The sequence below is a fragment of the Coturnix japonica genome, chromosome 2, assembly GCF_054131305.1.
Source record: "Coturnix japonica strain WE chromosome 2, WE-NBRP24, whole genome shotgun sequence".
In the NCBI taxonomy this organism is placed as follows: Eukaryota; Metazoa; Chordata; class Aves; order Galliformes; family Phasianidae; genus Coturnix; species Coturnix japonica.
The window spans coordinates 75,526,555-75,670,733 of NC_140664.1; the positions used below are offsets into that span (position 1 = coordinate 75,526,555).

General features: G+C 41.9%; 2 protein-coding genes and 1 long non-coding RNA gene across 11 annotated transcripts; 1 reads left to right on the forward strand and 2 right to left on the reverse strand.

Moving 5' to 3' along the window:
• Window positions 1-1,337: 1,337 nt before the first annotated feature.
• PRP4K (pre-mRNA processing factor kinase PRP4K) lies at window positions 1,338-25,190 on the reverse strand. 8 transcript variants are annotated; one of them, XR_014943577.1, is made up of 20 exons: window positions 25,115-25,190; window positions 21,713-22,906; window positions 18,574-18,747; window positions 18,144-18,299; window positions 17,456-17,537; window positions 15,938-16,148; window positions 14,878-14,951; window positions 13,375-13,465; window positions 12,557-12,704; window positions 11,285-11,422; window positions 9,878-10,031; window positions 7,605-7,719; window positions 6,968-7,119; window positions 6,425-6,511; window positions 5,148-5,425; window positions 4,666-4,800; window positions 4,102-4,147; window positions 3,482-3,568; window positions 2,629-2,674; window positions 1,338-1,518 (listed from the first exon to the last, which is right to left on the reverse strand). XR_014943577.1 is itself a non-coding variant. In XM_015854549.2 (15 exons), exons 1-15 carry the CDS (start codon window positions 25,150-25,152, stop codon window positions 5,222-5,224), a joined length of 3,018 nt encoding a protein of 1,005 aa, XP_015710035.2. In that variant the 5' UTR covers window positions 25,153-25,190; the 3' UTR covers window positions 1,338-5,221. The 8 variants fall into 8 exon arrangements, 2 of the variants coding, with proteins under 2 accessions (XP_015710035.2, XP_085396402.1); XR_014943576.1 differs by having other exon boundaries at window positions 1,338-2,674; XR_014943575.1 differs by having other exon boundaries at window positions 4,666-5,425.
• A 99-nt stretch (window positions 25,191-25,289) lies between these two features.
• On the forward strand, window positions 25,290-121,084 carry PXDC1 (PX domain containing 1). Of its 2 annotated transcripts, XM_085540280.1 has the most exons (6): window positions 25,290-26,384; window positions 36,776-36,885; window positions 111,262-111,353; window positions 111,641-111,758; window positions 114,732-114,843; window positions 119,455-121,084. In XM_085540280.1, exons 3-6 carry the CDS (start codon window positions 111,342-111,344, stop codon window positions 119,570-119,572), a joined length of 360 nt encoding a protein of 119 aa, XP_085396406.1. In that variant the 5' UTR covers window positions 25,290-26,384; window positions 36,776-36,885; window positions 111,262-111,341; the 3' UTR covers window positions 119,573-121,084. The 2 variants fall into 2 exon arrangements, with proteins under 2 accessions (XP_085396406.1, XP_085396405.1); XM_085540279.1 differs by lacking the exons at window positions 25,290-26,384; window positions 36,776-36,885 and adding an exon at window positions 101,733-102,012.
• Window positions 100,633-101,620, reverse strand: LOC146761961 (uncharacterized). Its single transcript, XR_014943580.1, has 2 exons — window positions 101,194-101,620; window positions 100,633-100,986 (listed from the first exon to the last, which is right to left on the reverse strand). It is a non-coding gene; the product is annotated as an uncharacterized LOC146761961 (long non-coding RNA).
• Window positions 121,085-144,179: the final 23,095 nt, after the last annotated feature.

Sequence of the window (144,179 nt, forward strand, 5' to 3'; positions counted from 1 at the left end):
CAGTGAGGCAGTGGGTGGTTGGTGTGTTTCAGCAGTGGTGACAGCGACAGCGGGTCACCTCCAGTGGTGCAAATTGTTACGAGCACAGCATGCAGGCTTTTGTTCACTGCTGGCAAGAATGCATAGCTAATCGTGGGGACTGTGTTGAAAACCAGTGTTTTGTAGCTGAGAATTGACTCTAGCAAGTAATGTTTTCTGAATAACAAAGAAGAGGGTGCATTGGCTGTGCTCTCACTTGAAAACTAACACTTCCAAGAGTGAACCGTGAGCAGCTACAAAGCAGACTGTGGCTGTGTTTTCCTTGACCTGGATTTCATGCATATTTCTAGCAAAGACTGTCTCAAAATGTGGAATTTACAGGGCACCCTGCTATGCCAACAAAATCAGCAGCAAACCACTTTGAATATCTTAATGTATTCTCTTTCAGAAGCCCGGGAAACTGCTGAGAAATTACTACTTAAGAAATTGGATTGAGACAGAACAATTTGGCCTCTAATCACAAATGATGAGGACGGGATTTTATTAGACTTTTTGCAGAGAAAGAATGGGCTGCATCCCAGTGTTTATGAAGGAACAGTTGAAGTGATGACTTAGTGAAGGACTGTCATTAGGAAGGAAGCATCAAGTCTTTCATTTAGAATTACTTACCACAAGTTCAAACTAAATTTTAGTTAAATATTTCAGTGAACAAAATTCAGATGCGAAAGCCTAGGAGGGACACTAGGAGGGGACAGTGATGTAAAGCACAGGGGACAACCTCCTTTTCTAGAGGCCAGCCGTGTCACCAACCAGGCAGCTCACTAATTCATCTCTGCACAGAACATTCTTTAGCAGGACACAGGGAAATGGTCATTAGTCATTTAGCAAGACATGGGGAAATGGTTTTAAGTTAAAAGAGGGAAGATTTAGGTTGGATGTTAGGGGGAAGTTCTTCACTAGGAGAGTGGTTAGGCCCTGGAACAGGCTGCCCAGGGAGGTTGTGGATGCCCCGTCCTTGGAGGTGTTCAAGGCCAGGTTGGACGGGGCCCTGGGCAACCTGATCTAGTAAAGGTGTATGTTTGGTGGCCCTGCCAGGCAGGGGGGTTGGAACTGCAGGATCCTTGAGGTCCCTTCCAACCCGGAACATTCTGTGATTCTGTCTGATTCTGTGATTCTATTCATAAAAAAAAAATAAAAATTAATGGCTGTGCTACAGCATCCCCAAACTCTTTAATACATCTGACCCTAAAGCAGACATGCAGAAATAAATGAAATAGTATCTTTCAAAATTCTTCATATGTATGTTTAGATGCTTTGCAAAAGTACATCTGTGAACACAACGGGAGACGAGATGCAAGTAAGTTTAAGCGTACTTTATTAACTTCAAGCAATAGCCATTTCCCAACATTCTGCACAGTTACAATCTGACACATGCTGTAGAAGATTGCTCTATCTCCAGTAGTCTCACAGACTGGTCTGCCTTCTGTGTACAGGTCAATATACATATAAAGGTTCTTCAGAGGTTTATTGCCACTTACCCTATGTATGGAGATAAAGTATTATTAAAAATACTCTACAGGAATCATTATATTCAATCAAAGGCTTTTGAACAGTTCCTAATTCTTTTCTAATTAAAGCAGTATACATCATAGTAATAAAAAGACAATCTAACTGCATATCTCATTTATTTCAGTGCAGAAAGAGCAAGAAAAAAAAAAAGAGCATTTAATCTCCCCAAGGAGTCTGAGTTAAATGAATACAGAGGGCTGATATCTTGTTTAGTTTGCCAAGCATTTTGAACAAACAAACACGTGGAATTTGTCACCACGAGGGAGAAGCAAGCAGAAGTCAGCAGACTTAACTAGACTCTATGTAGGACCTCGGGTGAAGATGAATTTTATATCTTTGTGTATAGGAGGAAAAGATAAATTATCCTCTTAGATCAGCTGTAAAGTAGTTCAGCAAGAAAACCCCATTGTGTAATTGTGTTTGTACCCAGCTGCAACCGCTGGAATTCAGGTGACTGCGGTGGCCAGCAGCAGCTTCTCTGCTGTCCTCAGAGGCCACAGGAGCAGGTGCTGCCTAAAACTAGGAATGTTTCTTAACTGTGGTCAGGAGGTTTTCAATACTAGATGCTTCTGAAGTCAGAATTAAAGATTTTCTGTTGCTGCTGATACAAAAAGCTGAAGCTGAGAGTGGATGGAGGACTGAAAGCCACTTGTTTTGAACAATGCCTGTCAGCTGGTCTGTGCAGCAATAGACAGGTTTAGCGGAACGAGTAAACCTGCTGAGGTTAAAAGGCAAAAAGCGCATCATCTGCTTAAATCTCTACTGGTTAAAAGTGTTTATTTTGACCAAATACAATGGCAGACTAGTCTAAATGACAGGTTTGGTACTGATTGTTCTATGAAAACTGCATTAAACAGCAATGCTTATCTGCCTGCATTTCATCACAGTAAGAAAAACATCTTAAAGCAGAAACGAAACAAGCATATCAGTGTAAAAAAAACTGCAGTACAGTTTAGTATGTCTCAGGAATTATCGCTGCTGTAGCAGCGTTAATCAGTTCTAAACTGGGATGCTGGAAACCAAAAGATTAAGACAAAAACATATGAAGAGTATTTTTCATATCTTTTATAGGACAGAAACCTTTGTTCATGTCTTCTGGTAGCCATCATCTTCATTTGAGCTGCACCTACAACACAAAGAACAAGTGAACGAGCAACTTTACGCTTCTCCAGAACAGCTTAAAACAGTTCTGTAGGTATTAAGGTGCATTTTTCCTACTGCTTTGTTTCTGTATCGCCAACTCATTTGCTTAATATTCCTATTTTAAGAATAAAGCACAAAGCAACAGCAAGAATAAGCTTTTACTTCCTGCCTATGACTGCCCTCAGAAGCGCTTCCTATGTTGTGAAAGTGCAAGTTACTTTCTGCATTTAACTAGCAGACAACCACTGCTTCGTTTAACGTGAAAGCTGAATTTACTTCTGCTACAAACAAGATACCTTTAACATGTGGAAATAAGGATGGATTAATTTTTATAAAGAATTTTACAACTGAGGAGAGACAGGTGGAAGGTTCCACAAAGGCTTACAAAACGACCCATCTCCTGCCTGTTTTTGTAGTTAGGTCATTACATCTCCTCCATGGGGTATCCCCCCACCAGCAGAATGACTGCTGTGCCTCATTTTTCCATTCCTGCGTGCACTTCGCGGAGTGCATGACTGTTGTCATTTATGTACCTAGATGGATACAAAAACCCTTCTTAGTTCAAATACGTCTTATAAAATAAGTGAAACCAGTGGGTTTATCACAGGTTTTCAGAATACATCGATCAAAAACGCAAAGAGGAGCCTCTTAATAAAGAGTACTTTGAAACAGCAATAAGGATCTGAAAAGTCTGATTCTGTTTTCCTCGCGTTGCATAACCAACTCAAATGTTTCAAGCTGTTTTTAACTTGTTGCTAAATGTTTATCTACACATGCTGTCAGAAATAACCTTGTTAGGAAGGTGAAGTTGGTGTCTCAGCAAATCAGACCCCATGGAGTAGGCGTTGAGTGGCCTGTGACTCGCTTTCCTTTTTCTCTTTCAGCACCATCAAAAGGAAAAGTGAGAAAAACAGCACAAACATTAGTTAAAGCCTGAATTTCATCTCACGTCCTACAGGAATAATTTCATTACAATGAAAGCAGACAGTATCTGTAGGGCTTTTTGCTTTCTTTTCGTTTAAAGCAGTGATAATTATATATCTAATTAATATAGCCTATAGCTCTTCCAAAGAGATCATAGCTTTTTACAGTCCTCTTAATTAAACGATTAATAGAAAAGGCAGGGGCGGTTCTTTACAAATTACCTGATTTACCATCACTGAAGACAGATTCTTTTAAAAATGGCTACAAATGCCTTGTTCACAAAAGACTTTATTATCTAACGATGCATACTGAAAACATACAGAAATCTGCATGGTCCACTTTACATGCAGCAGAACAATCTTCACTTTACAATAAGTGTCAACTGTTTTATGCAAGAGAGACAACACTTTAGAGTCACATTTTTGTTTTTTTTTTTTAAAGAAAAGCTTCATTTACAAAAGAAATAAAAGGTAAAGAAGCAATTACCGCTTTTAAAAAGCAGCTGCTTTGTTCAAGAGTGGAAGGTTTATGCCTGTATTGAAAGACAACATGATCACAAATAATGAAAACAATGAAAACAAACGAAACACTTTTAGCATAAAGCAGTACACTTTCAAAATGACATACAAATAGTTAAAAAGTTTCATTATGTTGTCTGTCTATCCTTTAGATATAAGTTCTTTCAAATGAGATCCCAACGTATGTAATTACTAAATGAAAACTCTTCCGTAAGTATTGGCTCTATGTCATAGTGAACTGTATTTAACAAAATGTATACAAAGTCTATAGCAAGTCGATTAAAAAAATTAAAGTAATAAGAAACAGTACACTGAAGGCGCTCTATCCATCAAGTGCGCACTCTCAAAATCGTTAAGTGTGATGAACAGAACGGGAGCTGTAACTATGCCACAGTCGCAATGCCAGAAAATAAAAACAAGATCATTTCTCAAACATGCAGGGAATTCTGCCACAACGCTACTGTCTCTCATTTGTCAGTCGTTCCAGTAAAATAACAGCTTAAACACCGGTGATGTTGATGGGTTAGCTTACCTTCAGTGTACTGAAAGTTGTACACAACCTGCTTTAAAAGAGGAGACCATCCCTGCGGGCAGGCTCAAGAAGGAACAGACCCCCTTCGGCACTGACTACACCAAGGGCATGCTGCTGTGGCCTGCACACACACACCTAGGAAAATGTGAATATAAACAGCATTTATGCTGGCCATTTTTTAAAGACAAAAATGAAGCCAAGTCTGCTAAAAACAAATCAACCACCCAGTATTACTGCTTTTTTTTTTTTTTTTAAACAGATGCTTTTTTCTTTTTTATAATATATACGAACTGCAACCATATACATTAGCATTGTACTTCTGTGCAGTCTTGGCAATTAAAACAGTTCTACAGTGAAAATTTTCACAAAAGACACAAAACAGAATTACTCTAACATTTCTAAAAGAAATATCAGCCTCGATGTTAATTCAAATGTATCTTTTCTTCCTCAACTTTGCAGGGCAAATATTTATGTTTATATACATTAATAACTGCTGTGAAATTTCTTCAGTCTTTGTATCTTAATTACTCAAACCCTTTGAACTTCTTCATCTGGTTTAAATTTTTTCCTGGATGAAGGCGTGCTGCAGAGCCTGGTTGATGCTAATCCGTTTAGCGGGATCTAACATTAGAATCTGGTCCAACAAGTCCTTCAGCTGGTGTACTTTTTTACGCTGGTCTTCAGGGAGTCGCTGGCACCCAATCAAGTCTGCTAACAGGTCCTTAGTTGGATTAATGGTGCTCATTACAGTAACTTTCTCCTACAAACACAAAAACGGCAACCTTGTACAACAGTGGAAATACACAGAACCGCTGTAATTCTTACACCGCTTACATTCTCATCAGCAATGCTCTTCATCTTCACATGGCCTCACAAATACTCATGGCAGGCAAAGGAAAATAGCAGAAATAAAGCCACTGGGGCAGGCCAGACTGCATCTTTCACCAGTAGCTAATTGTATCTGATGTTCCAGTCCATGCCAACTGCTTCTTTTCCCGGTATTGAGCACCACCAAAGAGACTGGATTCATTTTCACTGCACCCCCTCTCTATTCCATTATTTATATATATCGATAAGATACCTCTGCCCCTGTCTTCCTGTTTTCCAGGCTTAATAGTTGTTATTCTCTCACCCTTTCCTCACAGGAGAGATGCTTTAGTCCTCTCATCATCTTGGCCCTACACAGAGCTATTTCTACTATGTACTAGTCCCTCTTGGACAGAGGAGCCCAGAACTGGACACAGTACTTCAGGTGTAGCCTTACCAATTCCGAGAACAGAAGGATCAGTTGATCCTTCTTGACTCTCTGGCAAAACTTTGCCTAATGCAGCCAAGAATACCACAGACCTTCTTAGTGGCAACTTATATTCAACTTGGTGCCCACCAAGACCCCAGGCCCCTTCCTGCAAAGCTGCTTTCTGGCTGGGTGGCCTCTACTGCGTACTGATGCCCAGGGCTGCTCCTCCCCTAGTTCAGGGACTTTGTACTGCCCTTGCTGAACTTCATGAGATTCAGGCCAGCCTATATGTCCAACCTACTGAGGCCCCTCTGGATGGCTGTGTGGCCATCTGGTGAATTAGTCATCCCCACTACTTCTGTGTCATTGTGATTTACTCAAGGTGCAATCTTGTGTATCCAGTTTATAACCATGTAACTTGCATATGCTTCTACAACAGGACATTCTGAGAGTTGACAAAGTTTTGTTTGTAATTAAAGTATGTTTGAAAGACTGGTAACAGTAGACACATTAAGGACTTACCCTTTCTGTCACTTTATCTACTTCTATATACATAAAGTTGAGATTTTGATCAAAATGCTGATCTTTGAACACACCTTTTCGAATCATCTGGAAAATCAGGGAAAGACAAGAACTTTAGGTACGCTCTCTATATTAATGAATTTCACAACTGGCATCAGCATCTACTCACCAGTAAAACATGAATAACTTACTATTACTGAATTAAATATCAAATAACTACGCTGAATGAAAAGATAACATTCAAACAAGTTGAAGAAGGACTTAATACCTCCCATTGACTTACAACATTTTTTTTTCAGGTCAGTGCCTTAGAAGGTTTCTGCTTTCACTTTATACTTAGTCTACGAAAAAGAAGCTGTATATTTTTACTTCACGTAATTTTAAATTAGCATAAATTACACATTCAGAAGATAACTGATATATACTCGCTGTTAAGAGATGTGTGTTATGAAAGAATTTCAGGGAGAAAACACAGTATGTTTTACTGGTTCATAACAGCAGTTTCAGATATCAAATACAAAATCCTAATCTTATTTTTCTTACCTTGTTTGGCATCTTTCCTTTGAGATCCATGGCTAGTTTCAACATATGGTTATTGGTTTTGCCAGGAAAGAGTATTTTTCCTGTATAAAGTTCATATAACGTGCAGCCTACAGACCACATATCTATACCATAGTCATAGATTTTTCCTATAACTGAAACAGAGCAATTCAAGTTAATTCCATGGCGGCAGCTTTAAAGATAATACCACGAAACATGACAAATAAAAAAAGTCTGAATTAGAAACTCTATCGGTGCTCCCTCCTCCTCTTAGGAACAAGAAGGTGTTACAACTGAAAGACTTCTCACTTTTGCAGTTTCCCAATTACAGAAAGGGAGGTTTTTACCTAATGCCCAATCTAATCACCTCAGCTTACATTAGCCAAAGTCAGAACAGTACGTCTAAATTAAAACAAAGCTATAACCAATTGGAATGACTCCTTCATGTTCTCACTGAGCTGACCACAAACGCGCATGAAGACTCATAAAACATGCTTTCAATGGCTGAATTTTTTGACTGCCATCGTATTTTCAGAGTGATGGTTTGCTGAGACCAAATAAAAAGCAATCTCAAATCAAAATTTACATTTGCTACTACTGACACAACCTGCCCAAGTGCACTCAGTCCGAATGTACTTACTGATTTCAGGAGCTCTGTAAAATCTACTAACTAGATACGGTGTGATATCATTGTCTGCAACATGTGAAGCTGATCCAAAATCACAAAGCTTTAATATCGTTTTAGATTCGTTCACCTGAAAGTTAAACATGAGTGAATATAAGCATTATTTGCATGCAGAACTGGCAATAGTGTTATGAGACTAACAATACATTTAAATGAGAGATAAGAAAAATATTCAGCCTTCAATTTACAGTTTCTTCCCATAATTTAGTCTGCCTTCTCTATATTATAAGAAAATTGTCAAACCTTCTTAGACTGAAAATGACAGATCCTAAGAAATATGAAGTCATCAGTTTCACATACTTACTCCCTTACTGATTTTATTTTTTTTTTTTTCAGTGTTATTTCTTTATTGCTGTATCAACAGTGTGTATTTTAGGAGTAGTGGGAAAAAACAAACTCTCAGTATAAGTTAGCAGCTCCCATCTGTAAGAGTATTAAAAAACAAACAGAAAACATGCCCAGAATTAGCTTTTGAATTAGGTTTTAGTTTGTCTGCTTGTATTAAGTGTTCTGCACGGAGCACACTAATAGTGACATCTGCTGAGAAAGTCAAAACCATACTCCCATTGCTTTGGAGACTTGTGGCATGACACTAATTGAAAGGCACAGAAAGGAATACATATATATTAGCATACATTAGCATCTATTTAACACAAACACCAAAATGATCCCACACACATACATCAAAGTACTTTCTAAATGGGTAATAAATACAGTACATCATTTGAAATGGTGTCTATACGACTCTCCTAAGGCAATATGGCATCAGCTTTGCTTTGCCTCATCCAAGTCAGGTATCAAAGTCAGCTGTAAAGGTAATCCCTCACGCAGCCACCAAATACTACCTATACTCCTACATAAGTTAGAAACTTCTTAATAGATACAGAATGCCCAGCTTAAGATCAGTCCAGAATGTGATCAAAGGCATGTCAAACATCAATAAGGAACAAGCGAGTCACTTCTGTATCATGATCTGAGAACAAACATGTCAGGTGAAGAGCAACCCTAAGAACAGAACTACTGGGTAGTTATTTAACATGAACCAACAGTTTTATTACAAACTTGAATGCAAGTCTGTTTGGTGTGAAATTGGGTTTTGAGAAGGAAACAGAAATCTCCCTGTTGGATTCCTAATTTTAAAGCTGTAAGAAAGTAATATTGGAACTTCCTAGTATAAATAATTGCAAGAAAGTGAAAGAAGTACGCTGCACTTCAGGACAGAATGCAGAAAGTTCTAAGAGACTGAGGGAACGCTGTATAAATTGAACACATAGTTGCAAGAAACACAATTTTTAAATATAAAATACCTAGACATGTATGCAGTATGTACTACTACTTTTAGATATATTAAAGATTTCCCATTGTGAAAGCAAATTCATTCATATTTCTTCCTGCCTCATCATCACTTTCAAGAATCTACATGGTAAATGTTATCACTGTGTATTATTAAATCTGTGATTTTATTTCTGTTCACGAACTCTACAAAAAAGCCCTCTGGAATTGACTACAGTAGAGGATTCAGCAGGAGGACTGGAGCCTGCCAGAATCATGCAGTGTTCATATTCTCTTAGAATTACAGAAAAATACCCTTGCTGGACCTGGATTTCATTCTAGATAACCAAATATTATCAGTTTAGACTTCTACCTCTAGTATCCAGAGTACCACTCATAAATCAGAATGCTATTCACATATCTCATGCTTAGCTAGTAAATTTTACAACAGCGATGGCAATAAATCACAGAATGGCCTGGGTTGAAAGGGACGATAACAATCATCTAGTTTCAATCCCATTGCTATGTGCAGGGTCACCAACCACTCCCACCACTGCCCAGAGCCACAGAATGATCATTTTAAATCTGAGTTTGTCCATGGGCGACCACCAAGAAAACCCAAGTCAAAACACTTGATTCCTCTGAGGTAGCTCCTACGCTCCGCTAAGCAGAATGTTTCATGGGTAAAAAGAAAAGGACAATAAAGACTTCTTCAGTCGTCTTATTCAAATGAACAAAATCTCCTTTCAGGCTTAACCAAACTATTTTCATTTTTTCATTCTGTAGAAACGAGAACATTTTTCAGCTACTGATGAAAAGTCCAAAGACTTTTCCTAATAAAGGATACTGTCTTTGGAAGACCTAACTATTTAATATGGTATGAGTGGATGCAAGTTTGTTTTAGAAAGGTTGAAGTAAATGAAATACTTTATATTTTTCAATTAGTTATTACTTACCAAAATGTTATCTGGTTTAATATCTGCATGTAGGATGTTGCATCTTTTAAGAAGTTTTAAAGCCAGGAACAGCTGTTGGCTGTAGGAACGCACAGCTTTAATATGAAGACCAACATCTTTCCCATACTTTTTCAACACTTCGCGTAAATTCATACTATCATAAGAAAGAGAGAAAACAAAAGAGCTCTGTAAGGGAAAATATACTCGCCTTCTAAACTGAAAGAGAAACAGGAATAAGTCAACTTCACAAATTCTGGGGGAAAAGTGACATTAGCTTAAGACACGTACCTCGCTATTTGTACAGCAATGAAACAAAAATGCTGGCGATCAGACCTACGCTATAACATATCATTACTCACTAGACTGGAGATATCACTTCAGAACACATGTTTAGTCCGGATGAATTGGAGAGAATTGATTTGCACATGTACAGCATTTTCTTAACAGCTGTACAACCTTTGTGCTCAGTTTCTTGAGGAGTGATTAAAAAAGAGAATACGCAAAACATGGAAGTTGAAGAGGCAATGTTTCGATGACAGCAGGTGAAAAGATGAATCCATAACTAAGTCATAACTGCGTATAAGCAGTGTGCAAATGTGTTACAAAGAATATAGAATATATCATATACTGTCAATAATAAGCCTTATAATAGAATCTATGACTCTGTGAAAAGGCTTATTATTGACGGTATCTTAGTCACTTCATTAAACTTGCACTGCTTCAGCAAATGATTTATCCTCAAGTATCTATGGCAAAAATTAAAATATACAGTGAGAACTTAGGATACAAGCAATTGATACAAACAACATCTATGCAGGAAAAGGAATTAAAGCAACCAAAGTGTCTAGATCCATGATAAAACACAGTGCCTACACATAGCCTGCCAAAGAATCCTTATTATTTAAAGGCAAGTTTACAGAGCACTGTGTAACCATCTTCTTCTGTAGGTTGTTGCTATATATCTGTTCTTCACAGAATATACAGTATTTGCTCAACCTCTCTGGTAACACATTCTTAATCCAAACCCACAAGACAAAGAATTATGTAAACCTAAGAAAAAGATTTTCACTAAAAAAAAGTCATTAAGGGGAACACTGGTGAGATGAGTAATTTACAAATAATTTAATGCAATTAAATTAATTAATAATTTATTATTAATAAATTACTTTGTTTCAAATATCAACCGGGCACAAAGTTTACGATAACACAATTCACTATGAAAATCTGAACTAGTTCAGCATATTGTGCTTCCAGATTTGTTATTTTTTTCTTTAGACATTCCTTACTTCAATCTTGGCAATGGAACAAAGCACCAACCTTAAAACAATAGTCAGGAACAGAAAGGTAAAGATTACTTTTAGCAATACTTTACTATTCACAAAGGATGCCATGCACTTGTCATCTTACCTCAGTGGTTCGAATACCAGACAGAGATGTTGTTTGTGGTAGAAATGCCTGAACAATCTTAGACAATGGAACTTGTCATCGGGATCTGCATCATTGAGCTTCTTCAAAAATTCCAGTTCTTTTAGGCCAGTTTTTTGCCTGCACACAAAGAAATAGAATTAGAAAACAAAACAAGTGAGATTCTAGTGCCTTGTTTAAACCTTGAGATTTACTTCTGCAGTTTTAGATGTCAGTTTTAATAGTACTATATAATGTAGCACTGCCTGAAAAAGCCGCAGTAGTGGTTCACTGTTGGTGTCTACCCATTGGTTATGTGTCTTTGATCACCTGTGATTTTGTGATCTACTTATTCTTCTCCCATCTGTTTGTTTTTCAATTACGTGGTCAATTACACAGTTTTAAAAGTTTTAATCTAAACTGGCTGCAGTCAAGTACACACCCAAACCAAATTATCTTAACACACCAAACTAAACGAGCTTATTACGTATTGTTTTTCCCCTAAATATTTCTAGGTACTATTCGTATCGTATAGCTCAAAATAACTCAGTTGCACACAAACCAAAACAACGTTTAAGACTTCTGGTGTAAAACGCATGGAAAATATTTCCATCTAAGTTATCAGTAATGGATAAGTACATAACACATGACTGTAGGTATATGGCAGCAGATGCTGAAAATGAATATTAGAGATTCTGAATCCTCACGTAACTTAACACAGTTTAATACAACATCACCCTAGTTAAGGATCACTCAGTCTAAAAGACCTCCAGTGATTTTCTTTCCAATAGGCAGAGTATCATCACTTTCTCGTATCCTCTACACATGCGCACATACGGAGAATATGCAAAAATAATTAACTGAAACGTCTTTGTCTAAGTTAGATATGACTGACTAGTAACCAACCCACAGCTTCCCAAATGGATTTGGTTCATCCAACCAGAATTTTACAGTCCTTGATTCCCATCTCAAAAATCTCAGGGCTGGGCAGACAACATAATCAATGTTAAGCTTATTCCTTGCCACCACTGTTCCCTGCAGTTTTGCAAATGAGAAAGTGCCTGATGAAAATGCAAGTACCCTTCTCCTGTGAGTGCGGATACATAGTCCTCAAGCGCTTCCAATTATATGGCTCCTATTAGCAGAAAAGGCAGGAACCACAGCTGTAATCTGTTACTTCACTTGAAACAAAGGAAGATTCAAATCACATCATGAAAAACTTCCAAAAGTCTCACATTCTTTATCATAGTATTATGAAACAAAAACATTACTTACATAAGTTCGTTGTTCCTGATGATTTTAACCGCTACTTCTTGGTTTGCTCTTGCCATATCCCTGGCTCGTACTACATTACTGAAGACTCCCTGACCAGTGTAACCATAGACATTGTAACGTTTATCTAGAACTTCACCTATATTAACACCTGAAGGACAAAAATCAAGCAATTCAAGTAAGAGTTACATGTCATATGCATAATGAAACATTTTATGAAAAATAAATGGTTCTAAATAATGTCAACAGTATGATCACTTAATTTCATAGCATACTAGCACCAGTCTTTGTGGAAATTATGGGCAACATCAGCAACTCCAAGTCTGGAATCCTCCCCTTCTTGAGTTTAAAACCTGCATGCTCATTTCATCCATTGCAGGTAAATTTATTTTGGCCCTTACACCTGCAAATGAGCCTTTAACACTGACTAGTAAGTAAAACATGCTCGCTCACTCACTATCTCCATTCTGAATCCTAGATAATGACTACCACAAGTGCCACCCGTATTCTCTTGGATGCTGGATTTCTTGGTTTCAGATCCTGGCAAGCATTCCTTCATTCCTTCCTTCCTTTGTGAGGATGATGTGACAGCTCTAACTATGAGCAGGTTTGAGTTTTACCCTAACCATAGTTTTATATCTAGGGGCAACCTGATGCTGCACAATATGCAAGAAGAGAAAACTGCTTTGGGCACACCATATTCAGCATGGCACTCACAGCAGAATATTCACGTTAGAGCATTTCAGTACTTTGACATGAGGTTCTTTTCCATTTAGCATCCTCCTCCTTGCTACAGTCGCGAACCAATAAATGAAACTTACGATAATAGCCTTCTGCATCAGTCCAGTTATCCCTGAGATTGGGGTTTTCTTTGAAGTCTTTTCCAAACCCAGCAGCTCTTAGACGAGCACTCTGTAGCAAAAAGAACAAATGTAACAGCTTTGCTTGCGTGCTCTAGCTGTATATTTTCTTTAACGTTTACTTATAAAAATCAGAAGTTCACATTACGAGGCACTTTTTTCCTACTGAATCAATGCTCTTCTCCACACTACAAACACATTTATCTTGTAGAAGAAAGAAACTACTGAACACTGAATGCTACTTAAATACCATCGCTTGAAAGCCACTGCAAGGGAATGGAATAGAGACAAGCAACAGAACTATTATTAAGTATGAGAAATGAGACATGTTTCAACCATTACATGCAATGAATTTATACAAGTCAAATTAGAACACACAGTTTGGACTATATTAATTAGTCTTACTATTTACAGTATATTTGTAGTAATAAAAGTTTAGCAATCTGGGGGATAAATGTAACTGTTGAAGCCTCAAATTTCTTTCTGTTCATTCAATGCCACCTCACAAAATCCATACTGTTACACTTAGAATCACAGAAGCATTGCAGTCACTGCTGACATTGCTTAACTGAGCTGACAATATTGTTGCAAATTCCAATTCATGAGTAGTAAAACACATCTTTGACTGAACAACAATTTTTGTAGAGCAGAAACTGATTCCTTACAAACCATTTAAATCCCTACTCGTTATCCCAAAGTTTTTAAGAGCACCTAAACGACCACTATTCCTGCAGTATTTATCTTTCTCCTTCGGTGTGCCCGTGTGTGTGTCGGTTTTATTACAGTGACACCTTCTGTCAACAGTCTTTTTTGAGAACTAATAGATTTCATCTGCCATAAAGCAAGATTAACTGGAGAATTTCCATCTTAAAAGGAATTTGCTGCTTTGACTTTATTTCTCAGTGACTGTGTATCACTAGCAACAAGTATTTAAGGGACTGCTAAGACTTGCAAGCTGCTTCAGCATATTTAGAGAAAAGCTGCTGAAACAGTGCAATAAGTAGAAATGGGAAATGCATCTCTTCATCCAAAAAGAAGCCTCCACATCACTACAGCATGTCATGAGCAAATTAAAATACATTACACATGCTTTGTAATTAACATTATGTGAACCTCTGAGGAAAGTACGCATCTCTGAAAGAACAGTAAAATGTGGCAACTTTAACATAAAATGTTAGTATGAAGTTTGTTACTGTGTGTGCCATCACAGCTCTCATTTGAACAGCAGGTGAAATACCTAATTTGTTGTTTAGTTTGGCCCAAATCCTACCAAATGCAGGTTTTCTTTCACTGAAATATTAGAAGTTACTTTGTCTGCTTCAACTGATCAAAATATCAGAATTATCAACTCAGTTACTTTGCTTTTACAGCTCAATGTTCCCACAAACCACAAGTGACAGCATCCCTTCAATAAAAAAGCAAGCAAGAAAAGAATCGCACATTTCATCTCTGAGGATTACCTACATCAAAGTACGCAGCAAACATATCATCTGATTCTGTGAACATATCCGGAGCTAGCAGTTTCTTCTGAGCTGAACCTTGAAAGGAAACTCACATTATTCCAGGCGATGAAGATGGCAAGTGCACAACAGTTAGCAATGTAAACTGTGATTTGATATTGATACAGTGCAATCTCAAAATCAACATGGTGGCAAACTGAAGTATTTGCAAGAAAAGTTAGAGCTGATTTACATTATACACAGGTGAGGTGGTCAAGTTCGTCAAAGCACTCAAAAACCAAAATAGCACCTCCTTGAAAAATTAAGTATAGCAGCTTTCAAGCAAGTCACACAGCAGGAAGGAAAGGTACATACTTTGTATGATCCTCACAAGTGACTGCACAAAAATATACATTAATACTTATTAAAAAATGCAGACATTATTTCAATCTACAAGTGCAGGATTTTCCAGTAATCACGAAGTGTTTTTACTAAAAATCAAAGCTGTAAAGCCCAGGAACTCTTTGGAAAATGCTTTTGTCAGCTCCATCAAAAAGGATCTCATGTAGCTTACAGTGAAAGATGAAGCTAACTATGTTTAAATGACAAACAACCTTAACTTGGAGAAGATTAAAGTCCTAGAGGCCTTTTATTGGGTTGACAAGATAAAAACATAGGAATATAAATAAAGTATAGATTGGTGAATGCAAACAAACTTCAAGCTATTTCATGATACTAAACTTCTAAGAAAAAAATATGCATAAGTGAAAAATGTTCATTTACAAAGAGCTGGTCCTTAATTATCAAGTCAGGCATCATTAGCCACTCTTCCATATTTATAGCATGAACTGCACTAAGGGTTACTAGTAATATGGAGAAAACTTTGTTCTCATTGACCTGCTTAACAAACAAGCTTTATTATTTTAATGTTATGTTTGAAATATCCTAATATTCAAGGAAATACTGCAAGCTCTGTACAAAAAGTCAACACGTGCCCAAGTCTAGAGGTCTATATAAACAAAAGTAAGCATCTCTTTTGCATGGTTTTAATACACTGCATTATAAGGGAGGTTTCAGATTCTTACCGTTGTTCTGTTCCACTGTCATGAGGTTGTGCTTGGCTTTTACCGATGCCTCAAAGGTGTCCACGTTTTCCCGTTCATACTCCTTCACATCAGCAGCTACCCTTTCCAGGATGTCATCTGGTGAATTGGAGCGGCTGCGTGTACTACTTTGAGGACTGCTTGGTTCAGATGGCACAGATATATTACTATCTTCTGTTTGGCCCTTGTATTTCTGAACAGAAACACAATTATTAACATCAGCATTACAGTTTATCACAGTTTAATTATTTTTACTTTCATTCCTAGTGGCTTGTGCTGAACATTAAATCTTTTCTTTCGTAATCACCTACATCTCTTATGGAAAAAGATTATTTGTAGAATTAGATATCAGAGAAAAATCATGTAGTTCCCATTTCCCCTGCTATAGGTAGGGACACCTCCCTCTAGACCAGGTTGCTCAAAGCCCCATCCAGTCTCATCTGGAATACCTTCAGGGAGGGGACATCCACAACCTGTTCCAATGTCTCACCACCTACACAGTAAAGGATTTCTTCCTCATATCAAAGTTTAAATCTACCCTCTTCCAGTTTAAAACTATTTTCCCTTGTTCTCTCGCTACATGCCCTTATAAAAAGTCCCTCCCCAGCTTTTCTGTAGGCTCCTTCAGGTACTGGAAGGCTGCTATAAGATCTCTTTGGAGCCTTCTCAAAGCTGAACAGCCCCATCTCTCTCAGGCTGCCCTTGTAGGGGAGGTGCTCCAGCCCTTTATCATCTTCACAGCCCTCCTCTGGGCCTGCTCCAACAACTCCATGTCCTGCTTGTGCTGGACGCAACTGGATATAGCTTAGGAAAACTCAATTCTGGTACAGCTCAATAAAACTGAAAAGGTGCATGACGATTCAGGCACCTCTGTATTTCCTTCCTTGTGCCTGACATAGTGTTAGTACTGACAGATTCATTAGGACAACATTTTGGCAAACAAGGATTAAAATAAAGTACTTAGGAAATAATTCAGTCATTGTTCTGAAGGATTTTATCATTACTTTTATATTAAAAAGATAAAAAAGATGACCTTTAAAAAGAAGAGCCCACCTGTGCTTTACAGTTATATCCCCTCAGCCTGGACTCAGTCAGGCACTACCCATCACTACTGACACCTTTTTACCAGAAGCAAAACCTTCACGGCAGTGAATGCAAATCTCTGACTGAATACATTCTTGACTTCCACAAAGGGGAAACCAATTCAGTTGCTCTATGAAGTTTTGGAAAGGGACAAGTGCTATTTGAAACAAGCTAACCACTTCGATTAATTGATATCTAACAGTGTTAAGCTGATAAAACCAACAGCACAGCCCTGAGGATAACCCATAGATGAGAATAAATGAGAGCATTTTTAACATGTCACACCATAGGACTGCCAGAGGACATTTGATTGTGACATGAAATTGACTCATGGGAGAGCTGCTTCAGCCTTAGAAGTGATTATGCTGTGCAGAAGGAGTATAAGCTTTGACCAAGACATGATACAACCCCATGTACCTGAACGATTGCTTGCCGCTGTAACCTTCGCTGTCTTATTTCTGCTTCTTCATCCTCTTCTTCCAAATCAAAATCTTCAAGACTATAAAAATATAATTACTTTTTATATAGCATAGTAAACATGCAATTGCATACTGAATCCTACTAAATGCTCTTTTTGGGTGCAGAAAGCACACAATAGAATATTGAACAAAAATTGTTAACCTGGCTCAGAAGTAAAATGTATTAAATCCCAGTGTGTATATTCATATTTCTTTGCTGAGAAAATGTATCCACTGATAGCTCGTTGAGAGAGAGCGTTTCATTCCCAACTGTAACTTGATTGTTACGAACGCACTGTCTCATGCTGTCAGATTAGATATTTAGCAAATACAGAAAACAATTTGCTAGCAGCAATTAATCCTTCCAGTTTCTCAAGTAATATGCTGAGATACACACAGACCAAATTATTTTCAAAAGACATTCATCAAGTTGAAATTAGAAACCAAACCACACATGAGCCCCACAAGGTCTGCCCACCAAACAACAGATTTCAATTATCCCAGTAGTAATTTGACAAGATTAAAAGTAATAAAACATGATTAAGGTTTTAGATGATGACCCCAAAACTACAGCATGATGTTTTAACTGGTTCCCCACATTACTAAACCTGCATGTTTAAGACAGCGAGTTAGATCTCAAGACTTACTTTTCATCAGATGAAGACTCTTGTTCCACTTTCATGCCCTCAGAAAGACTACCTTTAAATTTGTCTTCTTTAACTTTGCTCCTACTCCTACGTCTGTGACCACCACGTGACCTGGACCTCCTTCGAAGGCGAGATCTACTTCTTCGGCCTCTATCCCTGGTAACAGGAAGAGGGATTTGTTTGTTTGTTTGCTTTGCTTTTTATTTTCTTGGTTTTTAAAAGAAAAAGAGGAAAATCTGTTTGTAGAACAAAGATACACAGCAACTCCAAGGAATACAAGAAATGAATTAATGGAGGACAAAATTAATCCAACTATGCCAACTTATATATAAGTAGGGACTGAGAAATGCATTATCTTTTTACACATAGGGTACTGTGTGACTCTTAGTATCCTATAAAATGAACAACAAAACCCACGTGTTGTCTTTACCTCCTTCGCGGGGACCTACTCCTCCTTCGTGGAGATCGGCTACGTCGAAGGGGTGACCGCGACCTCCTCCTAATGGGTGACCGAGACCTTCTCCGGGATGGAGACCATCTGCTGGGTGGGCTGATATCTTTTGATCTTTCCCGTCTAGACAAAATATCATCTCTGGTTCGTGTTCTTAAAATGAAGAAAGAACCACAGTAAAATAAGGAGCGAGCTGAGAACAAACCCTCCAATTCCTTCTAAAATCGTGTTCATCACAAGCAGTATTCAATGAATAAAACCTAAAACCAAATTCTTGAATTTTTCTCAGCAACATGGAGGTTAAATTTAGGGCAAAACTATTCCATGATGACAACTTCCATGTGTTTTCCAATCTGGCCAATAGAAGTGAATGCTTCAGCATCTCACATACTGTAGTACTGCAGCTAAAAACAACCATTCTCCATTAACACTTCTCAAATTAAAACAACAACCAACTCTTGATTCCATGTTCACTCTTGTCTATACAGATGCATAATTTTTTAAGGGAAAAAAAATCCTTAATGAACCGACCACATTAAAAAGCTGATCAGAACAGCTGCGAAAAGAACCCCAATCTGTTCAGGGATCGCACGCATGTGATAGGAAGTAGAAGGTGATTAAGAAGTCCTAAGTAACACTGCACAGTAACATTCTGCAGTCAGAGAACTAAGGACTATCTTACACGAGTGGGACACTGGAAGCAAAGATGAAAAATCAAATTCCTGGGAATCACAGAATGACCCGGGTTGGAAGGGACCTCAAGGATCATGTAGTTCCAACTTCCCTGCCTGGCAGGGCCACCAAACAAACACATTTACTAGATCAGGTTGCCCAGGGCCCCGTCCAACCTGGTCTTGAACACCTCCAAGGACGGGGCATCCACAACCTCCCTGGGCAGCCTGTTCCAGGGCCTAACCACTCTCCTAGTGAAGAACTTCCCCCTAACATCCAACCTAAATCTTCCCTCTTTCAACTTAAAACCATTTCCCCATGTCCTTCAATCTGTGGTTGAAAACGCTCACTGGAGCTCCTGAAGTTACCTAGCAGCCCAGATAGTTATAGGCAGTTAAAACTCCAATGTGGGAACACTGGTTCAAGAAGGCCTGTTCACTTCCAGTAGAAAATATTTCTCAGCAGTCCTCCACTCACCAGCGTAGCAAATAAAACTGAAGTTTTATTTATTTATTTATTATTAACTGAAGTTACTCTTCTATCAACTTGGTAGCAAAATTCTAGACATGTGCCTCACTTGCAGTAGTGTTTAGACAACTAATTCAAACTGGCTGCAATGTAACAGCCTGCACTGAAATGCAATTTCACTAGAAATGAAAAGTGAAACTAAGACAGGCAAGAAATACGTCAAAGACACGCAGTGGAGTGCTCATTCACCAGGAACTAGTTGGATAAACTGGTGCCATTTGCAATACTTGCTTCATCTGGTTAACACCACAAAAGCCATTTTCCAAAGTACCTGCAGTGCTGCTTGTCAACAGTATATGGGTAGCTCGGTCCGGCCCTGGGCACTCACCCATTGCTGCAACAACCACATAGTGGTGTGTGATTGGAACTGCCTGGGCTGGAGCCAGGGGAAAGCGCACCGTAGTGCTGATTCCACCTCTCCTGCTCATCAAACACACTCAATGGAAGTGAAACCCTCAGGTATTACACGTTACATGTGCTCAAGCATCTCGGCAAATAGCACTACGCTTAATTAGTAAGGAAATTGCACCAGTTTTCAGAGTTTTCAATTTAAAAAGACATTATATGCAAAAACATACGGCCAAATTCAGTGCATATCAAGGAATGCTTTACAGATAAACTGGTGGAATTGAAAAAAGTCTGTCATCTCAACAAATTTTCCTCTAAAAAGTTCTCTACTACCCGAGAGAAATATCATAGAATCATAGAATCACCAAGGTTGGAAAAGACCTAAAAGATCATCCAGTCCAACCATTCACCTATTACCAATAGCTCCCACTAAACCACGTCCCTCAGCACAACACCCAGTCTCTCCTTGAACACCCCCAGGGTCGGTGACTCCACCACCTCCCTGGGCAGTCCATTCCAGTGCCTGACCACCCTCTCTGAGAAGTAATACTTTCTAATATCCAGCCTGATATCCCTCACTTCACAATCATGCCTTATTCACGGCATCAGTTTTGGCAAGCATGTACATTTGTGAGCAACTGTTTTCAAGTAAGAAGTACAGGAGGAGTAAGATTTCAATAAAAATCTCTGGTGAATGCCTCAAGAGCTCAGTAAGAATTGCAGCCACTGCCCCCAAACCATTCTGATACATTAATAATACCATATATTTTATATCCAAGACAATTCCTTATCACGTAATGCAGCCCAGGGAAGCCTAAAGTTTGGACACTTCAGGTTTAATGGGTTAACATCCAGAAGTGTATACAACTGTACTGTTCCCTGAACAGGAGCTTGCAATCCAGGCATTACCAGATTCAAAGACGCTGCTGTCTGATGGCTCATATTAAATCTCAAAGTCACTGCTTTCAAAGCCTAAACTGCCTTTTAAAACAAATGACAAAAGTACGTTAAGAAGATTGAACCCTTCCTCCCTCATTTATGCATATACAAAATATGGCAATGATATACAAGTTTGGGCTCGCTATCAAAACAGACCAGTAACGCTACCATAACTCCAGCAAATCAAAGAGACAAAAAATAACTAAGAAGCATATCTTAAACTCTAATTTACACCATTCACACTTTCATTTTTCAGTAGGTGTGTGGAGAGATGCCAACACTGACGTTTAAGAGGACAGAGAAGAAGGTTCTCCCTTCTCAGGAATTCCTGAAAACAACGTTACTACTAACTTTGGAACCAAAACAGAAGCTGAAATCCAAATTCAACGCAGCAACAAAAAGCAGAACCCGAGCTACAGAAGTTGTTCCCAATACTGGTGAGAACAACCAACAGCAAAGCTGACTTTGTGTGTCTGACAGCTGGAGTTAATATTTTTGAGAGATTACTACGTGTAACAGAAACTCATCATATAATACATAGCTCTTCTCAGAATGAAAGAGAAACACCAGGCTAGAAGATGGTTCATCCCATAGCACATCCTTGCAATGGCTCATGACACTTTTAAGTTACCTGGGAGATGAAAGACGCCTCCTTTCTGATTCTCTTCTTTTCCTTTCTGCAGATCTACTCCTCAGCCTCCTAGCTGGAGATCGGGTCCGAGAAGGGGATTTACTCTGTTTAGATCTACGATCATTAAAGAGAGGGGATCTGCTTCTTCTTGACTTTTCACGTGGCTTAGGAGACAAGCTTCTTCCTTTTGGGCTTCGTCCAGGTCTTCTGGGGGACCTGTTTTCTTTCCCTGAAGAAGCATCTTTAGAAGGAGATTTAATTGGCTTTTTATCTTTGTCAGTCTCTGATCGCCTAGATTTTCTATCTTTGGACCGCGATCGTCTGTCTTTGGATTTGCTTCTGAGTTCTGCTGGAGATTTGGATTTTCTGCCGCGATCTCGACTTTTGCTTTCATTTACAACTGGAGACTTCCTGCGATCCCTTGATTTACTCTTATCGTCAGCCTTATTTCTGTCTTCTGGGGGAGATTTAGATTTCCTATTTTTCTCCTGAGATCTTCTTTTAAGCATCGGAGATCTTGATTTCCTCATCTGATCTTGAGACTTACTTCTTTTACAGGGGCTTTTGGATTTTCTCCTCTCTTTTGACTTGCTTCTAGTTGTTTTCTCTTTGATTCCATCAACTGCTACCTTGCTTTTCTTTTTGTCAGATCTGTGCCTAGTCCTTTCTTTTGATTCACTCTTATTTCCTTTTTTGGAACTAGCTTTATTTTCCACAGGTTCTAATTTCCCCTTAGTGTTTGACTTAGTCGCGGGTCTGGTTCCATTTCGCGCCTTTTCATTAATTTCTCCCTCTTCTTCAGATCCCGACTCATAACCTTGTAATATTAATCCCATACCGGACTGGACTTTGCCTTCCATTAACTCATTTTCAAGTTCAGCTTTCAATAAAGCCCTTTGTTTCTCCAAATCTTCCAGAGGAGCTAAAAAATCAATTTTAGTTCTTTTTGCTGGTCCATCTTCCTTGTCGGAGGTATCGGCTACCTCTTTCCGTTTATGTTTCTTATGTTTGTGTCTGTGTTTATGTTTTTTGTCCTTATCTTCCTCTGAAGAATGTTTATGTTTCTTGTGTTTACTTCGGTGTTTGTGTTTCTTTTTTTTGTGCCGGCTGTGCTTGTTCTGAGGTTGATCTGCTTCTGACACTTCCCCATTCTCTTCATTTGTACTCTTCTCAGATGCATTAGCATCCTCAGCCCTGCAAAAGAGATAAAAACTACCCATCAGTACCAGCAATTCACGGCAGCCCTTAAATTCAGGTTAGTTTGATGGCCTCTTTTGTGATAGAAGCTAACTGGTATTTAATTATCTGCTTTTGGAGAATTAGAAATGCACAAGCAACGTAATGAAGTTGTAAGAGTGGGTGTAGTTTGGCACAGACAGACAGCTATGACTGCAAAAAAGAACTACTAGCTTATGAAGATGGAGCAAATACATCAACAAAACAAATCACGCAGGTGAAACCAATGCTTCAGGTTATGGTTCAGCACTGCCGGTATTTGGTAATAGCATACAACAGTACCGCGCACTTATACCTCCCGTTAGTCCAGTATCTGTCTTATTTACTGCTCAATTCCTATGCCAAACCCAAGCCATGTCCTCTACAAGTACTTTCAAAAGACAGAGAGCAGTTGTCCCCCAGAGATCAAAACTTATTTCAAGGGATGATTCTGACCCCCTAAGTAAACCATCCCACGCAGTCTCACACACAGCAGGCTGACTCTCTTAATTATCATTCCTATCTGTGTGTACACTTGTTAAGACAACATTATCCTGCATTTATATATGCAGAAACAGTATAAATTAAGAACAACTAATTTCGGAAAAGCTTTCCAATAGAATCCAGAAGCCTGTGAGCTTCCTGAAGGAAAAAACAATTGTTCTCTTTAGATCTGTAAAATGGCATTGGACAAAAACAAAGAGAAAATGAAATCAATTACCAGCTACAGCGAGACGAATATCTGCCTTTTAAAATCTGCAGCCAAATCACCTCCTAGATGCCAGTAATGCCTTTCTGCAAACTCAGCCCACCTGCACTAGTTTTGGAACTCGCTCTGGTATCTTAAATACCGCTTCATCCCCAGCCTTGTTCACTGAGGGGAAGTTCATGGGGTGTGATGGTCACAGCGGTGGTGAGATGCACACAGAAATGTAGAGAAACCCTCACAACACCGCTAGCTTCATCCTGCAGAGGTCTCTGAAGGATACGACCAATGATCCATTGGCATAGTCGTATCAGAATTATTCTTTACCAAATAAAGGATGAAACCACACTACGAATTCAATTAGCGTCCTCCTCATTAAGGATCCTCAAGCAGTACAGTTAATAATTATCTCCTATGTGAGCTCTTGAGAATCCTCCTTCTGACAGCATTAAATCACAGAATGGCTTAGGCTGGAAGGGACCTTAAAGCCCACCCGGCCCCAACCCCCTGCTGCGGGCAGGGCTGCCACCCGCCAGATGAAATAGTTCAGAGCTACTCCATGCTCAGGCACTGATTTATTTCACGTAACTCTATCCAAACACAGACAAACTTTTAATTCGTTTAACTGCTCCGTAGCCGTGATTACATGGAAGAGAAATCTTGTAAGCGAATTTCAGAAGGTGATGAGGCCACGAGGTACCCACACGCTTCTGTAGCAGGAGTTCTGATATCTGTGTTAGAGCCCTAACTTTACATTACGTTTTGAGATTTAAGGCAAGGATCTACATAAGTTTAGGAAGATTTGTAGAGATTTTACCTATTCACTCCCTACCTTCGGGCTTTCTATGCAAATCGTTACTTTATTCTCTTTATTTACGGATCCCGAGCGATGCCGAGGAGCCCGAAGTCACAGAATCACAGAATGCCCCGGGTTGGAAGGGACCTCAAGGATCATGTAGTTCCAACCCCCCTGCCTGGCAGGACAAGTCGGAGCCCGAATGCAGCGCGCAGCCCCCCGGAAGGAGGGGCCGGCAGCGACAAATCGCTTCTTGCTCCCAGCGACGCCTTCACTCTTCGTACCGCGAGAACCCGCGGCTCGTGGAGCTGGGCTCGGCAGCCTCAGCAGCGGAGCGGCCCGGCCGGGCCCAGCGGGGCGGGAGGCACACGCCACCGGAACACGCGCCGCTCCCGGCGCCGCTTCCCCTCCCCCGCCCCGCCGTCCATCGGCCGAGCGGCCTCACCCCGCTCCCCGCAGCACACCGGGCCGCGAGCGGCTCCTGCAACCGCGTTCGCAGCCCTGTCCGCGGAGCGGCTGCCCGCCGCCCTTTCCTTCCCTCCTTCCCCACGCCGCCTCCGGCCCAGCCACCCCGCTGCCCGCTGCCCGCCGCCCCTTCTCGGCGCTGGGGCCGCTCTCCGCCTCCCCCCACCCCGAGTTGCCGCTTCGAGCTGCCGCCCCGCCTGCCCTCCCGCCCGTCCCTTACTCAGTCGCTCGCTGTTCAGGCTCCGCCGCGGCGGCCATTTTGAACTTCCAAACTCCTTCGCTGCCGCTGGGGAGACGCGGGGCCGCGGCGCAGGCGCAGCCGAGCGGCCGGGAGGGGTTGGGGGATGGCGGGGGGGCGGCAGCCGGAAGCGAACCCAGAGCGCGGGGCGGGATGAGAACCGACGGCACCGCCCTCTGGCCCGGGGAGCGCGGGCGGCCGTAGGGAACGAATAGGGAAAGGGGCTGCGCTGGTGCTGCTCCGTTGGCTGTGGGTAAGATGGCTTGGAGGGGACTCTAAATATTCTAATGCTGGTTTGCACACCGGCACCGCCTGAAGATGAATGAATTTAATTGCGAACGCCGTCTGCGAAGGCGCTGCTACCCCGCTGTGTCTGAGGGCTCCCGACCCACGTTGCTGGCCCGGTACAAGCGCTGCTTGTTCCAGCATCAGAAGCAAGATCATAGCACACCTGGTGCTATACTCAAAGTCAGGCTGGACGGGGCTTTGAGCAACCTGATGTACTGCAGGTGTCCCTGTTCATTGCAGGGTGTTGGACTAGATGGCCTGCAAGGATCCCTTCCAATTCAAATGGCTCTATGATTCTGTGTCAGACATCAGTCAGTCCTAGCATGGACCGAGATGAAAGCATATACAGCATAAGAGATGAAGTTAACCGAGAAAATAAAGAAGATGTATGTCTTGATATGAGCCTGGGGAGTCAGAGCACTAATTCACCTGGCCCTCGCTCTTGTGAAGCCATGAATGGTTTGTTCAGAGAAGAAACAGAGTGGTTTCAGCTTGAGGAGCCCCAGCCTGCAGTGTCTGCTTCTCTTTCAAACTCTGTGGGCTTGAGCAAAAGAACAAAGGTGAAGAAGCAACCTGGGCTATTACACCTTTAAGCCTGTGTCGTGTTTCCAGTGTTAGATCTCGGACTATGGTTTGTCTCCTAAAGCTAAACTGAAGGCTGAAAGTTGCAAAAATCAGAAGCTAGATGTAATGGTAGATGGTTAACACATCCCATGAAGGATGTCTGCACCTTAAAGCTGGGTTCTGAAAGAGCCTAAATCCTCGGAAGGTGCTGTGATGTGGATTGAACTGGGTCCTAATGGAAAGTCAAACTTACCCAAGCAGATGCAAGTAACTTAGCAGGGCTTCCTCCATGGAGTTGTTTTCTGTCATCAAATGCCTGGAAATGGCACAAGAATTCCTCCAGGGGAAACTTCACCTCCTTTGGTGCAAGAAGGATTCATCACCGCTTGAGAATGAGCAGGTGAGATTTTGCTTTTCTGTGAGATTTGCCTGTGTAAAACCATGAGTTTAGTGCTTGCCTTGAACTTGCTGATTAATCTCTTGAAAAATCTGCTTGCAGGGGTAACTGAATGTTCTTCTGCTTACGTGGTCGGTGTTACAGACGATCTGCAGTGACTGTTATGGCTAATAGAGACCATAGAATCATTACTAAGATTAACTTGTCCATCTATTGTGCCTGCTGACCTGTAATCCTTAGCGATACATCTATGGTTTATTAAGCGCCTCTAGGGATAGTGACTCTGCCACCTCCTTGGGCAGCCTGTTCCAGTACCTATTTAGATGTTTCCTAATATCCAACTTGAGCCTCCCTTGGCACAAGTGAAGGCCATTATCTCTTGGTTAACTGGGAGAAGAGGCCAACCCTCCACAAAGTCTTGCCACCTGCGTTGAACTGCTGCTTGAGTTCTAATTGCTTCAGTGAGGTCAGTGCATAATGTCTATAGACTGAGGTGATAGCATACAGGAATGCTTTGGAAGTGAGCAGTAGTCAGATAAGAAGACAGTGTTAACTACAGGTATGTGGTATAACAGGGTTCCTGTGGTTGTGGCTGGGCCAGACTTTGCTTCTGTGTTGTGGTATTGGTTTTAAGGACTTTACTCTGCTGCTCAGGTTTGCAGTCTACTTGTTTACCTTTGGGATAGGTAGGGTTGTTCTGAAATATAACTCTTCAGTTACTGGCTAGAGATAGACTGTCTCTGTGATCTCTCCACTTATATAACTGAAAGTAGACAGCAGTGCTGCAGTCCACGCTAACTTTTAAGAGGAAAATGCAAAGAGAAATCTGAAGTTGTGACAGCTCTCGCTACTTATGTAACAGAATTTCAAAGCAAATGATTATTACATTGAAAAGACTCACCAGTACCTATCCAAGTAGTATTTCCTGAAGTGAAAGAAGATCTGTTTTGCACTGACAATTTCAATTTCATCCTTGCTTTTGCCATCAAAGCCCATGCAGCCAAACTGTGTCTTTGTGATCAGGAGCTATGCTTTATTCTGAGGTACTGTCTATCTGAGCTGAATTCAGTCTCACAGGGCATGAAAAAAGAGCAACCTACAAAGCACTTTGTAACTGCATGAAGCTTTACTATAACAAAATATGGTTATATATAACAATAACTAATAATCTGTTCCAGCTGGACCATGTAAGTCTATGGGGCCCAATGGGATTCATCCCAGGTACTCCCATTTCTGTCTGATGTTATTGCAAGACCTCTATTTTCAATGGTCTTGGGAATCTGAAGTAGTCCCAGCTGACTGCAAGCTGGCAAATATTGTCCCAGTTTTCACAGAGGGCAAGAAATAGGACCTTGATAATTACAGGCCTGTCAGTCTCATTTCGGTGCCTGGCAAAATTATGGAGGTTATTCTGGGAGTTATTGGAGAAACAACTGAAAGACAATGTAGTCATTGGTCAGAGTGAGCATGGGTTTACAAGGGGAAAGGAAGTCCTCTTTAATAAACTTTGACAATATTGCCCAGCTGGTTGACTATGGGAGGTCATTGATGATGTTGGATTCCGATAAAACTTTCAATACTGTTTCTCACATGATCCTTGACAAAATGTCCGGCATACAGCTCAAAGGGCAATGGTTAAGTAGGGTTACATCATGTTGGTAGCTGGTTGCTGGTGAAGTTCCACAGGGCTCCACTGTTCTTTATGGTTCTTTATAACATTTTCTTCTTGGATATAGGACTTGAAAGTATGTTAAGTTTGGAGTTAGTAGCAGCAAATTTATCTTCGGTCATCAGAGTTTCATCTTATTCTATGAGAACTTTCTATCTGCAGCAGGTAAAGATTCTTCTTTCATATGACAAAGGCTTTGTGTTATCTCAAAATTTCACTGCTTTTTGTTAGTAAACACAACCCTTCAGTTGTGGAGAGAGAATACTGTAGTGCTTAATATATCTAATCTAAAGGGTGCTTCAGGTTTGAAGCTTTTCTGTCTTTGTAGCTGTTTGACCGGAATATCAGTGAGAATTCTGATACTTCTGAGTGAATCACAGAATCACAGAATTGTAGGGGTTGGAAGGGACCTGTAGAGATCATCAAGTCCAACCCCCCTGCCAAAGCAGGTTCCCTACACCACGTCGCACAGGTAGGCGTCCAGGCGGGTTTTGAAGGCCAGTCTTGGTACAGGTAACAGATTCAGATCTATTTTGACAAAGAGTTCATTCTCTTTCTGATTAGTCCTGAACCTTCACTGATGTGCATACTGCAGTTCATACTTCTAGCAACTTCAGTTCCTCAGAAGTCAACCTGCAGTTCCCTTGACTTGTGGTGCTTAGGATAGAGCTGTGTGGAGTTACCCAATTGTGCTTTTACGACTTCTATTGAATGTCTTTTGTTAATGAGATTAACAGAAGCAGGTTGAATCTGACACAACAATGTATAATATTTGATGGGCTATTATCCATTTCATCTAGTTCCATTCAAATATGGCCAACTTAAACATTTCTTAAGAGCAGCTTTTTAAGGACTCTTGTTTTGTTTCTTAAGAGCAGCTTTCTAAGCGCTCTCTCTTGTTTTGTTTCTTGCAGGGGGAGTGGGTCGTTCTTGTGGAATCTTGATGTCATCAAATTTGACTTAAAGTTCACTTGCTTAATAGAAATAGAGGCTGTGTGTATCTAGCAGCAGTTCCTCTTCATCCTGATAAATTAGTTACCAAAGGTTAAGAGTCTCTTCCTCCAAAAGCAGGAGTGAAATGAATTGATGATGTGTGCCTGCTTTTCTCACAGTTACTCTGTATTTTAAGTGCAACTTTTACAAGTTTTGTATTAAAACCACCGGGTATCATTTTTGCTGCTCTAGATAGACTGCTTTGTTGCTGCAGTTATCTATAACATACTCTTCTTCCTTGACTTCTGTCTTGCCTTTTGTTTGTTTAAATGTATGTGCCCTATCCCTAGCAACATTCAAGGCCAGGTTGGTTGGGGCCCTGGGCAGCATGATCTGGTGAGTGGCAACTCTGCCTGCAGCAGGGGGTTGGAATGGATGGATTTCAAGGTCCCGTTCAATCCAAGACCTTTTAGTGTGGGGAAAAGGAGGCTGACGGGAGACCTTATCGCCCTCTTCCAGTACCTGAAAGGTTCTTACAGTGAGAGTGGGGCAAGTCTCTTCTCACTAGTGACAAGTGACAGGATGAGGGGAAATGGCCTCAAGTTGCGCCAGGGCAAGTTTAGGTTGGATATTAGGAAGAACTTCTTTACAGAAGGGGTAGTTAGGTACTGGAATAGGCTCCCCAGGGAGGTGGTTGAATCACCATCCCTGGTTGTGTTTAAGAGCCGTTTGGATGTGGTGCTCAGGGATATGATTTAGTGTAGGGTTGTTAGAGTTAGGGTACTGGTTGGGCTGCGGTTGGACTTGATGATCCTCAAGGTCTTTTCCAACCTGGGTAATTCTATGATTCTATGAAACTGTATTGGCTGACGTATTTTTTCTTTCTGTATTGGCTCTTTGCTTTCAGCTGACATTTTTCTTCTAAAAGATCAAGTAAAGTGGTTCAGCCAACTTTCTGTGTTGCATGTGGAAGAAAATTTAGTGTTCGCAGTGTTGAAGTGCTAACAGCAAGCATGTGGCTTTCATTTTAAAAGGCCTGCTAACCCATGGCTTGCAGGAAAGAGCCAAGTGTTTTTCAGATGGCATTCATAAAACAGAGTACTCATCTGGGTAAGTATGGAGATACATTTTTCTGTATGTCCTTACAGAACATATGCTGTATGTCTTTAGTTCTCAGGCTATGAAATTGTGCTGCACATTGTTATATGCCTGTATTTCTTCCTCAGGACCTGAGTCATCTAGACCCTTTAGCCAGTTTCACCTCTATAACTGCGTCACAGAATCACAGAATTATCAAGGTTGGAAAAGACCTAGAAGATCATCTAGTCCAACCATTACCAATATTTCCCAGCTAAATCATATTCCTCAACACAACATCCAGATGTTTCTTGAACACTCCCATGGTCGGTGACTCCACCACCTCCCTGGGCAGTGCATTCCAATGCCTGACTACCCTTTCCAAGGAGTAATACTTCCTAATGTCCAGCCTGAATCTCCCCTGGCACAGCTTAAAACCATTCCCTCTAGTTCTGTCACTCTATAGCATCCTATATATACGCTGTGTTGGCAGTGTTGTATTGGTCACCAAACTCCACTGGAGCATGGAGCTGCCATAGGTTGCGTGGTGGAGGGTCAAGTGAGTGTTTAAAGATGAAATGAGAAATCACAAAACATCTCCATCCCTTTTGTGTTCTATTTGTGGTTAAGTACTCAGAACCAGACATTAGGTTAATAGACATTGCCATCAAATTCATTAGAAGTAAGCAAATGAAAGAGAGGAAAGCTGAAGATAATCCAACCTGAAAGCAACTAGAAAGAGGAACTGAAGTGGGTTTTTACACAGTACCTGTAATAAGTATGGCCTGTATTGTAGCAAATCTTCCTCTTAAGTTTGTTTTGATGTAAGTAGTTGTGTAGGTCTCTATTGTAGAACAATCAAAAACTTCTTTGGAAGGCCGAATTAACAACCTGTTGTGCTCCTTCGCATAAAGGCCCCAGCTCTGTGTTAGCACTGGAGTAACAAAGTCTTGTTGGGACCCACAGCCAGCTCAGTGCAGTGTCAGGAGCTTAGGCTAAATTACTGTTGAGAGAATAGCATGCAGATAACCTGCTGTGCTGGCTGTGACTCTGAATGCACTGTCTGTGCTGCTGTGCACAGTTCCAAAGTGCCAACGCAAGCAGCCTTGCTTTTTCTTCTTCCCCAGTAGTATCTCATTATGCCCAGGTTGTTGCTTGCTTAGGAAATACTCTGTGAGTTCAGAAAGCATTTCAGAGTTAATTGATATTTTAAAATTATACTTAAAAACAAAGCCAAGCCTTTAAGCTAAAAGAGGTGTGTTGTCACAAGGCTGAGTTGTCTGAGAAAGGGAGCTAATAACCAAAAGCAGAGCAGCTATTTGCCGGGCCATCTTTATTTCTGTTTTCTCCAGAAGATGGCAGCAAAGGAGCAACACGGTGATGGCTTTTACTTCTCAAACGCTTTGCAGTGTTCCTGAGGCAATAAGCCTCAGAGAAGTCTGCCTACTGCTGCAGGCATCCCATTGGAAATGATGGCTTTTACCTGTGGAGTGGGCTTAGGAGTATGACTTAGGAGAACAGCTGAACTGCATGATGCTATATATATATATATATGTATATATGTATGTATGTATATATGTATATGTTAGTCTGTGAAGTTCTGCTCAGTATTTTCAAATATTTGGCATTTTCTGTCTTTCAGGATAAAAAAAAGTTACATTTCAAGATAATCCTCCCATGGCCATTCTTATGCTATCAGGGAAACAAAGCTGGAAGTATACTCTATATGCTTTATATGCTCTATATGCTCTATATACTCCAGATACTCCAGATACTCTATATACTCCAGATACTCTATATACTCTATTTACTCTATATATAGTGAAGCTTTTAATTCCTGTATTAATTCAAATACAAGAATGGCTCATGCTTTCTGCTGACAGTGTTTGTGAGTTTATGGCTTCGTTTCACAGGGAATACTAGTAATGCTGAGCAATGTAACCAAATGTTATTGCTTTCTTTCAGCAACGATGTGTAACTTTTATCATCTAAAAATGTATGGAGGTGTAATGTGTACCCACTTGTGGTGTTTTCTGATTAGGACCTTTATGGAGCCTAAAACTGAAGAATACTCTTTATAATCCGTTCTCATCCAAAAATAAAACAAACCCTTTGCTGTTGATGGGTTTGAATTGGCTGCTGTTTTAAGCATGACTTATTTACATCTGAAAGATGAAAGGTTATACCATCCATATTACATTGTCGTGTTCCTTTGGATTCTTGTTCCTTAGCTTTAGAAGATCTCCTAGTCACATGGTCCTTCTTTTCTTCTCAAAGAAAAACTATGGGTAGTTTGCACTACAGACATTGCATATGATGGGCATTGCCTGCAACCTTTGTCAGGATTCTGAAATTAGTATTTAAAGCTGTTATTTGCTTTAGAAACAGGCAGATGGGCTTAAACTTGATGAAGATCAATTGAAATAGCAAGAAAGTCCAAATATCTGTACTCTTGTACAAAGCATTTAATCCACCAACAGAGGAAGGTTGTTCTGTTATGTCACCATGAAAGACATCCTCTAAATGCATAAAGATACAGTTTTAATTCTGATGTCAGTGAATAGAAGTGTTAACAAAGAATGTTTTCCCAGTCTGTTAATCAGCACATTATATGCCTTTGAACTACTGTGCTTGTATTGGACTTGCATATTACATTGTATCGAACTTGATATTACATATATCAACTTCTATGGTTTTGGTCTGTTTCATAGCTCTAAATATGTGTCTGTCTTGTAAAAGTTGGGCATGTAGATCTCTCACAGTGTTTTTCTGTGATAGTCTTTGCCTTTGAGAGAACACATTTAGAAAAGAAGGGAGGGGGGGAAATAAATACAAAGAGTTATTCAGAGTGGTACTGCTTGCCTTTCAGAGTTGGCTTTCATCTTGAAGCCCACTGTTTAAATCCCAGGTTTTTTTCCCTATAGGCCCTTGGTTCTACTGAGGTCGTGTTTTTAGCTCTCATGTCTTGTATGCATCAAACACTTCAGCAGCTCCTCTAAGTACTTCAGTTCCCTCATGCAAATGAAGGGCTTTTATTCGTTAAGCAATGTAAGCTTTATTTCTCTGGTGCAAGAAAGTATTAAGCTACATGCATAATTGAGGATTAACCCCCCTTTTTGCATCTTTATGTAACAGGGTTCAAAACAAGAAAGTAACAGCCATATGATTCAGTCTTTGGAATTAGTAGGGATGCTTCTACCGGTGGAACAGTTGAGTATAATATAAACTAATTTCATTGCGTTCTAAAATACTTTGTTTTCAAGATGGCAGGACTTTATCTTCACAAATGTATCTTGAAAATAGCTGTGTTTGAATGTTTAAAGAATGACTAACCTGGTTTATTACCACATAAAATGTGAATGTAACATTTGTATTTAGAGTTAGTATTTACTTAGTAGTTAATTTTTTACAGGCATTATTTGTGAGGGTATTGTTTCTTTTTGCTGAGTGTTGATTAATAATCTGAATTCTTCCATAGTTGACTTCTACGGGACATGGGTTTTCAAGTTGTTTCCTACTTACATTTCTCCCTGTAAAATTACTGTGTGCTAAAGATGTGGTGTGTCCATGTCAGACAAGTCTGTGAACAACCAGCACTTCCTCTGTTTCTGATCTTTGAGGAATTTTAAATGCTAGAGGTGTAGACTTAAATATTTTTGAGGTATTACAAGCATGGTCTGGGGGATAATATGGCAAATGAAGGAATTAGGAACAGCAAGTCTATGATATGTAAGTGTTGTACAGCTTTGTTTCCTAGAAATCCTTTCTTTGTTTCTAAGCACATATGTAATTCCGCCACAGATGATTTTGTGTGAATTCCTCTTGTGGGCTTGAAAGAATAACAAGTCATACCATGGAGAGGGTAGAATCTGTCTTGTTCATGCAGACAGAACATTTCTAGAAAACATAACTAGACAATCCATTCAACAAAATACAGCAATCCAATACGGTTGTGTTGCATTCTGCGGTATTGACTGCTAGTAAATTACTTCGGTATGGGAAACTCTCATTCTGGGAACATAAATAAGTAGTTGGAAGGCAGCAAAATAACCGAATTACTTGCTAGATGGATCTGATAGGAAATTTTTGGCTCTCATTCCTCCTTTAATGATAGATTTCCTATTTAACTAATACCCTCAAATACTCATGAGGAAAAACCATCAAAAACCTAAAATAATACAGTTGCTGAGGAACTTCATTCCTTCAGACTAGTTAGGCAGGAAAATAGATGCTGATTTTTCCAGCTATGACAAGGTTCATTTCCTTTCTGTCAGGAAGTATATTTTAAGTTAACTGGGCAGAGATGTGTGGGAATACGTGTGGACATCAAAGCCTTCCACTGCGTTACTGTGAGTACAAAACAAGGCTCAAGGCCTCTCTCTGATGCAGCATTTGTGGATTAAAACAGGTGGATTACATGTCCTTTTTCTGTTGTCACTTAGAGAAACTGCTGAAGGAAATAAAATAACTGTTCAGTGAAATATTGAATGCTATAGGTATTACAAAGACAAGGGCAGCTTGCATCCCTGGTTGCATTAAGCAAGAAAGAGGTCTTTGCTAGTTTGGAGGGGTGTAATTTCAACTAGTTCATTATTTCTAATTCTGTACTGGTATGCAATTGCCTAAAGAGAATGGGAATGCTTTTGCAATACTTCTTAAATCAACTTGCACATTTTTGCATATTTCAAGATATGTATTTTTTTTGCATGCAATAGATTGTTGTTTGTCCACTTTGGTTCTATTCCATTTCATTTTCTGGTAAGCTCCTTCTTCCAGTGTTCTGTTTTAAAGTTTATTGTTGGAATATTGAAAGGCCCAGCCTCTCTCTGAGTAATGCTCTGGATTACCTCTGTCTTGGTCAAGTTATTTGTTTATATAGACTTTATATTACCATGGTTATATCAAGTCCATCAGCATGCCAAAATAAAGGCACTTGTATTAGAAATGATGAATTTAAACAGAACATACTTTCACCACTGTCTGCTTGGAACATTTGAGTCTGCTCTATCTTGTAGGCACTTGTATAGCAAAGCTTTCTCTTGGATGATGTGAGTGGTGCTCCATCTTGCAATGCTGGAACCCCAGGTGTCGCACATGGCAGGAGAGAAGGGTGGGCAGATGTCTGGCAGGAAACCTAAGTGTGAAGGGGCTGATAGACATTTCATGCTACTGGCACAGATGGCTTTCAATCCGTGTTGTAGGAAGTGTGCTGTGTGTACTCTATTCAGTATTCTTAGCTTAGAGAGAAAGCATCTGACAGGCTTTGAACGTTAAAAAGATAGTGGTATCTAAAGAAGAGATAACCGATGACATCTGGGAGGTTCACTAGACACTGACCAAGCACTGCTGCTGATGTTCATGTGCACGAGTAGAGCAAGTGACCAGAATGGTGCTCAATAAATTAAACTATTGCCAAAAGTGAATAAAGCAAGCTCATTTTTCTTATTTTAACCTTCATTATCTAGAAGGGTTGCAGTTCAGAGCAATTTCTTTCTGTTATTGTTCTGCTGCTGACTTGCTGTGTTACCTTCAGCAAATGCATGTGATGAATTCTGGGAGGCTGCTTATTACCTGTGAAAATGTAGTTTGTTATCTAGATACCGAGCTTTTGACAACTGCTCCTGAAGATGCTGTCAGCCTCTTCCTGTTTGCTTCTCTATTAATTGCTGGGACTAAATATTAGACATGAAAGAGCAAAACCAAAACCTTGCTTTGCATCTGACAAATGATGTGCATGAGTCATTAACAGAGAATGTTATTATCCCCTGCATTAGTTCCTAAAAGAGAACAGTAAGAAAACTGGAGTTCAAGAGTTACTTGTGATAATGTTGTCTTAAAATGATGTCTTGAGATTATCACTAACCTACAATTGGTGTCACCACTTCAGTTGTTAACATCTCTTCGCTTTTATTTAACTCAAAATTATCTGTTTGGTGTGTTTTTCTGTTTAAAAATATGAGATTTTTTTGGGGTGGGTTGGACCAGATGTTTTCCAGAGGTCCCTTCCAACCACAGCCATTCTGTGATCCTGCAGTTCTGTTTCACTTTCTCAGTTCAAGGTTTCTTAGGTGCATTTCAGGATCGTGGCACGTGAGAAAAATACGAAGATAAATATCACAAATTAGAAATTGATAGTTATTTCAGAATGTAACTCACAATGTCTTTGTTGTTGAAAGTTGTTCTTTGTCTTTGTGACCTACATGTTGTGTATTTCCAGAAAATCCCTCGTGTGCTTTCTTCATTAAGTTACAATGCCATTCCCTTTCTGTTATTTCCTTTTGCTTCTTGAAAATTTCCTGTTCTGCTGCGTTTTCCCATTCTGAGGAAAGGTTTTGCGTTGGCTTTGTTTTGTTATTGGTATCATTGGGAAGGCTGAAAGCACACTGAACGCTGATTCAGGGGGAAAAAGATATCGAAGTGAGAATTGGAAATGATTCTGGCCAGTTTATATTGATGAAACTTATGGTGGAAGGAGGTTTTTTGACTGATAAGAGAGACCGTAACCTTTAACTGTCCCGACTGTGTTGTAAGATCGAGCTTCATTAGCATCAAGATCATGTGAAAGATGAGCTGCGAATTTGAGGATGCATTGTAAATGTTAATCCACTGGTTTTTCTTTTGAATTTCACCCTCTCTAAGCACCCCCCGCTCCCCAAAACTTGTGTTCCTATAGAAGACACTACATCCTTCATGCTTGCTTTCTCTTTGTTCCTAGGTGAGAAACCCGTGAAATCTGTTCTTATTACTCCGTTAATTCAAGTGGCAGCTCTTGTGGAAGCCGGCTAGCAAGAGGCCTTGCAGATGTCCACTCTGATCATGAAGCTGGTGAGTAGATAGTTCTCTGTAAGACAAATCATGTACATTTACTGGCTTTCAGAGAAAACACTATGAAATATGTACTTCTTACCATTATAAAAGCAAATAAACAAGTATATACTTGTAGGGAGCTTGGCTCTCTGAAGGCCTTGCTTTTCTCTGAAGGAATTGCTTTCTGTCCCCTCTTTACAGTTCTTCCTGTACATAACTGCTACGTTGACTATTGTGGAAAATGTGTGGAACAGTAATGTGACAAATACAAAAAGGTGATGGTATCTCTATATAGAAAGGAATTAGGACAAGTGACACGTGTTTGTGTTCATTCAGTGACTGTGTCTCCTAATTTCCTGTAGCAGTAGTTGTGTATGATACTGCTACTTCACACTGTTTTGTTTGCATGTAGTTTTGGTCCCATTCTCTGGTGGTTGAAGGAATGAACACGTTTCTGTTGCTGCTAACTCATTTCATTTTGCAGTGTTGTCAGAGCGTGTCGTGTGATGAGAAGGAGCATTAGCTGGTCTTAGTAAAGCAAGTACATGTTGAAAGCATGTACTTAGTCGCCCTAGAGACTGTCTAAATGTTAAATTCTTGTGTATTTAAACTCTGTATGGTAAGAGAGGTGCTATTTGCTTTGCTTTTTTAAAAACTCTGGAGGTTAAAACTAGGGTAAGCTAAGTCACTTCTTGAAGTGTGCTGTGGTTGGTGAGTGGAGGACTTGATAGTGGTGATTACCGTTGCAAAACTAGAGCTATTTATGGAGAATCTTACAATGCCACGTGTAAAATCTGGAAATTCGTCTATCAAAAGACTAGACTGGCTATTAGAAATGCTTTACTGTGAGGTAAATTTACATGAGATATCTGCATTACTTTGTAATTACTTGGTGACTGTGGAGTCAGATAACTGCTTCTGATGGCACGGAGTCGGACAGGTTCACATTTTCAATAGCTTTGCTGCCAAAGCCTGCAACAGGATTTCCTGAGGAGTTTGTGTTCCTGATGATAATGCAGATAGGGATGTAAACAATTCTGTGCTGCCTTAAAAACGTATAGGAAAATGTTTACTCTCTTCTGTCAGTCATAGCTTGAAAATCCAAGCTATTCTGTGTCTGTGCAGTAAAAAATTTTCTTATATACCAAATTGCTCAGTTATGTTTCTTGTTAGTTATGAGAGGAAAAAGAGAAGTTGTTTGTCTGTGTAAGAATACTCTGAGAAAGTGAACAGTCTTTTGTTTGTTCTGTTCACATAACGCTGCTGCCTGAGAACCACAACCCTGTATATAGAAAACCCATAAATATTTACAGCACTGCATTTTTAAATTGATATGGTATATTTACTTCATCTAAGAGTTGTATTTAGTCTACTTTGTTTCTTGTTTAATCTGACATCTCTGCAGTTCCACTTCTACGGTGGAAAATGATGGGCATTCCTGCAAGACATCTTAACTTCATACAAGACACTTACATGTGTGGTCACATTCACCCCCATAGGGTTACTTACTGCCTACCTGTAGTTAACTCAACTCACTTATTCCAGTGGTAGACAAAAGATCTGGTGAAAAGGTATCATGTCTTATTTTATGTGTAAGTATTTTAAGTCTAGAAACTCTCACTTGGGAAGAGAGCATGCTATAATTGAGGTTACTGGGCTAGCAGTCAGGAGAGCTATGTACTTTGTCCAGCTGTGTCACTGGACAAAGCGTTGCAGTCTTGTATGTGATTACTCATCCTCTGACCTACTGTTTGGTAGTTTTGGGAGCTGGAGACTGGCTGCTTGTTTGTGCTGGTACTACTGACTGATATACTTCCTTACAGAATTCAGAAGGCAAGTTTGGATGTTCTCACATATATTAACATTGTACTAGTGAGGCATTTGGCTGTAGTTTTTGCTGCTATTCTTCCCTTGATAAATTACTTCCCTGGAAACTCATTAAGAAATATCACCTGTGTTCAAGAACCTCGTTAACCACTTCCCAGCCCACCTTTACACTCAAATTACTTCTTATGGAACATTAGATGAAATAAACTTCCAGCAGGGCATCCTGGCAAATCAAAAAGCTGCTGGCATTTTTCAGACTTTTATGCTGAAAGTCAAGAGTGGTCTGGAAGAAGAGGAGAGAATGGTCCTTACGTGGCAATTAGAAGCACCAAAAAACATACTCAGATCAGTTAGTTAAGCTGGCTGTCCCTACAGCCTGTTCGTGTTAAGTTGGAGTTACAACCTCTACCATGATGTGAGGAGAATGCAGACTTGTGTTGCGCAGAGGGTAAACATATTGGTTTTTTGACTAACATGGTTTTCTGGAGTCTGTCATTAGTTTTGAACGCTGCTCAGGAAACATGCTAAAAATAACGCAATTAATATTGCAATTTCCTACTAGGTGTAAGCGAATAGCAACTGAACTGTGTGTACCCTGTTCTCTTAAACACAGCTATAAAGAATCCACCGTTCAACAAGGTAAATTTCTCTTTGCAAAAGTTTCCTTTGCCTTCCTGTTGTACAGTCAGAGTGGGAAAGGTTGGATACCAGGTGCTAATGCTTGTGTCCTCTTCGTATGGGTGCATAACAGTTGAACATTGCAGCTGAGGCCATACAGATTTACTCACAAGAAATAATTTTTTACACTTTATAAGCCATACAAAATGCTGCGATATTCTAATGGTTCTTTAAACTGCTTGAATGGTAAGCACTCATTTTAACAACAGCTGTGCTTTACTCAAATATTCCAGCAGCTTTCCTCTAACTTTGCTTTGGGGAAATATTTTGCTCCTTGCTGATGTTAAACCCAGAGGACGATGATTTTGCACGTTCATTGTTTAATAGCGTTTAGTAGCAGCAAAAGATATGAACTGCAAAAAAGGATGTAGATGTGTAGAATTTAATTAACTCGACTGGAATTCAGCCAAAATTCAGATCAACAGCCCCAATCTTGCAAAAAGCACAAGGGGACTTCTAATAGCTGTTAAGTGGACTGAGCTTTAGTTTTAATGTCACCTTGACAATTGTGGTGTAAGCAATTTAATGCCTACTTGCTTTTCCTTTTTTAAGGGAGTTTTTTTTCTCTTCAGTAATGTTGTGAGGGGTGGTCTGTGCCACTTACCAAATTACTAGAGGTAATTGACAGCCTCCTGTCTGCTTTTTGTTTCATTCATATAAGCACTAAGCTCAACGCTAGCATTTGAGAACAGGCAGGAGTACAGAGCGGAGCAGCAGAGCTGCAGGCAAAGCATGGTGCAGTTGCATGCTCACTGGAATCTTTAATGTGCTGATTTTTTTCCTTTTTTTCCCCTGCTGTTGTTTGTGCAGGTTGTACAGTAGGCTAAATAAGTCAATTAACAATTGATTGTGAATATCAAATAAGTGCTTTATTTCTTGTTTTCTAATATACTTGTTAGCCTATTATGAGTTTGTGGAAATATTCAGCATTAGTGTATTGAAAAGACTGACTGCTGATAGCAGTTCTTGCACATAGCATGTATGATTTATAGAGCCAACTGTGCTCTTTACAGTATCTCCAGGCACTGCAGCAATTCTGTTGTAAAGTTAGCATGAGTTTTTTGTTTGTTTTAAATAAGAATGTGATGTGGTCCATTAGAAATGCTTCTTTGCACTGTAGAAACAGAACAAAATTTAGGTTGGAAAGTGCAGTACTGGAAGTGTACTTTTTTGAGAGCGAATGTGTGATGATAAGGAGAAACTGAGGAATGTTTTCTGTGCAACTGCTATAAAGCTGTTAAATGAAGTATTTTCTTTAACAAATTGTCCCTTTCCTTCTATTTCCCTCGTTTGTCATGAAAGACTTTTCATAGAGCACTTGTTCCACGGAGTGCAGTCTCAGCATAGGTTTGGGATTGTAACAGAGTTGACAAAGGACTCTTTGTCTTGTTACATTGAGCTGAACGTTCTGCTGCTATAAATAATGCATATTTTAATTGGAAACTGCACAGGGAAATATCTGTCTCTACAGACTTGCAAGTATCAGTGTAATCCATTAGGGGAAGATTCTGTTTATATGCTGAACATTCAACTAATTCCCCAAATTTGTGGTGGATTGTTTTTTATTACTACTACCTGTGCTCGAGTTCTTTGATATAAATCAAGATAAATGTCCTATTTAGCTAACCATCGGGGAGTTTCTGTTGCCATATATTATGAAAGTTGCCTAAAACACTTAGATAGGCAATTACAAGACTGGGTTCCTGCTGATATCAGAAGCTCCATTTTCTTTGATCAAGTATTAATAGGATCATGTACTGTACCTAATGGAAATACGTACAACTATTAGTAGGGGATGAGTTATACAACAGATAATTAACATATTTCTTGCCAGATTTCCCTGGGATTAATCACACTGTCTGACGTTGGCCACAGGTTTAGGCTTGCATGCTCAATGACTCATACATGGCTGGAACATGAAGCTGAAACACTAATGGCATCTCAGAGGATTAACACAACTTTTTGTACCATTTTAATTAAATTGTTTTTAAAACCATACCTTAGGGCCTATTTTAAACAATGTTCTACCAATTTTGGTGAAGGTGTTTTACTAAGTGATACATAAACGTGTGAATGTAAGTCCATGTGAAGGCTATTAGATGTCTTTGGGCTAGAATGATTCTTGTTTTGATTTGGATCATTTCTATGTCCATGTTTTTGCCAGTCTTATCATAGAATCCTTAGAGCTGGAAGGGACCTCTGAAGTCTATGTAGTCCAGCTCCCTGGCAATGAACTGGGACATCCATAAATAAATCAGGTTGTCCAGGGGCTTTCCAGCCCTGCCTTGAAAGTCTGCAGAGATGGGGCATCAACCACATCTCTAGGCAACCTGTTCCAGAGCCTGACCACTTTCACTGTAAAAGATTTTTTCCTTATATCTAATATAAATCTACCTTCCCTGACCTTGAAGCTGCTTCTCCTTGTTCTGTTGCCACAGGCCCTACTAAAGAGTCTGTCCCCTTTATTCTTGTAGCTCCCCTTTAGATATGGAGGAGTTGCTTGTTTGAAACTGATTTAATGATGCCAAGAAGAATTTAACATTTTTGTTTATGTTTTGCATATATGTGTATTAGAACACTGGATAATACTTCCTTCTCCCTCTCCAATTTGCCTTCTCCAATTTGCCTATCTGTAGTAAGCCACAGATTAGTGGTCTGTGTTATCGCTTGACTGCTGATGTTACTGTATTACTGACCAGTTTGGGTGCTCCCAATCTCCTGTTGTTTGTAGACAAGCCTGTGGAAAACAAACCTAGGTTGTTCCTAAGAATGATAGTTTAGGATTAAAATAAGGCTTAAATTTATAGAATTCCAAAGTGATGTGGTGTCCTTCCAAAAGTGACTAAAGTGTGAATCAAGCAAATGTAGGAGCACCAGTCCCCAAGCTCTGAGTGTCTAGAGCAACCTGGTGTCTTGGCATAGTGAGTGTCTCAGAGTCCAGTCCAGAAGATATTGATGCTGTAAGCAGGGAGCCTTCACATTAAGTGGCAAAGCTGAATGTAGAATAGAGTTTTGCCCTTAGTCTTCAGATTTATGTGCTTTCTTCTGATCAGAATCTACTTCTCATAGAACTCTTTGAGTTGGAAGGGACTGTCTAGCCAACTCCCCTGCAATGAACAGGGGCACCTGCAGCTACATCAGATCGCTCAGAGCCCTTTCCAACCTGACTCTGAATGTCTCCAGGAATGGAGCAACCACTACCTCTCTGGGCAACCTGCCCCAGTTTACCCCTTTGTTGGATGGCTAGAGTTGGCTATGACTGGAAGAAGTAATAACTTACAGATACTAATGTTTAGGCATTTAGGCAGTTTGAGTCACTTTTTTTTGTGTGGAAGGACAGAGTTTTCATATTTTGTTTCCTATGAGAATACAAAAGATGAAAGCCTTTTGGAAATGGGTCTAATTAAGCGCTCCCGTGAAAGTGTTATTTATGCATGAAACATGAGGGGTTTAATTTCTATTCCAGTGGATATTTAGATCTTTTGTATTGAATGGAATGGGGATTCGTTCTCATAATTGCATTGTGTAGATATTTTCTTCTTTTCCTACTGACTAACAGTGAGTTAGTGAGTTAGTTTGTAGTAGTGGTTTCAGATATTCCTTTAGGTTTATGGTCAGGGCCCTTTAGGAGTGATGAGGATATCTGGCAGAACAGAATTTTCCCCTTTTCCTTCACTGAAGACTATAAAGCAAGTCAAGGGTGGAAGTTAGAGATGGGATCACGGAATCAGTCTAGTTGAGATTGAAAGGCACCTCTGGAGATCTTCTTGTCTGGTTCCTCTGCTTTGGTAATCCCACCTAGAGCCAGTTGCCCAGGCCTTGTTCAGGCAGATTTGAAATACTTCTAATGATGGAGACTCATGTATAAGAGTCTGTATATTCTACATGTGTATGTAGATAGTATCCCTCAAACCATGGATGGATGATTTTTCCCCCTGTGCAGTGTATTGGTTATTTTCACAGCAAGCAGCTGCCTGTAGAACCTCAGGTACAGAAGTTGTGCAATGAGGTGACATACAACGGTGAACCAACAGGTGAGGGGTAGGCAAAAGCTCCATGCTGTAAACTGAGGTTCAGCATAGTTTTGGGTCACTGCCTTGAAAGCTCCACACCTGCTGAGTAATACCCAGTAAGGTACCATAGCCCAGGGAAGCTCTCTGTGTTCCTATCTGGGTGTATTTAGAGGTATGCCCATAACCTCTTGCTGGGAGTGCTGACTGCATCTAACCCTTGTTAACTTGCTCTGCTCTGAATTGTACTGCTTATCTGCTGTTAGGAGCTGAGGAATTTCGCTCTTGATAGGTGGGGCTCAGAGCCTTGTCTGTTCAAGCCTTGCAGGAGAATAGAGTGCGTTGATGTAATTATTAGTAATTTTTATCCTCAGGGAAAGAAGTCTGTAGCTCTCCTGCGTCATGGGGAATACTTTGACTAGAATTTTATTGCTTCCTGTCAGTCTGAGTCAACAGGAGATTGGGGTTTCTTGTCCTGTGTGTGTCCCCACTAGCTCTGCCTATGGAGTTGTGTGTGAGCAGCTGTCCGGAATGAGATTGCTCAGGGGACTGACACTGACTCACTTGCTTTGAGACAATCTCTTTGGCTATCCTTGTATTCTAGGAGTGGGTGTGTCCAGTATTAGTGTTACAGCATTAGAAAATGCCATGCAGTGGTAAATAGCTGTGTTACCATTGTTTCTATTCTTTGTTCATACACAAATACAAGGAAATGGCAACCTAGTATAAGCACTTTACATACTCAGTAAACATCACTTCCTCAGCATTAGGATGACCGTGTCAAGGTGTCTGTTGTCTGGTTTCAGAAATGATGTTTTGATTGTAATGCCTTTACTTCATGAGCCAACTGCTGTATGGAGATGCAGCATCTCCATTTTTACATCACAGTTTTAATTCCTGTTTCCTTAAAAGCAAGTAAGTCACACAGCACACCTTTCACAGGATGCAATTAAAGCTTAGTCTTAGTCACAGCTCAGGGAACATGCAGATACAGGTCATTTAATAGAATGTCTCCTAATGAGGTAGACAAACGTGTCCTGTTGACTTGGGACATTTTTTTTTCCCCTCAGTCAAATACTTGCCTCTTAATGGAGCATTGTCTTCATTCTGTTGTGTTTTTCTTCCTGTAGATAATGCAGATATGTATTTAAATGCTGGTATCAGACAAGTTACTAAGATTGAAGCCATGCACTGTGTCTACTGTCATTTTACTCCCCACTCTTCTTAAAGAGATTGTGCTGGTCTCCACTGAAGTCTCCCTAACCTGATCTGGTATCGACTCCCTTGGAGCCAGGTGTGTCATCCATCTTTACAAGCTTTAGTAGCTGGAGAAGTTGTGTTTTGTCTAAAATCAGGCACTTGGATTTGTTCTAGAGCCAGAGGGGGTAGTAGTTAATTCCAGGGTGTAATTAATCCCCCCCTTGATGGGAGCATAAGGGGGAAGTGGTGGTTACTTCCTAGATAGGGATAAATGGGGGTCTCTGCTCCCTGCAAATCTTATGTTGTGAAAGCATTTACCAAGGGACCTTTTTCCAGCCTAGATTTTTTTTGTAAAGTGGTTAGCAGTAATCAGTCTGGTTATTAAAACTTTTCCTTTTTGGAGTTGGTCTGTTAATTGCAGTCCATTCAGCCTAATGTTGAATGTGGAATTTGGATGAGTAAGAAAATCAATGTTGTCCATCTTGTACTAAGATTCATGCAGGATGCCCACTATATAACAGGTCTGAAGAGAAAATAATGCACTCTTATTTAGTTTTTAAGGCCAGAATAGGTCATCGTACTGACAACAGCATACAGGCTGCATTTTAGATCAGTAGCCATAGCATCATGCCTTCATCATATTCTCACACAAAACTAAAGAAGCCTTGTTTTGAAGTGTTTGCGTGTGCATCTTGCCTTCTCACCTGCGGATTCTTTGGTATCGAATGCTGTAGCCATTTCCTGGATGGGGAGTGTGAGATCTGTCTTCACGATCTGTTCAATGATTTTAGTATTTTAGAACCCTTAAACCCTTACCTTGCTGCTGAAGTTGCTTAAAACTGCCATTGGTGTTCAGAATTACTTACCAGGAGGCAGTGGGACAGACCCGTGTCTGTGTTGAGCACTAAAAGGTGTTTTGTTTTCATAGGAAACTTGGCGAAACTGTAGAGTTGAGGGAGTTGGCAATGTGAGTACTGAGAATTAACTGATTTCAAAGCAGGATTGGCCCCAAAAGCATAGAAAGGTGCCTGTGTCACATCTTCTACCTTGCCTGTTCTCTACAGTCCATTCCACAGAACTTCTCTGTGCCAACTTGTGTTAGACAGGAGGTGACTTGTGTTTAATGAAAACATTACCTAAAACCAATTCTATTCATAATCTGTCTCAGCAACGTGTCAGAGCTAAAATGCTGCTTAAAGTTTCTGAATTTGTTGCTATTTTTAGCTTTAATGCCTTACTATTGATTCTTGCATTTCTGTTCTAGGTTAGGCAGCCCTTGGAGACCAGTTGTTTTTCCCCATGAAGGTGTGCATGTTCACCATTATCAGATCATTCTTTATTTTCTTTTTTGATAAACCGGGTATGCTGGGCCCCTATGGAGCTATTTTCTCTAGCCTTCCTGCTACAGTTACTCTTTATTCTGTAATTGCAATCAATGTGGTCAAAAGGCAATTTATAAGTTACTTGTCAGTCTACAGTATGTTTGCTTCTGTGAGTTCTGTGCCAGCCAGGAGTGATATCCTGTTTCCTCTCTGCTTTGCGCAATAAAAATATATGATAATCTATGAATGGCAATGCCAACAGTTGGTTTTCTTTTTACATTGTGGCTGTGAAGATGCTCGTACAGCACAAGCTGTAAAACAGCCACTGTATCACCATACATTTTTTTGTAATCTTAAGTTTTCCTTTTACAACCCTTGCATTCATTAGCAAGCATTTGTCGAATCATGCTGTTCCTTTGAGTTTCTTAAATGCTGTACTTGAAGTCAAGCAGTGTGTGCATTCATTAAGATACTGGCCTATCATAACGCAGTTCCACTTTTACTAGGAAGATCAATTTAAATTCATTATCGCCAGCTGTTTCTACAGCGCTGTGATTAGTGAACCTTATTAAGTCAACTCATTGCCCTGCATAGGAGAAATAACAGGGTTGTTCAGTTATGTTAATTTTTCTGGCAAACTTATCATCACAAAAGCTCAGCATTTGTTTGACCTGATTTTGTTCTTTTAAAATGCCCTCTGAAGTAATATTTTACCAAGTAATATAATTACAATAATAAACAAATGTGGTTAAGCTTACCATTTTTGTCAGAATTTTATCCAGAATGGTTTTTCTATTACGCATCATTTGCGTTAATAGTTACATCACTTCTGTTTGTTTGGCCCTCTGTGACTCAAGAGCTCGTCATCTCATTCACTTCTTTACCCTCTTGCTCATGAAGCTGCTACTGCTCCATGCAGGCAGCGTTATGTTTAGTCCTTGATCTCTGAAGTTGATCAATAGATTTAAGTTTTCCATTTTGCTTCATGGCTAAGCGTTGATTATACAAAGTGTACTTTTTATAATATCTTTTGAAACATTTTATCTATGTGCTTTGAAGAGTGAAGTTAAGTTCAGTTGTTTGCAACTGTGCCTCTAGCTGGGTGATGAGTTGCGTGGGTTGGAGAAGGAGCTACTAGTGAAATAGATGGATTTTAAATCATATTCTACTGCTGTTACAAAACAGCCAGGCTAGAATGAAATGGCAGTGGTTCAAGTGCATGCTAGACAGACCATATGCTCCTTAAAATGGGATGAAGTTGGTGTTGTGTATCTATATTGCTAAGCATAAGGACAACAGATCCAGCTTCCAGAACTGCTGGCAAGAGTCCTACATAGAAGAAATGTATTCTCTTTCTACCCTTTAAAAGTCATTTAGGAGTGAAGCCAGTGTCTGTTCCTGCCTGCCTCATGCTGGAGCAACATGTAACTAGGAAAACATGCCTATTGTAAAGGAGTGGACATCATTGTTATGCTTTAACTATATGTGGAGCTAAATTCTAGAACTGTTAGCTAACATTATTGCAATTACAGTTCCTTCTGATATATGGGTCTGCAAAGGAGCTCTTGGGTCACCGAGTCTCATCCCCTTTATCCTGAGAATTAAATGTATTCTATTTAATTTATCAAATTCCATTCAGTGTTTTCTGTCTTACTGGAAACCTGCTCCAGAGCTTTGGTTCCCTGTGGCTATGAAATCATCTCATTTCCACTATAAACTCTGGACCTGTTTTCCTGAATTTCTGTTTGCATTTCCTGTTAGAACTGTTCTTTAAGTGAGCAGAGCTTTTCTGCAGAGCTTGTAAGCAGCCAAAGCAACCTGTTCCAGTGCTCACTGGGAAGAAATTCTTCCTAATATCTAAACTAAATCCACTCTCTCTCAGTTTTAAGCCATGACCCCTTGTCCTTGCACATCCTAATAATGTGTCCTTCTCCAGCTTTCCTGTAGGCCCCCTTTAGGTACTGGAAGATTACTATCTGGTCTCCCCAGAGCTTTCACTTCCCCAGGCTTAACAACCTGCAGTTGCCTCAGCTTCTCTTCATAGAAGCACTCCAGCTCTCTGGTTTCTGTCTTCTACATTAATATTTCAGCAGTGCAGGGTACTTTCCTTTTGGAAAAATTATTAAGAATTGATTGGCTGGTCGCAGCCAAAGGGTTGTGATCAATGGTTCAGTGTCAGGGTGAAGGCCGGTCACAAGCAGTGTCTCTTAGGGGTTGATCTTGGGACCGATGCTCTTCAGCATCTCCATCAATGACAGATGATGGCATCAAGTGCACCCTCAGCAAGTCTGCAGATAACACCAAGCTGAGCAGTGAAGTCAATAACATGGGAAGGAAGGGAAGCTATTGAGAGGGATCTGGACAGGCTGGAGAAGGGGATCCATGTGAATCAAATGAGGTTCAACAAGGCCAAGTGCAGGCTGCTGCACTTGGGCCGGGGTAATCTCAGGTGTTCATACAGACTAGGGGAAGAACCTATTGAAAGCAGCCCTGCAGAGAAGGACTTGAGGGTCTTCATAGATGAGAAGCTGGACATGATCAGCAGCGTGCGCTTGCAGCCTGGAAGGCCAACTGTGTTCTGGGCTGCATTAAAGAGGAGTGGCCAGCAGGGAGAGGGAGGTGATTGTCCCCCTCTACTCAGCTCTTGTGAGGCCCCACCTGGAGTACTGTGTCCAGGCTGGGAGCCCGTGGTACAAGGGAAACAGACTCTTTGTTGTTTGGCCAAAGAGACAAGAGAAAATGTAGAGTAGAACAGAGTTCATCTGTTCCTATGTCCTGCTTCTAACAACAAAACTTGTGGTGACATTGAATACACATACTTCAGGTCTTGTTCAAAATGCCTTGAGGAAATGGAGGTGATATAACGTGCACTGGCAGAAATTAAGGTGAAAATACATTCTCTCTGTGTTGTTTAGACAAGGAATTCTTCAACATGTTAACCAAAGCTGATTCTTTTTTTTAACATATTTCTGTAGACAGATTCTGAGTGAAGAGCAAATACCTTGCTCTTGTGCGAGAGATCTATTTCTGTACTTAACTGCTGATGGCTTCTTGGGGATGCCATGGACATCCTTGAGATTTCTGAGAGATTCTCACATGCTTTGATATTGGGAGAGGAGTATGAGATTAAAGATGGTGTTTGGAGTAGAAGTGCTGGCTAAAGGTTTTAGTTGTTGACACCTTAAAGCTATGTTTAAGAAGAACGGTGGTTGTTCCAGTGTGCAAATGGTGAGTGTGCCAAACTTTACTGGGGTAGATTTGCTGGAAGGTTGGGTTTTTTTCCTCCTTTTCAAGAAGGAAAGAAAGTAAAGAAAAACTGAGTCCAAGTTTTAAATCCAAGTTTTAAAGATTGCATTCCTTTAATGAGTAGATGTACGAACATGAGTTGGTGAATCTCCATAGGAGAATTGTTGTATAATATTGCGCTTTTTACAAATCTGTTGTCTTTTTTTTGTAGTAGTATTCCATCTAAATCAGAACCTGGATAAAAACAGTGCTTAGAGAGGGCTGGGAAAAGCTTGAACGTGCTGCCAACACAATCCTGGAGAGCAATGTTGTTACTCAGATATGGATGAGACAGTGACAACCCAGTCAAATGCTGAAGCAAATTTGCTTTGATTGTAGGAGAAGTGCAGCCCTACACTCTACATCAGCATTACCCTTGGGATCTTTCTCTTGTCTTTTTGGGATATGGTACTTTGCTTCCCATACTGGGTAGTGAAATGCAGTGCATGGATTCTATTTGGCATTGCCTTCTGACTTTAGCATGCTCCTGTGTTGGATTACAGTGTCATTTAAAAAGCAAAGGGGGATCAACCCACTAGCAAAGTCATTTCATTCTTCTTTTTCTTTTCATTTTGTGAATGCTTTCACACTGTTAGGCAGAATATTGGCTCTGCATCAAACCTGTCTGAAGCTGTATGTTGTGCTGGCTGTCATCCAGCAGGAGAGAGAACAATTTAAACACCTCCCCATGCAGTGACACTTGAAAAGAAATAGGAGCTGCTAAGCAAGTCTGGGAAGCATGAAGGGCATGTGGCTTGGTGCTGACAGCAAATCTGGGGGCTATTTTCATCATAGTGCTGTGTGTATGTAGCAGAAGTAGCAAGAAGATCAATGAATTAGAAGAAACTAATACATATCTCAAACTTTGTCACTGCTGTGTCCTCTGAAAGAGTATTTGAAACATAGTGCTTCTAGAAGAAGGCTTAGAACTGTGAGCAATGGCATTGTGTCATGGTGTTTGACTTGCACTGCATGCATCAGCATAGATTTTTGAGATCAAGTCAACAGCTGGTATAAATCATGATAGTAAAAAAATGTTGATGCAAGTTTCCCTCATAAACTTTACATCATTTTTCTAAATCATATTGCAACTGCAAAGCAATTTGTCTTTGTTATCCTGAGGCAAAAATCCTGGATGCTTTGATAATTTAATTAGGGAAGAAAAAAAATCTAGTGAAAAGGAAAGTAGGTGTAGCTGAAAGCCAACCAACCCAATCACCTGAAAAGGGAAGAAGCTCAGAATTCAACGTCATTAGCACTGAACAGCACAGATTTCAGAGCCAAGTTAGAAATACAGGAGTACAGAATATCCCAAAATGGAAGGTACTCATAAGGATCAATGAATCCAACTACAAAACAAGAAGTTGTCTTCTCTTTCACTGTCATCGTCATCTTCTCTTTCACTTTTCAGCTGGACCACATCTGAGGAAATTATTAGGGTAGGCTTGCACTGATTCTGTACTGGTATAAGTGAGGAGGCCATGGTCTCTCCACTGGAATGTCTTCTACAGAGTCTGACACCCCTTTTCTAGCAACGAGTGACAGCAGTTTAATGTGGTAGTTTACAAATCCCCTTACATTCTGTAAATAACAGCTATGCTGTTTGACATGAATCAGATCTCTCTGGAGAACCACACTGCAGGCAGATCTATGGCCATATCTATGTGCGCGCTTCTGTTGGCACGGCAATAGCAACCAGGAATATGAAAAAGTGTGATTTCTAACTAGTGGAGCTGGGCCAGGAAAATCTCTTCATGCAAATGCACTTATACCAGTATAGCTATTACATAATTATAGGTTGACTTGGAGGAGGGTTGGCAAATACTATGGATCTGCTGTTGTAAATTACATCCATGCTAGGGACGCACTGTTGGCTGCGTAGACCTGAATTAGTTAACCCAGCAACAGATCCTGTTAATATATATCAGATACATGTCTTTTAAGACCTAGCTTCTTTATCATGGCAATGAATATTTAGCACACGTTAGCCAGCCGAGGAAGACAGGTTAAATGTGCCAAAGCCAGCTTGTGCATCATGGCTCTCATGCAACAGTAATTACAGTTCTCCCTTGCAAGTACAACATGGAAGAAAAATAGATTGTAAAGTGTTTTGCTTACAAGCCAGTAGGATTCTTATTTAGCTATTGTTGTTGCTAGGAGTTACTAAAATACATGATGTATCCTACTGTGAGAAGTCAAAATGTTTTGAGATGATTTAAAAGGTAACTTAGTGGTTATGTTTGAGTGATGTTGTAAAAATAGAAGGAAAATCAATGCTACATCTCATCTGGTTATAGATAATCGCCTTAAATCTAACTCAGAGTGTTTTTGGAGCCCATCCATGAACTCAGTCCCAAAACCACATCAGTCTCCCTGGGATCAGCAGGTGTGCTACATAATATGAAGCTCTTTTCTTCCTCCCCTTCCTTATATCTGGAGCTTTTCCTGTGGTCAAGAGAACACTCTGATCTTTTGCCTGATTACTAATTTCTGGAACTTTCTCTTTAATAAATAGATCTAAAAAGAATATTAAATAATCAAGCTGCTCTCACAGAAATGAGGAAAAACTAATTTTTTCCAGCTATTGTTTTATTTTAGCAGTATGATTTGCGGTAATGCTTACAGTGCAGAAATTCCTAGAGAGTTGTAACTCTTCTGCTCTGTAATTTGTTGTGATTTTAGACAATCTAGGCACTGATAGCAATGGCAGAATGGGGAAAGTGGGAGAAATTTGTTCTAGTGTGTTCACCAAGACTTGCAGTAATCTCTGGTTTATATGTGTCTGGAAGGATTGACATCTCTTGCCTTCATTAGTGGCCTACATGTGTCTGGGATTTGTTAGATTCCAGTCAGTGCAACATAAATCCTTATTGGATAGGTTATAACGATCCTTACTTTTCAGTTGGGGCATGTCTGTGACAACTAGAACCATTACCTAGTAGAATTTGAAATAGGTTTCTACTGAAATATGTTTAATAAAACATCCTTTGCGTTTTTAATATCTTTTTGAATAAGATTAGTTTCATTAATTCTGCCCCTGCATATTGACTTCTTAAGTCATCTCTCTGAATATGTTGCCAAATTAAGAGATTGCAGAGGTAAATATCAGAAGAGAGGGGAAAACCTCTTGTATATGTGATTTGAAATGGGGCTGAGAACCACCAGGAAAACCTCAGTCAACACTGCAGTGGGAGCAATGCTAATTCTGATTGAAAACTGTAGAAACTTTGAGGCCTTGTTGTTCTGCAATACATCCAGTACTCTTAAAGCCACAATACAGCCAGCTCTCTGGAAGGGCCTGATATCTCATTCATAACCTTCAGTAGCCTTGTTATGATTGTTCTTCTGTGTTTCTCAGAGGAAGACTTCCTTGTTATAACTCACCTACGCTGCTGCAGCAATTTGAGATCACTCAGTGTGGCTGTGCAGGCTGAGAGTAAGAAGTATCTTGGAAGTTCTTTCGAAGCTTTTGTAAAACTTATCTGTGTGTGCTACTACAGAGCAGTCCAGTATGCACACCATACACAGGTGAGGTATTTAGTCCAGTGCTGCTGATGATGGATGGAAACCCAGAGTAGATGCAACTCTTGACATCTTGCTGACCTTCATCAGTTGTTTTGCAAGGAAGATAATATTCTATCAAGGCAAAACAGTGCAGGAGAAGTCTGCAGCAGAGGGCAACAGCAGTTTGATCTTAATATGACATTGGTTTTCCCAACCCTCACTTTTCATTAACCAGAATTCACTGACACTTGACTGCCTCTTCTCCTGGACTTAAAAAGAAATTTTAAGTAGCATGCCACAGCCAGCTTACCTCCTGACCTGAAACGCCCTATGAATTATCACCCTGGAACAGCAGCATTTAAAGTACTTCTGATTCAAGCTGATGTTTTCTGAACTAAAGCTTTTGGGAGTGAGACAGACTTGTCTCTATAGTCAGAAAAGCCTGGAGGGACCCAATGATGAGGAGCTGCTGCAGCATAACTCCTGTACTCTCTCAGCTCAGTCTCCCTGCCTGTATTGAGGTGATGAGTAGAGTTGCAGGGAGATGCAGCAAGGGTAGTTTTGAGTATTTGGGGTTTTGTTTCCAGTCAGTCGGGGGTGTTGGTTGGTTGTTGTGGCTTTTTTTGTTATTTGTGCTGAACCTGAAACAATCTGTCTGGATATGCAACAGTTTTGAAGTAAACTGTGAGCAGCTGCCCAATGAGATACATCAGTGGTAGAATGGTGAAAGTGCCTCTTCCGCCAGACCATTTACCACTTAGAAAGGACCCGCGTCCCTTCTGCACTACATGTCTCTCCCTGGGGACCCTATTGCAGGCAACTGTTTTCTAAAAAGAAAGATAATTGACAACTTACTGTGATTGAAACTGAGGCAAGTGACAAGCTTCTCCACAAAGTATGTGAGCCTTCTGCTCTTCAGATAGTCTGATCCAGCATTTCTGTCTCCGACTTGTACTTGTCCTACTTGTTCTTGGTGCATCATCCCTTTTTTTCTTCTTTTTCCGTGAAATTTCAGCAGTTTTTCAAGACAAAAGAAAAGTCGCTTCATTTTCTTTCATCTCCAAAAAAGAAAAAACAAACACCTTTGCAGCTTTTTCTTCTGTTGTTCATTACCTCAGCAGGACACTATGGAAACGTGTTTGATGAAAAACAAGGCACTAAGCATGGAAAACATTCTCACATGCTACCCATGTTTTTAGCTTCTGATTGTAACTGGGTTTGCAGCATGCTGGTTTAAACACAGAATTAAGCATAGGCTTGAATTTTTACCTAAGTGGTATCTCTGGATGGTTAATACATCTTCTGGTGCTGGGAAGAAACAAATAATCAGATGATTGAATTAACAGCCTCTTAAAAAATCTCTTTCCAGGTTCCAGCATATACTGTTATTGGTCATAGCGTAAATCAAGTTGTGTCTGTGCTTCATTAGCTTTGCCCATGCATGCGTACATAAATAGTATGGCAGTGCCCACTGAATAGACAGTCTCTCAGTACCCCATTGTGTTTGCACATGCACGCATAAGAGTGTTGCATTTTAATATACAAAGGCCCTTGTTGTGTGGGCTGTGATGATGCTTCTGGAAGAAAGCTGGGCTCTTGGAGGCTTCTGTCTTGTGCTGCTGAAGATGTTGTCTTGCTGTTTACCTGCTTTGGGCAAAGGTATTTGGTTTTTCAGCCCCAGCATGATACTTGTGTTTCACGTGATTGGATTTCTGTATTGTTCAGGCTGGACAAAACAATGTAGAACTGTGCAGCAAACAATGCTAAAGAGAAAGACTGTAAAGCAACTATCACCTCAAGCATAACAACCAGAACCACAATGGTATTACATTGTCTTACAGTGTTTCTGCATTTCCAGACACCATCTTTTGTGTGGAGGGAACAAGATGAGGCTCCTATGAATTAAACAGCAAAATGATCAAGTGGTTATGAAGTTTGCCATAGTGTATAGTGCACTGAAAGCATGACTGAAAATCCTGTTGGAACTCTTAATGTGGATTTCTGTGTAGGAAATCAGGCAGGTGGTGCTTAATTACTCAGTAATTTAAAACCATGTAATGTATACATTTGCACATATATATATACAGTGTAGTGGAAAAGATAAGTGGTGGAGATAACCAGCTGTGTAAGATGATGCTGAATAAAAGACGTACAGCTTGCCATGAAACAAATGTGCCTTGGCTGTGAACTAAATGATCTTTTTCCGCCCATTCTAGTATTGAAATGGATGTGGAGAAGTGGTGATGTTGTTTGTGTGTTAGCATGAGCTAGTGTCAGAGGAGAATTAGATTCAGTGCTGGGCAAGAATTTGTTGAGACTCCATTTTAAATACTAATGAAGGCAGAGAGAAGCATTTGGCAAAACCGCTCAACCTGAGGTCTCTTCCTTGACGTGTTGAAGACTGGCAACACCACTCTCTCATGGCATCCCTCAGTATCTCCCTTCCCTGTGGCATGTGTTGTTTCTCCTCCAGGAGCCAGTTATGCTAATTCCACCATAGCAGCGTGTATTGATGCCTTCTAAAGCCTGTAGGTATGTGCTTAGTTAAGCAAGTTCCCTCACCTCAGGCAATTGCAGCACTCCCTGTAGCCTTTGGGGAATTTCTGCTCTGGCAGTTTTTGGGTACCATCTGCCCAGCCAGGCTGTCCAAAAGCCCAGCTTGGTAACTCAATCAAGTAGTGTTTGGGGATATAGTGTGGTTAAATGCTTCTCCACCCTCAGCTGCTACCGTAAAGCTGTCTTCCAGGAGATTCCCAGTGGACACAAAGTTTTAGAAACCAAAGTAATATGGCAGAAAGTTGTAACTACATGTTTCCTCTGATCAGCCTCACTATTTTTATGAAGACCTGCCTGGGGACGTGTAGCAATTGGGCAGATGAATATGATGGGAGGATTGGCATGATAGAAAGCTGCTATAAGGGAAGGGAAGATTTCTTACATGTATCAGAAGGTTCCAGGTTCACAGGTGACAGCTCAGCCAGGGAGGGATCTCCAGAAGGAGCCCTTAAGTTGGGTCTAAGAGAGGTGCAGCCAGGCTCCACCCCTTCTGGTCACACAGCTGAATTGCCTTCACCTGTGCTCCCAGGGCTGACCTGGTCCTTTCCCCAGGTGATCAATCAGTGGTTCAGGTCATGAATCAACAGTTACCACACACTGAGAAAGCAGGTAAAGGAAGCTAAATCCTGGCTTTTGCTGGCCAAGTGAAGCTCCAGGCAGTGACACAGTGGTACATAACACAACACAATGGTTGACTGACCGGATCTGAATGGTTAATCAAAGAGTAGGAGCCACCATGAGCATTCATCCATTTTCTCAGTCAGAAACAGCTCCTGAAATCATTTGGGTGCTAAGAAGTGCTTTGGAAATCAGAATTTATAAAGCTGTAGAGTGCGGAGAGGGAAAAAAAAAAAAAAAAAAGATCCATGGTTTTGATTATTTCTCTACTTAACAGCTCTACAGTTCTGTGTTATGCATTATTCATGCCCTCAGCGTATGGTACTGCTGACATTTGTCGTTGCTGGTTTCATTCTCTGCAAATCTGCAAGCCTCTTTTGTAGACACTTCATGAGACTTTTTTCATTATGGGGAAGACTGAATATGTAATTAACAGCGTGCCGGTGAAACCAGCACTTACTTGGCCTATCATAAGAGGAATCTGTTCTCCTTTAATAGCATTTTGAGTTCATCACACATACCCTATCTCCTTGGGATATGAGTAATAACCTTGCCTTTCTTGAGTCAGATTCAAATAGATTATTTTTTTCTTACTGCTGTAAAAGGAACCTGAATGCTGTTGTATGTGGTAATTTAAGCTACCCTAGTTCAGATATTGCTGGCCTCCACTGGTACATAAACCTTGGCAACATGGGTCTTTCATTAGCCATAAGCATGAGAACTAAGCTGTGAATGTGGTTATTCCACTACATCTCTGGAATACCTCTGCTGAGAGCCACGGCCTGATACCAGATGTCGGTTGTACCTGGAGTGATGGAGACAGCATGTTTTGGCAAGCAAGTCAAAGGCAACTGGTACCCGGCAAATAAGGCCCCTTGATTTATGCGTAAATAAGAGAGGATTTTGGCTCCAAAGTAGCAAACGATACTCAAGGGAGGATGCTTTCACTGCATTTATTTTAAGAAAAATCTACTATCGGACCAGGAACAATTTAACTCTTATTATGTTCATTTCCATGTGACTCTCTGAAATACTCCCTGACGGAATACTATTTGGAGGTTTATTATCCCCATATAAAGCTCTTCATTTATTTAAAGTTACTTAAGTTGAAATTTCACATGCTAAACAAATTTGTGTAGCAAGTGCTTTCTGTATTTCAGAGTTCACCAGGCTTTTCAAACAACAACAACAACAAAAAAACATTGCCCTTTTCCCCTCCTATGAGGTCTGTGTTCACCCTTTGAACACAGTGCTCAGGTGAAAAGATTCTGCTTTAGCTCTTTATGAGAGATGTGGGGTAGTAGAGAAATAATGGTGTGATACACTTCATTGTAGAGAGAAAAATAACACAGCGCCATGTGTGAAAATCTCTCTGGAGTTTATATCAGATCTCAGTGGGGAGATCCAGACTAAGGCAGGAGTGCAGCAGTGCTTCTCAAGGCTTTCTTCCCTTCTTGTTCCTACAAGCTCTGCAGTGAAGGGAATGGGAACAGAGAAATGTACATGTATGCTTTTTGTAGTATCCGGTGTCTGTAGCTTTCTAGCCTACCATGGCTGAACCAGAAGGCAAAGCTGCACTCAGAATATCTGTAGAAATTGTTCAAAACCTTCTTTCTCCTTTCTTAGTTCGATTTTTGATTTTGACAAAAAAGGGATTGTTCTCTAACAAGGAAAATGTAGCATTCAGAAGCCTTAACAGCAGAAAAACCCTTTGTTTGTTAAATTAAAAGCAGAAACCATTTTACTTTGGAAACTCTTATCTCCTCTTTTTTGGAGTCCCCATGGAATTATACTTTTTAAATCACCATCATAAGTCATAATGCACGCTGGACTCTGAGGAAGTTATTCTATTGTTAAAGTATCCTAGCAAATTAAGCCTTCCCTAGTCAGTGATTTTATTTCCAGACCTCTACAGACACTTTAATGTCAATAGAACTTAAAAGCTGTTTGCTGTAGTGAATCTAAGCTGAACCCCACCGTGCTTTCTGCAACTCAGTGGATGAATTTGACCTCTGAAATCTTGAAAGCAATTAAGCAAACCTCATTTTCATGATGGATCAGGTGAGAAATTGTTGCCGTTCTATCTAATCTCATTCAATTTTCTGGATGAGAAAGGACCGCGCTGATCCTCCTGCTCTGCAGCAGGATTTGTGAGGCATTGTGAAGGTCAGACCTGAAGGTTACACACTTACCACTTCAGCTGGGTGGGTTATTTTTTACCTCTGGAAACAAGAGCTTCTCAGAAAAGGCACAATTGTTGTTGCTACTTACACTTATCCCTTGAAAAAGCTGCCATTATGTAGTAAATTACAGTGTTTATATATGGATTTGGGACCTTGAACAAAAATAGAGAGTTTTCTTAATCCTGTTTGTCAGAGGCTAAGATTAAGCGTAGATGATCCACTAAAAGAAAAATGGAGCGAGTGTCTGGATTTGATCCTAGCCTGACAGAAGTGCTAAACTAAGGATGAAGCTATTCACTCTTAAAGCTGAGCCAGCAATTCTCCTGGAAACCATTACGACTAATGATAAATTCTATAGAAATCCTTAATGCATGAAAATACGGCACGTACAACATCCAGAGAGATATAAAGGAAGCCAAGCAGAATTCCTAAACATTTTTTGGCAGTACTGCACAGAGAAGTCTTTGTGGTACACAAATAAAATGTATTTAACCGCTGGCAAAAGCAGTTTGCAAGTACCGTACATTTCAGAGTAGATGATGACTTTACCACGTGGCAGAGGGAGAAATAGAAATTCCACCTGTGATTCCCAGTGATTCACCAGGGCTTGGGTGGTGCATCCTGCACTCCTCAGGCATCTTTTGTGTGGTAGCCTGATGCCATTGCTTGGAATGTGCTCCTTGATATAGAGCTCTTGGTTGCAAGTTGCAGCCAGAAGGATGGATGCATTTGCATTGGTTGTGACTTTCAGAGGCAAAATTGAGGGTGATTATTGGATTTCATAAGGCAGCCATGAGCTAGTGAATTCATTACAAGGAGGAATATGGGAGACAGAAAAGAGATGAGATTTTGTTCAAGTTCTTTAGTGTTGAAATTTTAAAAATGCATTGTTTAGAAGAGTCTGAACTATGACAAGCTTCTCAGACACATGCAACGTGGGGCTCATAAACCTAACTCTAGTCAGAGTGCTTTCTGCCATATCAAGCCCTTACAAACGTAACAGCCAGGCCTGGATCATTGCTGTTCTGTACAGTGCAGTGTACTCCCCACCATTCATCCTGCAGTTTGTTGTTTCTTTTTGTCGAGTGTGGAAACAGACCTTTACTTTCTCTGAGGTACCGAGGAATCCAAGCAGTGGATGTTAGGGGGAAGTTCTTCACTAGGAGAGTGGTTAGGCCCTGGAACAGGCTGCCCAGGGAGGTTGTGGATGCCCCGTCCTTGGAGGTGTTCAAGGCCAGGTTGGACGGGGCCCTGGGCAACCTGATCTAGTAAATGTGTATGTTTGGTGGCCCTGCCAGGCAGGGGGGTTGGAACTACATGATCCTTGAGGTCCCTTCCAACTCGGGTCATTCTGTGATTCTGTGATTCAGTAACAAGGTAACATTCCCCATATTTTAGCAAGGTGCTCCCCTTGTGTGTCACTGACTCAGCGGGACATGGTCCCATAGCTTAAGGGACCTGGCTGCTGTTGTTGGCTCTGCAGGTGAGCTGCCTGCCATCTGCTGTATAACCTACCCTTCATTTTCCTCTGCAGAAAGGACCTTGCTGCTAGCCATAACAGCATTCCTGCAGAAGGCATGCTAAAGGAAAAGGGAGAGCAGCTCAACAGCTAATCTAGACTCACAAACAAATGAGTCTGTGTGTGTGTGTGTGCAGTGCTCACAGGCTCATTAGCATTACTGTGCCTTCCTCATGACCACTTATAGCTCTGAGAAAGTCTATCTCTACCTGTGTTGTATAATTCATTCTTATTCTCTTATGTCACTGGGCTCATAAATACATTAATGTACTGTAGTATGGGTACACCTGGACAGTACTGGACTCCATGAATGGAGTTGTTGCCTTTTGGTTACCCTAGAAATACGCAGTAAAAGGTCACTTAAATAATGGGATGATGTTAAAATTCATCTTCTAGGATGTTTCAATGTAAAACTTATTTAGCCAGTAGCCAGAGCATTATAAGGCAGAACTACTTCTGAGTGTTACTATTAATTATGCATTATCATTTATTAATAATTGATACTGCTTTCTTAGATAGGCATAGGAGCTTGGAGCTGGTTAAACATGCCTGAGAATATCATCTGTACAATGAAGGGTCAAAATTAGCAAGAATTGCACTCAGGGATCAGCACGAATATGCTCCTGCACCTTGTTGTTTCTGACAACAAGGATGGGAAGGAAGGGAAGGTACAACCACAGCTGCAGTTTGTTCATGAACAATTCTGATGACCTCACTGTGCCTTACAGCAAATTTGCAAAGCTCTTTTGAACCAAGTTACTTTAGAAGTAGTAGATGCAGCAACACAGGTTCATATTGTTCCATGAGGGTGAATTTGACAATGTGCACAGTAACAACTGGGCTGGAATGTGTCAGCAAGAGGGACCACGAGCTGCTGGGTGCTAAGAAAAGGCAGTGACGTGTAGGAAGGACCTACATGCAAGGTGCTTTAGTTAATTCCAAATTATGATCTCAGCTTTTTCACTTCTGTCTGCATTAATCTCGTTATCCATGATATTTCAGACTGGAGAGCCCCAGCCAAAATCCCACTTACAAGCACTGCCCACTCTTATTCTGTTAGGGTGTGGATGGAAGGAGCCCACATCTCGTCTGCCGTTAAAATTATGTCTTTAGTGTTGATTCCATTTCCAGTGGGAAATGCACTATTTCTAGCAGCCAACAGATTTTGCTGAGGGGTTGAGCTGGAGAATAACCAAAGTTTTTGTAATCTTGAAATTTTGCATCTAGAGATGTTTATATTGTTGTTTTTTCTTTCTTTCTTCCTCTTTTTCTTTCCTGGCAAATGTTTCTTCTAAAATAGTACCCAGAGAGTCTCAGTCAGACAGACTTCAGACCCCCAAACAGTTTCTCATGACCCTTTGCTTTTGTTGGTGACATTTATCCATGTTTTAGTTAACTATTATTTTTTAAAAAATCATTTAAGTTACCCGTTTCCCTCAAGAAATGTAATTTATTTGTGAAACTATCTTAAATGAATGGCAACCCTTAAGCCCCTTGTTCCTCTTCCTCTGTAAGGTTCAATGGTTTTTAACAATGCAGAGTGCTAGAATAGGTCACTGCAGATTTCACTAATTGTGTATATCAGATATTCAACATCCTTTCTTCCTGAAGGAAGTGAATTGAGCAGCCTTCAACTTTGGCAATATAAGTAATGAGAGTATTCCTTCTGTTTTTTAGGAGTCAACATAATAAAGTGTCAAAAAAACAAATGCACTTTATAAGAAAGATGTTATTGTTTGGGCTAAGGGAATGTATTACTTCACTAATTGTAATATTTGTCAGATGTATGTGCTATTTTATAATAGCACTAAGTGTATAAATTGGCAGTGCAGTGAAGACAGAGTTTTTCAGGGCTACAAGATAACTGCACCATGAAAAGTTTTAAGGTAACAGTATTATAATGAAACATCAATTGATGCCAGTATCAGAGGGTGGATTGGAAGTAGGAAATGTGTATTATTAAAAACAAACAAAAAACAATGTCTATTCTAGTCGTACTCCAGGGCCTCAATGTCTTTCTTGTGGTGATGGGCCCAACACTGAACACGGTACTTGAGGTGCGGCCTCACCAGAGCTGAGTAAAGGGGGATGATCATTTCCTTGCTCCTGTAGCTGGGAATTGCTACAGGTATTTTTCTCGTGTTTGCCCATCATTGGGCAGTCTCTCAGGACAGAAAGCAAAGGAAAGAACCAAAAAAAAAAAAAAAGGATATGTTCTGATATACTTTTAGCATTCCAAATTTAGCCTCACCACTGTTATGAAGATCTTCTACTTATTTTTATTAAGTGCCCTGCAGACATTTTGTACTAATTGGGAGCCATAAATAGTTGAGCAAGAAAAGAACTTCAACTGGACAGAGAGCTGCAATAGGGAGCCAAAACTGTGAGTGGGCCTGCTGCAGAGCTGAAGGATTTAGAAAGCCGAGTTGATTATCTCTGAGGAATTTCCCTCCAAAAAGCTTCTGTTTAAGCTACCACAAGTCGAGGAGGCAATAATCTGTATGACAGACATACTGGAGAAAATCTGTGCCTCTACTGGCATTGCACTTTCCATATTAGCTGCTCCTGAGCTTGATTTGTGTGGGTTGTTTTGTTTTGTTCTTTCCTGTGTCATCTGATGTCCCGAAATTTACAGCTTATTCTGGATCGTTGACATTCAAACCCTGATGCCAGGCCATGTGCTGGCTGCCTGTGTTTGCCTCAGCTCTCAGAGCTGTTGATCCACTGATGTTCCCTAGCAGGTTCCCTACACCAGGTCACACAGGTAGGCATCCAGATGGGTCTTGAATATCTCCAGAGAAGGAGACTCCACAACCCCCCTGGGCAGCCTGTATCTATAGATCTTTGATAGAGGTGTAGCTTCAGTTTAGGCTTTCTTGCTGTATCTGGCCTTTTAAAATAAGTATTTCAAAGATGATGAGTTGCGTGGAGGGCCTCCTGTACTTAATATGAACTGGTGGAGATCAGCTCAACTGATAGCACTAGGTAAATTATGAAAGTGTTTTATAATCTTGACTCATACTTATTTTCTGATCTCTAGTAGTTAACTGCTCCTTTGTGGAAGTTCTAGGTCAAACTGTGTTCCCAATACTGCCTTGGAGAAAGGCAGAATACACATTTATTGAAGCACATTTCTTTTTCTAAGGCTTTTTATTCCCAATGGTAATGCTTGATATATTTTCTTCAGTTGTCAGTGACAAAGATGAATGAGGAAGAGGTAATGATTCTTCTTCAAGCTTGCCATACAAAATCTGGCTACTTAGTACACCTGTGAGGAGGCAATCAGAAGGCTTAGTAAATGGACTGTGGCTGGGAACATATGGCTGCCATGTAGGACAGTCCACCTTTGGTCAAAGGGGCTGTTGCCACCTCCAAAATAATAGGCCTTTTGGGTTAGAACCACTCTTAGTATGATGTCAACGCACACAAACATTAGTAGTGGTTGTAAAATTGTGCAGCCTTAAAAAAATAATAATCCAGACACATGCCAGTTCTATTAAAGACCCCATCTGTGCTTCTACTGGTTCAAAATGGAGAAAATCTCTTGCATAGCATGTTGATCAACTGATTATTATAAACTGTATCTCATGGTAACATCTTGTTTCAATGGTGCACAGCTGTTTCCTTCTCTCTGTGTTTAGTTCTCCTTTTTTTGTATCTTTTCCCATGCTTCCTTCTCAGTGCTTTGCATCCAATATATTTAAATATTTGGTTGGAAGTCTGGATCTGAAAAAGTGCACTCAGTAACAGCCCTTCAATTGAATTCAGTGGACTCTAGATCAGTATCTAATCATAAAAGGTGAGGAGCAATGACATACCTTCTGTTCTATTTCCCTGCTAAAGCAACTGTATCAGCTTCTGGCTTAAAGGAAGGCCTATCTGTTGATGGATCTCTTTCAAACATGAAGTAAATTCAGACTGATCTACACTTTTACCTAACATTTATGCAATATTTCAGTTGATTCTGAATCAGGCAGTGTTATAACTGTGTTTATTTTAGTTGTTTGTCATTGCAAATCAGCTCAGACTGAAAGCAGGGAAAGATTTGCATGAATGACTGCAAACAAAAACTTGCTGATTTCTCCAAACTCTGGTTAATTGACCATCCACCAACTCTGGGAAAAAGAAAATAACAGATGTAAACTGTGGCCAGAAAAACAATGATAAAAAATATCCTTAAAACACCAACAAAGAACATACAGGACAAGGCAATAGAAACTGCTGCCTTTTGGGGTCCTTAGTATTCATTCAGAATAGGCAGCAAAGCAAGAGTATACATGACCCTTGGACCTCACTTCTCGTTGGCAAAGAGCCACTCAATTGTTGCCTGTGATAAACATAACCTCCTCTTCCTTGGCACTGACAGCATTTCCCACAGGGATTGACAGCAGCACTGAAGGATTTCTGAGGGCCTCTCAGTTGAAGGTTGTGACTGAAAATCAGAGTCCAAGTGGCAAGCCAAGGAAAGGTCTGTGCAGCAAGTCATCTAGAAAAGATAGAAGAGCCTTTGTCTGAGGAGGGAGCTATCTGCCAAGTTCCAAAGAGTATCTCTGAGGAAATGCCTGTGGAGTCTATGAATATACGCAAGGAATCTTTCTCCTGTCCCGTTACATTTTGGATAGTAATTTTACTGCAGTGTATAAACCAAATCCAAGATCTAAAACTCTGTTTGGTGTTGATATCTTGGCTGATCATGTAGGAGGGACGAGGAGAGGGTGTACAAATGACCTTACTTGCACTTCTTTTTTGAAGGGTGTATTGTGCAAGTCTAGACAATGGGTGAGATTAGTCCACTTGAAAGAAGTTGCATGTTAATCTTTGGGAGATGCTTAGTGTTGGGGCAGAGATGAAATGTCTCAATGCCTGAGGGAGAGAAGTGCAAGGAGAAGCCAGCCAATGGTGCAGATTTAGATATTTTTTCTGCTTTGGAGAGCCAGGACCATTCTTAAACATTTTCAAATGCACTGATCAAGTGTGGTGCAATGTGGAGCCTCCTGCACAGACTGCTGCAAGATCAATGGGCAGGAGTGTGGCTGGGCTTGCTGACTCAGCCATAGCGATTCCAGTGTTTCCCCACATCTTGCTGGTTTACCTCCTCAGCGCTGATGTCACTAATTTCAGTCAAATGCAATCATAAATGTGTCACCTCTCACAGTCAGTGAAGGCAGACACAGGGGCGAGCGGCCCCCCACATGCACATATGTGGAAGCGGCAGTGAGTGGATGCTGGCAGATGCACAGCAGCAGCGCCTTTACGACACACACAGCTGTTCCACATCCGAAGCAAGGATGTCCCCTGTGCTGCTACGACAGATGTCAGATATGGCACATTAGGGGACAGGGTGCCACCGCAGCCCCAGCCAGGAGGCTGTGAAAGAAAGGGCACAAAGCAAGGCCGCATCTGTTCTGGAACAAAGGACATCTGTCCCTGGCTTGAGCAGCTTTTGGCATGATTTCACAAGGACAAAGAGTCAGGTTGGCTGATACAAGGCTGGTACTCCATAAAGCAAGCTATGGGGTCGTAGGCTGTCCAAATGTTTGCTGACAGTGAGGCGGTGATCTGTCAGAAGTGAGGTTTTATTCCGTCTATAGGGAGGGCGTAGCACAGGATGAGGACCATCCCTTAATCATGCATCTGCCTGTGTTTTAGAATCTCTTTGTGCACTCCAAAAACTAAACTACTACCAGATTATACACAACAGATGTTCTGTTCAAGTACATTTATGTGTGACATCCTCGTATCAGGAAAATGTCATGCTTTTTTAGAAACTGGGTTTATCTGTTGCTTTCTCTGGGTTGTTGAGTTTTTGTTGGGAGGCCAACTTATTTATTGAAAGGCTGCAAACCACAAATGCACATCTGCCTTCTGCATGAATGTGAGTCTTACAAGGGGGAAAATATTTTAGAAAGGACATTTGTACTGTGCCTTCAGCTCAGTGTTCTGGAATGAGCTGAACATAACAAATTCTAATTAATAGCTTGCTTAGCATCATTGTTCAAAAATATGCTGTACTTCCTTCCCTGCTCTGCTGGTGCCAGCACTGGCTGTAATGCTCTTTAGCTGGTGGGATCACAGCAGTTTATCAGTGTGTGCGCATGTGTGCACACAAGTATAATGCAGTGGAGATTTAGGAGAACAATATCATGAGAAACCAGAACGGACGGGGTTATTCATTACTATGACGGTGCTAACAAGATGAATATGTTTAATTGTTAAGTACTGAAAAACAAAAGAAAACGGCCATTGGCATTTTAACACCTTTTAACTTTTCCCCGTGTCTTCCTTTTTATGTTCAGCCCCAGTTGCCACATCCCTGCCTCTGTGAGTATGGGGGACAGCCAGCAAAATCCTCATTGAGAGCTGCTACACAAGTGTACAAACACACAACAATAATGTAACTGAAACATAGAATTGTTTGAGTTGGAAGGGACCCTTAAAGGCCATCTAGTCCAACTCCCCTGCAATGAACAGGGACACCTACAGCTACATCAGGCTGTGAACTGAAGTATTAAAAAGCTCCAGAATCTTTGAAAGGTTGTTACATGGTACCTCTTAATTACTTGCTGGCTCCATTGTGTTCTGGTCCCGTACTTGGTAGTGTAAAGACAGAACAATGAAGAATGATTTTAGCATAGTTTATAAAGCCCTGGTGGGGGTGGTCTGCACTGTATTGCAACTAAGAGCCTTTAACTTTGTATTTTGTAATAATAGTTACTGAAACCATTGGCCTTATTCTGCTGCATGAGAAGCTGATTTTCCTCCTGCATCTTTGAAGAATATATTGTATCTATAGGGAACAAAGAACAGAGATGCATTTCCTCACTCTACTCAATGAATAGAAAATTTGAACAAAAAAGGAAAGGTTCAGGTTCAAAGTTTTGATGGTTTCTAATGAATGGAGTTACATCAGGCTGGCAGGCAGTCACTGATGGAGTTCCCCAGGACTCCATTTTAAGACCAGTTCTATTTAATGTCTCATCAATTAGTCGGGTACAAAACTTGAGGGTTTGCTAAGTTTGCAGATGACAATAGATTGGGAGGAGCTGTTGATTCCCTCGTGGGCAGAAAGGTCTTGCAGGGTGTTCTAGGCAAATTAGAGAGCTGGGCAATCACCAACTGCATGAAGTTGTGCAAGGACAGGTGCACTTTGTTATATTGAATCTCATTAGGTTCACATAAGCCCATCTTCTGAGTTTGTCAAGGGTCCTCTGAATGGCATCCCTTCCTTCCAATGTGTCAACTGCACCACCCAGCTTGGTGTCATCAGCAAACTTGCTGAGGGTGCACTTGAACCCATCATTGATGTCATTGACAAAGGTATTGAAGAGTACCAGAAGATGCTGAGGAGAGCTACTGAATTGGTGAAGCATGTCAGGGAATTTATCTGTGTTAAAATATCCTGACATAAAACCTGGATTAATTCCCTGATCAGTTCACACTGTGCTTTTATAGATGGGTTAAACAACCACATCCAGAATAAATGCTCCCTAACAGCACAGTGTTTCCACCTGAGGTTTGCTCAAACATGCATTTCTAATCTATGAGTGTCCTGACATCACTAGGAGGGTGCTGGAGTAGTAGAAATGAATAGCTTTGAAGAGAGTGGTAGCTGATGGAAGTTCACAAGAGCATTGTCACTGAAGAAGATATACAGAATCCATAGCTTAGGTGGACTGGAGGTGTAACGTATTAATCGTGGCCCATCAAAATATATATTCTGTTAATTAGGAAATGCGATGATAGATCTCATTCTGCTACCACAGACCTGCTCAAATTAATCTGCTGGAGATTTCTCATTCCCCAGATTCCTCAAACACTCAAGAAGTTATATATAGCCAAAGGTTTTGGAAGGCAGCCACTTGTGAGAAGGACAGTAGCTGGCACACATTGCTGCTATGACTGGCACTGGGAGAAAATCTAAAGATACACAAAGTCAATGAAGTGTTGTGTTGAAAGCTAATGAATTCCTTAAGCAATCATTACTATAAGGTGTTCACAAAACACCAATACAGCATTTAGTTTATTAACAAAATGAGAAAAGCCAGATGACATATTTCTGATTTTCCACCCCCTCCAGCTTTGTGGAACAGAACAAGAGGCATTGTTTATTTACTGGTTTAAAGCCAATTCCTTTAGTAAAAACTTTTCTAAATCTGACATAGGCAAGATCAGTAATTTGCAGTGGCTCTCGTAGCCTTTTAGGATGTATTTTAGATTGTTGTTTCAAAATGAAATATTTAAGGTGTGCACAGTGACTACTGAGATAATTAAGAAAGTTAATCTCTTGCACAAACATACAGAATCACAGAATTGTAGGGGTTGGAAGGGACCTCCAGAGATCATCAAGTCCAACCCCCCTGCCAAAGCAGGTTCCCTACACCATGTCGCACAGGTAGGCGTCCAGGCGGGTCTTGAATATCTCCAGAGGAGACTCCACCACCTCCCTGGGCAAACACATTCTAACTCTTCTCAGTTAGCCTTAGCCCTCAGCTGAAACTTATATCCAAGCTATATGCCACACCCCAAATAAATGCTAACATTATCATAATAGGAAAAGAATGCTTTGGAATCACCAGAATGAAAGCTTCCAGAATTATCTTGGTGACTGAGTCATAAGCAAAATCACTCTGACGGACATGGATAAAAGTCATAGGGATCAATGGAGACCTTATGTCTTTGTAACTGTTAATACTTTTACATCACGGGCTCTGTATCTGCTGGGGAGGTGTACAGGCAGTTTAGATGAAGGGTGTGGACATGCTGAGTCCTCAGCGTGCAGAATTTGCCCTGGTTCTGTTCCTTGTTTCTCTGCCACAACTCTGCACCTAACCAAATCCAAGCTCCAGAGCCAAATATCTCCATCTCTTGGACTTACACTCACTGAGACCTCAGCTATTCAGCTGGCCCTAAAAAAGAGTTGGGACAGAACTGTAAAGAATGGAAAGGAGGGTGTTTCTATTAAAGTTGCTGGTAGTAAATGAAACCCATCGTTTCTTCACAGGATTTAGCGTGTGAGTTACTTAAATCCACTCTGGATTATCACTGTCACCAAAGAAAGCTCTCCCAAGGCTGGATGAAGAACTTTGCAGGTCTCTTGCTAACTCCTTTACAGTGTTCGACATTACAATGAGCCATTGATTCTCCAGTGGGAAGTTAGAAAATGAACAATGGTAGCTCTTAAATAACAAAATGCATTTTTAAGAATCTGAGCACTCTCACCCTCTGCCCTGAGTTTCCCATTGCTTCTAGTTGTACATCAATGCCATTCAAAGGCATACTGTTGTTGCTTTTGTTTGGTTTCAAACAGGTCTTTCTCTCTGCATTTTAATCTGAGACTTTTCTGATGGATATGACAGAAATCTGAAAGCTTTAGTTTTTATTTATCTACTTACTAACTTTTTTTTTTTAAGCTCCTGGAATGATCATTTGCTTTACTCTGAGGAGTTGTTAATAATCTAGTGTGAATATGCAGTCTGCTTGCACGATGGTCCTATGGTAAAAGGTAGAGAAGCCTCATCATTGTACCTGTTAACACTGTTTTAGTTAAGAACCTGTCTGTCTCCACTGAAACCCCCATTATTCAGGATTTTTGAGCAATCTATAAATATTTGCTCTAGTAAAAAGAGCTGAGCTGAAAAGCTCCTATTTTTAGCTGGAGGTTAGGTTTGGTTTTGTTGTTGTTGTTTGTTTTTTTCATCTCCATTTAAAAAGATGCTCTCAAGGTTAATGGAACTATAATTTGACCTCCCTTTATAATACTGTGTCTGTTTGCCTTCTGTTTGTATCATTTCTTGTACATATGAGTATTCCCCAGACAAATGTCTCACAACATGAGTCGCTGCAAGAGATGTAGTCTAAATAATAAAGCTCGTATTAGCAGTCTGTTCAAGACTGAATTCAGTAGTAGTCAGGTTATAGTATATCGTCTGTCATGAGATTTTGAGTCTTTGTCAGAAAAAAATGTCCTGTAATTAATCCTATTAATGCTTGCTTAGGGGACTAATCATGCGACAGGGTGTACCTTAGCTGGCCTAAATGCTCAGTGAATGGTGTAGTCTCTTGACCTGACCCAATGAAGTGTTTTAACAGGGAGAGCAGCCTTTGTGACACATAGGTTTGATGGATTCATGTCTGATTAAATGGTATGTGGGTTCCCAGAGTGAAGGAAGTGGCATTTTTTTTCTTACTGTTCATCCTACAGCAAGCCCGTTAGTGGGAGCAATCAGAATTATCATCAATCACAGTGAACTGAACTGAGCTCAGCTGTTCTTATTATTAAAGACCCCAACCAATTGCTTTTAAGGTTATGTGTTATAAACTCTTCTAAGGACTGTTGCACATTTCGATTAGCATTTGTTGGTGTTCATCTACCTAGCTGGCATCATATACACAGATACAGACACAAAGAGGAATATATTTATTTATTTATATATATAAAATATATCATCATATAGCCTTACTGCAGGAGTTCTGCAGCTCTACTGCTGACCCTACTGTTAAATTTTATCAGTGTATATAACTGGAACACACTAATTAGTGTAGCAAGCCCAGAAAATGCCAGTTATATGCAAAAAAGTACCCTGTTAAATCCATACATATAACAGCTTTTCAGCAATGATTTGATTTGATTTTGTAGTTTTGTAAAAGGACTTAGGCTGGGTTTATACTGGTTAACTAAATGTGCCTGTGAATGTTCCCAACCACTAAGGCCAACTGGCATGGAACAGTCTGTCTATGCTGCTGAACTGAGTTTGGCTGTGCTAGGTGGCTACAAGCAAACTGCTGTTTGGGAGTGGTTCCTGGCATGCTCTCACCACCAAAACAGGTCCAGAAGTTGCCTGGGAATGCAATAGCTGGAGCAGGCTGATTTCACGCCAGGGAACTCTCTCACAGTGTATTAGCATAGGTAACAGTGTTGAAATTTCATAGGTACATCATAAACATGCTTGAATTTACTCAGTCTAGGGTCTAAGGCAGAAGAGCTAATGGATCTTTGGGAAGATTTAAACTCAGAATATGGACCTATTCCTGAGACATCAAATACTGTCAGATAACCCAGATTCCCTCCCAGTATGAGCCTGCTAAAGTCTTCGGGAGCGAAGGTCTTAGTCTTTTGCATTGGCTTCCATCCCTATACCAGAACTTTTCCAGTTAATGTTACTTTAATGCTTTTTTTTTTCTCTAGCAATACCTGATGTGGTGAGCCTTAGGTCAAGAAAATGTTAGTAAGCAAATTTAAAACTCAATTAGATTTCTTCTTCTGTAACCATTCTTATCCATTAATAAGTATGTGTACAGACAGAGTCTCTTGCATGAAAACAGAGCAGACAAGAGTCAAAGCCCTCTTTAAGACACTGAATTCTCTGTGACTTCAGCTAATAATGGCAAAAGTGTGTTTTGTTGTCCCCATGTGATACCTTGCAAAAACTTCTGTGCTATAAACAAGATTTATGTTTCAAATATCTCCGAATGAACAGACCTAGAAACAACTCTTTCCCATTGCTACAGAAACCCAATGGGGCATGCACTACAAACCCTACTATGACAGAATATTGTAGAAGTTGAAGCCCGAGGGAGCTGTCTACTATATACGAGTAGAACACTAGCGAATGCATACATAAATCTCATCTACAGAATGTGTGCAATTTGAAGGAACCTGATCAAATAAGGACAATAACTGTTCTTGAGATGGGAGAATAATAAGTGTTGAAGTGGGGCGATTTTGTGAGTCAGTTCTGAGTTCTGACTTCTTTTTTTTTGCCTTTTTTTGAACATTGTTTTCATTATAAGTATAGAAGAAAACCCTCTATTTTTGATGGCTTCAAAAACAGCCTAGAGAGGAAGTCAGTCCAATACTCTGAGGACGCTGCTGGCGCTCTGGCTGTAGTGCCTGCATATATTTCTTTGTTTTGTTCATTGCATAAATTTTCAGACGTGAAGCACAGAATGCAAGTGGCTGTGAGAATCTCCTGGTGTTCTCCTTTTCCTGCTTGTGGAATGCTTTCAGGCAAGATAGTATGGTACCAGAAGGTGACACGTTTTCCCTGGAAGATCTCCTATTGTGGCAAATAGATGGTATCTGCTGTGGTTATGTTCTGGTTGCTTCAAAGTTGATGGCAATCCCTCCTTGGACTGCAGGAATCATTTGTATCCAAAACATTTGGAATCACATCTCTGAAGCTATTTCTCTGCAAATAGACTTCCACTTATGTCCTCCTCCTTTAAACCTGTATATGGGGATAGGAACAGTGCCAGTGTGACACAGTAGACATCTCACAAACAGTACAATTAATTCTCTATCAGCTTCTTTTTGAATCTGAGATTCGACCATAAAACAATTATACATTATATTAGCAGTCATAGCCAACAGGCCATATAATCTTCTTTTTAAAGGAGCCACATATTGCTGTTCTTAGAGTCTTTCTCCACAAATATAAGGAGTGAAAGAGTTTCGTTCTAATTTGAGGCATTTGTTTACAAGTTTTAAGCCGGTCTTCAAAAGTGATCCTTTTTCTCCCTGTTTTGAGGTTGTGGATTTTAACTCTAATACCACAAACATTTCTGGCAACTCTTACTGAAGCAAGGAGAATTAGAACTGGTAGATGCAGAAGAGAGCAGCGAGAAAGATCAGTAAAACAGTGATCCTGCCCCACAGTAGGAAATGGAAGGGAATGATTTGTTTAACTTCACAAAACAAAAGCAGAAATGGGATATGTTTGCTGTCTGGAAATGTATCAGGTGGGTAAATACCAGAGAGGAGAAAAGGAGCCATGGATGCTCCAGAATACAAATGACTTGGAATAAATTTAAGCTTGAAACTAGAAAGTGGTTTCTAGGCATTCAAACATCTCTGCAAATAGGATTCATGACTGCTTTTAAGATAAACTTGCTGTGATTACAAGTAGGAAAGGCTGATGTGGAGAAATAAAGCTGTTGTGAGGAAACCTGTTGCAGAATGCATTGTAAAGAGGTACTCCTGGCTATTTTAACAGATATTTCTATCTGCTCTAGCACTGATGTTTTCCAACAGTTTTCAGCAAGGATTATTGCAGGAGGGCCCTGACAGCAGCATTCTCAGGCAAGCAGTTCTCCTGTGCACCTGAATTATCCTACATAAAGGACTTTTGCAACACTGGAACCAGTAGAACAGAAGTCAGAACAGTTGATATGATACACTGAGGCATGAACTGTCCAGTAAAAGCAATGCCCACACAAGTCAGCAGTGCCTCAAGAAAATGGTGTAGGCCTATTTGAGGTGTGCCTGCAATATCAGGCTGCCCCAAATATGCAGTAACCTTCTGTCACCACTAATACCTGCTGTCTAGATCAATGGTGTACAGTGGAAAATAGGTCAGCTGAATTTCTCTCACATGTCTAGATTATCCTTGTTGTGGAGCATACCACATTAAATAGCTGGTGAGATATTTGGCCCTGAATGTAATATATTTCCTTGCTTGCTTGCTACCTTGTGATATTACTCCCACATTTTTTCAGTATGTCAGAACATGGTGATACCTCTCCTTGCTCCTTGTGCTTAGATAATATAGTTGATGTGTAATTCATCCAATCCACCTAACAAAGTATGTAACCTTTTTACTTTAATATGCACCTTGTGAGTGATACAAAAACCCAGTCCTGTTATTTTGCTTGTGTTTTAAAGGAAATTTATTGGCTGTTGGCATAAATGGCTGTTCTTACCCTTGACTTGTTGCCTTGTGTTTAAAATGGGGATAAGATGGCATCTGGATAGGGAGCTAGGACATATGGTTTAGTGGTTTTACTGTAGGTATGGTAAAGGGAGGACGGTTGGACTGGATGATCTTGTAGGTCCTTTCTAACCTTGTGATTCTATGATTCTATGATTTTAAGGTAGGTAAAGATTCTTTACTTCACAGCAGTTTTTCAAGGTTAATGTAATTAATATGTCCTAACTATTGTCTGGAAGGTGCTAAGAGGATGGGAGGGTCTTACCACTATTACAAGTCTGCTGCCTAATAAATACCTACAACAGCACAACTGGAGCCATCAGAGGAAATTTTTCCTCTGACTCGCATTCGGCCAAATCAATTTGTGTGCCCCGGTGGCGCAGTGGTTAAAGACGCCGCCTTGCAACACTGGGGCCCGGGGTTCGAATCCCCCCTGTGGCGCAAGTGGTAGAAGTGCCGCTCTGCTACACAGAGGCTCGAATCCCGGGGGCTGGACTCGATGATCTCTAAGGTCCCTTCCAACCCGCACGAAACTATGAAACTATGAAACTATGAAACTTCAGTATAAGGGTTTGAGGAATATATGAAGCTAGACTGAAAAGTATTAATCAGCCAGCTGCTGGTGGTGACATCAGCTTGGCCTCAGACAGGGAACAAAGCATGTATTGCTAACTCTTTCTAAATAAAGCAGATGACTTTTCGTTTTTCCTTTTTAAAGAGCAGATTTCCTTATGGAAAGGGAAAAAAAAACCCTACCTCACAACACCAAGGCAACCAGTCTCATTCCAACACTTTCAGGTTCTGTTTTTATTGCTCTGGGCTCCTTCCTACTTCCAATTATTTATGGAACAAACTCTGAGTCACATGGTGGAACTGGAATGATTCAGGAGTTTGTTGAGCGAAGAGAAACAGGAAAAGAAGGGCCTAGCAGTCCAGGCAAATGACATCAGTGCTTTGGCATCCCATCCCAGGCCTTGGAAAATGCAGCCCTTGCTGCCAGAAGGGTTGCAGAGCAATGCTTGGAGGCAGAAGCAGTTTGGCCCAAAGTACCATTGGTATATAGCTTGATAGAAAATCAAGTGTATAATGATTTCAGGGTTTTTTTAATTATTATTGTTATTTGATTTGTGGCACATTGGCACTGCTCTTCTTTATTTGCTTACTCTCATCCATTGTGTACTGTTTTTAAGGAATGCATATATGTTTACTGTTAGTAATGAAGTTTTACTGACATGGTTTCTGAAGATACACCTTGTGACAAGCTGTAGAAAACCATCATCTAAAACAACAAGCTCCTAATACAGAATGTATTTTACAGTAGGATCTTTCTGGTGGAATCATGGAGTCATGGAATCACAGAATGGCCTGGGTTGAAAATGACCACAATGATCATCTAGTTTCAACCCCCCTGCTATGTGCAGGGTCACCAACCACCAGACCAGGCTGCCCGAAGCCACATCCAGCCTGGCCTTGAATGCCTTCAGGGATGGGGCATCCACAACCTCCTTTGGCAACCTGTTCCAGTGCGTCACCACCCTCTGTGTGAAAAACTTCCAAAATAGCCCAGTTTTAGCTTCTGCAGGTGTTCAGCACAGCTTTATAGAGAGCGGAGCTAAAGCATGAGGCACCAAGACAGTGTGCCAGAGTGAGCTAGGGATATGCCCACTGCTGCAGCCACTTTTACTGCAATGCCTATCACTCTTCCAGGCCCTGCATGCTGTCCTTAGGGGAGTGTAGTGTGGGGAATCCACCCATTGCTCTGGCTGTCTGTGTGGGAGGAGGATGCTCTTGCAGAAGTAGGCCTCAGTGGGGAAGTCACTTTGTGGCCCCTCAGCCTCCCCAGTTCCTCACGCACCGGCACAGTGCCTTTCTGTCCCACACCCAGGAGTAGCTCCAGGAACTGCATTTCCTTTTTATGCCATTAAGCCGTGTTTCATTGCAAGGGGGAAAGGTAGTGAAAGAAGAGAAACAAATGTCTTTTTTTGGAGAAGTGAATGTCCCCACAAGACCTTTCCCTGCCAGTAGCCCCAGTGCTGCTGCCATGGGCATGGCTGGCTCAGGGGAATGAAAATAAACTAATGATTCAGTGGGAGGAAATCTGAGGAATGACGAGTGTTTAAAGCAGCCTTAATTAAAGCCTTATATTTTGTCACTGTAGGCACGTGCTCAGGTTTACAGCACTCCAAGTAAGCATAAGGCTATACAGGGAAATGCTGCAGCAGTGGCAGGTCGTTGTGTGGGAAGAAGAGTTGGATGATTTCCTAACAGTTCAAAGAGTGTGCAGGAGAATGGAGGGCACTCCCACAGAGCAGCAGCCAGTCGGAGACCAGCAGGCCTTGTGGGGTTAGTCGCGTTGGGTCACAAGATGAGACGTTCGCCAATGACTCCATCACACATTGCAGACTGCTTGCTTTCCTATGTGGAAAGCACAAATGAAATCAATTAATTCCCCTCTTTCTTTCCTGGAAAAGTAAACAGAATGGTTGTTTTGATTGGGTGAAATCTTTCAGCAGCATCCAAGTTTTGTTGACGTGTTTAAATTTCTTTTCAAATCACATGTGGTCAATTTACAAAAAAATAATAGGGATAATAATAAAAAATAATAAGGATATTTCTGAAGAACTGATATCAGAATTAGTCTTCTGCCTGCAAAAACTCTTTCAGAGGAAGTCCCTAAAGCCAGAGCTATGCCAGTTATTGTGCAACTCATTGTGAAACTGCCAGGTTCTGACACAGGCTGAAGGTCCAGCCTGTATTAAAGACTATGGCTTGATATGGGATCTGGACATTTTCAGTGGTTTTATGTGTTACATCTTGGGATTTGCTCTCCCAGCACTCTGAAGGAAGAGACATTACTATGATAAAAAAAGATTTAAAAGAAAAAGCAGCAAAGAGTTATTTTGCATTGGAAGTCTGCTGTCCCAAAAGAGCTAGATTTTGCCTTGAATGTGTACATTATTAGAGGAAATCTGCTCTGGGTTAAAAGAGTAGAATGTGTTATGAAAACTGAAGACTATATGGATGTTTCCTGTATACTACAGTGTGAGAGAGGAGGATGGAAGTTGAATGGTTCCTGTGTTTTCAGCTATGGCCCTGACAGCTGAGAAAATAAATGGCTGATTTAGTGAAGCTGAAGTCCGTTGCAATAAGAGAATAATTGTAATTACCAGTGGAATACAAAGCTTCCACACAAGGCCATTTACAGATGTCCTGTAACACCATGACTATTTTTAATTAGCTAGTACATGAGAGAGGAAAAAATATTCTATTTAGATGTGTTGTTAGCTACAAAAATGCAAAAGGCAGTAGCTGCATGACCCCTATGCCAGACGACTGAGCTTTGCCCCCTCCTATCAGACAGTAGTATATGACTGTAATGTATGTCATACAGTCTGGGTTTTTAGTTTGTAAATGTATTATTGATTTTCTGCTATCTGCTTGTAGCTTCAGCTTCATTCCAACAGCTCCTTTAGACACAGTGTAAAGGCCTCTTCTCCCACATAACTGGTGATAGGACAAGAGGGAATGGCCTCAAAGTGCACCAGGGGAGATTCAGGTTGGATGTTAGGAAAAATATCTTCTAAAGGGTCTGGATTGGGCTGCCCAGGGAGATGGTGGAGTCACCATCCCTAGGGATGTTCAAGAAACATGGAGGTGTGGCACTGAGGGATGTGGTTAATGGGCATGCTGGGGATGGGTTGACGATTGGACTAGAGGCACTTTCTGACTTTACTGATGCTCTGGGCTGTGGACTAAAATAACAGTGACATGAGAGCATCAAGATCTCTACCCAAAATAGTGACCAATTAATGATCTAGATGAAGTAGCGTGTTTGGTAGATCATCAGGTAGACATCTCTGGTGTTTCTGAAGTACTGCCTGTACTACCTGGCAGGTTTTTCACTTAATGGTTTGTTTTTCTTACCATGGAAAAGGGATGAATCCCTTAGAAAATAAGCAAAGGGCAAACTGCAAAGGTCCATAGTCTTAACAGTGAATGGGGTCCCAGGCTCAGATTTTTCAGGTTATTGGGTGTCTTTCCACTTTTTGCAAGGCCTGTGTGATGGACGGCTAAAAGTCAGGCTGTGACTCAACTGGAACCCCCTTACATGTCATTGAGACTTTGTTTCACAGACCTAAGTCACTCCTGGAAACAACATTTAGGCTTCTTAATGCCCTGGACGTATTTCTTAAATACTTTTAAAAACTGATTTCCTCTGTTTTTGTGTTCACACCTTCCTCCTGTAACCACATCCAATTAAGCTGATGATGTAAGCTATGAAGCTGTACCAAAATTTGTATTAGATTCACAAATAGCTGCAAGAGGAGCCAACTCTTGATGACTCCTCCTTATTGCCCAGGGAAAGTTGTGTTTACTGCAGGCAGGAAGGCAGCTGAACCCCTCCTGGAGGCTATGTCATTCATTTCTGCATCAAACTTGGCTCTCCTGACTCCTGAGCTGTTCCTGTGGTTACCTACACAGGCTTCCTCCTTGTGTGCCTGCTTTGATGCTAAGAGACAGTGATAATTGCAACATTGTGAAATACTTGGAAGATTGACTTGTCTGAAGGACATAAATCTAGGAGGGGAAGTGCTGGGAGGATTAATGATTTCGCAGACCAAAAGCTTGCCACGTTGACATGATAGCAATAAAATTTCTTAAGCCCAAGCACTGCAATTTAAAGTGAAAGGAAACCCTGGCACTTTCTAATGAGTGGTGCGTTTCAGACCTTGTTTTCCTTTTGCTCCGTGATCGGTGCAGAGGATGGAGACTGGCACCAACACTGTTCCACATGAGTCAAAACAAGAGCTTGCTTGGCAGCTAACACTGTGAGATCATGGAAGAGTGCAGGAACAGCTCTGGGTTATTATTTCACTGAGCTGGCAGGTGCCAAGAAGATCACACGATACAATTATCTCAGCCTCCAGGTAAGAAGCAGACACTTTGACTACCTTACCTGCTAGTAATACTGGAAACAGACTTTTCTAAGTTATTTTTCAGTGGTTGTTCTTTTCCTTTTTCATAAGAATTGTGGCATGAGTGCTACATCTCAGTGGACTTTCTGGGCTATTTACTTTACTGTGAGTTACTGATGCTAATTTAAAACAGTGGGCAAAGAAAAATACCAAAGAACAGAAGCTATTTTTCCTTATGTGACAGCTGTTGGGTTTTCCAGCAGCAATTAGCAGTGTTTTCATTGACTTTTGGGCAATGAAGAGAAATTAAAATGAAGTACCTCTCATAATCCTTTCTGCAGAGTTTCCTGAAGTCCTTGCAAGAAATTTGGCCTGGCTAGCCCAGCTGTCTGTGCTGCTGATTTTTATTATGGTTGTCCCTTGTGGCTCTCTTTCAATTACAGGATTGCTGTTGTCACTCTAACATTGTATTTGCCGACACTGTAAGATGCTCTGCAGACACTGTAGTTAATAATATAATGGTAGCCAGCAAAGTCTGTTCCTTAAAGGTTAGTGGTGTTGAACAAACATGCAAATTATGATTTTCCTAATGAAAGTAGCTGTGGGAACTCCTAGTTCTGTGCTTTCACCACAGTACATAGGTGAGGAAGCTGTGGGTGACACAACGAGACATTTATGTTAGATTTCATCTCTGGCTAGAAAAAATTTGGATGTTACTCTTTGATCAGCATTAATTGATGTATTAATCTACATCACAGGGAAAGTGTCTTCAGGAGTTAAAGGTGTTAAAAGGGGAGAGGAAAATAAAAGCTGTGAGTTGCGATACCTTGCTGTTCCCTCATACTGAGTGTTAACTGTACTGATCTCAGGGCAGGAAAGTGTCAGGAAGTTGTGCAAGAAGTGTCTCTCTGACAGGGGTCTATTAAAGAGTTTACATTGCTTGAGGGGCCAGAAAGGTTTATTTTAGAGCATGAAGAACCAAAGTGTATTTGAGCCCAGAGAAAGAGAAGCTTGTTGTAGATTTTCTCTAGAGCTTTACTTTGAGGGCTTCCACATCAGGTAAATGTAAATTTGGGATGGGCTTGGGAGAAGACAGTCCTAGATGTGCTTGTGCCACATTCCATATCATTTAGTCACTGTGATGAAATGCGCTGCTTTTGTCTTCCACCCTATACTTTTGTGCAGCACAATAGATTTGATATAAGAGGTATTTGGAAATCAGTCCTTAGCAGAGAACTGAGTATTCTAGATAACGCTTTGAAGCAGGAACAAACTTGGGGGACTGTCACTATGGGCGAGACATTGACTGAGGTTACCAAGCCAAAGTGAGTCCTGGCGTGAATGCTCTTACAGCAGAATCAGGGGAAGTTACACAAAGGCTGTGCTTTACCCTGGTGTGTGCAAAGTCCTCTCTGTGCCATATTCTGTAAACTTGAAAATATCTCAAGCAAAGGAAAGAGGGAGGAAATTACTCTCTTTCCTTTGCAGCTCAAGGAAATTACCTTGTCTTGTCCTGAAGAAGCCTGCAGTGAAGGCTTGACTGCACTGTAATCAGTGGCAAAGCTCACATTATTCTGTGAGCTGGGGTTTCACGTCTGGTGTTTTTTTTTCTTGGCAATTAACCTCTCTGACCTTCTCTGTCACATCTTAAATTTTGGTCATGACTGCACTTCTTTTGCCTCCTAACTGAAAAGGGCTGTTCATGGACGGAAACACTTGTTGCAACCACCTTCTCCCTATTTTGCATGGAATCTCTTATTTTTCTTAACTCTTGCTATGTTCTTTTCCTTTAGGGAGAAGTTCAAGTTATACATTCTTCCCTGCTACATATATGCATGTATTTTCCAGATGTCAATCTCCAGCCGTGAATGATAGTTTTAGGTGAGATCTGAAGCTCTAAATGTTCCATCTCTCCTAGATCTGGGATCTAATTTGGGAGGGACCTTGGCACAGGCCTAGAAGTCTTTGCAGAGTGGCTGTTGCCACCTCTGAAGAATTTTCTGGAAGTTTTGGTCAAAACTGAAACAGAACCACACTCAGATGCAATCTTTGTTTTCCAGCTCTTCAGCTCCATGGCCTTGGTGAGATGAGTTGGACTGCAGTAGTTTGCCCTAGAAGCCTATTAATATAAGGCTTATCTGAAACAAACCCATTATTCTGAAAAGGCTTGTCATTTTATATTCAATCACTGCTGCTGGCTCTTCCTTTGCACCTAACTGTCTCATCTTGTTATGTATGTGTACGTACATCTGAGAGGTCACCTACAAAGAACTGACATAACTTGGTTTTGCATTTGAACTGCAAGGTTACACGCTTTGTTGCTCCCATAGCCTGTATTTCATTGCACTTGAGAGAATTTTTGCATTCCACTGTTTCTTGCAACTGCAAACTTTCTTTTTTCTTACCATACCTTTTATCAGAGTGTGTGTCCCACAGCCACCTGGCAGGGGATGTGAGTGTTGTCCTTCCCCATATAGCAGCCTCCTTTATACTTGCAACGTGGGGAGGCCACCAGTATTTTTTCCTCCCTGCTCCATTCTACCAGGCGCATCTGATACCTCCCAGACTGGCCAGTTCTGCCATACTTCATTTTACCTTTCATAGTGTCACTTTTAAAAGAGTGCCAGAAAACCACTGGGGAGAGGAGCATTAATACTAGTCTATCACCTATACCCCTGCAGATGTGATCCATCCAGCCAATGAGATACCATCAGGTCCCTTCTCCATCAATATCTCTCATTTTGGCCAGTTTCCAGTCTCCATTATTTAAGGTATCTGCGGCCTTCACAGAGACTCAGCTGGTAGAGCAGAGGACTGTAGAGATGCCACCTGTGAGTGTATGGGAACTATTGAGTCATGGCCTGAACCACTGATTGATCACCTGAGGAAAGAATGGAGTCAGCCATGGGAGCACAGGTGAAGGCAATTCAGCTGTGTGACCGGAAGGGATGGAGCCTGGCTCTACCCCTCCTGGACCCCATTTAAGGGCTGACTGCCACTGAGGAAGGATCTCCAGAAAGAGATACTTCTTCTGTAGAGTCTTTCCTGTGAACCTAAATCTTCAGCTACATAGTGGGTATTTCTTTCCTATTTATTTTTTTTTCTCATTATTTTTACCATGGTAATATTATCAACTGTAGCACGTGGGAATCCTTTGGTTTCAATTACGAGGGTGGCTAGCATAGCAAGAGAGGTGACCGCATCTCCTCTTCCCCCTCACTCTACCTCTCATTTGGCCCCATCTGCAGTGCTGCATCCTGGCCTGAGGTGGCCTCCAGCTCAAGAAAACTGTGGAGCTGTGGGAGAAGGTCTAGGGAAGGTCCAGGCCAGAAAGATGATCTGCTCTTCTATGAAGGCAGTCTGAGGCAGCTGGGTTTGTGCAGCCTGGAAAAGAAAAGGCTGTGGGGAGACCCCTGTGCAGTCTTCCAGTACCTGAAGGGAACTAAGAGGGAGGCAGGCTTTTCATGTGGCCTGACAGTGATAGAACAAGGGGGGAATGGTTTTAAACTAAAAGATGGGAGACTTAGACAAGACATCAGGGGAAATTCTTTACTCAGAGGGTGTTGAGGTCCTGGCACAGAAGCCCAGGGAAGCTGTGGTTCCCCATCCTTGGTGGTGTTCAAGGTTAAGTTGGATGGAACTCTGGGCAGCTAAGCTGGTGGGGGGCAGCCCTGCACATAGAAGAGGGTTGGGACTAAGCAGACTTTAAGGTCCCTTCTAACCCAAGCCATTCTATAATTTTCTTGTATCCTACAACTGAACTATCCTATCTATATTTGTAATAAATTTTAGGCGAGTATTCAGTTACCAGAATTACCTGTTAATTGGCTTGTGTTAACCTTCAAAGTATTGTTTTCTAAGAGTCTTCTTTTTTCCTGCATTGTAAGCTCTGTTGCTCCTTTGCATTACTGAATTTACCAAGTCAGGGTTTGCAGTTGATGGGATTTGCAGTTTGCAGAACTCTCCAAAGGCAGTAGGCCAATATAGAGTGGTACAAAGATAGCTTTCTTATCTTTCTTCCTTGTTCACGTTTCTAAATGCATACACCAGCAGGCCCAGTGAAGATTTTGTTCAGTATTTTCTATTTAAAAAGTAGCCAAAGCTTATAGCTGCAAATTGGTTTTATAAGATAGGCTAGCAGTACTGTCCTCTACCATTAGATTTAGATTTTCAGAACAACTGACCTGAAAATAAGCACTTTTTGGATTAAGTGTCCAGAGCTGCAAGCTAAGTCTGCTGCTGCTGAAAGCCCCAGAGCATCAAGCATCTTTGGTGGCAGCAAATTTGAGCTGAAATTGTAAAAGGCTGTTTTTAAAAACTCCAAACCTTTCGTATTATTTTATTTTCACGCTGGTTTAAATTGTATGGTATGTGATGGCTGGCTGTGAATTATATGAGTTGTATGAGTCTGTCAAAAAGTGTTCATCCATCTTTTGCAAGACAAGAAGGAAGTGACATAGTAGCTATCAAAAAATCCCCAAACCTGTCCTTGGAGAGTGTCCTTAAAAGAACCCTTTTCAAGTGATAAAAATCTGGTTTGTGTATGTGCAAAGAGATTCCTTTTGCTCTCTTCCTTACAGAGGCATTTATTACTTCTCTATGTGCCCAGGTGGGTTCTGTGCTGTACTCCTGGTGCACCCAGATAACTCTGTCTGCTACTAATCTTGGCTGAACACATAGCAATACTTGAAAACGTTAGTACCTCAGTTATTTTTATTGGTGGGGGGGGAGGAGGAAGAGAAAGGAAGGAAGGAAAGAAAGCAGGGAAGGAAATGTTGGGCAAAGTTGAATCTCTCTTTCTTTGCACAGCAGTTTGCACAGCTGGGTGGCTCTGTGCCTGGGAATGCCCTGCCTGACTCATATGGAGCAACTTCTGATAAGGTGTTCGTTCAAGCGAGCTCTTAAAATGTTTATGCTGTTATGGAGTGTTGACTGAAAATGAAGTCTATTTTCTTCTAAGATGAATAAAATTGTGAAAGGAAATGTAGCTGGCATGCTGAAATGCTCTTTAATGTCCTAGATTTCTAATAAAGAAGATGAAAGTGTTAGTGTATGTGTGTGTGGAGAGCCCATCATTTCCTCTTAGGGTTTTTTAATTCCTAGTGGAGAAAAGAGAAGCTGGTATTGCTTTCTGTCTATTACTTTTTATATTCTTTTCCAAGAAAATGTTTTGCTTGTGAAATTAAGGAGGGGGGAAAAAAACTTCTGATGGCTTTCAAAACAACCAACCAAATACAAAAGCTTGTCCTTTTTGTAACACGTCTCAAAATGAAAATGTAGGCAAATGAAAGTGGGAAGAGTTTCATTTTAGGTCTTCAAAGGCAGATGAGTGCTACTTCTGTGTGAAAAAAATACCACCTTTATCCTCCTTTTGGATTTTGAAGGGGAAGGTCTTTGTAGCGCTTACCACACAGGAGGGAATTATTGCTCAGAGCTGAGCACAACTGAGAAAATAATGTTGACCTGATATATAGAGGTAGTGTCTAGACAGAGTGCATTTGAAGTGCTTAAGGGAAAACTCGCAATAGGAACCAGTTATGACAAACGGAGCTTTTGAAGTGACAAATAGAAGCAAACATGTATAAACTTAAGATGTGCTAAAAGTAAGTGGGAGAATTGCTGCTGACTAAAACAAAATTAGAATACGTGTCCATTCTCAGCAAGAAAGCCACTAAATTAGAGTGTGGTTTGTTTCTGCTGCTCTCCTGCTCCAAACAGGAGCCAGAGCAATTGCATGTGGGGCTGTGCCACAAAACCAGAAGGACGAAGCCACTCTTGTTTTTTCCCACACACAAGGCTTTCTTCTTTTGCCTGCTCCAATGTGCAGTTTGGTCTCAGAGAAAGGTTTGGTCTTACAGTTTGATCGAGATGACTTACAGGTTTATGAACTGCTGCACGTTGGCAAGAAGGAACGTAGTGTCCCTTCAGGTTCTTGATCTGAATCAAGGGAAGAGTCTTTCACTCTAACATGAAATAAGGAAAATACCAAAACATTAGAGTCTCTTAAAGCAGAGAAAAATATTTTACACCAAATACTAATTAGAAGAGACTCATTAAAAGTTTCAAGATAAACTTCTGTTTCTGGGGAGAACTGGAGACACCATTCAGAGTGTCCCTCAGTGTTACATTCCTACTACAGAGAAAGTAAGAACTCTTGTCCCTGCTGAAATACATAGTTATATAGGTTTCCTCTGTATCTTCTTCCATCATATTTAATCAAATGTGGTGTAATTGCTCGAATGAAGGATTTTTCCAGTACACAGCATGATTATAGTTGGTGTATCTGTAACTATTAACTATTTATCTATATCAAATTCCTTTTTTCTGAATAAATAATATAACAATGCTTTTATGAAATCACAATTAATTACTGTGGAAGTGAGTCACACATCATTCTCCTTTCCAGCATTTTTGACTAAATGAAGCAGGATAAAAACTGATCAGGGTGATTGATTCTTCGCATGGGGTGAAGAAAAGCAGAATACTCTCCTGTTCCCAGGATCTAAAAAATATTGCTTCTAATTCTGTTTGCAGGGGGCGTATCACAGTAGGAGTTTGGGAGAAACGGGGGGGTCTTTGGGACTCTAGGGCACCTTCAGTATTGCTAATGTTCTCTCCTTTTGTTTCCCTAACTACAAGATGCTGAAAATTCTACCTCCATGTTTGAGCCCTCAGTTTTGCCTTCTGAACTATTTAGGCCCCAAAAGGAGATTGTTTTCTTCAGGTGGGATTTAATAAGCATTTGAGCCAAAATCCAGTAAGATCAGAAAAATGAGGAAAGGAGCATGCTTTGGCATTTCTTTTGTTTCCTTATCTTAAAATAGGCATACCAAATAAGAACTGTCGTCTTCTGTCTTTCCTCAGACTCTGATGTTTTCATTATTTCTTGGAATGTTGTAGCCTACAGTAAAACAAGTAATAAATCCTCGCAGTTAATGAAACCAACAACACACAGCATGCAGTAGATAGCGTTCTTTCCTATGTTATTTTAGACCACATTGCTCTGCTACCACATTGCATGAAAACTATTTAATTTTGAACTACAGTAAATTATTGAAGATCTTGAATTTGTCAGATATCAGCTGTAAGAATCTGTGGGTGTGTTCTACAGACTGGAAGATATTAGAGCCAAGCTTTGTGTTCCTTTTAATTCTAAGTGTCTCCTCTAAGGCAACTGGTGCAGCAATGAGGAAAGTCAACATGAGCCTGGAACTGTTAGGGCATCCAGTGCAATGTTCAGTAGTAGTATTATATTTTGCTGGCATAAAATGATTCATTCTCTTTTTTGAGGGAACAGATGTCAGGGAAAGTTTTTACTTCGTTTATTAGTCTAGATCACCAAAGAAGAGTGGCACAAAATAAGGTTTTGCCATTTACATGACTGCGTTGTTATTTGCTATCAATCACCATAATAGTTATGTGAAATTGTTTAAGAAAATCTTTTCTTCAATAGTGTGTCAGCTTGGCTTTTGGAGAAATGACTTCACTATATATCAGTGGACAGGGGATGACCATAAACATGGCAAAAGAGAAGACGGTGATATTACAGACTGTATCATTTCCGATGCATTAATTTTCTTTGGGTACAAGGAAATTTGAGGTTTGATCTTTGAAAGTACTTTAAAATGAAGGTAAATTATGGTAATCGAATGTAGTTTACTGAGATTTACTTGGGGCACAATAAAACATAGCAACAGCACAGTATTATGTGTTGCAAAAGAGCAGGTAAATTATATGTCAGCTGTGGTGTACTTTGTTATACAACATGCCATATGCCAAAAGGTACTCTTAGGTTGTAGTTATAGTCCTATACCAGAAATGAGGAGGAGGTGGGAAGGAATGACCTGAGAGACATTAACAGAGCTTTTCCAAAACTGTGTTACTTCTGGGCAAGCCTTGGTAATAATCTGTGTTAAATGATCTGATCCAACCAGAATTACAGGCTTAAAGATAGGATGCAAAACATAATTTGAAATCAAGGTATGAATGGTTAACAAAATATGTGATAGATAGCAGTGCTGTTAAGGTGTACTTCCTTTTGAACTTACTAGTAAATACATATTATGTCTGACCTGGATCACTGATCTTCAGTGCATCGCTGTGTGTGCCTATTCAGTATGCTGTAACAAGACACCATTCATATAAGTATTTACCTTTCATGAATCATTGTAGTGAACATGAAATTGCCCTTGAATGCAGTTGAGAGCTGCTATTACATCATATTTTGGGATGGTATGCAAGTGATTGCTAGCAAATACACTGCTTTTTTTTCTGCTTACTACCACTGCAAGAGAAACAATCTCTTTTGATTTCATTTGTCTTCATTTTTATGCAATACATTTATTGTAGACAAGCAAAAATGAGCAAAGAGAGATTCCTTTTTATATGCTATTCTTTATTTTTCTATCTGCCATTTACTGTTAGTAGCAATTCTAAAACTTTGTGCTGAAAACATTCCAGGAAAGGGAGGAAATAAACTCTGTGATTGCTAGTAGCTCCTTCTTACATGTCCTAGAATCTCATGACATGTAAAAAAATACTGTTCTTAACCTTTGTTGCATACAACCTTTTGTGATCAGTGGCCTTCTCCCCCCACTGTAAACACTAGATGTGTTACTGGAATATCTTTCCTTATCGAGAGTAGTATGTTAGAGACACACAGCACACTCCTAAAAAGCAAGCAGTTTGTATGTGTAATGAATGTCTTATCTCTGTTACAAAGAACAATATTATTTGCTCTGAAGATAAATGTGAATGTGTGTGTTCCTTATGTTTCATTAAAGTTTTTGCCAACTTACTGTAATTACAGGTTGCTAAATATTACCTAGAATTGAAACTTGGTCTTCTTGAAAGTACAGAGATCAATTCTCTGTTTATCAATGGAGTCCGTATTATTAAAGGAAATTTCTTTTTTGTGTGAGGCAAATAATTTTGCACACCCAAGCTTTTTTCCTTTTGGTATGTGGGAATTGTGTGTCACTGCAGGCCATCATTAAAACTAACAGACCTAAACCAGTACAAGGGAAAGGGTCATGTCCTCAAAGGGAAATTCTGAGGGTGAAATCTTGTGTGTCAACTTCAGCAAAGCTAGAATTTTATCCTGAGGCTTTACCGTCTCCATTACGGGCATGGCCATTACAGCTCGAGGAAGCATGTGCTTTGTATTCCCCCTTATTTTGTATGATGATGTGTAATTACAGACTCAATGTTCCAGATTTGGTTTGTTGGTTGTTTTTTTTTCCTATTTTACAAATGTGTTAGGACTTCAAAGCAAGAAAGTGCATGGGCAGGGCTTGCCGTCACAGAACTTCCAAAGACCAGAACAAATGAAAATGCCACTTTTTTTGGAAGCTTGGTTTCTTAAAAGGCATTATATGATTTTAATATTTTACTCTGCGTGTTGTTGTTAAATTTCAAATCCTTCTTCAAATTCCCAAAAGCATTTTTCCTGACGGGGAGACAGCGATTCATTCTGAAATGCTTTTTAAAATACAGATGTGTATGAAAGAATATTTAGACGTGCATTACCCAAAGAGGAGAGGAAGTTATTTTGAAAACAGAAGTGTACCATTTCAAAGCATGAAATGAGGTGGGTTTTCAGCACAGTCCTCACTTTTCACCCTAGAAGTTGCCATAAAGGCTGTCTGTCTAGATCAAAAGGCAAAAATGTGCCCAGGGTTTAGTTAAAAGCTTTTCTTCATGTGGAACCAGATCTTGAACATCTTTCTCAAGTTGGTCATCGTCAGTCTAATCATTATGAAGAATTAAACCAGGCCCATGGTTTTTCAATGTCTAATGAGTTAATACAGCTGTATGACTCGCAAGCGGTTTCTGACTCCTTTCATTTCTGTAGGAAGGCGGTACCTTGTCTGGCCCTTTGATGGGAAATGCAATAATAAGCATTTTAGGCATTTTGTGACTATTCTTATGTAGTTGATGGGACTTTAGAAGTCCTCATGGAGCACGCTTCCCTGCCTCAGGTCCCACGGACCCCTTTGACCAATTTATACATCATGTAAATTCAGAACTTGGTGTTATGAAGCTTCCTATTTGTGCCTTATGCCAAAGGGGTGACAGTGTTTTCCTTTGACTTTTCATTCTTAAAAAATACATAGCCTGATTGCTTTCTTTATTTGGTTTGGTTGCTTTTTTGTTTCTTGTACAGTTATGACTCTCTGAATGTCAGCATAAATATGTTTCTCAATCCCTGTGGTATATATCAAGAGAAATTTCTTTCTTTGGGAGTTATTCAGACTCAGGCTGTGGTAGACAGGATAAGAGTCTCTGGATGGCACAAATGGATTTAGTCTGGTTTTATGTTTGTACAGTGGGGAAGCAGGGATTTTCTTGGAAGAAACAGGCAAAAGTCCTATTTCAGAAGCTTAAGCAGCAGTTAATCTTTAATAATTGCTTTGCCATGGATACCTGCCAGGAAAAAGGAGGGATTTCTTTCTTAATGCTGAACTCATTAATCTGTGAAATGACTAGTCAGAAAATAAGTTTACACATCAGGTAACAATATCTGGAATAAATTTTAATGTTCAGTATTATATATTGAGGGAAAGGGACATTGTTTGGTTTTGATTCTGTACACTGAATCTGAAAAGTTCCGCTTCCTAAATCTTTGCAGATATACTGTGACAAGGAGTTGATTTATTATTTTTTTTTAAACTTGTTTGCATAGAATTCTTGCAACAGTTAAAAAGATTTAGATTAGAAATTACCTCTATAGGTCTCTAGTCCAACCTCCTTCCCAAAGCAGAATTAGGCATATGGTGAGTCCAGGTTGCTCAGGGCTTTGACCAGCCATGTCCTTTAAATCTTCAAGGTCAGAGGTTGCACTGCTTGTCTGGGCAACCTGAGCCCTCTCTTCTCAGAGATGTTGGGTCCTTGAAGCTGTCTCTTCCCTAGGCTGAGCAAGCCCTGGTCCCTCAGCCTCACCTCTCTGGCAGTGCGCTAGTTGCCTGGACTTGCACTGTGTGATCATCCTTCCTGTCCCAATGGCCAACAACAAATGCCATGTTCCAGCCTTAATGTGGTGCCAAGCAAAAGGGAATAATCACTGTCCCAGTTTGCTGCCTGAGGTGCTGTTGGTGCAGCCTGGGTTGCTTCTGGCCATACTGGCTGCTGTGCTGGGGCTCCTGCCCAGCCTGCTGCTCAGCACCACCCATGGCACCACCTCAGCAGTGCTGCTGCTGGCCAGGCAGTCCCCAGCTGCCATTGAAGCCAGGGCTTGTTCCTCAGTAGCTTTCCTCTCCAACTCGGGGACAAGCCCTTGAGCTTTCAGAGGATCTTTATTTAAGGAGTTAAGAGCTTGGCCACCCTTTCTGAGCAAAAGAAACCTGTGGCCTAAAAACTGTGATGGAGTCCTTCCAATGGTCCTTCCTGTCCTTGCGAAGTGAAAGGCAGTGACGATGCTTCTGTTAACGATCTCCATGGGAGACTGAGATGTATATGGGAAGTTTATCCTGCAGGAATACTTCTATTTCTAACTGATCATTAGTTGTAACAGCCATCATTACCTTTCAGAAATACCATGGTGCCTTTAATGAGGCAAAAAGCACTGCAAAAAATGTACTTCTAATTATTTATGTAGAGATGAAGTCTTAATTCTGTAACTGAAATCTACACTTTATTTTGAGAGATAGGAGAGCCTGCCTAGTAAGGAATGAAGAAGAATGGAGGTTTGAATTCTAATTGCAGTTACACCAACTAATGCTCAGGGTAGCTTGGATCCAAGTCTGTTTTAAAGGGGAATTTAAGATTTAGTTTGTTAAGTCTTTACAAAATGAATTACTTTAACAGAAGAATAAAGAAAGCCTTGTAGCGGTAGGACAATAAGAGTTTTATTCTTGGTTCCTTTTCCGCAGAATTTCCTTGGAGATCTTGACATTTTTATACTGTGTGACTTGGTCAAGCTTGGTTGCCTATGGGTAGGCACTAGATATTCATATTGAGAAATGCTTCTTGTAAGCAGTCTGATTTTCAGAGTTTGGTTATTACACCTCCCAGTTCTCACCAGGACAGAGGATGCTGTGCTCCACTTGGCCTCTTAATCTACTTGATGTGCCGTGGTTGGATCGGATCTCTCCAAATAAGCCACTGATGCTTATGCAACCATATCTATGCTTCATGCTTTCTTGTGGAGCAAATAACTGGTTCAATGTGTGGTTGGTTCTGCCTCAAGACCAGACAAACAGGATTTGAGCCTCCAGTCCTGTTCACTGTTTTCAGAATTTATCTTCCAAGTTTCCAAATGATAACTTGAATGTTCTCAGTGCTGAATGGGAGATTCAGATGAGTGTCAGCAATGAGTGAGGAAAATAAGATATGTTGCTTGACATTCTTCTCAAATAAATCATTCTCAAGTCTCCTACTTCATTAATGTCCTCTGCTACTAGAGGAAATCTGTGCAAGATTTGAATAGGGAGATCTTTATGGTGATTATCTTTTCAGATATATTCAAGCAACTTGCATTAAATTACTTATTAAAATAGTTTTGTGTTTTGTCAGTGGTGGAAAGCAAGCACAAGACAGTGGCAACTTCATAGAAAATAGATCCTGCTTTGTAGTCTGATATTTGTTTCCCTCAGTCCTGTGATGAGGTTTCTGCCTGGCAGTGGCAAACACATGAAGGGTGAGCTGTGCAGGCTCCATCTGCCAAGCTGTTCAACTCAACAACTCTGTCATTGCTTCCGGAAGCAAGGAAGGGTTGTTGTTTTTCTGGGAATATCACAACCCATTTGGATAGCAGATATGGCTTTGGGAAACTACTTTTAGTGCTTCAAGATAAACAAGTTTGGGGCTCACACCAAAAGAAACCGCTAATCTAATCAAGTTGAATTAGTGAGATAGGGTTGAAAAGGATATGAAGAGTAACTAATGACTCAAGGGCCAATCTGTTTCACCATCTTAGGCGTTATGGCATCATCAGTCTTTGAAATTGAAATGAAGGTGAGAAATGATGGCTTTGGGAAAAAATGAGCACTTCTGTGTTAACTAGACTGTCGTGATTTTGTTGTACTGTGGTAAATTTCTTTGGTGACCTTTATATTCCATCCATTTTTATTTATTTATTTTAGAAGGGGATAGTTCTGCCTAGCAACCATCAGAAAAGCTAAAAGATAAATTAGTTAGTGACTTTCAACGCACAACACTTAGAGCAGAAATGTACTAAAAGCTTCAGTAGAGCTCCATTAGAGCTATTCAGTAGTGGGTAGCAACGCAAACTTATATTTTAACAGGTCCTTGCTACAGAGCCATTGATTGTAGCCATCTATTGTTCTCCTGAGCTCTGCCTCAGACAGGGAATGACAAGTTTCCTGGGATTTAGTTTGTATCTTTTGAAAGGAAGCTGAGGAACAATTAAGAGGCAGTTGAAACTCTGCCCCCACACACGCTTTTTTAAAATGAAAGCTGGGGAGGAGAGGAAGTCAAAAGAGTTTCCCTTGTTTTACTTAGCTGCTATATACAAAATACTTACGCTCCTAACAACTTTGGGGACAGGTGTTTGGAGTTTTTTTGGCACTCAGTGGGAATCAAGCCACTCAGAAGAGAGAAGCTGTTCAACTTCTAGCTCAAAGGAAGGTAGCGTTGTGAGCCCAGCCAAGGCAAGAACAAAAGCCTGTGGCCACCCCACCTGCCAGAAGGACATGCTTGCTTCAGTCCATCACGTATTGCAAATCGAGCCACAGACAGCTCTCCCCAAGCAGATGGCTGTTACTTAGGCTGTTTTGCCTTTGTGTTTCTTGCTTCCTTTCAGGGTAGGAGGATGCAGAGCCCGGGCATTGATTTATTTTTTTTTTCTTTTTTTTTCTGCACAGCAGTAAAGGCAAGAAAGCTGCTGTGCTTTTGAAGCTATAGACTTGTCTTATTCCCTGTGGATCTTATCAGGATCTTCATCTCTTTTTCATCCATGCAGATGCCTGTGTCTTCATAGATCCTCCCTAGTCTTCTTTCTAGGAAGGAAAAGAAAGCCTAAGTTGTGCCCCCATCGAAGTATTTAGCTGTAAATCTCTGATTGTCTGCCTACTTCCACATGGCACCTGTGTTTAACTGTGCTGACACATGCCTGTACATTGGTGCAGTCAGAGCTCCCTGAAGATGTGTACTGATGAAGCTGTGTTTCTGTAATGACATCACTCCAAAATACTCAGATGCAGAGAGCCTTCCTGTTCTGAAGGCAAATTAATACCTATAATGCTAAAGAAGATGTTTAGTCCTCACGAAGACTGTTTCCCTCTTTATTCCCATGCACTCTTGCAAGCTGAATGATTAGACCATTCTTGCAGAAACTAAAAAAAAATCTTGCTTTGCATTTGGTACACTGTAAACAAATAGTATTCCTGTAATGCTAACTGTGCTATTATTTTCAGGTTGTTTTGTTTGTGATTGTTTCACTTTGCAGGCAGCATTGTGTTGTTGGGATCACAATTGCTGTGGGAAAGCAATTGAAAGGTGAAGAAAGCGTAGTCTCATAAAGCTGTTTTCCTTTTTTGAAGCAAAACTTGTGCTTGGAATCCACACTATCAAATGGATTTCCAGAAATATTCAATTCAAGGAAAACTGCACTTAGTAGTGGAATATACATCTCATTTGGAGAAGAAACGTTAGCTAATTGTATATCCTCTTATTTTATCTCAACCTTTTTAATAGGCCTATGTGTAGTGATCATCATGAAGTAAGGTAAGAACTAGTGTAAGGGTGTTCACTGAAGATTAAAATAGAAAAGTTGTGAGTCCTTGTGTAGCGGCTACATGTAACCAGTTTGGGTAGTTTTTGTCACCTGTGCTTGGATTGGGCAAGTGGGAAATTAGACAACTGAGAAAACTAAGTGATAGGAGAAAAATAAGTCTTAGTTTTTTTCCAGGCAGCAACTGAAGAGAGCCTGCTGGAACAGCAAACTAGCCAGTAGATGCAATTAGTGTCGTATTTACGTTAAGGTCGGACTGTATTATCCTATCTCTTTACTTATATAATTACATCATTGAGTGTTACTGATCAAGCTAGGCTCTGGGGTGGCAGAACCAAGATGGCGCTCCTGCAGCAGTGAATTTCTGTTTGCGTAGAGAATCCCATCTACAGAGGCTGAGGAAAATCTTTTACTCTTAGTCCCTGAACTGAAGTTAAGAAAAGCTGTCAGCCTTCATTCATGAATTCCCTAACACAATTTTTCATAAAACCTTTTGCTTTTATCTCTAGGCGTTTCCAGTTTCTTCTTTGGTTAGTTATTTATTCTCCTTAGTATCCGTGTAACAATATGCATTTCCCATTAGATGTCTGCATTACACAATTCTTTGCTTTCTCATTATATTACACATTCAGATTTCTGAAGTCACATTCTTTTGAACTATTGCCATTAAAACCTCTGCTCCTTGAACTGGCTTATGTACCAGCTGTTTTCTGGCATCAGTGATTGCATGCATAACTGCAAACTTTGAATACAATTAATTGTAATTTGTTTGTTTCTGTTCTATTTGTACTAGTTTCACTGAAGCAACAAAAGTGATAGATGGTCCTGGATAAAGGACTGCATCAGGCTCGTGTAGTGATGACTAGGGATAAAGTATACCGGGGTGGCCTGAAGAAAATATACATTAGTAATGTATATATAATAATGCAGTAATCTTGCAGTACAGTACTACATTAGCATAGGCTCTGCCTGCAGCAGTAATCAAGGTCTTGTACTTTTGTAAAGTCCCTCCTGTCTCATGGAATGAGTTGGGTTGGTGCACCATGTTACAGTGCGTGTAGGTTCTGGGACGTGACAGCGCTGTGTGCTGAAACATGAGGGTTCTGTAGATATTTTAGCTGGTATCATTTGAACTTGACCTTGTTTGAAACTTAAGCTGGTTTATAGTGGGATTAGCAAATGAGCTGTATACTTGAATTGTGGGTTTTCATTTTGGGTGGTGCTGTGTGGAGCTGGGAGTTGGATTCAATGATTTTTGTGGATTCCTTCCCAACTCAGCATATTCTATGAGTATGAGAACAACTTACACTGTCATTGCAACCCTCTTTCATCCAAGTAAAACAAACAAAATACCATTACTGTTGAAACAGTATGTATTTTTCTGCTTGGAGCCCAAAGGCTGTTAGCATGCATAGAAGTTGTTTTTCCAGCAATCATTTCTACTGAAACCGTTGCATATCTTTTGTGTCATTTTTCATGTTCCTTTGTGGCTTCACGGTGTTTAGTAGAGAGTCAACCCTTGGCTGAAGTTACTGAATTTATCTTTTAAGGAAGAAATTATCACTGGCCTATGCAAAGACAAAAGCTCTGTAGGTGCTTTCTCAGCCTTACAGTATTGAGAATAAGGAGAGCTGTCCATTGTATCTTGTCTTTTTTTCATTAAGAGGTGCTATGCTAACTTACATGACCTTTGTCACTATGCATAGTGTATACATGAACCATACATATGTTCAAGGTATTCTGGCCTTTATAATTTAACAAATAATAACAGGGCTTTAGGGAAAGTAGTTATCATATGGGGAAATCATAGAACCATAGAATTACCCAGGTTGGAAAAGACCTTGAAGATCATCAAGTCCAACCACAGCCTAATCAGTACCCTAGTAATACTGAAATATCTTTTGTCATAGAGAAGAGCCTCAGTTCACACATGAGTTAAGTTACACTGATGAATACCGCACAATGGTCCTAACAGATTCACTACAAGCTCTTTCCTGAATAAGCGGAGGAGAAACAAAGAAGGGGGTAGGGAAATTGTTTATTTCTTGCTCTTGGGAAGACTTTGAAAAATAGAATGCTGAGGAATATAGGAAAATAAAGGAAAAAATGGTTGTGTGTTATTCAAGCTTCATTTGTATTTGGTACATTCACATAGACACATTAAGCATGAAAAGAACTCAGAAACATAAATAAGAGACATTCATTGTGAGGTTTTGCTTCATTTTTAAGGCAGGATGGAACAAAGTGTGTAGACTTCCCACTCTGCTGTTTTTTAGCAGGGATCCCCTCTGAAGCCATTCTGAATAAAGCATAATTAACCTTGTTTTCATTAATGGGCCTTTCCATTGTGGCTTAGACAATGGAAAGTGGGGGAGAGTGTGGGCCACCCTGACTATAGAGAAAATATCGTAAAAATTGAACAAGTTGTTGTTACAGACTGAACTACCAAAGGTATGACGGGCTTGAATTCAATTACGCTAATGATACAGAATGTAGCTGGACTGAAATAACTCAGGTAATTACTTAGCATATTGCTCCAGTTTCTGCAATGGCAGCCACTGTTTACATCTCTAGTTATGCTGTGTAGGCACATCCAATCACTCACGCTTGTTTTGACTCGGAGCGTTTGTAGCAGCAAACACTGATGAGCTGTAACTTATGGATGCAGCTATGTGAATGAATGCAATTTAGTAATACCTGTTCATCAGGCTCAGGGTCCAATCCTACATTTCTTTCATATCTGGCATTCTTTCTGCTGCAGCTTCCGTATGTATCTTATTCATTGAGAACTTCTTGCCATGAGCAGGTGTTGAAGGGCTCCACATTCACATAGCTAAAGCCCTTAAAATTATGTGCCCTTAAAGTTAAGTTCAAGAGCAGGGTACTGCAGTTCAGCTGGATGGCTGGTATGTTTTCAGTGAGATTTGTCACTGCTTGGGATACAGACAGAGTTGTCAGCATCTAAAACAAAGCCAGTTGCTTCTGCTAGGGTGGTGCGGGGAGAGCAAAGGAAGAAATTGTTCCAGTTGCTAACAACAGTAGCAAAAAAAAAATGCCCAGCTTGAAGTTATTATGCTCAGCCTACTGTCTTCAGGCTGGATGATATTTCACAAAAATAAAGAGGAAAAGCACGGAAGAACTTTGGAGTGCCATGATTTTAAAGGAAAAGCCACAACTTCATAGCATTGTTCACTTTTGCATTTATAGGTCTAATGGAAATATGTGATTTATTTATTTTTTCCCTGCAAAACAGTATGTTCTCTAAAGGCCATATACAAGTCCATGTGCCAAGTGCTGCAAATATTTCAACCTCTGGGACAGCCTCTTTCTGCAGGCATAGGCAGGCTGCTCTCTCTGCTCTGGGGCTCTGTCTCCCCTTCTGCAGACTCAGAGTTATAATGCTTGTCATTGCTGAGCACTTTAAGGCTTTCTGTTTCGATGTGCAATACAAATGTGCAGTCTTAGGCCATACACGGGATCATTACAAGCCATACCAAATCCCAGCGCTGTGGACTTTTATTGCCCTCTTGGTTGACTGCAGTAGGCGAGGAGTCTGAAAATGCAGATAAATTTTGTCTTGCATATTTTTATGCCAGTGTTTGGTGGTTTTTTTGTTGTTGTTTTTTTTTCCCAGTAACCTGCAGGTGTATTTAATTCATTCTGCTCTGCTGTAAGTGCAGTGAAGACATACTTTCTATGTTGTCTCTAGGAAAAAGGCTCATAAAGGGTAAATTGTTCCACTAGAGCTATTCTCCTGTTAGATGAAGCTAGTTTACCCTTTGGCAGGAATATACCTAGCTTTCAACTGCAGTTACAGCTCCCTGAGCATTTATAATACACTTTTTAATGGAAAGAATTTCAGGCTCTTCTATTAAATCAAATTCAATGTCAACTCAGAGGGAGAGGAGGGGGTCTTTCAAGCAGTGTTTTACCCAGAAAACATGTTATAGATTCTAAAAATAGGCTGTGCATACATTAAAGGCCATATTATGAGGTAGCCAAAGCTGGAAGAGTATTGAGCACTTTTTAAAGTCCTGTTAAGCTCCAGGAGGGCTCAGTACTTCATAGAATCAGCCTGGGGGAGAGAGAAGAACAAAGTGAGAATACAGAGTCCTGGCAGTGCTCTGGCTGCGTGCTCAAGCCTTGCACAGCCTAATGGCCCCACAGGAGCATGAAAGGATATTTCACTCAGGAGCTCATTTAATCTCACCAGTGGTGTTCAGATGATCTTGTCATGTGAACTAAAGACTAAAACATCAGGAGCTGCTTTGCCATTGCATTGCTTGTTAAAGTAGAAAACAAATGAAACCCAAACAGAAAAGTTGCACGTAGTAGGAGAAAGTAAAAAGGTGGCCCACTCCCCATTGCCTGCAGGTATTACAGAGGCATGGGCTGCTCTTCAAATCTCACTGTCTTCTTTTTATTGTGTATCTATGTGGATAAAGCTCTTCTTGCTTTCCAAATGATTTTTGGTATTGTTGAGCAAGAGGAATGGTATTCTATTTGTTCTAGTACTGCGCTGGCAACAGAGCAAAATGAGCTGAATGTCTTCACATCAGCTCTGTTCTCTGCTCAGATCGGAGGCTGGAAATGTGACTTCATTTGCTGCTGAGGCCAGGTCATGTTCTCATAGCAGGAACGATTTTACAAATTTGCCAGGCAAGATCTGTTTGGTGACTCCAGGTGTGGGAAGTGCTCCTGCTCTTTGAGTTGTTAAGCAGCTTGCTGAAATGTTTGAATCCTGAACGCTTGTTCCCGTTAGAAAGAGAAATTATTAACAGAGCCAGGAACCTGAGTACAATTTTTGCTTATTTACAAGAGTGTAGAAAGTCAGCTTCCTTGAGCAAGGGAAGACTTGAACAACCAGAAATCTTCTTCCCCCCCCCGCCCCAAGGAAGGCATTACCTCTCCTCCTGCCTTTCTCAGACTATTTCCAGTGCATGAACCAAAGGGATGGGTTTTGGTGGCGGTGTCAGCTGAAGGAAACACCTTCCCTCTCTGCCCCAGCTCCTTCTTCCTGCTCCATGCCACCGTGCTGCAGTGTTCACCTACATCTCCTGGCAAACCTGTGCACAGGAAAGGGTGTTGAGGCAATCCCAGACGTGTGTATGGTCTGGGAGAAGAACGCATTGAGAATAGCCCTGTGGAGGAGGACTTGGAGACAAAAAAAGTTGGATATGAGTTAGCAGTGTGCACCTGCAGCCCAGGAGGCCGACTGGGGATGGCTTTCAGAAGTCTTCATAGCATGTTTGTATGTGAGAGTGAGGCAAATATCCCTGACATTACCACTGCACGGATAAAGAAGCCTGAAAAGACAGGGCTAGCAGATGCCACAGGACACAGCGAGTTTAGAACCACCTATTTGTTCATATTCAGTTGTGTTTCTAGCAATAGTTCACAGCATGAGAAGGAAGTTACCTGCTCCTAGGCTTCTTAAACCCCATGATTTGTCACTCAAATTCAGGCAGTCTTGCTGCATCAGTTGAAGACTTGGGTGAATTTGTAGTCAGATCAATCTTCAAAGGGCCTGGGTCACCTTGCTTGATGAGCAGCGTGTGGTGTGTATTCTACATGCATTTTAAATGAATGATTACTAGTTTGTGAAACTGAATGCAAGACTGAAGAATTCCTAGGTAGAAATGAAGATAATAAGTGCTTAGGAGAATGCTTGCATCCCTGTGGTATTTTATGGTTCCAGCAAAACAATATGATCACAAAAAGGCAAGGGGATAAAACACATACTCAGCCAGCATCTTTATTCTCTCAGGTGCAATTGCCACTAATTACTTCTGTCTCCAAATTTAAATATGGAAAATAGCAACCCAAATACGTGTTCCTTATTTTCTGCTAAAGAGCAGCTGCTGCGCAGTGCCTCTGCCCATGCTGCATACATATGAAAAACCAGTCAAATGCAAATGAATGCCCTCTATGTACTTTTGAAAGTGCATGACAGATACAATTAGTATAGCCACAATAGAAGGTGCTGATAATAAAAGATACTTTCATCTGCAAGATGTCCATGTCCCTCGCGACTGCCCATCCTCACTGCTCATCCATTTTCTGCGGTGCAAAAAATCGTGTGAGGGCTGCCTTCCTCCTCAGCAGGCTGCTATTCTCATGCAAGCGTTGCTTTTCTGTGTTTGAGCATTTTGCAATAAAATTTTAACAGAGCCATGCAGTCACAGGCTGTTATTACTAAGCCAACCTTTACAAAGGGCAGCTGTGCCCAGGCTTAGTGGCAGGCACCCATTACAGTGCTACATGTAGCAGCTAGATGAGAGGACATAAGTATATGTGTCCTGCTACTTGAGGTGAGCACCAAATATAGGGATATGTCTACTTTTCATATTCTTAACAATCAGGATCTGGTATCACTATGTCAACTTCAGGTCCTTTAGAGGGAAAAACTGTGGTGCAGGCTCATTTTTCATGTTCAAGCACAACGAGCTTTTGCTGGATAATAGAGTTGGAAGGGTGGCACCAGTCAGACTGAAAGGGAAAAACAGAACCAGCCATCCCATGCTTGGACTACCCAGCAGAAGTGGAGGACTCCTAGGCAAAGCCCTGCTGAACCCAGCTGCAGCCAGAGCTCTGTGAGGTGCTGGGAGCCTCGGAGGTCTGCAGGGCTGCATATGCCTGTGGGACAGCTACGATGGTAATGTTCATTCCATTGCAAAAGCAAAAAATGCCAGTAGGAGCAAGCAGAAGCCAAGTGTGTAGTTAGAAGCAACTCAAGGCTGACATCTTTTTAAAAAGGGGTTTGACCTTCATACAATTGTAGAATATCCCAGGATGGAAGAGACTCATAAGGATCTTCAAGTCCAACTCCTGCCTCTGCACAGGACCACCCAAAAATCAGACCACATGCCTGAGAGTGTTGTCCAGATGCATTGTGAACTCCAACAAGCCTTGCAACTCTCTTCCTATTAGCTCCACTTCTTTCAGATCTGTGGTTATTTCAGGTTTCCACAGCAACTCTCAGAAGAGAAGGCGTTTTATTTTCTCATGTTGTTTTTGCACAAAAGAGCTGGGGAGACCACCTAGTACTGGAGTAAGAGGAGAGCTTAGAAAAGCCCATCCCAAACAAAATCACTGAATCACAGAATGACCCGGGTTGGAAGGGACCTCAAGGATCATGTAGTTCCAACCCCCCTGCCTGGCAGGGCCACCAAACATACACATTTACTAGATCAGGTTGCCCAGGGCCCCGTCCAACCTAGTCTTGAACACCTCCAAGGACGGGGCATCCACAACCTCCCTGGGCAGCCTGTTCCAGGGCCTAACCACTCTCCTAGTGAAATAAAAAAATGAACTGTGTCAGGATCCTCCTGCAGGACAAAGGTTTGTAGTAGTTCCTTTCCTGCAAAGCTGTATTGCATATTCCAAGTGGTCAGCGTCCACTGCACATAGGATGTCGAGCCCAATGGGGCTGTGGGAACCCTTCTGTTGTGAGCCAGGGTGAAGTGGGTGGGCCTGTGCCATGCAATGCACTGCACTGGGGGAGAGCCTGTGCCCCAGGTTGTTCCCTTTGTTAGGCTTTGTAGGACCGCTCAAGGCCCATCCTAACCACAGTGAGAACAGTCTGGAGACTCTGAGCTCCCCAGCATCTGCTTCAACATCTCAAGTCCTGGTTTTACAGCTTTGGGTTTTATGAAAGAAATGGCTGCAGGTGCTGCAGAGTGAGGCTGCAGGAATCAGGTGTGTGTGTGCCTCTGGAAGGGCTTCACTGCATGCATTCGTTACATCTGATTGTGCTTCAAATGGAAGTAAGACCAATTTTATTACACAGAACTGTAGGAAATACACAATCATGCATTTGAATAGGGAGAGTGGGACATAACTGCACTTGTAGGTTTGGAATTGGTTAACCATAAAGACCAAACTCCATTCACTCTGTCAAACAATCCGAGATGGCCCCAGCCCAGGTGTAATATCTTGCACTTGGCCTTATGGAAACTCACTAGGTCCACTCGGGCCCACCTTTTGAGCTTCTTCAGATCCCTTGGAATGGCATCCCTTGCTGCTGTCATACCAACTGCACTACTCAGCTTGGTGTTACCCACAAACTTGCCGAGGGGACACTCCATCCCATGGTCTGCATCACTGATAAAAACGATACTGATAAAGGTAGAGCCTTCCCTTCCCTGGGTCATGGCAGGAGCCCAGGAACTGATGCCCAAACCCCTCTCCCAAACGATGCTCCCAGTGGAGGCTACAGAGGCCCCATCCCGGACCACTCATCCCACCACACCACACGCTGTCATTGGCTGTGCCTTCATCCACGTCTACACCCGCAGCCCCTCAGCTTACTCTCTGTGTCCCGCTTTTCCCCCTCGTCGGCGCACTCCCTATCCCCGGAGGTGCCATCTTCCCGTTCCCCCCAGGCACTGGGGCTGCCGTGGGGCGGTGCTGGGCGCTGACAGCGCGGCAGGCAGCAGCCGGAGGCGGTGTGCGCTGCGTATTAACCCGCTTCCTTCCTCAGCGGCCGGGCTGGAAGTTTAAAAAAAAAAAAGAAGAGAGGGAAAGAAACTTGTAGGGTCACTGGGAGGGGAAAAAAATTCCTCGTCATGTCTGTGGCGTCTGCGAAACCGTCCCGAGAAGGAAGAGGAGGATCCGCTGAGCTGCGGGCGGAGGGGCGGGCGGGGAGGAGGGCTGAGGGGAGCCGGGGTGCAGGGTGTCCCCCCCCCGGCTCTCCGCCCGCCCGCAGCGGGAGGGGAGGGGGGGAGCAGAAGGGGCCGGGCCGCCCCGCTCCCCCGCCCCGGGGGGTGCGCCGAGTGGCACCCCCCGTCCTCCTCCTCCTCCTCTTCCTCCTCCTCCCCTTAACTCGGCGGCGGCGGGCGGGGCGCTTCGCTTCGCCCTCCGCCGGCGGCGGGATGGCCTCGGCCGTGTTCGAGGGCACTTCGCTGGTGAACATGTACGTGCGGGGCTGCTGGGTGAACGGCATCCGGCGACTCATCATCAGCCGGCGGGGCGACGAGGAGGAGTTCTACGAGATCCGCACCGAGTGGTCGGACCGCAACATCCTCTACCTGCACCGCAGCTATTCCGACCTGGGCCGCCTCTTCAAGCGCCTCCTCGACTCCTTCCCCGAGGATCGGCCCGAGCTCTCCCGCTCCCCTTTGCTCCAAGGTCCGGGAACGGAATCGCTTCTCCCCGCTACCTCCACCGGGCGGGGCGGGCGGGTGTCCCCGGGGAGGGCAGGGGGCGAGCGGCGGGACGGGACGGGACGGGGCGCGACGGGGAGGCGGCCTTTCGCGGTCGGAAACTCCTCCCGGGCCGTTGATTCCCAATGCGCCGTTTTTATTATTATTATGGATTCTGCGGGCGTTAGTTCCCTGCCTCTCAGTGCCTCCGGGGTGAAGGGAGAAGGGCTGCGGCGGGCAGCCTCCGCTTGTTGTTTGCCACGGGGACCGGGGGAAGAAAAAAAAAGAAAGAAAGAAAGAGAAAAGAGGCTGCGTCGCTTGGCAGTGGTGGGAGCGAGCGCAATTCCTCGCATAACTTTGTGCGAAGCCAGGATTGCAGAGCAGTCCGCGCCGCGCTCCTTCTCCCTTTTGGTTTCCGAAGGAGGTGACGCAGCCCGGGGCTGCGAACAGCGCTCGGGAGGGTCGGGGAGCCGTCCGCCGCTTTGGGGCCGCTTTTAATGCGTTTGACGTTGGGGGAGTATTTTCGATGACAACGCTTTGCTTTGCAATGAATTATTACAAGCGCGTCGGGCGGCGCGGAGCATCTATCTTGTAGATCCATGTGCGCTTTTCCAGTCTCCCCAGCCGGCCGGGTAGTTCGGCTGAACGGGAGAGGGGAAAAGCCGGTATCCGATGTACGATTTCCTCGGGGAGAAGCTGGGGAAGCTCTCCACCGAGTCTCGCCCCTCGCCGTCCGGGGGCTGCGGCACCCCAAGCATCGGGGATTGAATGGGGCAGAGCGGACCCCGCTCCGTGCCGGGTTCCGGCGCATCCCGAGGCGGCGACATCGCCCCGGCGGCGCTGCGGTGCCGGCTGCCCTCTGCAGGCGGCCGGGGCTGGGGTTCAGTCCCCGCTGTTGCCTGCCCAGGCAGCCCGTAGCCCTTTTCGCCTCCAAACTTTGCTTTTGCAAATTATGAAAGAGGAAACATCTTCTATTCCTTCCTAAGACTCGGAGCCGGCAACCTTCACCCACCTTTCCCTAGGGAGCGGTCCCCGGTAGGATCTGCAGTGAGCAAAGCCAGGGTTTGAAAAATGGGAAGCTAATAGAAGCAGATAGTAATCTATTCAGCCTGGAGAGGTGGTGGGGGTTCTCTCTGCAGCAGAGTCAGAGTACAGTCAGGAGTGGCTTCTCAGCAGTCTCTGCATGCTTCACAATTTCAGTAATACTCCTTGAAATGAAGCTGCTCCTGTGCTAAGGAAAATGACTTTGCTGAGTGTGCTTGTGTTCTGAAGTGACTGCCCACATCCTGTTTAACTACACGATGCTGGGACACAGAACCATAGAACCATGCAATCATTGAGGTTGGAAAAGGCTTCTGAGATCATCCAGTCCACCTGTCTACCTGCCACCATTATTGCTCACTAACCCATGTCCCAAAGTGCTGCATCTACTCTTTTCTTAAAGACTTCCAGGGACAGTGACTCCACCACCTCCCAGAGCAGCCTATTCCAGTGCCTCACCACTTTTTCTGAGAAGAATTCCTAATATTGAACCCGAATAAGAGTCCCATATGGCTAAATGTTGCTGATGCCTGGCTGTGAGCACACACTGCATGATGCATAGGTGGCCCTTAGAAAACCTCAGGAATATGCATAGGTTCTTCATGTCCTCTTTGAAGGCAGAGGACCTGCTGCCTGCAGCAAAGCTCAGTATATTTAACACAGCAAAGACACCTGGTGAAAGCACAATCCCGTGTGTGAGCATTCAGTCATGTACATCTGTGTGTGTATTTTCATATATACATCTTATGCATACATACATCGTGTATATGCATAAGAAATGTGTTTATGTGTATGTTTATCTTCCTGAAGGAATGTGATTGTTAGCTGTGCCTTTTATCTGGAGGAAGTGGTAACATGTTGCAAACCAAATTTGCATTGAGTTGAAGGAGTCCAATACTCCTACAGATTTACTTAAGGAGAATTAAAAGAGCCAGAATTATCCTACAGCTGGGTCAGGCCACAGTATGCTGCATGTGAGGGATAAGAGGAGTGCAAGGCTGAGCTTTTTCACCTTTCTAACTTCTTTACAAAGAAAGATGATTATTTTTGAAGTGTCAGCAGTGTCAGCAGGAGCCGGTTGTTACCATTGTGCCCTCCCTCCTCAGTTCCTTGGATGTGTGGGTGCTTGCAGAGGAGGGAATGGGAGGCATGACATTCTGCCCCCTCTGTTGCCTTATCTGCCCCTTAGTAGGAGGGGAGAGGAGGCCCTGGGGGTTGTGACACACCTTTAAGAACTGACAACACCATGTGGCAAAGTGCACTCCACGCCTGCATCTGGAGTGTGTTGTGATGCTGAAGGCCAACTCAAGGCATCCTACTGAGGAGCCAGTAAACAGGTCCTAGTAAGTGCCTACCTGCAGTGTGACTGAGTATGATTCACTGCTGGTATCTGATTTGTGTCTGAAATGTGCCCTTCCCATCCTCCAGGCAAGTGCACAAAAGAAGATCACAGAAAAACATGGACTGGTTTACTCTTAATGCCACTGGTCTGTCTGTTTCTGTATGCAGAGGGAACTGCTTTTGTACTTAAATTTCTTTATGAGGAAGACAGCTCTGGGAACTTGGAAAGCTGAGTCAAAATCAATGATTTTGTAGTAGTTAAAACAGACCCAATAGTCCCAATAGGTGCTGGAAGTGAAGTTTTAGTCTGGGAAATAGCTCTTTATTTCTAACCTTCTGTTTTCTCTAAATATTACTTCCGAGTATTCTCGGAGAAGGTTTATACTAAAGCCTGATGGAGCTTCAATGCAGTCATACATCTGGCCCCAACCTCAGCGCAGGCATAGAATTCAGAATCACAGAATCAGTATCCCAAGTTGGAAGAGGCCCGTAAGGATCATCAAGTCCAGACCTTTTGGTTCTCTTCTCCTCACCTGATCGTTGCTACCAGGGTTTATCTCCTCAGAGCTTTTCTCTTATCGTCTGCAATGCTGGCAAAACAAACCTTTGTCCAACCATAAAATCTGTTCAGCTGCAGAGTAGCCTTCCTATGGAAGCTTTGTGTGCAGCATGCTCGTAGCACACAGCAACTCCCTCCAATCCCTCAGCAGCCCCTGGGCAGCCCTTCCTGGTGGCTGATGCTGAGCTCTGTCTCTTTTCTGCACCACCAGGAAGCCTTGAGCCAGGAAGTGCTTGGGAAATCCTGCAGGGCTGCAGCCTAAAGGCCTTGTGTCTGAGAACATCATGTTTTCCTGTACGTTTTGCTGTGAATGCTGTATTCATAGCTTACTGTCTTCTATATGCTGCATTATGCTGTTGTTGTTTACAGGGCCATCTGGGAGCATGATTTATGCAGAAAGGGAACTCCACAGAAGCAGCATAGTGCTTTCCACAGACAGCAGCTGTTTGGGTGCTGTGACAATGCAGATAAATACACTGCATCTATTGTGCTCTTCCCATTGTTGACATTGTCAACAGTTCATTAGTGAGGCTTGCTCGCAGAGTCTGTCTGGCAGACAAAGGATGCTGCTCTGGGTTATCAGACTCTAGCAGTGCTGTGAGACTGAAATTGAGTTTGGAGCTTCTGGGGTTGGTTTTTTATTAGCTGAATTTCATGGTTCATGGGTAATGATGGAGATAAACGAAGCTTGCCGTGTTATAAAGCTGTGCACAAGTTGCCTTTTTGTGGTGGACCGAGGCAATATGTGTATGGGGGGATTTCGGAGGGGAAGAATGGAAATGAGGTTGTTTTCTGATGACAGGTCTCACCTGATAAGAAACCAGCACTGAAAGTGGCTGTAGGAGCTTGCATTTTTCATTAGGCATTGACTGCCTAATGACTGTTCACTTTTATCTTGTGCTTCTTTGACATCTCGTTTCTTATGGCTCATCAGGCGTCAAGGTGAGAGCTCTGTGGGGAAGGGCTATGCACTGAGATCTGTCACTGGGAGGTGCATTTTCCCCATCTCTAATAACTGCATGGAATGTCCAGCAGCTGGAGGCCTGTGCTGTTCAGCTTTAACTGAGGAGTGTGCCAGGGCTCTCAGATGGCCACAGCTACAGCTCTGGGTGATGTCACTGGGACAGTTTGAGCTGTACTCTGTGCCATCCGTGTTTTTACATCTGCTCTGTGTGGTCTGTCAAGGAAGCAGTAGCTTGTGCTAGAGCTAAGAGCATTCAGGGTTGTGAAAGTTCTCCGCCTTTTTGTGTCTAACAGATTGATTTCAGTATCTTCAAACTCCTAACATCCATCCTCCTGCATCCCTCCTTTCAGCTCCATTGTGTCTTTTTCTCTGCTACCAGAGTAATGCCACCAAGATGTACCATGCCAGTGATACTGTATTAACAGCACACCCTTTGTAACCGCTCTAGGGGCTGCAGTGGCTTGTCATATGCATGAGGTGGATGGATTTTCTTGTGTGGGAAGGAACAAATGCATCTTCCCCAAGTGAGGAGTGCAGTAGAATTAAGGAAGAGGCATCAGCAAGGAGCTACAAGTTCTGCCTGACAAAACAACAGCCACAGCTCTGGGATCTTATTCCACGTGATGGGAATCAGATGCCCTAGAAGACAGTATAAATCACCCACAGAGAAAAGAAAAGTGGTATCCTGGTCTCTTGTAATTGGAGCTCCGGTATCCCTCATTGCCTCTAATTATCTGCCCTTCTCTGGATCTTATCACATCTCTGGACTGAATGGATTCCTGTGGTGTAATTTCTGCAGGATAACTGAAGAAATTTTGTGTGAAGCAATCTTTCCTATCTTTTCTGGTGGATTTTTATTTTTTTGGCCTCTGAATAACCCCTTGTCCTTCTAGAAGCATTTATATAACCAGAAGTCGACTGAACATGGCTCTTGGTAGCTTGCTCTGACCCTCCTTTGAATGGAGAACTGGACCAGCTGATGGCCTGAAATCCCTTCCATTGTATATCATTTTGTGATAGCATATACGTTCTCATGGCTGGGACCTTCCTGCTCTGTCCTCATCCTGGAACATGGCTCTGTTTGCATATACATGAGTGTATGAACATATCTGAGGGAAAGAAGAAGTAATGAGGGTAAAAGGTAAAAAAGATTAAGCACTGTTGTATTAATGAATACTGCAAGTGGGGAAAAGAGGTATATCTCATGTTAAAGCCATACAGTCTGGTCAGGAGAGAGACCAGAGTAGCAGTCATCTGTTCAAGACACCAGGTGATCTTAGAGGTCTTTTCCAACCTTATAATGATTCTATGTTTCTGTGATTCTATAACTAATTTCGAGAAAGCCAGAGATCTCTTGGATATTCTTTGTTCTTCTGACCAAAAGTCTCAAGGGGAGTCCTTCAGACTGGAGAAAAAGGCTTTGCCCACAGTTTGAGGTCATGCACCCATAGCAGCTTGTACATAACAACACCTCTCCAGAAAAAAACAGATGATTTTGAGTCATCACCAAGCAGTGATTTATGAGACATACTTGATTTAAGAATGGATTCATTCTTCCTTGGAAGGCCCTAAAGGACTCCTGAGACGAGTTGCTCATCGAGGGCATCAGCCATCAGGCCTACATCACAGTCTCATTACAAGCTGTGTGGTGTGTTAGAAGTGGTTGTCAGCATGTCATTAGCTGCAGACTTGGTGGCTCATAGGGCAGCAGTAGGATAGGCTGTCAAGGCTGGATGCTGACATCACTAACTGGCTCCCAGGTCATGCTCCTCATCTGCTGAGCTCGTTTCCTGCTTCTCAGCTCTGGGCCTCTCTCCCACACCATGATGGAGCATGCCAGGGACACAGCTGCTTGCCTGATCTGCAAGGCTCCTGCAGCTGCTCTGGCACCAGGGTCCCAGAGCAGGAAAGATGCTGCAGGCCCATGCTGCTGTTTGTGCTGTGTTTTTCCACAGCTGTGTTGCTATGTGTGAAGTTACTACGTCTGCATGGTCTCAAATTGTGGGCAAATCCTGTTCATCCTGTCCTAAGGACTCTGCTCAGGGCTCTTGGTCAGGAATGGGGCAGAGAAGTTGTCAAAGGGAGCGTCTCCTCCCCTCACATTAGGTCGCTGGTTGCAGGAGCTTTGTACACAGCAGAACACTGCTGAAACAAATATCCCAGGTATGGGCAAGTGCCACTCTTGGTCACACGATGTGCCTGTGTTGTCCCTCCCTTGACCCAGCATATGGGCTCCCTTGTGTGCAGGGTGAAAAAAAAATCCTAGGGATTTCTCATATTTGGCAGACAGCTTTGTAGTAAAATAAATAAAGAAAATACAGCCAGCGTGGCTCCTGTTTACCTCAAGCCCTATAAACACAGGTGTTTATAGTATTTAAATCACTTGAAATGATAGTTAATTGTCTAAGCACAGTATGGGTAACAAGACAGAGAGCAAAGTTTTCCTGGGAGGAGTTTGCACATGTTTTCAATTAGCAGTCAGGCAGCAGCCAGGGCAGAGGGAAAGGCATGAGAACAGCATTTCATCATGACCTCACTGAGAGATTTCCCAGCTTTGAGCATAGCTCCGTGGCATACTGAACAAGTGGAAGAAAGCACAACTGGTTCCAGGCTACTGACTGCTTTATTAGCGTCTTCTCTTTTATTTTAGGCTGAACTGCCTGAAGAAAGGCACTCAGAAAGATGGAAATATAGGCACAAACTTCTGCTCTGTAGGCAGAGACAGAAACAGAGGCTTCAGGATGCTCTGTGGCTGCCATACAGGTCATGGAATCACAGAATATCCTGAGTTGGAAAAGATCCATAAGGATCAGCGAGTCCAACTCTTGGCTCCACAAAGCACCACCTAACATTCAAACCATATGTCTTAGAGCATTGTCCTAATGCTCCTTGAACTCCAGCAGTTTACTTCCATGGGGAGGCTGTTCCAGGGCCTGACCCTCCCCTGATGGAGCCCCATGCCATTCCCTTGAGTTCTGTCACTGTCAGCAGAGAGCAGAGATCAGCCCTGCCCATCCACTCCTCTCACGAGGGGTTGTAGACTGCCGTATCTGGCCAGTGTATGAACAGCAAACCCAGAGCACTCACCTTAGGACACTGTGGCACATTTGTGTTGGGGCTTGTGACAGCAAGCAGTAAGGAGGGCTGGAAAGAAGCGAGGAGAGGAACTGGGCTCCACTCCTCCCAGTGCTTGTGCATGCAGCATCTGGCTGAGGGCAGTGCAGATACTGGGCTGTAAGCAGTTCCTTGTGTTGTGGGATCACAGCCCACAGTGAGTTGAAAATCTCTGGCACATCTGCTAACTCTTAAAAACAGAGCCTTTTAGACTGGCGATAAATGAGAGCCTTACAATCTCTGCAGCTCTTGCAGAAGAAATTACAGGGCTCAGCATATATATAGGCAGTCAAGTGGTTTCAGTATGTTTGGGCTGCCACAGAGGAAGGCTGTTCCCCAGCAAGCTCAGTTCCCTGCAGCTGACCACATTGGGTCAGCAGCTTTGCACCCCAGAGCTGCACATCCACAGCCATTCAGAACATATACAGGCATCTGTCCCTGCAGATGTATCATCTACTCTCCCTCCTACGCTGTCCGCCTTTTGGTTTTGATGTTAGTAAAAGCTTCAATAGGAAACAGTGGTTGCTGTGTTGGATGTTAGAACATTCCATACCAGTTTCCCAGTGGGTTTGTGTGCCGGGTGCCTCTCCAGCAGCCCGAGTGAGAAGTATGTGGGGCTGGATTTCCTAGTGAAGGCAGAGAGCTGTGAAGCCCTCCCCTGGGGTGAGCTGTGGAGGTGCTGCGGGCTGTGGGCCAGCCTGGCTTCTCTTGCTGGATCTTAGCAAGGCTGAGCAGAGCTGCAGATGCCTCTCTTTATTACTGATGAGAGAAAATCCCAACTGCTTGGCTGCTTTTCCTCGGAGTACACAGCACCAACTGTTGTTGGTGGGGTGGATATTTTTCCTTTCCATCTGATGTGGGACGGGCTCACATTTGCAGATGGGGCAACATGGAGCCGCCCAGGCCTGCACGCACCCAGCAGTTAGGAAGATGAAATGTGCTGATCTGCAGGTCCGGGCTGAGGCATCGAGTACAACCCAGCAAACACACAGTCTGTGGACCCATGCAGATGAGTTAATTTGTGTTTACAGCCTTTCAGAGAGTCTCCATGCAAAGCTACTTGGCTGTGGTGTACACCAGCCGGATCAGGATACACCGCTGCTGTGCTTCTAGGCCTGTCTTACTCTCAGAGCAGAGAGCACGCTGTGGTGGCAGTGAAGCTGACATAAAGGAAAAAATGCAAAATGAGGGATGTCGAGCAATAGAAAGACTTATTATTTTGTGTGACAACCATCAAGTAAGCCTGGCTGCTCCGGAGACAATTTTGTTTTATTCGGAGCTGTAATTTGAGGAGAGCTGGCAGCTCCAAAGTCATGCTTTTGTCTGGAAGATTTGTATGTGGTCACATCACACCGGTAACACAACATGGGCTGATGCAGGCAGAAACAGCCTTTGAACGTTGGCCCCAGACTGTGTGGGTTTGACAGCTCTTTTTGTACCTTCATCTTTTAAATTGGAATGGTTGCGCACATGGGAGACTGCACTTAGACAAGTTTAGCACTTACAATTTTAGTACATTGAGGTGACTTCTCACAGACTGCTTTGCAGATGCCTACTTTTGGCTTGGTTTTCTCTTTTTTTCCCATTCTTCTTCACAAAATTCCATGTCAGTCTTTTCTGTAGTTCTGTGATAATTCTCTAATTAAAAAAAAACACCCAAAAATCCAAGCAGTGGTTTTGCACTTGAAGAACATGGTGCTGAGAAATCTTCTGTGGACTTATCATTGGGATTCACATTCAGAGAAATACATGTCTGCTCTCGAGGCCTTTTGTTTAGTTTGTGTTTTGTCTTTTCCTCTGATCTGTGGGTTGTGTTTTTTGGCTTTCTTAGGTTTTCTTCTGCTTTTTATTGACAGAAAAGGGATGAATCATAGTTCTGGGAAGCAGAAAACAGCATTTTGATTATCGTTGCTGGCAATGCTGTGTAGCAAAACTGGGTAAGGGTGTAGGTGGTTCTACTTCTGCTTGTCTTGCAAGCCCCTAAATGTGATTGTAAACAGCTGAACTTGTGTTGGGCCTGAGACTGTGTAACTACATCCGCCTTTGTTTGGGTACACATTTTATCATCAGTGTGGGTTAGAGTCTTATTTCTGGAAGGCGTAATATTTGAGTTCTTTCTACATCTTCTTGAACTGCTGCTTCTGGCTGCTGAAGTGTGTGTACATGTGAAAATCTGTATGAAGCCTATGCCCATGATCTGTTTACTTTGTTTCTAGGGCTCATCACAATAAAAGAAGCCCATGATATAGAAGCCAGACTTAATGAAGTGGAAAAGCTTCTGAAGACTATAATAAATATGCCATGGAAGGTGAGTTAGCCAAGTTCCACACTTAGCCCAGCTTGACTCCTCCTTGATGATGACACACACTTGCATGCAGATTAGAAAGTGATGGTCTGTGCCAAAACGTAAAAGAAGCAACAATCCACTGTATATCTTGGAGAAGTGCTGAGTGCCAGAACCATGTAACGATGTCTCCAGGCAGATACTTGTAATAAGCCTTTCTGTTGTACTAGGAAAGGGCGGAAAGGGAGAGGAGAAACAAAACAAAGTGTTGGCAATAAAAGTGAATGTCTCTTTCTTTTTCTCTATTTAAGTATTCAAGATCCGAAGTAGTCCTCACATTCTTTGAGAGATCTCCTTTGGACCAAGTTCTGAAGAATGACAATGTCCATAAAATTCAGCCAAGCTTTCAAAGTCCAGTTAAAATATCAGGTAAGAGTTGTTTGCTTCCAGCAGTCGTCTCGAGAATTAAAGAATGAAAATTATACTTTATTTGCTGTTTTCTTTGTTCTTTCTCCAAGCAGCCAGCAAAAGCAGCAGTGAGAATATTAAATAGGATTAAGGAAGGAGAAACACTGCACCTTGAACACAGTGTGTGCAATTCTCTCTACCTCAGACAGGAAATAAATCTTAAAACGCACAAATAAAGGATAGGGATTAAAGTCATTAAGCAGCTTCTCCAAGAAAAAGGTCAAAGAACTACACTGCAACTTTGAAAAGAGATAACAGTAGGATTATGATGGAAGCCTACAAAACTGTGAGTGGGAGGAGGTTTGATTATCCTGTACTTTTCACCAAACAAGAACATCAGTTATCCAGTAAAGCTGGCAGATAATAGGCTCTAAACAAACAAAATAAAGGTTAAATATTCTGCTCTTTCCATCCTGAGCTTGGCTAGGGAGTGAAATCATTGTCATAGGATATCATGGAACTGAAAGTATAAATAACTCCAAAGGAATTAAGCAAATGGAGGAAGAGTACGTTGAGAACTTTCACAGATGGACACAACAGTGAGTTTTTAATCCACAGTCTGCTGGAAGATAAACTGGAGAGCAGTTTCATTCTATGCTTGCCCATCCTTTCAGCCCACCCCCACAGGATCTGCTACTGTCTGTTGTTAAAAGGTGTACAGACATTTGGTGTGTATGGATTTGTATTTCTCTGTTGAAAAGTTTCCTGTGAGCTTAGTGGGGGATGTAGATTTCTCCTTAGGAGCTTGCAGTCTGTAAGCTATCCAGTGAGGTGGCAGTTTTAGTATCGCCAAAAGGGCTTATTTTGTTGAGTGAAATAAGAGTAAAATACTGCATAGTCCTCTGAGGTGCATAAGATCTTTAGTATGAAATGCATCAACTTTCATAGGTACTAACAGTACTTTGATTAATGACTAGGCAGCGTGTCAAACATGCTAAAGTTGTAGACAGTGCGTGTCTTAAGGATTGATCTCATAAACAGGGCAGACTTCTATTTTTGTTTCTGGTCCTGAGCTCTAGTACTAAGCAAAATTAGTCATGGATTAAATATTCTTTTAGTTAAATGGTAAATCACTTAGGAGCCCACCAATAACTGTTTTGAGATGTACCGCCTAACACAGTGCCTAAGCAAAAAATGTGGTTTTGCCAGCCAGTCTGGTGCCTTCTCATAGATCCCCTGAGCACAGGCTGCAGTGCAGCACAGAATGGTGTTTGTCTGGCAGAGCCCTAGGGGCCATACTGCAAAGGGGATGGTGCAGGTCTGGCTCCTTGAGCCCAAGAAGTGGGAGCCAACAAGTGTGTTTAATGTTCTAGTTGTGAGTAGGGAGCTTTGGATAACGTCTTGAGCTGATGTAGAAATCGAAGGTGAAATTTTTTGTGTGTGTGTTTCCTGACATTAGTCATCCTCCAAAGGTTGGATGTGGTTTACATGCTTTGCTTCTGAGCACCCAGAAATGTTTTCAGTACTGAATCCTGAGAGCATATTCACTGGTTTCTGTCCGAAATATGTTGCTGCCTTGAGAGAGCAAGGGCTGCAAAGTGAGTCCTTGCACCTGCTTGTTATGAAATGAAGGATCCAACAGTACATAGGTGACTCTGAAAGTAGTGTCTCCTACTTAATTCAGCGGAAATTACAACAGATACAGAGCACAATAGCTCTGCATTTTCATCAGCAGTGAACAAGAGCCTGCATGCTGCACTTGTAAACGTCTGCAAAAGTGACCCAGTGTCACCGCTGCTGAAATGTACCACCCACCACCACACTGTGCTCACGTCCCCTGGTTGGTCTCCAGAAACATTCATCCCGCATCGATGGATGTCAGTGTGTGGTGGATACAACAGAGAGAAGAGGATCAGGAGGAATCTAAATTCACAGTGAGGGTGTCTGACTGAAAGGCAGGGGCTAGCAGTAAAGGGAAGCCTCCTGCCAGCCTGCGTGTAGAAGAGCTGGGGAAACCATGTTAGTAGATCAATAACATGTTTTGTTTTAAAGTGAACTGAATTGATTTTAGTAGCCGAATCATACCTGCTTAATTGGAGGGAGAGCGGAGTAAGACCTACGCAGCTACTTAGAAGCACCATGTGGTGGTCTGTTTCATCATTTAACTGCTTGCTGAAAACACATTTGTAGAACGTGAGGTGGAAGTCTGATGATAAAATGACGCTTGCCTCACTGAGTATTGCACACTGGGAATGGTTTTGGAGACTGTCAGTGTTGTCAGTAGATGGCAGTAAATGCTAACAAAGCAGTTTGCACTGCAATAAAATACTGTAACTTTAAGTCATGACAAGGACAGTAGGAAAGACTGTGGTTTTCTTGTTGGTCATACTGCAACTTTCTGCATGGCTTACAGGCTCAAAAAAGCAGACACACAAATTGTGTGTTCTGTGAAAAAACAAACTGCCCATCGCATGGTTCTGTACGGAGTGATGAGTGATGGGGAGGAGAGGAAGCACCTCCTCATTGATGAATGTTGAATTTGAATTTATGGTATAAATTGTATTCTGCAGCACAATGCTGGCTCAATATGAGTCATGGCTGTTATATATATATGTATATATCTTGCTTAACTTGTGCAAGCCTTGGAAATCTGTCCAGGAAAAACTCAATTATGAGAAATGGTAGAACACAACTATACAGATGGGCTCCCATCCTGCTAAAAGTGATGCTTATTTTGCCACTGGCATTAATGGGACTGAAACCAGGCCTTGCTTTAAATGCTCAGTATCAGGAATTGATGATGTGAATAAGATTGCCTAAGCACTGGCAATCTGTAGGTGTATGAAGCTGTGAAACAAATTTCTTTCCTGTACAGCTGTTCAGTGTTACATGCACATCCCTTTTCACAATCTTATCAACTGTGTCTAATGTGCAGTTATTTCCATCTTTCTGTTTATTGGACTCTCACCTTGTTTTTCTTTCTTTTTATGACAGAAATCATGCGATCAAATGGATTTTGTTTAGCAAACACTGAAACGATAGTCATCGATCACAGTATAACCAATGGAAAAGAGAAGCACCTGGATGTGGATTCAGCAGAACACTTGTAAGTGTGGTTCATCCATGAATAATGCTGTCAGGCTTCAGATCAGCAGTCACTTTTTGGCTGTTTTTTATTTCCATAGAAAGATGCTGCTCTCTGTGTATTTCATAGAATCATAGAATACCCAGGTTGGAAAAGACCTTGAAGATCATGAAGTCCAACTGCAGCCTAACCAGTACCCTAACTCTAAAAACCCTCCACTAAATCAATACCCTAAGTACCACATCCAAATGGCTCTTAAACACATCCAGGGATGGCGATTCAACCACCTCCCTGGGGAGCCTATTCCAGTACCTAACTACCCTTTCTGTAAAGAAGTTCTTCCTTCATTAAGGAGAAAGGATGTTAGATTAGCCTTATTTGTAAATTCTGCCTGCTAATGCATGTAGGTATTTTGGGATCAGAAACCAGTAACCAGAAAACCTTTCATTTAGGACTTAAGTCAGTGCTGTATTGACAGATGGGTACTGATGAAAGTCAGCTCCTGTTGATTTATGTTGTGGAAAGTGATCGATGTTTCAGTGAGTTTCAAATAATGAAGCATTTAAATATTTTTAATGAGAAACATTGTCATGTATTTTCATTAGAGTCATCAAAATGATGGAAACAGAGCACTAAAAGCACTAAAGGCCTATGGAGGCTTTAGCTTAGAGTTCATCTCGCCATGTTTGAAATGTGATCATTGTCAGTCTGCAGTAGGGTTTAGAGCTTGACAAGATTTTGTCAGAGTCTGGAATGTATCTGGCTCCATTGTAATTTCTCTAAGTCTTTCTATTAATTTTTATAAGAAGGAGTGTTTAACACTTACTGATTTGAAAATAGAACTTACTTACAGCATTTGAATTCATAAGCTTATATTAATAAGGCCGAAATGATGCACTGGACATAATTCAATGAAGCTAAAGCCTGGACATTAAAGTTGATAGTTCATAGTAGATCATGTTTTAGTATCGAGAGTGATAAATGATCTCCCTGGTCTAATGGGAAGTGTCCCGCCTACAGCAGGGGGTTGGATCTAGATGATCTTAAAGGTCCCTTCCAACCCAAACCACTCTATGATTCTATGAAATCATTAGAGCAGGTTACCAAAGAAGGCCTTTTCCTGCCTCATTTTTATTATTTCAAAAGGTTTTGATTGAAAAGAATGCTTTGACCCAAGGGAAACTGACTGGTCTGGAATCCAAAAATTCTGTCACCTAGTTGTCATCCCAGTGTTTGTCCTATATAGAAAACCAGAAAATACTAAGACAGGAAAATCCTAATATGATAAAAACTGAGTGGTAGGTGTGGTTTCCCAGAAACCATGGTGGGAGAAATGAATCCAAACTAACAGATTAGCTTTGTGCATCTGTATGTTAACTCCCCTGAAGGAAGTTAAATTTTATGTCTGTCCTAAATTGGGAATTTTTCCTTTAAGTAAAAATCCTAATGGATTTTGGTTGCTGACATACTTGTATCAGACATTTTGCAAAGCATACTTATCTTTCAGATAGAAGCACCCAGTAGCATTCATCTGCCAAGGCCTTGCTGCACTGGTCAGCTGTTGGATTGCTTGCTGGGTTAGCCACTGAGTGGCCCATCTCCTGAAAAACCTGAAACTTCTGGCCAAAGAAACTCTCGTGTCTTTGCAAATTGGAGTTGCTTACTTTGTTGTTGCTTTTTGCTTCCTTCATTTTCTCTAATTTTAGTTGGCAGAATACCATGCTGTTGCAAAATGTGGCGGACCCAGTTTGCTCAGCCTCCTTGTGGCGAAAGCAGGTCTTATTTATATGTTCCTTTCAGTACTCTGCAGTGCTTCTCAAAGCAGAGGCGGTAAATAAATGCATCCAAACTCTGGTTTTGTTACATAGAAGTTCCTTCCTCTGCCGGGGCTGTTTGCACTTCTGTCTTTCCAGCCAGCAGTGGGCAGCAGAGGCTTTGGAACTGGACATGCTGCCTTTTTGGCAAACTTGTTCTGGTAACAGGTGTGTATTTTCAGGACAGTGCTGGTGCTGGTGCAAGCATCTTGTTATCCACAGGAGAAACTTCCATGTGTGGCAGTGCAAAAGCAGCATGGAGCTGGTTACGTTAGGTGCAGAAGGTTTCCAGGAAAACAAAGTCCTATGCTTGACAAGAAAAGGAAACTCTACTCCTATGCTTTTTATTCTTAAATGGAAGGAATAAGGAGTTCTGTTCAGGTAGTGCTTGCACACAACGTATTGAGAGTTCTGTAAACTTTATTTTGGGGAAAGACCTGTTGGTAGCTTGATGTGTTACACAGCTGCTAGTTGTAACACTGATTTACTGGGTTTGGTTTCTTCCAAGCACTGCAGAGCACTGCTTTGCAGACTCCCGTGCCTGCACTTTATTTCCAGCAGCAAGGAATGCTTTCTGCCTTCCCACAGCGTGTGAATGCTTTGTACCTTACATTCTGCTTGCAGTGCCTTATCAGAGAGACTGAAGTACCACAAAATATGTGGCCTTCCAGGTGCAATAGTCTGATTTTCTGTAATTGGCAAGAGAAAGAAAGCTGAGTCCAAATAGCTTTCTTGCTTCCTTTTCTGGCGTTGTCGTTCTGTCTGCTCCACTGGTGTTTCATAACCTGTTGTTTCTGGGCCTCTAGTGGTCTGAAAGGCAGCACAGCATCAGCTGGGAGGTAATTGCCAGAAACTAAGTCAAATCCCTTCTGCACATGTTCCCACGCGTGCAGGCAAGCAAACAACTTGAAGGGAGCAGGAGAATGAAGACAATAAACATTTGAAGCTCAGCTGACAATGAGTTTTTCCATGGTTGTAAGTAAAGATCATAGCAACAGCGCTGCAGGAGAAAAGACATGAGTTTCTCTTCAAAAAGTTGTGGTCCTCATAGTTTAGGATTGAGAAGGACCAGGCAGGAGTGGGGAAAAGAGACAGAGCCATCTGTGTCCTTCTGTTCTAGGATGTAGGCACTCTGCTATCCAATAAGCTGTGATGCTTTCCAAGAAAATGAGTTTTGAGAAGGGTGGGAGTGGGAGGTTAAGTTACCTGCTTCATTATCCTACTGGTCTTTTTTGATCATCTGAAGTACTTGATTCTTAGGGCTCTCTCAGATGAAGTTAGAAGGATGTCTGCGCTTGCGTTATTTAACTCCAGGAGTCCAACTGCCATAGGGAGGGCAGCAAGACTCTGTAGGAGGGATGTTGTAGTCACTGTTTCCTATTTGTCTCAAACATTTGGCTTTATACAAAAACAAATGCAGGGGGGAGACTCTCGCCCTTTCACTTCATAGGTACAAGTTCAATCTGCATACAAAGGCAGTTTCCGTTCCACGCTTGTGTGGGAACAGAGGCATTTCGTGTCACTGCCAAATGTCATGAGAACAAAATGGAAGAATGTGGACCTCAGCTTCGTGACTCACTTTTCCAGAGCTCACTTGCTGCTTCCTTCCTTAACACTAGTAGATTTGAAAGTCAGGGAGGACAAGATGACTTGTGTGCACGCACCATAGTTCTCACTGTGCTACGGTTGATTCATAAACATGGCTGTGTCGAGGAGAAGGTGAATGGGATCTGTTCTGAGTAGTTTCTGTGCAGTTTTTCTAGATTTGGAAAGCTCTAATTTCAGAGATACCCAGCACTGCTTAATAGAGGCTGTGTCCCGGGAAATTATTCATTTGTTAGCAGGAGAAAAGTCCTCGGAGCTGAAAATGAATTTATCATGCTTTTGATCCAGGTCAATTTCAACTGAATGTAGTAGCTAGATGTCATAAGATGTAAAGTTCAGGTATTGGAATGACAAGTGCCGTGAAGAGTCAGTGTCATACTTGAGAGAAGTCATAAAAAGGCCCTTTCAGTGCAGACTGCCATCTAAAGAGATTGAGAATTTGCTCTCCTACCATGCTGTGTATTTGCGTTTTGGCACAGTTGCAAAAGGGAATAACTGTCTTGTTTAACTGAAAGCAAACTCCTTTACCCATTCATCTCCACAGGGTACAATGAAGGTTTTCTGTTTATTTAAGGACATGCAGGGCAATGTTTTTCACTCATCTCTTAACCCTCTTGAGAGAGTGCTGAATTTGGTTTACGTAAATGACAGGAGATGTAATTTCTGATCTCAGCATTAGGAGAATGATGTGTAGGCTGATGTCACAGAAACTGTAATTTTATTGTTCACAGTTGATCTTCATGGACTTTGCTTGAGAACTTCTTGTATATGTTTTAATTTCAAGCTGCCAGGAGAGGGAGTGAGACGCTGATGATTGCAAAAGAAAAGAATTGGGACTGTAGATCTTTGCATTGCCAACTGAAATAGGAGGAAGGCTGACTTTTTATGTATTCTGATAATGGTAGGACAAGGGGGAATGGTTTTAAGGGGGACTGGCTTTACACTAAAAGAGAGGAGATCAGATGTTAACAGGAAATTCTTGACTCAGAGAATGGTGAGGCAGTGGCACAGCTGCCCAGAGAAGTTGTGGATGCCTCATCCCTGGAGTTGTTCGAGACCGCATTGGATAGGGCCCTGGGCAGCCTGAGCTGGTGGGTGGCAGCTCTGGCCTTGAAACTAGACAGTCTTTAAGATCCTTCCAATCTAAACCATTCTATGATTCTATGACTTAATGCCTTTTTTGTTTGTTTGTTTTGTTTTAATTTCTCCTTAGGTTTGAGAGTGTGAGTGACTTTACCTCAGAACTAGAAGACAGTGATGACCCAACAGCTTATGTCACCAATTTGACATACTACCACCTGGTCCCATTTGAGACTGATATTCTGGACTGAGACTGTTCAATGCTAGTCAGCCAGCATCCAGCCAACCTCTTCATCCATAAGCTCTGCTGTCTCAGTGCATCTCAGTGAATAAGGCTGTGCAGGCAAGACCAACAGCTGAGAAGCTGCAGCAAGTACACCACAAAGCTGGCTTTGTACTCTGGCCTTTTGTTGTGTCTTTCAGAGATGTCTTGTAAGGAGGTAACTGCTTCACTGTGAACAACAAACTCATTTTCCATGAAAGCAAGGCAGCAGAGGCCTCCTGGGACTTGAGGAAATCTCTGCAGTGTCTGTGGTAACTGCAGCTGTGATACAGCCACTAGAACTCGTGCTGTGGTCTGCTGTCATGCTCCTTGGCTTGCAGTGCAAGTTGAAACTTCCTCTTTTAGGATACCACCAGAAACTTCCCCTGATGTCCTGCCCACACTCTTTACGCTGTGTAAGCGAGAAAGCGAGAAAACCAGCTGAATTTTGTCGGTTCCCTCTGCAGTTGCTTAATGGATGCCTTGCAGGTCACTTTTTACTCAGCTGTCGGATGACTGGTGCCTTACAGGAGATGTCAGAAACACCATTGAGTGCCTCCAGGATACAGAACATGAGCTGACTGCTTTACTTCTTTTGATCATGGGTTTTTATATAACCACCAATGGGATGACTACTCTTTCCCTCTTTCCACAAGTACTAAAGCAGACAGCAGCTGGCATTGCAATGGACTACACACTATGATTAGGTACCTGAATGATGTCAGAGATCTGGAAAGCTGATGGGAAAGCTGAGCTGCCCTGCTAAGGGCGGTCAAGGCTACGACAGGCACTTGGATATGAATTTTGTCACGTGGACCAGAAAATGTGAATGGTGCTTACAGTTGTTTACATCAGAGAGATAGTTCCCTATGCATGTTTCTCCCCAGAGGATGGGGAGGAAGCCAATGAGATTTATTTCGTGTTTGGACTGAAAAAGAACAATAAGCTACAGCGTGCCTACAATGGTAGGAAAAACACCCACTCCCAGGCCAGCCTGACTCAAAGAGTCTTACTGGCTTTCTGAGATACACCTGCTGGGCTGGGTGCAGGCTTTGTTGTCATGTGAATGCATTGGTGACGGTGGGAGCACGAGCAGGATTGGAACCTGCAGCCTCTTGACTACTGAGTAGTGCAAGGTTAAAATCTCCTTGGGGTCTCTCTCTTGCGGAGTGCTATGAACTCCCAGCTCTCACGGTGAGAGCTCAGCACTCAGTGTCGTGGCCTGTCGTTGAGTTTTTTGTGATCTAATTGCAGACACAAAATTGAAGGGATTGAAACGTGAAAGAGGACATTCTGAACGTATTTCCTTGCAGTGGGGCTTACGTTGTCCTGAAGAAGTTGGTACAACTCCCTTCCTTTGCAGACTTCTCATTTCTATCTGTAGAATAACAGTCAAACAGCATTTGCTAATGTAAATAATAAATTATTTAGAATCCTAATTCTTTTACACAGTATGTTTTTAAAATATATTTTAAATGAAATAAAATATAACTCACCTTCAGTACGCTTTTTTGCAGCTTAAGATGGTGGCTTCTTTCTTTTTCTTTTTCCATCTTTCCATTTTTCAGTGCCTGGTCCTACTGTCAACACACTGTGTTGCTTTAGGTGAATCTACTTGGTCTGCTTATTTCTTTCCTAGAGTTTATGTTTTCTAGAGCACCAAAGAGTCGTTTTTTGTCGTGCTGTTGTCCCCTGGTTCGTTTGAATGTTCTTAAGAACTTTTAACCCCATTATAACTACTTACCTTTTTCAAAGCACTTTAAGATCTATCGTTTAAAAACAAAAGAGAAACACTGCTGTTTTTTGAATGGTAAAACCACATTTCTCCTTTAAAACAGTTGCATGCATATTGAAATCTGCATGGAAGGAGGAGTGTAATGCGAAGGAACTCACCTACAAACAGAAGTTGCACCATTTCACTTGGATTTTGCAAAAGTCATTTTTATCAAGTAGTTTCAAGTGGTGTTGCTGTGTAATTTATTTCACTTCACTAAAATCCATTTATCTGATAAATCAAAAGAATGTAAATGACTCTCTATATTGCTTTGTGCACAGAATCAATTTAAAATTACCTTTGGTTAAGTCGCTGCAACTTTCTCCTCTGGACCAGGTCTCTACAACTGGGAGAAGTTCAGAGTATGAATTATGCATGTGGTAGGTTCATACATTCAAAACAGATCTGTGGTGAAGCAGTCTTTGAGGAATAAAAAGAAGCTTGCCTTTTACAATTCAAGATACAGATTATGTGTGCACAAGGTTTTGGTAAATGATTACTAAGACAGTACTTAGAATCGTAGAAGAGTTGATCCTACTGGAAGGGACCCACAAGGAACCCAACATTCAAACCCTATAAGAGCGCTGTCCAAACACTTCTTGAACTCTGGCACTTGGGGCCATGCCCACTGCACTGGACAGTCTGTTCTGTGCCCGCCACCCTCTGGTGAAGAACCATTTCCTAGCCCTCTGCCTGACCTGGTCCTGAAGTAACCTTATGCTGTTCCCTCAGGTCCTGTCACTGTCACCAGCGAGCAGAGATCGGCACCTCTATATGAGTGAAACAGTAGAAAGCTAGAAATTTAAGTTTCCAGTGGAGCCTTCGTATGTATGTTATGGTACAGTCTTCAGAATTGTCTGCATTTCTGCAGGGTTCTGTTTGGACCAGCTGATATCCAGTAATGTTCCTCCACAGTGCAGGAGGGAGCAACATCACCACTGGGAAGACACACCTTCTCCTGTGTCCTGACAGCTCTTCGTATGGTGCTTGGGCCACTCCTATCATCTTCCCAGGTAATGTCCTCAGTGCTACACAAAAGTGAGAGGAGACCTTGGCCTGTGGGAACTGCGTCAGCTAAGCCATCAAGCATTCAGAAGCTAATAAAAGATGGCAAAGTAGAGTCCCAAATGCTCACTCTGTGGATTAAACATTTTTCTTCTGTTGGAACGACTCTCTTCCAGGTCACAAAACATCCTTGCATGTGTTTGTTGGGCATCAGGGGAGAGTTTACGTGCATTTTTCCCTTTTGCGGAACCCTTTTGGGGAATTTTCAAGCGGTGAAACAATTCCTCACAGAACAGAAATTGTCTCAAAGGAGTGAATACCTTAAAACAAGCCCCCAAAACATTTCTTGGCTTCTTCCTCTTCTTCCACCCTTGTGGTTGGCTTAGTCTTTGGCTAGGAGTGCTGGGAATACAAGCTGCTCCCCAGGCAAGGGCAGGGAGGACATAGAGCACAGGCAGGTGTTCTCCATTCTTGATTCATGGTAGTCGTATGGGAATTGGTAATTTCCATAGTCCAGTCCTCCTGAAAAGGAGTAAAATGATAGGGTTTGCATGGCTTGTGGTCATCATTAATACATAGAGATAATGTATGTTTGTTTGCCAGTTCATGTATTTGTAAACAAGCCTCTAGATGTACTAAAAGTGCAAAAAGACAAAAGCTGTTGGTGAAGTACAACTTGTGTTGTAGTGCTTAGTAAGTGGAAAGAAACTTATCACAAAATTGGTTGCCTATCATAGAAATATAGAATGTCTTGGGTTGGAAGGGACTTTAAAGATCATCTGGTTCCAACCCCCAACTATGGGCAGGGCTGCCACCCACCAGCTCAGCTGCCCAGGGCCCCATCCAATTTGGCCTTGAGCAGCTGCAGGGATGGGGCACCACAGCTTCTCTGGGCAGCTGTGTCACTGCTTCAACACCTTCTGAGTAACAAATTTCTTACTAACTTCTCACCTAAATCTCCCCTCTTTTAGTTTAAAGCCATTCCCCTGTCCTACCACTACCAGAATGTGTAAAACGGCAAATTTTGTACCTGGGGAAAGACCTCATAGCTGAAGTGTAAGGATCTGTTTGCTGCTGGTGCCTAGATAACAGCCTGCAGAAACATTCCTTGCAGTCCTTTGCTTAAGTGCTTAATGTCTGCTATGTGTAACTGTTTATCCTTTTCATTATTTGGACATGTTGGGTGTTCTTCCTTTTCTTTCCTGCATTCCCAGTTTCTCAAGCTGAAGCAAAGAGCACTGGGGGGCAGCAGGGCAGGCCCAGCACCTCCTGTGTTCAGAGACAGGCCAAGGCTGGACTGGGCTTTGGGTTTGCAGGTAGGTCTGACTGGGCAGGAATGGTGGCTGGGCTGTGGGGAGCTGAGGCACTGCCTCCTGCAGCATCCATAGGGCAGGGACTGAGGGCCCTAGGGCTGATGTAGGGGTCTAGGCCATAGGAGTGAGCAGCAACAGCAAGGCCTGTGGGTGTCCTCTGGGCCTGCATGCTGGATGTCAGGATTTTTGCAGGAAGCTTCTTCTGATACGCAAAGCACTACCGTTCATCTCAGTGTGTGTTGCTTCAGCAACTTGATGATATCACCCTATGCAACATCTTGTCCGTCACTCTTTTTGTTGTTATTTGTTAGAGCTAATACCTTTAAAAGCTCAGCCTTGATTCCAAGGCTACCCTTTATAGCAGGAATAGTCTAAAAGTCAGCACCAAACCCTATGAAAAAAAAAAAAAATAGATGACTGTTTTCTTCTTGCTTCCTATAATAACGCTCATTCCTGCCCCAGTTAGCTACACCTGAATTCCCTTCTCCCCCTCCCCACACAAATTATTCAGACTATTTTACCAGTCAGCTTTCATCAATGTAATTGCTTGCTTATGGAAATAGTCACACCCTGAAGTGCTGTTCCCAAGCTTTATAGCACACAGAACATGCTCATTTTCCCTGTCGTCAGGTAATTTCTTCTTGCTCTAAACCCATTCTCATTACAGTTAATACTGTTAGCAATACATATACTGGGGGATTTAGACAAGGGAAACACACCGAGGTAATATTGTGTATGAAGTCAGTATATACAGATAGATTTAATAATGGGAATTTGCACTCACATAAGAGATCAGAACAACAGTGAAGATACGGAGGTTGTTCAGATGCATTTTTTTATTGAATTCAGAATTTCTCAGGGTCTCCCAGGCACCACTAACATAACATCTATCCTTACTGTTAAAGCACATAACCCCACATGCACTGCTGAGAGAGAGAACAGCTCACACTTCCATATTGTACAGAGGGGCACCAAGAGATGGTAAGGACAGGATTTTGCAGTGCTGTGTTTTGGCCTTGTATACAAGGTTGATACAGATGCCTTGTATCATAGGACAGGCCTTGCTACAAAGGTTTTTTTGTCATTCTTTGCTTGAAAGGCTGCTGTTATGGGAACTTGCTCAGGTTGGAAGGTCGAGAAAAGCTCCTTCACATTTAAGGATACTCTATATAGTAGTGAAATTCACTTTCTGCTGCCTGGCAAGATTACTTACATCTGTGAACTGACCCATTCCAGCTGTATGAGGGCCCACTGTTGCCAGAAGGGCAAGGATGAGTCCCCAGCCCACACTGCATGAGTGCCCTCAGCACCACCTCCTGGTATTCAGATTCTCTTCTAACTTTACAATAAACATAACACTGTGGGAGGCCTGCGGGCAGCTTTGTAATTTCCACGGGGAAGTTAGCTTCATTTAGCACTGTAGTTTGATTTGAAAACAGCCTGCAAGCCATCATGACCTCTTGATTGGCGGTACCACCTTGGTACAAGGTGAAACTGGAAATGTAAATTGTTACAGCAGAAGACAACTTGGTTATGTAAAACAAAGAAAGCAGCGCAGCACCACCACTCCCAGAACAGCCGTAGCAGAAATGCTAAGTCCTGGCCTGAAGCAGTGATTGAGCACAGGAAGGCAGGGCCAACCCAGGGGAGCTCAGGTGCAAGCAAGCAGCTGAGTGACTGGAAGGGGTGGAGCCAGAATCTGACCCTTTCCAGACCTTATTTGGCAGTGGAGGCAGGGGAAGCTTGCTGGAGATCCCTGTGTATCTAAGGATCTTCTGGGCTATCTGAAGGGTAAGTGTTTATTTTGTTATATGTTTCTGTGTCTACTGCTGTTGTATCTAGGCAGATCCAAAGAGCTTGCTGTTCTGACATCTTGTTATGCTTTTTATTGTGCTGTGAACACTGTTGTTCATTATTTTCTCTTGTAACTATTACAATTACATTGAACAGAATCTATGACTTCTGAATTAATATATGCTCTTCCTACAGTGGAAGCTTCCATAAATGTGTGAAGATCCTTTTTGCCTCGTAGGAGCTGGGTTTAGAGGTTCTGAAATGGCTTTCAGATATATACCTACATGTGTATGAGGAGGGGATGCAAGGGGAGCATGTGCACAACTTGGAAAGAGAGGGATGGAGAAATAAGGGAAGGATTGTAGTACAAACAGAGGATATCATGTTGGTCATCTTCAAGTGCAATCAGGGTGATTTCTTCTTTTCAAACTGAGCAGCTTTGATCTTTCTACTTCACCCCTACTGAAGTGCAGGTGGGAGAGCATCAATACCTTTGGGTTTGGTTGTGAGCTGATTGAGGGAGCTTCCCAAATTCAGGTTTATCCTATTTTGTATTGCAGTACCCATAGCAGCAGTTCACCAGGCTGTAAGAAGGCTTACAATTAAATCTCTCTGTGCTTAACAACCTGAGAAATGGTGAAGGAGGAGTGCCAAGTACAGAGGATGGGTATTTAGATATTTGAGGAGGCAAATCCTAGCAAATGAGGAGTGTTAGCAGATGTTGGCAAACAGGAGCAGGAACTCCAGGTTAAGGATATGGTAACAGGTACTGTTGCAATAGATAATTAATCTATCAGGCTTTGGTTTAAGGGGTTTAAAGTGGAGGGGAAAAAAACAAAAATACAAAACCAACATTATTTTATGTAGACGCACAGTGTTAGGGTTTCTGTAAGGCAAATAATAGGGTAGAGAAATACATTGCTAAGTGAGACAAGGAGGTGTTGCAGAGTAGCTATATGGCTGTGATAAATAGAGAAGATGGCATCATTACTTTAGACAGCTTTGAGCTTACAGCTCCAGATCCAGGGTTTTAGGCTGAGCAGAGGCTGTCAGGCACTGTGGTACCTCCTGGAAGAGCGGGATTTTCACTGGTAGAGTGCTTCAGGTTAATGAGGGAAGCAGGAAGCAATTAGATCTTAATGTGCAAGCTTACTAGGCATATCAATAGTAATACACTAATAGCTGCAAAGGGAGATATCTGTCTTCTGTGCTTTGTATGCAGTTACATATGTTCACTCAGGGGCCTCCTTTAATCAAACTGAATAGGGGAAATATCCTGTCTGCCTATGGTGATGTTACCATTCTGGTCCTTGGCTGTAGGGCTAGAAATAGTTGAGGGCTGTCATGGCTGCAGCAGGCGTTGTGGTTACAGATCAGGAACAGAGACACTATTAGAGCTTGTGAATGTGGAATTTTAGGGTAAAAGGAAGTGCACAGAGCATGTATGTGGAAGAAGGGCTATCCTGAATAAATAAAACCTGCATTAGGCTGTTTCTACCAAAGAAGCTATTCCTATCTCATCAGCTTTCTGCCTCACTGCTACTGTGCTTTAATAAGTGGTGAAATCTAAGTGCTGCTTTGATTAGGATTCCAGATGCCTCTGTTCTGTGCACAGCTGATGGCATTCAGGCAGCCAAGCTGTTCCCAAATGAGACACCTGGAAATCAGTGTCAGGACAGAGCAGAGCAGGGTCTGCTGCTCTGTCAGCTGGTGTGATGCTGTATTTCCCTCACCATCCTGGAGTTCTAGGGGAAGGCCTGGCTTCCTTTCCAGGTCTGCCACGGCATTAGACCTTTTGAGTAGGAAAGGCCTGGGATGTGATGTGCAGTCCTGGTTTATTTTTTTAGAGCTTGCAATAACAGCACCCACCTGTGTGTGGTAGCCAAGGCAATCGCCACATTGCTGGGCTGGGCGGTGGAGAAGATGCATCTTTCCTTTGGGCAATGGATTGTAGTCAACTTAATGCCGTAGGTATCAAGCGCTTTCTGGAAGCCTTTTGAACCAAAACTGAAAGTACTCATGCCATTCCTACTGCGGATCTGAGCAATCTCCTGTTACCTCCTGCAGCTATTACTAGTAACAAACTGTCCATGCTCTGTGGAACTCCCTGCTCAGAATGCAGACTTCCTTCATAAGCTTCACTGTGTTCCTGAACACTCTACCAGCTGTATCCAGTAACCTTAAAAGAAACATGGCTGTAAGCCTTACATTGAATTTTACTTCAAAAATTTCTGTGCATGTACCTCAACGTGCAGTTACCTGAACTTGTGTTAGCACTGTTTTATTTTGAAGGTAATACTGCAGGAGTGGTTTTCTAAAGCCTAGTGAGAGGTAAAGGGCAGGTCTTTATAGCTTAGCATTGCTGCTAGAACATGCCTTTTAAAAAGGGAAGCCTGCAAGCTGAGTCTCCAACTAGTGATGCTAATGTAAGAAATTTAATGGAGTATACTTGCTAGTGAAGATTTTTCTTGCTGCTTTTATATGGAGAGCTTCTTTCTGCAAGTGTAAGTAAACTGGTACAAAGCTCAGGAATAATACCTGATGCCCTGTTTATATTCTAGTACCAGTGTGATATCTTTATTACACACAGTGGAGAACCAAGCTCTTCTCTGTAGTTTATTTTGTCCCTGCTCTGTAAATGAAGCCTCTGAACTTGCTCAGGCTCATGGCCAGCTTCCAGACCTCCCAGCCCTGGTCAGGGCTGCTGCTGTCAGCCCTGGTTACAGGGAGGGAGGAAGCAGTTTGCCTTTGCTCTCAGGAAGATACTTTCATCCCTTCCTATAATGCGAGAGACCAACAGGGAGCATTTAAGCAAGTAGATGAATGTCGTGCACAGGAAATGTGGAGTAAACAGCTGCCCTGCTTCCTTGTCTCTTACCAGAGCAAAGAGGAGGCCCTGTTGCTTCTCTCTGCCTCTCTATCCAGATACACACCACATATTCATCTTCATGAGTCCGGAGTTTCATTACTGTGACACATTATGATTCTAATTTGAGAACTAGTGAAGTGAATGAAGCTGCCTGTCCTCAGGAGCATGGGGAGGCTGGCAGGTCATGGCTAGGCCCAGTCCTTCAGTGAGCAGCGCAGGTTAGGTGTTGGTGATTGGGGTACACTCAGTAGTCCAGCTAGTCAGATAGGCCCATAGGGGATGAAAAGGACCAAGGCTGGGAAGTTGACTTGTTGGATTTTGGCTGGTGAGGAACAAGTGTGGGCTCATAGCTTGGTTAGGGACTAATAGAAGGGTTTAATGCCTCTCCCAAGGGAAAGAGGAGCAGAGGACCCCAGAGAGGCTTTTCCCAGTTCTGTTTCCAGCAGCCAGATCCAAGGTCACACAGCTGCACACTGTCAGTGCTGCCTTGAGCAACAGCTGTGAAATCCCAGGGAGGAGGAGAGGCTGCATGAGCAAACACCAAGATCAAAGTCATGTGGACAAGACTACTACAAAGAAGCTAATTAGTTTTCTGCTCACTGCAGAGGAGGAAGCTGGGGAAATTCCTAATGCTCTTTTCAGTAGGAGTTTAGCAAATAATCAGCCTGAATTTTGAAGTAATAGTGGAACCGGCAGTGCTACAAATGAACAAAATGAAAACAAATGGATATCCAGCCCTGCTGGTATTCACCCAGGTGTTCTGGAGGTGCTGAGGCATGGGGAAGGCCTTGCTAAGTTTGAGGCATATGATAATAACATTTGATGCTGATAAATCTGAAGTTCTGGTGAAGGCCTCATGTACAAACTGAGCTCTGATTTAGTTATTGTGATTTAAGTGTGACACTGGGCTTATAACAACTGTAACCATTTATTTCTCTGTGGTAATGAAAAATACAGTGGCTAAAAGAAAAGCTTGGAGATTCATGCTAGTCTCCACAGCCCTATTTCTTCCATGTTAAGAGTGTTGCAGCAGCAGGAGGAGAAAGATATTGTCTCATACCTTTCTTTGTGCACAAAGCTGTTCAAGGGGGAGTTGAGTAGACTGAGTTTTCCATCCTTGGAAAAGGGCTGTGTTAGAGATGTACAAAATGAGTGATGTGAAAGGAGTGAATAGAGAGATTATTTCTCCTAGCATGAGTACAGGGGGCCTTGAAGCAGCACTAGCAGATTGGCTCAATGTGAACAGGAGGTGGCTGTTCATGTGGAGTGGGTGATGACTTTTGTGCTGCCTGCATAAGGATGGTGCTGGAAAAGGGCTTAGAGAAGATTTGCCTTGAGTTTTAGTATCTAGACAAACTTCAGCAGGCTCAAGGAACCCCTTGAGGCTGGAGAGTTACTGGTGAGGGGACCATTAGGGTGGAAGGGTCTCCCAAATGGTATTTACTATTACTATTTACAGGCCCTGCTGCAGGCAGGGAATTAAACTAGGAAGACTAAGGTCTGCTCAGATGACTGTTCCTCTTATGGTTTTACACAGGTGCATGCCTTTATCTATTTTCTTTTTATGGTAATCCAAGTTATCCTTCTTAAAAATAGAATTCTGTCCTGGATTGTCTTATACTACTGTGAAAATTCAGTGCTGGGTCCTTTGATTCACTAAGTGTTTGGAAAAGCTCTGACACTGTATAAGTGCAGGTCTAAGTAGTCTGAGCTTAAGTCTTCAGTTTTGAGTCCAGTTAGAAAGGTGAGCATCCTGGCAGCCAGCCCTCTAACATCAGGAACCTGTGACTTTATCCATTTCTGCATAATCCTCAGGCCATTTGGAATACTTCTGTGGAGATGCTGTCTTACTCTTTGTGTGAAACCTTCTTATAATGTTTGTTCGTTTGCATCCTTCTGCTTCTGTATTTTGAGGGAATTCGCTGAAAGTGGTTTCCATGGTTACAAGGACACAGTTGCTCTTGGAATGAGAAATCTGCAGAAAGCAAATGCACAAACCAACACATCTGGAGCAGGGAAAATGCTTTGTATCCATAATGGCCATTCCATGCTAAGTAAAAGCCAATGTGAAATGAGGAAAAAAAATTGACATTCTTTTCAGCCCCTTTGTCTTGCTGTGAAGTGTAGTGCTCTTTTAGTGTTGTGTCTTTTCAGACTGCTGGAAGCACCGTTATTTCTGTAGTAGCTCGAGTGTTAAAAGGTAGGAAATAGCCTACGTTGCAAAATATGCTATTAAACCAAGTTGTGTGGTTTCATTGTGTAAGGAAGAAAAGTACTTTCTTTAACCCAGGATTATACTTAAGGAAAGAACCAAACTCAAGTGCGAAATCCAGAATTTTGGGAGGGAGGCAATGGTTTCTTCCTCATTGTTAGAGTCCTTGGTAGCAATGGTAGCTCTCTGGCCAGTTCAGCACAGTGCTTGATGTGTTGGCCACATTTATAGAGGTAGTACAGGGCATGCTTTAAGCATGTTTTTTGTGATGCATGTTACCTGGTTGCTATAAGCCTGAAGCAAGCCTTGGTCCTTTAGTAGTGACTAAAGAAATAACTACTCTTAACAAAGCTTTAAGGAGCCCTGACTTTGCAAGCAGGGAATAAGTTAGAAGGCCTTTCAGAAGAGGTCATTGCAGAGCTTCTGCATGCATTTGTAGCCTGGACAGAATAACTAAGTTACCCAAATCACTCTTTACCAGAAAAAAAGTGCTGCTCATTGGCAATCAGGCAACTTTGATTAATGTTCTGCAAGTCATGACTAGTGAAAAGGAGAAGAGCAGACTACAGATAAGCTTAGTAGTTACTCCTCCTTTATTTCCTCCTCCACGATGCTTAACTGTATCTCTTTGCCTCTTCAATGCAAAACTGTTTGAGCAAATACTAACGCCTCCAAGGTGAGTGCAGCTGCATCTCATGGATGCTGATTAAAAGCACTTGGGACTGACTGATATTCCTGGCAAGGCTATCAAATGATTTATGTTAATGTCTTTTATTTGCATTAGTTTCTTCGAGTTTCCTTATCTGGCTACTGTTAAATGTGAACCTTTTGGCTGAACGTACCCTAAAACCTCCCAGTTAATTTTAAGCATAGGGTTTTGGGACTTCTTATAAAGCCCAAGTTGCAGATGTCTCTTTGTTAGCAATTTCTACAGCTCTGCAGTACTTAGGAAAAAATAAAATGAGGTTTTGATGGAAAGAGCAGCTAGCCATTTAGGGGAGCTTACCAAGCAGTAAAACACTGCAAATGGCAATAAGCATTCAGTTCCTAAAGCAGACTGCTTTGTGACTTTCATATTCTAATGAAGTGACTAGAATTTATTCCTTGTTATTTATTGCAGGTGGTGGCTTAGCACTACAGGATATCCATATTTTATAGTGTGCTCTTGTGAAGCTTTCACTGCTGAGGACTTAAGCAGCTACTGGCTGCGATGAATGTGTTTCTGCTGGGCATGTGGCTGGGTGTAGCTTGTGTTGCTCGGCCACTATGGTCTCCTAAAGCCGTGAGGATCTTCCAGCAGAGCAGTGGCTGATTGGTGGGGAGAGCTTTTGAAAGGTGTTTATTGATGGCCTGATAGGTCAGCTAGTGGTCCACAAATGCTTCTGCAAAGGACAGCAGTGTTTGTGGTTGGTTCCTTTTCACCATCCTACTCTGTTGTGAGAGGAGCCTCTGCCAGCTGTGTTAAATGAGATGACTAATCTGCCACATACTCGTTAAACATTGTATTTTTATGATACACCAACTCTTTGCCAACTCAGTACTAATTAGGATCCATAATGAGTGTTATTTGCCTCTTAATTAATATGAGCAGAGTAGAAACTTCAGTAAAACCTAAGCAACTAAGGAGCTCACATCAGCCTTTACAAAAGCAGCTTAGAGACAGGAAAGCATTCACACTGGACTGAAATGGTGTGCCAATAGCAATGCGCTGGCTACTTCTGAAAACTGGGGCATGGCTGGCATTAGAGCCTTTTGGTCACCTCAGGGTAAAGCTGCACAACATGGCAAGGATGAATTCATTCTGTTATTTGTCACTCCATCTGACAGTCAGCCCTCTGTACGATGTTACAACGCTTTGAATATGAGGATATTTATGATTCATTTGGAAGTTGGCTGCTCGTGCACCAGAAGGTCAAGGTAATCTTGCAGAAGGCTTCTATGGATGTCTGCAGCTGTATGTTAAACCCATCACATCAAATTCTTCAAGGCTATCTTGCTGTGACCTGGTGTGCACTGAAATTACGTGATGATAGCAAAAGAAAAAACCCTCTGCTTTATAGACAGTACCTGTCAAGATGCATGCAAGAGTGAGTGGAAGAAAATATGAGAAATCAGCACTAGGGCATGTGTTGTTTTATGAGAGCATAAAGCTGCATTCTTGCCTTGATGACTTCTGGAGGACCACTCCCTTGGGTTAGTCTGTCTAAAGTTGATACAGAGAGAAACATGATGGGAAGCAGCTGGAGAAAAAGAATCTGTTCTCAGGGCTTTCTTGGTTGCTGATCAAATCCTACACTTTCTCCTCCTTCACTGAGGCCAAGTCTCTTTGGACAATGGATGAGCAAAGAGATGATCTGAAGGTCTGACAGTTTGTTACTTTAAAGGAACATTGTCTTTTCCAGCTGACCTAGCCTAAATGACCTGGCCTTTTATCCTTTTAGCGCAGGAAAAATGTTAGTTTAAAACTACTGTAAATGTGCTCGTAACCATCTCCTCTCAAACTTGCCTTTTATGTATCTATACTTTGTATCTGTAAAAACTAAAAAATGACAAGTCAAAAGATCAGAGCATCATTTTTAAAAACAAGGCTTTCTTTCTAACCAAACTGCTTTAAAAACTGCAGCTCCAGAAGCTGCAGATCTGGGTGTGCGGAGTCATTTTTACAGCTTAAAAACAGGGAAATGGCTGAACTGATCCTGCAAACTCTTTCCAGTTGCAGCAGGTAAATGCTGTGCAGTCGGGAGTGCAGGGGCTCTTGGGTGGAGGCCAAGGTCTTGATTCAGCTCACAGTGAAGCAAATGAAAAGATGCCCATTCACTTTGAGAAGAGCTTTAGGCATGATCCTTGACCCATGATGTGAAAGATATTAATGGAGCCATTCGCGGTAGTGGAGCTTGCTCTGACTCTCTCTATGCAGTAGCTGCCTTCTGATGTTCACAGGCAAGCAGCAGTGCCCTTCTGGGGGAAGAGGAACCTTTAAAGTAACTTCTAATACTCAGAGAACTTGAGTTCTGTGTACATGAAGTCCGTAGGGAGGAAAGAGGGAGACCTTGGAGAAAGGCCTGCTAAAGGCATGTGTCAGAAACAGACTTGAGGAGCAACTATGAGATCATCAGGAAAATGCGCTCTGTTAAAGCCATTATGTTCAGCTCAGAGCTGCAGTGTATGGATAGCTCAGCAGTCACATAACTGAAGATTTTACTTTCCCAGAGCTAAATTTGTCTAGACTTAAATGTTGCAGCCGATTCTGGATCTTCCTTTCCAATGAACAGTCTCCACTTTGTGGTTTGAGCAGGGAAGAATTTGTGTATTCTGGAAAGAGGGGATCCCCATTTTGTGATTTAGATTTCCCCTTAACATGGACCCAGTGAAAGGAAGACCGGGTCTCAGTGCTGCTCAGGAGAATCTGTCTTTTGTGGGAAGGTGCTGGAGCAAATCTCAGCATGTCTTGTGCTGACTAAGCATAGGGTTAGAATCCCAAAGGTGTTTCTTTCTGCTGTGTTTGACTAATGTGTGTCTGAAGAAGGTGATGAGTCTGTGGAGAGCCTGGAGCATTATGAGGTGTGGCTTAGGCAACTGGAACTGTTGCTTTAGAGAAGAGGAGGCTCACGAAGATTTTATTGCTCTGTATGATCACCTGAAAGGAGGTTGTGGTGAGGTGGGTGTCAGCTTCTTCTTCCAGGTAACAGTGATAGGATGAGTGGTAATTTTTGAAGTTATACCATTGAAGTTTCAGGTTAGATATTAGGAAAACCTTCTCAGAGAGATTGGTGAGCACAGGCTGCCCAGGGAAGTGGTAGAGTCACCATCCCTGGAGGTGTTCAAGAAATATGTGGTTGTGGCACTGAAGGACATGGTTAGTGGGCACTGTGGGGATGGGCTAACAATTGGACTAGATGAGCTTAGCAGTCATTTCCATCCTTAGTGATTCTATGCTTGGTGAGGGTCTAGCAGGCTTCAGAAGTAGTGAATAAATCCATGTAAGTAGAGCTGGGAACAAATTAATCAAAAGTCAGAGCAGCAGAGAGCTATTCTCAACTGCTTTTTATTGGGTATTACAGACAAAAGGAAGCAACTGAGTTACTTGTACAGTGAGCCATCCCAACGTGCTTTGAGGAAAAAATGAGCTTTTGTTGCTGTAATCCAGAAGTGATTTTAGTAATAAGGATGGCTGATTCTCAGATTAGTTAGACTTCCCATCAGATTTAGTGTTTCCATTTAGAAATAAGTGCCAGAAAGAAACCAATATGCTGCATTTCAAATGCAAAGGATGTATCTCTCTTCAAAGGAAGCGTAGCTGCAGTTCTGATTTGATCTCCCAGCATTAGCTGAATGTACGCTCCCTAGAAAATAGGTCACAGCAAGAAAGGCAGTGAAGTTGAAAGGAAAAAAGGATGAGCTGCAGTAACTCGAGAGACAAGGCTTTGGTGTTCAGTAGATGAATGATACTGACAAGCTGCTTGCTTTCAGTTGAGTGTAAATATTAATACCTTTCATGTTGTCAGATGCTGCCTTTTACTAAGAACTACTAAATAACAGTATTGCAACCTACATTTGAGCTCAGAGGGTTATATGGCAAAGGAAGTTGTAAATGGTCACACTTAATCTCTCTTGAATGAACAATTCCAAGTCTTATTTATGATCTGTGTGAAAGTGACAGACGTTGCTTTTCGGTGGCTCACTAAACACATACAAAACAAATGCTACTATTACTGCCGTGCTGCAAATGTCCATTTACTCCATGGCTGTTTTCTATCCTAACATGTCCCTTAGAGCTGTGTTTCTGTACTTGTTCTGTGAGACAGTCAGTTCTCTTGCTTGAATCCTTTTCTCTCTGGCTGTAGCTCCAGTAATGATATCACACCTGTCTACCCTAAACCTCCTCGTTCTGTCAGAAATACTTTATCCAGGACACAGATGGATCTCTACCTTGCAGTAAGATGCAATGGGCTGCCCCATTTGTACTGGCCAAGTGCTGTGGGTTTCCATTCTCCTGCATCCCTTCAGCTTCTGTGGAAGTCAGTATTGTCTGACTCATTCCTAAATAACTGTTCACTTTCCTGAACATTTTTTATGTACTTTGGGTACAGTGAACGCTTGCTTTAGTTTAGTATCAGAATTTGGCTAGCCCGTGGCTGCAGAGGGATGTTTTTGATGGCTTCAGTGGTATCTGATAGCTCTGTGGTTTGCTTTTTCTGCTTGTCTCATTGTTATTTCAAGCACATAATTGTGTTGCTAAAATGGAAAGGGGCTAAACAGATATATTTATTTATTTATTTTAAAAAGGGTGGGTTTCTTCCAACCTGGGGCTTAACATGCTGAGCAAAAGCAGGATGCTGACCGAGTTTGCTCCTCGAGTTCAATTTTCTCACTTTTGCTATGGCTCTACTATTATTTTTTCCTTGTAACAAAGAACTTTTATGGTACTGAACTACTTCCTAGCTAATTATCACAGCCGTTTGAGTGTAATTTGAAACATCATGTGGTATAGACAATTCTGTGATTGTGTTTCATTCTTGTTTGCAATAATTTGCATTCTCGTTCCCCTAGTAATTGCAGTATAGCAATCTGGAAAGAGTTTGCCATGTCATTCTTATCAGCATAAAGTTATTCCTAGGGAAAACAACTCTTTTAGGACTGATACTTTCTGGTGTGGTTGAAGGAATGACCCTTCAGTGCCAAATATATATGTGAGTCAACTGTATGTAGACAGTCATATCTATCCAACACACCACCCATTCTCATATGCTTAAAAAAAACACCCCTTCACAGTCTAAATGACTAAAGAACTTGGATCTAAATACTGGTCTAGAACTAAAATAATGGTTAGGACAGAGCTGAAGCAATTTGTGTTCCTTGGCTGCTTCTAACTTTGCATTGTATTCTAACTTTGCATTTGTATTGCTGTGAGGTTACATACAACTCACCCCATACCTCTAAGATGTTGCTTTAGTTATCAACCATAAAGGTGCATTAAGCCCATGAGTCTGGTAGGATTTAAAGCTGTGCTGCTAGTAACAGTGCTTGCACGTTAGGGTTTTCACATTAAGCAGCAGCACTGTACACAGATGCATTCCATGAAGGAGCCAGCCTCTATTTGCCCAGATGATGTTCTGCCAGCTGAGGAAAGGGCCACAAAGGCCCTCTTGGCAGATGAAATCTAGAGTGTGGCTTGCCTCTGAAACTTGGCTGTAAGATCGATTCAGCTATTACTTGTAGATTCTGCCCTTCCTATGGCCCTGCAGGGTGGATAAGTGCCAATTTGGAGTGTAAATTCCTATATGATTGTCTGAAGTCAAATGCATTGTTTGATTCAGGTGTGTTTACAAGTGTTTCTGATAGGGATTTAAGAGTAGAAATTGAAGGAAAATCTGTATTATGCCATAGAAGAAGCCTATTTCTGTATTTATCTGCCATCTGATGGCTCTATGAGTTGAGACTGGCCATGTTTCAGAGGGGTCTGTCTTTGTGGTCGCATTCATTGGCTGTAAATGAGCTGTAAGGCTCATTTAGCGATCATGTTAGTTGAAGGCAATCAATGAAATCATCCTTCTCATTCCAGCTGTTTCCATCTTGTGATGCTTTGTCTACTCGAGGCATCTTTTGTGTGTGTTCACCAGGCTTTACAAGTCATCATGTTTGTTAACTACTGCTGCATTCCAAAGCCTCAGATGTCCAAGTAACGTCTGTTTTTTGGGAGGTAAAATGTAACCATGAGGTATAATGCTAGTGAAATTTTTAGCTAACAGCAGTCCAGAGAACTGCAGTTGCGTGTATCTTCAAGTAAATTCATTTGAAGTCTGTTAGGGGATGTTATTTTCCCATTTTCTGTGTTAACTAGCCGTGAATGTTGTTTGATTGGAATGACTGACCCTGGAATGTGTTCAAAGGAGGGCAACAAAGCTGGTGAGGGGTCTGGAGCACAGGCCATGTAAGGAGAGGCTGAAGGAGCTTGAAATGTTCGGCCTGGAGAAGAGGAGGCTCAGGGGAGACCTTATAGCTCTCTATAACTTCCTGAAGGGAGGTTGTAGTGAGCTGGGGGTTGGCCTCTTCTCTCCTGCCATTAGTGATAAGACCAGAGGTAATGGTTTCTAGCTGCAGCAGGGATTGTTTGTGCATGTGTTCACTATGGTAGATCTTTGCCAAGCAAGAAAGTGTGATTTACTTTGAGAGATGGTCAGAGTGTATCCTTAGATTTGCTCTATGGAGTGTAACTATGGCATCGCTCTGCTCTAGGCTTCAAGACTGAGATGTACTTTCTCTTTTATTTTTTATTTTTAATAAAAACACCAAGGAGGTCAAGCATGCCAGGAAAGCCAGAGCAACATCATGTTCAATATGCAGAATTTAAAGTATGTGAGTGTATCAATGCACTTCCTGTATTTTCAAATGTCATTCCATAAGCTCAGGCAGAATGAAACTGCAATTGGAGATCCAGAGGTGCGTTCCTGAGGGAGAGACAGATGTCACTACGTACATGTGGCCTGCTGTGAATGCCTATTCAGAGCATGATGGTATCTCACCTGTCAGAGCCTGTTTAGAGAGTGAGGTTATCAGCTGAAATGGAAGACTTAGTCTGTGTGCCTGGATATGATGTCTAACAAAGTAAATCTTCAGGATCTCTACCACGTAGAGATGATGTTACTGCAACCTGGGATTTCTCTGGGGCACTGGGTTGCTATAAGCTCTTGGTTTGAAGTGAGCCTCCAATGATGTGGAAGCTCGTTAGGAAAGGGAAAGCTATATAACAGCAGTGGGTTTTCACTGACCTTCACAGAAAGCATGATGCATGTGTTCATCTCCTGTTCAACATTTGTAAAACCTTTTCTCTTAAAGGGACTCAGTAAATGAGCAAGGGTGTTGAATGGTGAGGCTCCTGTTTGTCAGCAGTTCATGCTATTCTTGGCCTGCTGGGTGCACTCTCCCATGAATCCTGACAATACTGAAGTTTGTTGCTTTCTGTTCTGAGCAACCTGGATCTTCTGGGTAAGACCTGGGGGCTGCACTTTGAAAATGTAGCTGGTCGAGGAGGATAGAAAATCTCTGCACTTACTGATGATGGCTCTTTAAGTGTTGTTCAGGATGGCAGCAGAAGGAACAAAGTGTTCTTCTGAGAAGTGACCTGTTTCTATATATCCTGCTACTGTACTTTGGGTCAGAGTAGCATTATCTTTGCAAATGGCTCTGAACCTTCTTTTTCAGAATCTGGGTCTGTTTAGAATCTGACATTGCTCTTTATCTTCCAAGCAAAGTACATATGTGTATACGTGTATGCATGCATACTGCCCTTAGAAACAAGTGCTTCTCTTGCTGCCTATGCCAATTTCTAGTGGGCTTCTACCACTGCATGACATTTACCAGTCCTTGTGTCTGTTACATGATAAGGTTGCCACTCAGATATGTGCTTGCATAGGATGGTGCAAAAATATTCCAGCTTTATTTCACTGGAAAGGCTCAGAGGCCGAAAGCTTCTGTTGATTGAGAGGACAGAGGAAGGGTTGTTGGACTTAGGTCCTCTGTAAGCCCCATTAGATTGGTTATGCTACCATTGAATGTAAGGTATTCAAAGCCTAGTGCAAGGACAGGTTTTGTCCATGATTTGGTTAGGACTGTGGATGTTTCTGTATAGCACTTCTTGATTCTTTGTGTCTCTTACTTCCTGGCTGCCTGCTCATTGCAAGGAGCTGCACTGCCAACTGTACAGACAGCTCTGTCTTTCACCTCTAGATCCTGCCATATGTCAAGGTCTTTCTTGCAGTAACAGAAAATGCTTTCCTAGAGTGAAAAATAACCGGTGACAGCTCGCAACATCCCTGCAGGCATTTCTTAAAACAGGCTGCTTGCTTGTTTCACTTGCAAGGAAATGTGGAAGACCAAAAAGAGAGCTTGGGCAACTGATTGACCAGATTCTAAATGTGGCAGCCTTAACCCTGCTGTGTGCCCATCTCTCTTCCTGATCTATGATGTCCCTTCTGCTTCAGACTCTGTTATGGTGGGACCTCTTTGGCTCAGCAGCACTTCTGCTTAAGGCATCCATCAGGGAGAGACATTGTGTCTGGCCTTAGCTCTGTTTCTGAATTGGTGTGACTGAGGAGGGCATTTGGCCTTCATGGGCCTCAGCTTTCCTTTTCATAAATGGAAATGGTGACAATTCTGACATGCCAAATCGTAAATACACAGGGAATACGAACAAATTTTTACTTTTGGACAGGAAAATTGTGTAGCCACAGGGGCAACGAAGTAACAGTAGAAGCCACTGGTATAATGCAGAGATCCCTAACTCCACTGGGTGGCAGCTGAGACTCTCTTTAGATAAGGAATAATATTTTCTTCTTTTAGATTGAAGGCATCACCCTCTGTAGTAACAATAAATGGATTCGGAACCAAGCCTTCTGCAAGCTTGGTTCTGAATCCCAAGCATGGGGTTTTAACCATCTAAGATGGCCCTTTTCCCTTTGTCAGCATTTCTTGAATCTTTCAGTTTTAGAGTCTTTTAATACAGATAATAAACCAAGATCTGAACAGGGAAACCCACTACACAGGCTGGTTTTGGATTACTAATGACCTACAATATGTTTAAAGGATCAACAGAAGCCTGCCCCTTATTTCATTTGATGTTTCCTGTTGCTGTTTGTATAAACACCAGGACAACGGGATCATATTTCCTGTCTATGCCAGTGAAGGTGGCAGAAACCCAAACCAGTACCTCCCCTTGTATGGAACTGCAGATCAGATCAGATTGCATACAAATACCAGGTTCCCTTAGCTGTGTCTGGCCGTGACAGAAACCAACCACTTCATGGAAGGCCACTGGGCCTGGAATGGTGTTCTGGTAGTCCTGTGGTGTTCTATGCTGGGTAATACCCTGATAGCAGAGACCAAAGCACCACACTATGCCCTGTTCTGCTCAGCTCAATGTTACCCTCCATCCCTGCTGACCCTGATGTGAAACAACTTTTAAATGATCAGTTTCATTTCATTTTGGTGCTTTAGCAAGCTGCTCAGGGGCTGGTTCTTATTTTCTGTTCAAGTGGTAAAGCTTCTGTAAACCATAGTCTCATGGGTTAGATTTTAAATTACCTATGTAGCTAAAAGCTGGTCAGATACTTTATCAGTGTTTGAGGAGGAAATGCTGTGTCTCTAGTGGAAAACCAATGTTTCACCAGCCCTGCTTAGAGGATTTCTGCTATGGTACTTGAGCACTGTGTCCTTCCAAATAGCTCTGCCAGCCCAGACTTGCTTGCCATTAGCATAGGGGAAATGGCCTTTTTACTTTCTTCCTATGCTGCTTCAAAGTGAGTTGCACCTTGAGTTGCTAGATGAGCGTGAAGATGGTTGTCTTACCCTGCTTGTCTCACTTTACTTTAAAAGTCATTGGATGGACATGGGACTTCAGCACTGAAGTGAACGAGACTGTGGAAATACCAGATAGGTGATAATAATTGTTTTATACTTCATAGACCACCTGCCACTGAGCAGTATACTGGAAGCTTAAAAAAGGTAATAGCATCACATCAGTTTCTTGCTACTTGCCATGCTGAGCAGTATTAATACACTGGGAGGTAAAAGCCAACAGAGAAGCTAATGGGGGCTCTGCCCAGGTGGCACAGACAATCCATAGAGAACCCTGGAAAAATGTCAAAGCAAGAAAAACAGAAGTTAACATTAACTTCAAGAAGAAAGCAAAAAGAAAAATAAAAGCTTCAAGGTAGCTCAATGCACAGCTCTGACACATAGTGCCCTCCCAGAATAGTACGGGACTTCAAAAGCATGTGTTGATGAAATGGAAAGGATCTGTCCTTTGATGATGGAACTGGGTGAATGCCCAGGACTGACCACCAAGCTGAAACACAAACATTGTTCTGGGGATACTGTTCCCTGAAATGGCTGTGGTACATCACTGTCTCTGATGCTAAGCAAGGGGAGTTTGGTGCTTTGTTTTATGCTGTCACCCCAAGGTGCCTCTCTGCTGTTCCTCTGCCATCATAAAGGAAAAAAAAAAAAAAGTTATTTAATTTTATTAACATAATTGCATTTATGTATTTGTTTCTGTAGCTAATTAATCCGAAGGTGCTGGTTAGGAGGAAAACCCACTTGGGAAAACTACTGTAACAGGAGCACTTGCTTTTAGCTGAAACTCTTCCCTTGTTTCAGTACATTTTTTTGGCATTGCCTTCTCCAAGCTTCTGAAAACAGAGGTCTGTTCACTTGTGTACTGTAAGAGCAGCTAATGGTTCTGTCCTAGGGGATAGCTGCACAAAACATCCCAATTAGGTGCTGGGATGAGCATGGAAAGCATACATATGAAACCCACTGTTTGCTAATATGCTGCCTGGTGCTGGGGCTTTTTGAGGAGCTATGGGCTGAAAGGAGAACCTGTAGGTCAAATTCTTCCTTGCTGCAGCTTCATTTTTCTGCACGTTCACCTCTTGTTTAAAAATGGGTCAAGCAATGCTTATGCTACCCATTTGTTTCCCAGAGGACAGATAAGTCATTCACTTGTGTGTTGATCAATGTTTGGAAGCAAAGAAGGTGTAATTGAGGTAGGGTATTTGTGGCTGGCGTGCACAAATAGTTTGACTAATTAGTCATCAGTTGCTGAAAATATCACCTAAAACACAGCTGGAGACAATGTGCTAGCTGACAGCTGATGTCTTACCTTGGTAGTTTATTAACCCAATACCAAGTTTTAAATTGATCTCACGATTAACTCACCAGCTGAGAGATAAGTTGCTGTGAGCCATAACTGCTATAAATGAATTTCACTGTGTCCCTCAATGAGTTTCTGAAGGATTAACTGAATCAGTTTAATAACAGATTGTAGTTAAACTGGGAGTTATTTAGTGTGAGCCAGTTCTTGGGGCTGGGAGGTTTTGTAGTGAATCAGAAGAAGGTCTGCCAGCCAGATCTTGGGGAGAAACCTCATACTGATGCTTCTACCTGTGCATCAGCAGCCATCAGTTCCTCTGCTGTCACTGGGGAGATAAAAATTTTCCTTAAACCAGATAAAAAATGCTACAACCACAAGAGACAAACTGCCAGGACAGTGTAATTACTTTCTGTCAGTTCCAGTTTCCTGAAGACATGTCAGTGTAACACCTGTTTTTCAGCAAGCTGTGGATCAATTATTGTTCATCTCTTGCACCTGGATTGAAGCTTCTGGATCTAGCTATCCTATAAAGAGTGCAAATTTCAAACTGCACTAGGTCCTTCTGACAAAAGTGTTTGTGTGAGTATATTTAAGTTGGATCAGCCTTGCACTGGACACAGGTGTTTAGTATTAATTACTTTTTTTAATCCCAGCCTAAGAAATAGCAGCCTGGATGTGTTATTCTGCTCAGTCCCCTGCTGAGGTCATGTAGGTTGTGCCACACATAATGCTGTTATTTTCTCTGAAAGATAACTGCTTTTCAAATAAAGCTTTCTCTCTGTGATAAGAGAGAAAACATAAGCAAATGTTTTAAGGTGGTGCTAATGAGAGCACAGGTTGCAAAATTTGTGGCATCTTGGGAGGCAGTAGCTCAGATAACATTCCCTTGGGTACCTGAGAGCGCTGCATTTGCAATACCATCTTGAATACAGATGGCAAAGGCAACAGCTATTCACTAAGTTGTGCAAGTGTAAGCAATGTGCTGTTTAATGGGCACAAAGTCATCTGTCTTTGCAGTCTGTGTGGACCAGACACAATGAGGAAATGTTTAATGTTATAGAGTCATCAAGGCTGGAAAAGACCACTGATATAACCTAGTCAAATCACTGATCCATCACCACCATGCTCATTAACCATGTTAACATCTACATATTTCTCAAACACCTCCCTTGGCAGCCTTTGTCAGTGCCTCACCCTTCTTTCAGATAAGAGATTTTACCTTGTATCCATCCAGAACATCCCCAGATGAGAAAGAACTGTAGCAAAAGGACAAGGGTGAGAATGGGGAGGGAGACTGGGTGCATTGGTATAGACTCATAGAATCCTTAAAGTTGGAAGGGACATTTGAAGGCCGTCCAGTCCAGCTCCCCTGCAGTGAACAGGGACATGCACAGCTAGCTCAGGTTGCCCAGGGCCTGATCCAGGGACAAGGCATCAACTGCATCACTGGGCAGCCTGTTCCAGTGCCTCACCATCCTCACTGTAAAAGCTTTTACTTATTTCCAGCCTAAATTTTACCCTCTTTGAGCTTGTTCTATCACCACAGGTCCTGCTGAAGAGTCTGTCCCCTTCTTTCCTTTAATGTTCCTTAAGATATTGAAAGGTCGCTATCAGGTCACCTGCTGACATGTGCTATGTGAGTGATCTCCTTGATCCATTTGGCTAATCTTATTGCTCCTCTACTATGACTCAGGGGTTAGGAATGAGGGTGTAACACAGCCAGCCACTACAGGCTCTCCTGGGGCTGGCAAGCACTTGTGTTTTCAGATCACTGAAGCAGACATATGGGAGGAAAGACTTACCCCTGTCCTTTATGTTAGCTTCTGACCCAAATAGCCTAAATGAGGACAGGAGCTGGGTGTCCTTAGTAAGTTCCACCAAATAAGGGAAGCAGCAAATAAGAAGAAATATCAGCACTGGTATTGGTGATCCAAAAGATAATTCAAATCACAGATTTTCAGGGAGTCCTCATTTTCATG

Coding starts and splice junctions, on each gene's coding strand:
- PXDC1 (XM_085540279.1), top strand. CDS start 101,757: ATGGCCTCGGCCGTGTTCGAGGGCACTTCGCTGGTGAACATGTACGTG. Junction 102,013..111,261: donor CCGCTCCCCTTTGCTCCAAG/GTCCGGGAACGG, acceptor CTTTGTTTCTAG/GGCTCATCACAATAAAAGAA. Junction 114,844..119,454: donor GTGGATTCAGCAGAACACTT/GTAAGTGTGGTT, acceptor ATTTCTCCTTAG/GTTTGAGAGTGTGAGTGACT.
- PRP4K (XM_015854549.2), bottom strand. CDS start 25,152: ATGGCCGCCGCGGCGGAGCCTGAACAGCGAGCGACTGA. Junction 22,907..25,114: donor CCTGAACAGCGAGCGACTGA/GTAAGGGACGGG, acceptor TCTCTTTTGCAG/GGCTGAGGATGCTAATGCAT. Junction 6,512..6,967: donor AAGGAAAGATGCCAAACAAG/GTAAGAAAAATA, acceptor CTGATTTTCCAG/ATGATTCGAAAAGGTGTGTT.